Source organism: Nomascus leucogenys, unplaced genomic scaffold, assembly GCF_006542625.1.
Source record: "Nomascus leucogenys isolate Asia unplaced genomic scaffold, Asia_NLE_v1 000736F_104908_qpd_obj, whole genome shotgun sequence".
NCBI lineage: Eukaryota > Metazoa > Chordata > Mammalia > Primates > Hylobatidae > Nomascus > Nomascus leucogenys.
In genome coordinates this window covers 1-105,128 of record NW_022097427.1, presented here as the reverse complement: position 1 = coordinate 105,128, position 105,128 = coordinate 1, and the positions used below count along the sequence as shown (strand labels likewise).

At 38.8% G+C, this 105,128-nt stretch overlaps 1 protein-coding gene and 1 gene segment (V, D, J or C); one reads left to right on the top strand and one right to left on the bottom strand.

Moving 5' to 3' along the window:
* Positions 1-20,538: 20,538 nt before the first annotated feature.
* LOC115834252 (immunoglobulin kappa light chain-like) lies at positions 20,539-98,621 on the bottom strand. The gene is made up of 5 exons (XM_030808999.1): positions 98,567-98,621; positions 98,107-98,442; positions 89,982-90,293; positions 25,269-25,304; positions 20,539-21,063 (listed from the first exon to the last, which is right to left on the bottom strand). Exons 1-5 carry the CDS (start codon positions 98,619-98,621, stop codon positions 20,741-20,743), a joined length of 1,062 nt encoding a protein of 353 aa, XP_030664859.1. The 3' UTR covers positions 20,539-20,740.
* LOC101179117 lies at positions 50,172-51,096 on the top strand. The segment is given in 2 exon segments: positions 50,172-50,243; positions 50,462-51,096. Coding segments are annotated over 2 exon segments (537 nt in total).
* Positions 98,622-105,128: the final 6,507 nt, after the last annotated feature.

The window sequence follows — 105,128 nt, the reverse complement described above, 5'->3', positions numbered from 1 at the left end:
CAGTTATTAACAAGGTAGTGACTGAGAAGGGATTCAGTTCGCTGTTTTTAATGACTGTATAGTGAACATCTGATGTTTGATCTTCTTCTACAGAAAGGGAACAGAGTTGACTAAAGGGAAAATGCCCTAGTTCAGAAATCAGAGGCAAAAAAATTAATCATAATCATAACAGCACCTTACAGTTGTGGAGTCCTTTATAGTTTTTAGACTCTTAGACACAGAGAAATAGAGAAAAATAAATACAGAAAATAAGGTTTATTTGATATTTTATGAAATGGAACCTTAATTCACCAACATTTTTACCCCTTTATAGTACTGCAATAATTTGTTGTGAGATTCTGAAATCATTTCTGAATTATCACAGGAAGAAAATCATTTAAAAAAGGAAAACAGAGCTACTAGCTCTATCTTACTTCAGTCATGGTCTTTTAAAATCTATTCAATTTATTTTAACTAGACTAACTCATTCTTAAAGTAAGGCAGCTAACATGGAATTTTCTGAGGTTACTTAAAAATTTTGGCAATTTCCTTAGCTCTGCATCAAGTATTTTTATTTCTTCTTCTTCTTTTTTTCTAAAGAAATAGTGTTTGTGGATCTTGATGACTGCCCACAACAGATTTTAAATCATCTGATTTTGATAGAGCAAGGGGGTCTAATGAATGATTGAAACTAACATTTACAAAATCTTTCAAATTTGAGAGGCAGGTTCTTGGAAGAAGGAGGATAGAGCAGAATGGCCTCTGTGTCGCTGGTAGGACTCTGAAGACAGGACTTATTGCTTATGTTCTGATATGAAGAAACAGACTAGTGAAGTACGTTGTCAAAACTTTGAAAATTATAAAGCAATGTTCACATGTAAGTTGATAAAAGTAACAGAAGTTATGTTTACCTAGGTCCTACCCTAGGTGCTCTCATGTTGTCACTACCTTCATAACAACTTTCAAAGAGGTGCTCTGTTATTATCTTTAAAAATTAAAGATGAGGAAACTAAGGTTTAGACAGTGTTAGTAACTTGTTCAGGGCCAGTCACTCAATGTGTGGCAGAGCTGGATTCCAAGTCAGTGCTGTCAGGCTCTAAAGCTTAGAGTCTTTTCATTGCACTTTTATTATTAAATCAAAGAACTTACGATTAAAATATTTGCTGCTTTCCTTGACAATTTATTTCAAGATCTAACCATTTCTTTTTCCTGGACATGCTGAGCAGAGAGCACTAGCTCTCAAGTTCCCTGCCTCTACCCTCTGGCTGGGCTGCACCTTCTCCTGCTGCCTGTTCTCCTGCTTCATCAGCACACAGTGGGACTATACATTAGCCAGGGTGTTAGACAGGCCCTCCCTGGACTTTGTCTTTCTTTCCCCCTTGGTGTTATGAGGACAAGCTCTGTAGTAACTAAATTGAGAATCTTAGGAGCAAAGGCTCCCCACCCCATGGGGGACATCAGTGACATTGGCTCTCCATTTGCTTAAGAAACCTGTGACCAGACCCTACCCCAGGCCCATTAGTAAAAAGCCTGTTTTCATTTCTTTCTTTCACCAAGCCCATCTGGATAGAGCAGGTGCAGGCTAGGCTCTTAAATAGAAAGCCCTTGTTTTCATGTGAACGTGGCACGGGTGGAACTCCCCTTGCTTCCTTGCCTGTTGATCAGATTAATGAAATGATGATCTCTCCCCTCACCATGGTGTTTTTCCTGACTTGCCTGTCATTATCAGTTGAACTTTCTAGTTTCTTCATTTGTAAAATACAGGACTTGTTCTTCATAACTTCAAGGGGTCCTCCTAGCTTTGATAATCTGTCTCCATGCTTCTGATTAGAGGTCAGATTTTGGAATTTACCATTTCTATCTTGTTTATTTCTCCCAGCAATATTATTGCAGCAGAAATAGCTGGACTAAAACTTATTCTTGGTTAAAGCAATCATCTCACCATCTTGACATCCCATTTGCTCTATACCATCAACCATCTCTGACCCTGAACCCCAGTCTCCTTCTTGTAAATTAGGAATAATAATACCTTATTCATGGTGTGAATCATATGAGAGAGAGGATTTAACATTGTTTAGCAAGTGATACACATTAGGCATTCAGACAATGCTTGTTCACTTGGGGTCAAATAATAAGGGTCCCTTTTCTCTTCATGGACTTCTAGCTATTGATTATCTTTGAGGCTGAAAAATAAGTTTAAGATGGCCCTCTGGTCTCAAGAGGCTAGCAATATTTTATCTTTTTTTTAAAGCTATCTCCTATGGGAAGGAAAGCTAGCAATATTTTGGATAAGACAAATAAATACATATGAAACAGTTAGAGAATGGATTAAGTCTGGAAAATCCTTCCAATGCTACACCCAGACAAGTACCCCATGCAGAGCAGGCAAATTCTTAAAGGATGGTCTCTGAGTCAAATTTGGAGAGTGAAGTGCCAGCATAGCTGATCATCCTAAGAAAAGTCAAGATTGCAAGTTATGGGTTCCAACAGCGGAGAAAAGGCTAAGGAAATTATGCACTGTTAGTAAGACAGAATGATGTGCACCATTCAAAATGGTCAATATGATGCATAAGTAGAAAAAAGGAGTGCTGTGAAACAACAGCAGTGAAAGAATTGAACACAAAATTGTAGTAATGGTGTCAATGACCCTATGGCTATGTATGAAGATACTCTGATAAATGTTAGAAAAGAATATAATGTGGGAAATTAAAATAACAGATGTGTTAGGGTTATGGGTTTATGGATGAATTTCAACAACGTTCCTTTTATTAGGCTTTCACTTCATAAGCCAAACATTTTGAAAAAATTTCACATTGCATAATGACTTGGATTGCATAATATACCAGTCCCTGGGCGAAGGTTCCATCTTTCTCTGGGGCTGGATTTCCTCTCTGGTTTTCATCATGATCTCTGCCTTTGAATGGCTTGCTTTTTTTAAGAGAAAAAAGTATGACAAATCCAGTAGGTGATGGAATTCTCTCTCTTCCATTTATATTTCTGTGGATCTTCCTTCTCAAATTGCCTATAACCTGATATTGAATCTGAAGAAAGGGAGAATTTCTGGGAGCCCTGATATAAGGGCTCAGGGATTTGTTCTGCCATTTCTTTAGAAAATGCCTGGTTCTCCCAAGAATGGGTCAACTCTAATGGAGGTAACTATTCCTTCAAAGAAAGCAGTCAACTTAGCAAACGGGTAATTCCAGGGTGATTTACATTTTACTTTGGCAGATGGAGCCTTCATTTTCAATAGAACTCCGTGTGAACTTCCTTTAAAAGTGTTTTGACTTTTCTAGAACACATGGACTCCATGCAGTGATGTGCCCTGTAGGTAGTAATGCATACTTAGGGCTGGCCTTCTGCAGCTTGAGTAGGTGGGTTCCCTTTAAATGAAACAATCTGAAGAGATGCAACACCACTGTGACCCTTGGTGGTCTTCCAGTTTTAATCTGATTCAAGTCACTCATTTCAACCCTATGCAAGCCAATCTGATGCAAACGAGTCCAATCTAACCAGTCCAAAAAATACTTGGATGTTTGTGCCAATAAATCTAATGATCAAATCATTCCCCCTTGAGTTAGAAGTTAACAAGACAGGATAGCTCATGCTGCCCTCTAGTCATTCCTGCCACCATTAAGAAGCCTGGGGCTCTTTCTTACTCCATGTGCCAACTTCTCAGGACCTTCTTGTCTAATTTTGCTTGAGAATGTAGAGTAGAAGAAGGAGAAATGGACAGACAGCCTTGATAGTCTGGGTTCAACTCCAACTACTAACAGTGTTGAGGAAGTCAGTCAGCTTCTCCAAGTCTCAGTCTCCATATTTGTTAAAATAAAGAGGGGAGTCTGGTTTTTCTGGCCCTTTCTCTCCAGTCCTCCTAGTCTATGAATTCATTTGTAGCTTTTTAATGCAAATTTTTGATTCATTAGAATCTAGCTTCTTCACTCTGCCACTTTTAGTTGTCTCTTCTTAGAGCATTAGTGCCCAATTTGCACTATTAGAATTTTCCCTTGTTCGTACCCTTCAAAATTTTTCTTTTTTTGGCAAGGATTGTATTTTTTTCTTTTTAACTGGCTCCTTGAGGATAGATGTTGTGATATCTGTGTGCTTGTATGTCCTCACTGTGCCCTGCACTCTTAGGGCTCTTGTCAAAACAACACATTTCTCAGTGATTCTGAGACTCTTTCTCTTATCTATAGAAGTCACAGCTCAAGTGTAAAATCATACCAATATTTTACATAAACCCTAGAATTTTTATAGATCTAACATTTCTTTTTAGAGTACATATTGGAAGCAACATCACAAGGAACATTTTCTTTTCCTTTTTTTTTTTTTGGAAAAAAGATTTATTCTTATAACCAAATGAGGTTGTTTGGCAAATTTGTCTGGAGAGACACACACACTCAGGGCAAATAGGCACTCCTTTCCTGGGCAACTCAATGACCTCTTGCCTCTGGTCAAGCCACTCCACAAATAAAGTGGACTGATATTCTTGACTCTGTGTAAGTGCCCATTGTGTGTGCACAGAGCTGGTGAGAGCGGCCATGGTGCTAGGTGGGGGCGGTGTTGGTGGAGTTGGACTAGATTATCTGGGATCATGTGAAATGAAAATTCATTTCTAGCTGGCTGGCTTCAGAAGGTGCCATCTCCTATTTTTATATGAAGCATGCTTTGGAACTCAGGGCAACAAAGGGTGGGTGTGCTGCACAAGGACAGCAGAAGAGTGAGCTGACTGGTCCCTGAAATCACAGTTGGAAAGTGGATTACCAGTGCAGTAGAACTCTTCAGGGAGGCCTGGACCATCAGGTCTGATGGTGTTGTTCCAGGTGGGTGGTCATGTGGAGCAAAAAGATTTGAAATCAGTGAGCACGTACCTGAGAGATGACTTTTCCACTTGGGCAGTCTGTTGATATTTCTGGTCCTGTTTCTTCATCTGTAAACTGGGTTAGTAATGTCACACTCTGTGAGTTGGTGCATCCAGATAAGAAACAAACAACCCCACACACAGAAAAACAATCCCCATAAGTGCCCTATAAACATATATTAATCATCAACAATTCATTCATTCGTTCACTCACTTATTTATTCAACAAATACTCGTATGACCAAAGCACTGTGCTTTGTGCTAAGCACTACAATAAATATAGAATTGTATAAAGATCAAGGTGTAAAAATTCTAGTTCAGGTCCTCAATAAATGATAGGTGAATCATAGACTGAAAAGTGGAAGTAAAGTAAGGAGGTCTTCCACGACTATTGTGATCTTCAAATGTTCTTTTGGGTGCACTGTTTCCCCGGGAAACTGCCAGTTTCTATAATGGACAAAAGGCTTTGCTTTTCAGGAGTATATATTTTGATAGGAAATAAAGATAGAAATACTTGGAACTTAGACAAATTAAATACATAAATGATGGATGGTATGTAGCGAATACAGTACTGTGGGGAATCAAAGAGAGGGTGAATTCTGGGTGAAATCAGGAGGGTTTCTCATTATTCACTGATGGTCTCTTATGGGAGGTGGGACTTTTTAGGTCAGCTGGAAATGGGACCAGGCTTTCATGTTCAGATATACTTGCAGATAAACAACTCATAAGAATTATAAGACTAACAACTTTGTTAGTTTACATTTGACAATTTATTTGTGCCTCATTATTTTGGGATGTGTCAAAAATCTGATAACATGGGTGATAATGCTATTTGCCACTGTAATATCAGGTAGTCCTAGTGAAAATGCAATTCTTAAGAACTTGTTTAATTGTATCTACCAACTCTTACTACAGAATATAGACTTGAAAGAAGCACATTCCTTTTTGTTACATAATCATTAGGGGTTACTACATTTCTGAGCAACAAGGCTCAAGAGTTTCCAATGGAAATGTAATTTGAACTAGAAAACCAAATTGAGGTTGAGGGTGGAGAGAGCCAGCTGCAGAAGGTATCTGGACAGCAGCATGTATCTGCAGGCCTGCGTGTGTGCCAGGGTGGGGGCAAGGAGGGGTAGACTGTGTCATTTTCCACATATGTTTATTTAGCTTCTCCTGTTTCAGGGACTTTGGGTTTTATTAATAGTCAATTTAGGATATTGTGCCTCTGTCCTCCAGCACTGTCAATCTTAAAAGGATGGGTGAGAGTGGCAGGCATTAAGCCTCAGAATCTTCTAGCCCTTTGGCTGGAGTGGTTCTCTTTGCTATTGCTGCAATGTGAGGAAATCTTTCAAATTCTGGGTGGGCTGCTCTGGTTAATATAGTGGAGACTCTGATAAAAATTATGTCATCCAGCAATAGAGCTCTGGCGCAGTGAGTGGCAGACTAGCTGATGAACATCTCAATACACAGCAATTCTCAGAAGCCCTCAGCCAGGACACTCCTAGGGATGGCCTCTGGTTACAATGCTCTTCAGAGCCTGCCCAGTCTGTCTCTGTTTCTTTGTCTTTTCCTTTCCTTTCTCATTATTCCCATCGCTATTGTTGTTTCTCTTTCTCTAAGGTCTGTATATTATCCTTTCCCCTAGTTCTTTGAAAAATTTCCTTCAATTGCACACACAATGGAATTAAATGATAAACACCAATTTTCTAAATAAAATGCTGTGTACACCCACACTCACACCCACAGAGTAGTTTCTGTTTCTTAACAACAACAAGAAAAACAACAAAATGCATAGTGAGAATTAAAAAATCTGGAGGAATATTGAAGGCCAGGGCAGATTATTTGTTTAGATTAGTGATCCTTAATCCAGAATTTCCTCACATCTAGATTATTGTCTGGTGGATGACAAAGGAAAATATATATTGGAAACCCAGTTGTGGATCCCTGAGAATACAGTAGAAAGAACAGTGAAAATTGAATGGGAGAAGGTGAAAAATCCTTCTTATTCATGTCTGGGAACAGATTTGGGCTTGAGTTTGGTGGCTGCAGCTCTGAAAGGACTCAAAGTGAGTGTCTGTAAATCCTGCTCAGCAACACGAGGACAGGGGTTGCCATGTCCTCCTCTTCCTTATGTACCTTCCCTCATCTGCCTCCCTATCTCTAGCACATGGACCAGGGGCTCATAAATGCCTATAGGATGGAAAAATCTAGGAATACATGTGGGGTCAGAAGTTGTAAGAGATTGGGTTGAATATATTCTGATTCCCCAAGTTGTTTGTCTACTTATTTTCTTTTTCTTCTCTATCTGTGATGGTTCTTTTTTTCTTGTTATTTGTATCTTTGCACAGTGAAAGACAAAAAAATAGTTCTAGTCACTAGAGGAGTTCAGCAAACATGCTATCACTTACCTGCCCATGAACCAAGAGGTTGGGAAGGCAGGTCTCAGTTGGCATGTAGCCGAGAAGAGTTTGTCACATCTTAGAGTCTAGAAACTTCTTTCCCACAAAGATACAAAACACACACTTAACTCACTGGTCTTTTGGCTGGGAAGATAGCTGAATGATAGCACCACTTTAAATCATATAGTGATGACTGCTGCTGATGACGCACATTTCTTTTCAGTATGAAATATTAGTTTTTTTGGGAAATCCAGTGTTCACCCTAATCTTGCAGCATTTTGTAATTTCCATCATGGCACCAGGCAGGAGGCAGGATGGGCTGAAGGGAAATACACTGAACTGAACTGGATCCTTAGGCCTGTGGGTGAGACAGAGTATTGGCAGATAGTGCCTTCACCTTGTGGCTCAGTTTCTTCGGGTTTCAAAATTGAGAGACTTTTTTCACTTTTACATGTTAAGTAGGTAAGGATGAGTGGAAGGATTGTAATGTATTGCATATTGGAAGAAACAAAGGTATCAGGTCATAGTTAAGAAGGGTTTCTTTGTGGAATTACTGCAGGGAGAGTATCCACTGAGCTCAGCCATTGAACTCAAGAACCTGTTAGTAATTAAGAATATGAAAAGATTGTGAATTGAGCACCTTCTCTGCACCATGCCCCATGCGAAGTGGACCATACACAATATTTCATTTGCTGTTCACAGTGATGTTGACATAGAGGTTTACTGTTATTGCTTTATTATAAACAAGTAACCCCAAACCAACAGGGGATAAAAAAGTGATAGATTCCTATGTGAGAGCTCACTAACCCATGGCATCCCAATCAGAGGGCTAGAGCATTGGAATGACTTGTGAAGACACTGTTGATGTTAGGTAATTCCCGGGTTGGTTAATGTTTGGGCAGGAGGGGTGCACCTTCTCTGGCCTCCTCTATGTGTTAGGCGCCCCTTCTGTGTGCTTACATGGAGCCCTGTAGGCACTCCTCTCAGCTCCATTTCTCCATGTTGCAATTTCTGGTTATTTGTTTATACACTACTCTAGGAGCTCCTTGAGGTCGAGAGTTCTGTCTTGTTGACTATGTTATCTGCACATCCTCATAGAGAGCCAGGTACATGGAAATGCTAATACATTTCTATGGAATTAGTGAAGGTGGACATTCATACATCCAGGCATACGAACAGGTTTTTTTCTGGAGTTGGTGTTGTTTGGTGTAGAAGGGCTGTCAATGACCCTTATGACTTGAGGAAGGATCAACAGATGGGTGGATAGAAGTAAAGATGGTTATATGCATGGATGGAAAGGGAATATGGTAGAAGAGAATGCTTCTGTCATGGGCTCTAGGAAGTTTACTGAAATATATTCTGAAAGGTTGATATGTATAGTTCATCCTTATTCTTCCAAGCCTCTCTTTTCTGAGATGAGCAAACTATTCAACATAAATGGTTTCTTGCTGCTCTTAAATATTTCCAGGACACTTCTGGGTCTCCTGAAGCACCTGCTTGCTCACAACTTGATTCTCACATGCAGTCTGCATAGGTCCTGTTACCATATCAGAACTCTTAGAGGACACTGTTATTCTGAGCTGAGGTTTTCCAAGGTGAGAACTCCAGGACTGGAGATGGAGCAGTGCATTTAGGTGAAGTGATATCAAACAAGGTTGGGGTTGGTGTTACTTCCCATCCCAGTGCTGGACACAGCCTTGGCCAGGTGCTGTCGTGGCCCCAGGTGCATGGGGCCTTGGGAACTTCTGAAAGGGTGTGGAGTGCTCCACCCAGCCCTGTTGGAGGAGGATGGGAGCGAAAGCAACAGATGTGCTCAAGGTTCTGTTTTCAGTTCCCCAAAGGGTCTTCTTGACCAAAGCAGTGTGACGGTTGCTATGACAGTTGCTATCTTGGTCCCTGGGACTCTCCCTCATAAGGTAGCATTACTTTTTTTAATCTTTCAGGCAAGTAACCATGAAACTCTGTAATAACCAGTCTGAGGTGGGGCTGGTTAGGGGAGTGTTTGGGCCTGAGTACTGGGATGTGATGGTGGAAGATGCTGGGGTACCAAGAGATACCTTTGATTAATGAGTTATTTTTCCAAATTAGACCAACACTCCTCCTAGTTGTCTTAGGCTTGGCAACTCTCCATTTTTGCAGAGGTTTAGAATTCTTCCCCTGAAATGTCTGCAATTAGTTCATTGTTGCAAACTGTAAAAACAGGTAGAAAGAACACTGACCTTGAATCTCAAATCTGTCTCTACCAGGTCATGTCATTCAGTCTCTGCTTGGGTCTTCTCATGTGTTAAATGAGAGATTTGATTTCCAAGCTCCTTTTCACTCAGAGAGTCACTGATGTTTTGCCTCTGAAAATGGCAACCATGAAGAGTAGTTATTGAGAAACCAGCACCGTGTTTTAGAGTTAGGGCTCTTGATCAGGCTGCCTCATTTTGAATCCTGATTTGGGAATTTCTGATGATGTGATCTTGGAAATGGTATTGACTCTCTCTAAGTCTTTTTTTTTTTATGTTTTTTGTGTTTTTTTTTTTCTGCAAAAGAGGGTAAAACAAGCTAACCCAGAGGTTGCTGGAAGATTCAGTGACATGATGCTTGTCAGTGTTGAGACATTGTATCCATTACAACTATCATAGAATAAAAATCTGTTACAAGTTGGCATGGGCCGAGCTGCCAGCAATTTCATGCATCTCTTTTATGCCTATTTTGTTTTTCATTTTGATCATCAATATTTTATGACGTGTCATAAATTGGGGGCTCTTTCTTATTTGTTCTTGGACCCATGGAGAAATAAAAGCTTGTATATTTTTTAGAAGGATTCATAGAGACAAAAGGCCCTTACTGAACATTCAGTCTGACCTTATTAGTTTTAAAGGGGCCGACTGAGACCTAACTGTTATTATTACAAACTGATATTGTTGGAAACTGACACAGAACCTACCATGTGCAAAACTGTGGGAAAGGCTTGGAAGTCTGGGTTTGACAACCTGAATTTAAATAGTGATTCTGTGTCTTACTAGCTCTGTAATCCCAAACACGTTATGCAATCTTTCTTAGTCTGTTTCTTCATCTGTGAGACAGGGCTAATGAGAAACATCTCAGTGTATGGTATGACAGCAAAGGGGGTCATACAGGTGACAGTGCTAGCAAATGTCAGTCCTCTCCTCTTCTCTACCTCCCAACTCCCTTGACCCTCTCCTCTGTCATCCCTTTTCTGGCTGCATGCAGAGAATCTTGCTAGCTTCAGGGATACAAAAGATTCCAGAGTTGGGAGACAGACCATTCTCATACAGAGATCAATAACCACATGATATGGATAGTAAGGGCTGTTCAGATCCTGAGAGGAGCTTGGCAGGTCAATGGAGGGTGGAAAGGATGAGAGGAACTGGGGAGACAGACAGGGAAGAGAGAAGGAAAAGGAAGGGAGAAAGGAGGACACTGTGTATCTGAGAACAGGAAAGGAGCAAGTGGAATGGAAAGAGGAGAGAGAAGGCAGCAGGTGAGGGCATGTCTGTTTGGGTGTTTGTGGAGGGTCTTTTCAGGGAAAGGGTCTGCAAATGAAGCCAACAAGAAAGGAACTGGCAGGTGGTCAGGATGTCCTCCTGTGAGAGTCACTCTTCTCCCCATCCTCTCTTCTCTTACCTTCACCCTCGCTAGAGCTTTTCCTTGCTCACTTCAATTTTCAAGATCTTCCCAAGCTTTTAAACCTACAAAATCTAAGCGACATACATTTTTTGGAGCAATCACAAACAGTTCCCAGCACCCCTGTGGACCTCTCTGCATCTGTGCCCTGGACACCTCTTTCTCCTTTGTTTCTGTGGATGAAACATCTGTGTTCCTAGCTGAGGATGACACCTCCACCTGTCTTCACCCACTCTTCTTACCTACTCAGGAACATTGCTCCAGCAATTTCTCTTCTCTCCTCTTCAGCACCAGCTTTTCCCTTTCTACCAAATCATTCTTATTAGCACTTAAAAATGCTGTCATTCCTCTCCATTTAAAATAAACCCTCACCTGCATATCATGTAGAACTATCTATAAACAAAATATTAAAAAATAAGAAAATAAAGAAAAAAGATAAAATATACCCTCCGTAGAGCCCCCTTGTCCTTCCAGTGACCACCTCATTTCTCTCCTTCCCTCTTCTAATTCTCTGCTTGAAAGCATTGTCCATGCATGCTCTCTCCAATTTCTTTGCTCTCATTCTCTTTTGAACCCATTTGGATCAGACTTTTGCCCCTGGCATTCTATAGAAACTGCACTCGTCTAGTTCACCAGTGATTCCCAATATGGCTAAATCCAATGGCTCATTTCCGTTCCTAATCTTGGTTGATCTGTCATCAGCAATTGACACAGTTGATCCATTTTTTCCTTTTTGTAACATTTTTCCTCTTGGATCCTAGGATAACAACACTTTCCTGTTTTTTTCATCTCCTTCTCTAGCCAGTCTATTTCAATCTTCTTTTCTGGTTCCTCCGCATCTTGCTGACTTCTTTAGGTTGGAGTGCCTCCTGGCTCAGTGCTTGGATTTCTCTTGTTGTATGTCGTTGCCAGGTACTCTGTCCCAGTCTGATGGCTTTTTAGACCATGTGTGTGGTGATGACATCAAGTTTGTGTCTCCAGCACTGACCTCTTGCTTCTGAATTCTAGACTTTTATAGCCAGTTGTCCATCTGACATCTCCGCTTGGTTGTCTAATAGACATCTCAGACTCGACGTGCCCTAAACAGTGCTCTTAAACCTTCAGGAATCGAGACTGTGTCTACTGGCATAAGGATAATCAAATTGATCAGGGGAATTAAACATAATAGAAATAGACCAAACTTACATTGTCAATTGATTTCCAACAAAAGCACCAAAGCAATCTAATGGGAAAGAAAAGTCTTTTTACACAAATAGTGCTGGAATTTTCAGCAGCTCATGAAATACATATATATTTTATGAAAAAAGTAAAAATAGAAGTAAAAAATAGTGCTGGAACAGCTGCACATCCACATGGAAAAAATGAACCTTGACCCTTACCTCATGCTATACACAAAAATTAATTCCAGGTGAATTCAAGTTGACCTCCCAAACCTATGCCTATGTCCTATAGGTTTCTTCAATTCAGTTAAGGCAACTGTATCCTCCCAATTCATCAGGCTGAAAACCCTGGATTCCCCCTTCAATTTTCTCTCTTCCCCACATCCACACTGGCAGTGCTTCCTGGCAGGGCTACTTTCACAGTAGTTTCATCTCCCGCTTGGATTATGTAACAGGCTCCCAACTGGGGTTTCCACACTTCTTCCTCTCCCACCCTTGATGGGTTATTCTCATCAGATCACCCAGAGAAATCCTGTTTATATATGTCAGATGATATTATTATTATTATTATTATTATTATTATTATTATTATTTTTGAGACAGGGTCTCACTCTGTCTCCCAGGCTGCAGTACAGTGGCACAATCACGGCTCGCTGCAGCCTCCACCTCCCTGGGCTCCCTACCTCAGCCTCCCAAGTAGCTAGGACTACAGGCACATGCCGCCATGCCTGGATAATTGTTTGTATAATATTTTTTGTAGAGACAGGATTTCCCCATGTTGCCTAGTCTGGTCTCAAACTCCACCCACCTCAGCCTCTGTAAGTGCTGGGATTACGGGCGTGAGCCACCGTCTCCGGCCTCAATATTATGATTTTGCTCAAAGCCTACCAGCCTCATCTCACTTAGAGTAAAAGAAATGCTTCCTGTGACCCACAAAATCCAACATGACCTGCCCTCCCTATAACCCTGTGTCATGAGCACTCCAGGCACATGCCCACCTCAGGGCTTTTTATTTGCAGTTCCTGCTGTGTTCTTCTTACCTATTTATCCACATGGTTTATTTCCCACTTCATTTAAATCTTTACCTGAATGCTACCTTCTTAGTGACACCTTTCCTGATGACCCTGTCCAAACTTATAACCTTCCTCCAACAATTCCTGCCCTTGCTTTAATGCTCTCTTTACCCCGTCATTACCTAAAATACTATATTTTAAAATTTATCAATCTTTATCATTTATCTCCCCAGCTAGAATATAAGCTTCACGAAGGCAGGGAGTTTTACCTGTGTGATAGCCTCAGCATCAAAGACAGTACCTGGCACATTTCAGGCATTCAATACATACTTGCTGAATGAAAGAATAAAGTGTGGCCGGGCGCGGTGGCTCATGCCTGTAATCCCAGCACTTTGGGAGACCGAGGTGGGTGGATCATCTGAGGTCAGGAGTTTGAGGCCAGCCTGACCAACATGCTGAAACCCTGTCTCTACTAAAAATACAAAATTAACCGGGCGTAGTGGCACGTGTCTGTAATCCCAGCTACTCAGGAGGCTGAGGCAGGAGAATCACTTGAACCTGGGAGGCAGAAGTTGCAGTGAGCTGAGATTTTACCATTGCACTTCAGCGTGGACAGCAAGAGCAAAACTCCATCTCAAAAAAAAAAAAAAAAAAAAGACTAAATTGTGATTGAGGTTTACAGATGACTGGTCAGTGTTTCCCATGTGTTTCCCATGTCCCCAAACTGTTTTCCTGCTTGATGCTATTATTTCATGGGGCAAGTTCAACTTCCTTATCCATTGCTTGACTGTCCAATTAGATTGGCAGAGCGCTAATGGCAAGGACTGTGGATCTTATCTTGCACTGTTCTATATCCTCCACTATTGCTGCCATTGTGAGGGTGAACAAGGGAGTGGCTTCCCTCCATCCAGTTCCCTACATCATATGTCATATCATACAAATATATTAGTATTTATAAATATATTAGGTCTACCTCCTTCTCACTCTGTGCAAAATATGTCATATCAATATTTGAGTTCTAGTATATTCATATTCTTGGGCAATTATGTAATTACAGCTTATGTTGTTATAACTTCTATGCCCATATTTATAAGAAAAAAATATTGAGAGCATTTCCAGGAAAATAATTGACTGGAAGAAGAAAGAGTAGTAGAAAGGAATTGATAGTGAGCTAACTATCAGGATATACAAGCCCAGCCTTCTAGGAGCTGGATAACCTGAAGCAAGAATTTCTCTGTCAGTTTTCTTATCTGTACAATGGTGAGAGTGGGGGTGTTGAAGTAGAAAAATCCTTTGATTAATATTTATTCTAATCCTTGCCGAGGTGCTCATTGTGAGCCCAGGGAACTCTATCTTATTTCCTCCTGGGCCAGCTTAATGTCAAGATCCAAAACTCTTTTGTGTAAAGCTTGGGACCATTTTCAAGGATACATTAGTAGTTTAGAATAATCTAGATAACACTGACTGATAGAAATATGCAGGAAATATAGAAAATTATAATGTGATCCACATATATAATTTAAAAATTTTCACTAGCCATGTTATAAAAAAGTAAAAAGAAATCTGTGAAATCAATTTTAATAATATTTTTGGTTGCACCCAAGATATACAGGGTAATCTCAACATGTAATCAATATAAAATATTAATATTTTACATGTATTTTTTGTACAAAATGTTAAAAATTGGTTGTGTTTTTACACGTATAGCCCATCTTAGTATGGACTGGCCTTATTTCCAGAGCTCAATAGCTCTGCGTGGCTAGCGGCAGGATATTGGCTATCAAGTCTAGAACATATGTGAGTTAATTCAAGGTTCAAGCACATTGAGGCTGAAACAGTTATGACTGAAGGACAAGTTCAAGGAGGAAATCAAACAATAGCTAAATTTCACTGAATTGCTCCTTCCATTACTAGTGATAACAGATATTTATAGATCCCTTAGTATATACTAGGCCTGATGCTTAGAACTTTATATGAACTGTTTCATTTAATCCTCACAACAATCTTAGGTAAGACCTCCACCCCCTTTCAGATGAGAAAACTGAAGCACAAAAGTGCAGTAACTTGCTATTATGGCTTGTGAGCATATTTTCCCAGGCAATTATATGCACAGGATGATGTAGGGAAAGCAGCCCAATAATTTATTCACTATGTTTCTCCATGCTCCTGGTAAGGGCTGACTTGATCTCTGGTGGCCACCCCCCTGTGCTCCCTCAGTGAGGGAAGGGCTGCAGAGCCACCGGCCCGTGTCCTAGTGACTCAGGTTTAGGTTCTCCAGCGGCTGCTCTGGTTGACAATTTAGTTTAGTAAAATGTTAGATCCCACCCTGATAACTGTTATAAAAAATCCTCCTTCCCCTTCCCCAGCACAGGTATCCAGCCCAAGGGGAACTTTCTATGGAAAGATGAAAAGAACTGGCATGCACTTGAGCTCACTGGGGGTGCAGGTTTCAAGAAAGAACAAAGGGAGCTGTTAGGTTGAAGAGACGCAGTTGAAGAGTTAAGTCTTGGAACTGTTAATACCTGGAACAAGGCACGGTGTGAAAAGACAAAGAAACACACAAACATCGATCTGGCTTCCTCTTTTCTCTTTCTGTTTCATTTCTTATCCTCCATCAGTCAGCCTTTGCTTCCTCTTTCTCCTCCTTCACCTCCTCCTCCCTGCCCTTCCCAATTTCTTTCTATCTTCCATTTATTGTTCTTCTAAAATTCATGTACTTATCCTCTCTTCTCCCTTTCTCTTTTCTCCAAAATAATATGTTCAACTTATTGGCTTGCTCAGGGACTTGTGGGGGTGAATGTATTAGCACCAACTCTAGGAAACATGGCAAATTCTAAAAACTTGTTCTCATAGAAAAAATAGTTAAAAATAGAAAGCTGCAGTCCAGTTTTGAAGCCACAGAGGACCCCACTCTGATGTATAGACATTAGAGTCAGAAAAAGACTTTGAAATGACCAGTGAAGCTCCTTGTCCCACAGACAGGGTGAGGGAGGGACAAGTGGAATTGTGTGCCCAAGCGGACTTGGGATGGTGTAGGGGGCTGATAAGAGTGTCAGTGGAGATGGTGATTAACATTTGGAGTGCCCCAATCTTGTGACACTAGACATTTATTATATACTAACCCCATTGCCAACTACCAGGAAGTTTTAATTTTTCTTACTGTGTATTAGTCTCCATGGCATCCATAACCTGTTTTCCCCCAATGTCCAGGCATCGTTCCTCTCCCACAGTTGATGTGTGGCTCTGTGCCATGGGTGTGGGCCTGCCTCTTCTCTCTCAGAATGACCGCTGTTTCATGCTTGGTGAGCCACGCAGTATGCCAAGCTGCCATCTCTGACCTGGAGAAATGACGCCCATCCTACCACAGGTGGGGCATATCATGGGATGGCCTTCCTTGTCTTCCTTGGCAGACATATTTTTCTCACTTTTTTTCTCTCCTCCCTTCTCTTTTTCCCTCCCTCTTTGATTTCTTCTCTTTTTCTTTTCTTCTCTTGCTTCACTTCTACCATGGGACCTAGGGAGCTTTGGAGCCATGCAGTGTGCTAAGCTTTTTACTCATGCTATCTCTTTTAATCTTCACAATTCTTTACCTACCAGGCATTAGCATCATGATCTGCACCTTACAGGTGAGAAAAGGAGGCCCACGCTGATTAAGAAATGTGCTCAGGGCCACACAGCCTGTACATGTCAGAGTAAGGGCATTCTCATGCCAAGGTTCATTTTTAGAGCCAAAAGCATACCACGTCTCAGGAGAAGCAGGCTACATCTGTTGTCTGCATGGCTTTTAACTCATGCTGACCTGAACTTTCTGGATTTGAGTAACTCTCAGACCTGCGGAGCCCGATTTCTGTGAGTGGATTTGGCCAGCCACCTGGGGAGGTGAACCCTTGCTGGGGTCTGGCTCATCAGTGTAGAAGGGAGTTCCTTCGGAGGTACGCTGTCTTCTTGGCCATCCCTATTGTAGTAGTTTCTTGGGTCTGCCCTAACAAAGTACCACAAACTAAGAGCCGTAAAACAACAGAAGTTTGTTCTCTCATAGGTCTGGAGACAGAAATCTGAATTCAAGGCACAGGCAGAGTTAGTGTCTTCTGGAGGTGCTCGGGGAGAATCCATCCCACACCTCTCCAGCTTCTGGTGGCTCCCAGCAATCCTTGGTGCTCTTTGGCTCTCAGCTGCAGCCCTCTGGTCGCTGCCTTCTTGGTCACGTGGCTTTCTACCTATGTGTTGCTGCATCTCCAATCTCCTTCTCCTTATAAGGACACCAGCCATTGGATTTAGGGCCCACTCAGATCCAGCATAAAAAAAAGTTAAAAAAAATTATTTGGGGCCAGGCGCGGTGGCTCACGCCTGTAATCCCAGCACTTTGGAAGGCCGAGGCGGGCGGATCACGAGGTCAGGAGATCAAGACCATCCTGGCTAACATGGTGAAACCCCGTCTCTACTAAAAAAATATAAAAAATTAGCCGGGCACGGTGGCGGGCGCCTGTAGTCCCAGCTACTCGGGAGGCTGAGGCAGGAAAATGGCGTGAACCTGGGAGGCGGAGCTTGCAGTGAGCCGAGATAGCGCCACTGCACTCTGGCCTGGGCAAAAGAGTGAGATTCTGTCTCAAAAAAAAAAAAAAAATTATTTGGAAATAATTATAGATTCACAGAAAGTAGCAAAGACAGGATATAAAGCACAGAGGTCTGATGTGCCCTGCACCCAGTTTCTCCTGATGGTTACTTCTTACATAATTACAGTATGATATTAAAACCAAGAATTTGACATTGATAAGCGTGTACAGTTCTCTGTCATTTTATCGCATGTCTAGATGTCTGTAACTACCACTGCAATCAAGATACAGAATTATCCCATGATCACAAAGCTCTCCCTTTATAGTTTCCTCTACTCTTCTTTCTCCATCACCCTAACCCCTGGCAACCAGAATCTGTCCTCTATCCCTATAATTTTGTCACTTCAACAGTGTTACATAAAAGGAATCACATGGTATGTGACCCTTTGAGATTGGCTTTTTTCACTCCGTAGAAAGTCCTTCAGAATTACTCCAGTTGTTCTCTGTATCAATACTTCATTCCTTTTTATTGCCTCATAGTATTCTATGGCATGGATATATTACAATTTGTTAGGCCAGTTGCCTATTGAGGGATGGGTTGGCTCTTTCTAGCTTTGGCTACAACAAATAAAGCTGCTGTGAACAATCATGTATGGGTTCTGTGTAGACATAAGTTTTTATTTCCTGGGGGCAAATTCCCAAGGAGTACAATTCCTGGGTCGTATAGTAGGTGTCTTTTGTTTAGTTTTTCGAGAAACTGACAACTATTTTCTAGAGTAGCTATATGCTTTTATATTCCCACCAGCAATATATGAATGATCCGTTTTCACTGCAGCCTCAGAAACATTTCAGTATGACCTAATTTTGACTTGATTACCTCTGCAAAGACCCTATTTCCAAATAAAGTCACATTTATGGATACCAAGAGCTAGGAGTTGAGCATACCTTTTTGAAGGACACAGTTCCACCTGCAGCACCTGTCTTCACTTGCTTACGTTATGGGTGGGTCTCACTTCAGAGTGTTGTCTTCTGAGAAGAAGGTTTGAATTCATAACTGGATTATGCCTGCCTTTGATTGTTCAATTTGGCCGCCAGGGATGAATGAGCAAGTTCATGTCATTGGAAGGGACATTACTGAGTCTCGCCCCTACTCAAACCTCCAAAGTTTGAAAGATTTGATAATCATCAACATTCTCAAGAGGCAGAAGGGCAAGGTGCTTCCTTATGCAGTTTTTCCATGACTGTCCTTCCCCACTGTCCCAGTACTGACGGGAAAGAAAAACAGAGCAGGACAAAGGGATTGTCAGTCCATTGAGGGAAGGGATACTGTGTTAGTTATTCCTGAACCCCTTCAGAGTGTAGGCAGAGAGAGGTACTCAGAAAGGCGTGTTGGATGGATGAGTAGCTGAGAGGGGCAGGGCCAGAGTGCCCCATAGAATGAAGAAGGGTCAAGGTTTACATGTGCCCCTCCCCCTTCCCAAACATGTGAGTGTTCATACATGGGTTTCCAGTGTCTGGGCAAGGTTAATTCTGTCCTCTGTCCCCTTGCTGAAGGTCTGTTTCATTTAATTTCTATGTATGTGTGCTCCTAGCTAGCTAAACAGGGCAGAGATGCCAGGAAAATAGCAGGCCTGTTGTTTTGTTGAGCACCTTGAGCCCTGGAAGGCAGACTCATTCAGGGCTCAAGAGGGCAGGATTAGGCAGGTAGCTATTTGATCCCAGGCCCCCCCACTTACCAGCTGTATGGTCTTGACCTATTACTTATTCCTCTCCACCTCTTCTATCTATTAACTGGGCGTAAGATGTTCTTTATGTGAAGTTATTTTGAAGCATAATGTGTATACAGAACAGTGCACAGATCATAACTGCACAACCCCACACGAGGAACAGAACATTACCAAGACCCCAGAAACCCCTTCTTGTCTTCTCCCAGGCACTACCTCGCCCACCCCCAGCTAAGAGTAATTCCCATCCAAATTTCTAACTTTATTTTTACCTGGTTTTGAACTTTATATGGATGAAAACATACAGAACATATCTTTTGCATTGAGTTTCTCTTATGTAACATTATTTTTATGAGATTCATCTGTGTGAGTAGGTATAGTTGTAGTTTGTTAATTCTCCTTATTGGGTATTCTAATATATGAACATACCACAGTTTAATGATTCATCCTATTGTTGGACAATCAGGCTATTTCCAAATTTTGGCTTTTGTAAATAAAGCTGCTTTGAACATTCTTGCATAGTTTTTTGGTGGGTGGGGACACTTAGTCATCTAGAAGTGGGATTGCTGAGTTATAGAATGTATTTGTCTCTCAGTTTTATAGAACCTTTGCAACATTTTAATGAATGCTTTTAACCTCACAGTATAGTGTGGATTAAATTAGGTTGTGGAAAGTACTCAATAAGGCCCTTGGCAGACAGGAGTCCCTCAGTACATGTTTAAAAATGTAAATAAGGCATGACATTCCATTAAGTTTAAGTACCATGATGAACTTGGACATTTCCCTATTGTTTGTTCATTTAGTTGCTTTTATTGTGTTGTTATTTTATATCGTGTTGCAACGAATGATTCTCTTTATAGCAGGTTTCTTCTTCTGAAAAATTTGCTTTGGTAGATTCTCAGTGAATTGAATCACAGGACATGTGACTGTAAGACCTGTCACCCTTAAAAAGGACTATGAGGGCTTGCTGAGGAGGGGAAAACAAGGAAGCAAGTCTCTCCTACCACAGCCAGGGGTCTGTGAGGACAGAAGCCTTGTGGGTTTGAGGGAGGAGTGTCTTGCAGAGGATGATAGGGTAAAATAGAATGAAGGATGATTTTTATAAATAGTGATGCACCTTAGGACAACTATGTATTTAGTCCCTTATAAGAGAAATTGAGTAGTTGGTAAAACAACAGATAATAATTATTAAATGAGGAAAGAGAGAAACCACAGGTGCAAAGATTCACTTTATTTATTCATTCTCCTCCAACATTAGCATAATTAAAGCCAAGGAGGAGGAGGGGGGTGAGGTGAAAGATGAGCTGGAGGACCGAAATAGGGGTAGGTCCCCTGTGGAAAAAGGGTCAGAGGCCAAAGGATGGGAGGGGTGAGGCTGGGACTGAGGAGCAGGTGGGGGGCCTGGGGCACTTCTCCCTCTAACACTCTCCCCTATTGAAGCTCTTGGGGACGGGCGAGCTCAGGCCCTGATGGGTGACTTCGCAGGCATAGACTTTGTGTTTCTGGAACTCTGTGTTGCTCAGCGTCAGGGTGCTGCTGAGGCTGTAGGTGTTGTCCTTGCTGTCCTGCTCTGTGGCACTCTCCTGGGAGTTACCCGACTGGACGACATTATCCACCTTCCACTTTACGTTGACCTCTCTGGGATAGAAGTTATTCAGTAGGCACACAACAGAGGCAGTTCCAGATTTCAACTGCTCCTCAGATGGCGGGAAGATGAAGACAGATGGTGCAGCCACAGCTCCTGAGGAAAGAAGCAAACAGGATGGTGTTTAAGTAACAAAGTTCTGCCCTTTGGTGTGGTGTTTGCGGATAATCACAGGGCATGTTAGGGACAGACAGAAAACAGCATGCTTATCCTGGATAATTATAGCAAGGAGACCGAGAAGCGTATTTAAAATGTTGACGTTTTGAGTTTCTTCCTAGCTTCCCCCTATTCCTTAATAAAGTTCTAAATTGTTTTGTTGGAGCTCTTTGCAGCCATCCTGAGGCCTTTGCATGCTTTTCTGACCTTGCAGTAAACTCAATGCTTTAGGGAAAGAGAGGCCACATCATCTGACCGCCTCAGAGTTTAGAATTCAGAACAGGTCTGAAGAAGTCCAGGCAGTGGCTGAGTCAAGGAAAGCCTCTGTCCGCTTTTATTTCCCCTGTGCCTCTTCCAGGACTATCCTGGGATAGCAGGCTCCCGGGGGTTACTCTGGCTGGGCTGGGCTGGGCTAAAACCTCCCTGAGCCCTGCCTCTGCGCCTGGGTGGTGTCAGCCCCTCCACCTTCTGACTGTTCCAGCAACTCTCTAAGCCCTCCCAAAGGCCTCAAGGCCTGTAACCGTATGCGGCAATTTTCAGCCATACCAGGAGAGGTCAACTGTAATCTTGGCCACCTGCCTAAGAGGAAGTGGCTAGCTTCACTTCTGACCCTCAGCAACTGCCAGGTGGCCTCTTGGAAATCCCCCTCTGAGGGATTCCAGCCGCCGGGTAGGAGAGCAGTAGTTAAAATGAAAAATAAGAATCTTTTGCTGGGAGAAGTCAACAGATAGGGAGAAGTCAGCTGCTAACAGAAATAGTTTTTCTTTTTTAAACTAAACTCACTGTTAACCAAGCAGTTCAACATGAAAGACTGAACCTTTTATGTTTAATATTTTCTTCTCTTTTAATCTTCATTACTAATTTTTTTCAGATAATTGTATAATATAACCATGGTAGCAAAATAATGTGATCACTGGAAAATAAGCAGGGAAAAATATGCTATGAAGATACTCCTATCTGGGTGAATTCTTGATAGCTTTACATTTTTCATCTGGCATTTAAACATTAAATAATTAATGTATTTGATATGAAAATTATTTCAAGATATCTTATTAGCTTTTAATAGAGTTTAAAAGTGTCTAAAAGAGTTTTCAAAAGGCTCTAAAATCATTTTGAAATAGTTTAAAACAGTTAGATAGTTTTGAATTGTTGTAAGTTAGTTTTAATAGAGCTTTAAAAAGGCCCTGAAATAGTCCTATCAAGTTGTTGCAGACCAAAATAATCCTCCTTAAATATCACTTTTGAAATCAGCTGGGATAAACGACAGCAACAAAATGACAAATCATTAAACTATTTTAGAGATTATGAAATTAAAACACTCAGATTAAAATTTTCCTATCACAGAATTAAGGTACTGGAAAATATGTTTAAGTTTTTATTAATCACATTGCTATAGGTTTAGATATTTTGTACAACTGAAATATGATCACACACTGGCAGCTACATTTTTGAAAATTAAAAACATGGTCACCAATATATCTTATTTTTAAATCAGTTAATATACCTTAATGGTATTTAATGCCAAATTCAAAGTGAATTGATCAAACCCTCAGTGGCCAGGTTACGGGTGTGATTTTTACTCTAAAAGAATTACGTATTTCTATATTTCTTTCTTTTTGGTTGAGCTTTTATTATTTAAATACATTGGATGAGAGGATATTGAAATAATTAAATAGCGCTGAAAAAAAAAGCTTTAAATTCTTTACAATCCCCAATGGAAATCTTCACTAATGAGATATCATAATGAGTGTGAATTTTATTTCTGAAATCTCTAAAAAATCGGTCTTCTCCCTAGTGTTCCCAGCTCAGCACCCATTACGTTTCTGTTCTCTTTCCATTAGTGGCATTATTTGTATCACTGTGCATCAGGAAAGCTGGCTGCGGCAGCTTTAATCGGGCAGACACGGGCTGGCCATGGCCACTAGCGGCAAGGCAGCTGCCCCAAGAGCGCGGTGGCATGGCCGCCAAAGCCACTCAACCAAGAAAGACCGCGGCTGTGTCTACAACTCGCGGTGCCACGGCCTTCTTGGTGGAATAAAAATGTAGACAAGTAATAACGGAGGATAATGAAAGAATGTACTCTTTAAAATATTTCCTATTTTTTCACAGACCCATGATCATTAAAAAATGCAATTATTTACTTTTTTTCATTCAAACACATTTCTTTGAGATTGAGCTTTTGGGAATAACCACCTTTCTACCATTACAATAAGAGATAATTTCATGTTTAGTCTAATGTACAAATTGGATTTTTAAAAAATGAACTCTATCTGTGAAGCCCTTATTCCTATAGAATGTGTCTTTTTGAGTCTATTACTTATTACAGACTCTAAAAACAACATTGCTGCTGATTTTCAAGTAAGCTGCCGCTTCTACATAGCAAAGAGATACACTTCACTTTTTCCTGATTTTTCTTAGGACATGCTATTGATTTTTATAGTTGTCTGACAAAATAATTTATCAAACAAAAGGAAGAAAGACTGAAAAATATATTTTTCCACTTTTCTGTATCATGCATAATCTGCAACAACCAACACAATATTTGGCAAGAGTGAAGAAAAATATATTTACTTTTGCTCCTTAGAAATACAAGGGTTCCTTTTCAGTTACACTTTTTTTTTTTTTTTACTTTGTGTCATTCAGTTTAGAACAATTTAATCTTTTTGACTCCAAATCCATTTTTGAAGCTGAGTTTAACTTTTGCAACCCATGGCAACTCTTAAATGCCCTCATTTACTCATCTTTACAAAACTCCTATTTAAGCCTCTAAAAGTCAATACTGGCAATCAGACCCAAATTTCAGAAGGCAATAGTGAAAAATTACTTACGTTTAATCTCCAGTCGTGTCCCTTGGCCGAAGGTGATCCACAGTGTTAACTTAATTATCTTCCCCTTAACAAAAATCTCTTTTCGCTGTTAATATCACTAGCCTGACTGATGCACAGAAAATCTTGCAATTTAGATGCCTCACTTAACTAGCTAGCGCTTGGCTGTTCCTTAAGATGAACTAATTTTCTGTCCTTTATTCATCTGACTTTTGAAAGAATCTGGTACTCTTTGGAATTGACCTGAGCTAATATCTCATACATAAAAACGCTCCAAATTTACAACCTTATAAGAAAAAGCATTAGGAAAGTGCACTTACGTTTAATCTCCAGCTTGGTCCCTCCGCCGAAAGTAAGCCACAGTGAGGGATCTCACCTTTTCCCCTCAACAAAAACCTCCCTTGAAGCCAATCATATGAGATAGGCTGCTTGTTCAGAGAAAAATCTAGCTATTTCTTCCCCATTTCCCCCATGAATCCTATTCTCCTCTCAAACCCAATGATTTGTCTATTTGCTCAGCTTTTTAAGTTCATTTTCTGGTGTCCTGCTATTTACTTCTGGGTCACCAAGTTTATTTAACCAAAATGTCACAAAACTTGCACAAATGGTACAATGGCACCAAAATCTCACGAATAATTGAGACAGATGTACTTACGTTTGATATCCACTTTGGTCCCAGGGCCGAAAGTGAATCACAGTGATTTGTCTTAACTTTTCCCTTTACAAAAACCTCCCTGAAAGTTCAGCAAGCCTCTTTCCCCCAATGAAGTTATTCTGATTTAGAAATCTTAAAAATTAGCCACAAGCTAGCCTCCTGTGGAACAATTTCCCCTCCTCTGTACCTAACCTGGGAATGAAGTTTGTTAGATCCCTGGCATCTGACTAATGAAAATCCACACAAAGGAACACAAAGTAAACTAATTAGAAACAGTGAAGAATCAGTGGAAAAAAGTACTTACGTTTGATCTCCAGCTTGGTCCCCTGGCCGAAAGTATACACACAATGATTCCTCTTAACTTCCCTCCTATACAAAAACTCCCTTTCTGACAATTGACCAAGGCTCTGTCCAGAACATGTTATGTTCCCCAGGACATTTCTGAAGCTATTACTTAGACAAGTTATTCTCACCCAATGACTGAATCTTGCTTGCTCTTCAAAGAAAATGTACAATCAATTTGCGAGTTTGACTACAGACTTATCTTTCTCTTTTCTCTGAAGGATGTCAGAGTTTGATTGCAGAGTCAGCTTATAGATCACTTCATAGACACAGGGAACAGAAGACACAGACAATCGAGGAAGCAAAGTTTAAATTCTACTCACGTTTGATTTCCAACTTGGTCCCTTGGCCGAACGTCCACCACAGTGAGAGCTCCCCGTTGTCTTGCTGAACAAAAACCCTTCTCACCAAAGGGGAACAGAGTCCTGGGTCAGCTGCTGAAGCTCAACTCCCTTTTCGAGCAGGTGTGGAAGCCCTGAGGCTTCTCTGACATAGCATGTGTTTATTTTCTTAGGTGAGATCTAAAATCCAAGAAGGGAATATATTTATGTCTACGGCCTGATGGTTTCTTTCTTTAGCAACTTGCCACATCTGGACTGCTTATTATTTATTTATTTTTTAGAAAGTAGACTGAATATAAATTACAAAGAAAAACAAGCAATTAAAAGAATGGCCTTTTTTTTTGTACTTTCTTTTGGGGTGGGCTGGGGGGCTTTTGCAAAGGATAAACTTCATTTAGTGTAAGTATGGAAATCATCAGCTTCTCAATGTGTAATAATTACAGGTTATCTCACCATTTTATCTTCTCCTTTGCTGCAATGTTCTTTTAAAAAAGGTAGACTAAATATTTATCAAATTAAGGCTCATAACTTGGAAATGCATTTTGAAATGTAGCTACAGATGGTATACGAAACCAAAGTGAAGATTAACCGAGTAGAAAAGTAGACTTTACTTGGTTGGTTTGTCTGTTTTCATGGCACAGGAAGAGCACAGCTCTTACTGAGCTGGACCAGGTGCATGCCATCTTCAGAGCTGCCATGGAGTCCCAGTGTTCCCTAGTGTTTCCACAGTAATCTCATCAACAACACTGAAGTATTTTCTTTTGAGCCCAGCTCCATTTTTGCAGCCTTGTATCTCTCTTAACCTTCCATCTCCACCCCTTCCATACATTACTCCCACCTCCCTACACTCCTTAGAGTTTTTCTATGGCCTCCAGCTTTTACAAGCACTCCCTCTGCTTGGGAACATCTTTGTCTATCTGGATTAGCTTGTGAACTGCTAATTGTCTTTCAAAATTCAACTGAAGAGAGACCTTCTCTCAGATTAGCCCTGAGCAGGTGACCTCAATTTACAGAGTACAGAGACAGGTCACTGGGCCTAGAGTACCTACTTATTTTTTACTTTTTATTGTATTTATTTATTTTTTTGAGATGGAGTCTCACTCTGTCACCCAGGCTGGAGTGCAGTGGTGCGATCTTGGCTCACTGCAAGCTCTACCTCCCGGGTTCACGCCATTCTCCTGCCTCAGCCTCCCGACTAGCTGGGACTAAAGGCACCCGCCACCACACCTGCTAATTTTTTGTATTTTTAGTAGAGACGGGGTTTCACTGTGTTAGCCAGGATGGTCTCGATCTCCTGACCTCGTGATCCGCCCACCTCAGCCTCCCAAAGTGCTGGGATTACAGGCGTGAGCCACCGTGTCCGGCCGAGTGCCTGCTTATTTTTACCTGCTTTCAGATTCTCTTCTACCCTTCTAAATTATAAGCTATTTGATGTTTTATTTGTCCTGTATTTGGGAGGCTCAGTCCAGTATCTTTACTTAGCAAATGCTTAACAAACATTTTCAGAATAAATTTTTAAAAAAAATACATCGTTGAAAATCAATAATAGATCAGAGATGCTATCATACACCAAAGACTAATACTGACTACCACAATAGTAACTTTTACAACAGAAATCGTAACTACAATTCTAAAGATTAGGGGTAGGTTTATTTGATTCTGTCACTGGCAGCTTTGCTAGTTGCCTTGAATAGCAGAATCAGCAGTTGGTCTCACCAGAAGATGAGGAATGAGAGGGATCAAGTTAGAGGTGGAGAGTTAACATTGGCAAGTGAAATTTAATGTGCAAAAGAGCTGACCAAGGGCATGGTCCTTTTTTAAAGGGGACACAAAGTGATTTTCTCTGCAGACATACACGCAATACCAATCATAAAGGGTGACATTTATTGAGCACTTACTAAGTGCCAGACATTTTACATGGATCATCACATTTAACTATTCCCAAGACTCTATGAACTAGGAACTAATATTATCCCCTACTTGAGGGCAGAGAGGTCAAGGAACTGGCTTATGGCAGGAAGTGGCAGAGCTGTGACCTAAACTCAGAGCCCATGTACTTAACTGAACTATAGGCAGATTATACTCCAGGAGTAAAGTCACCCAACGGAAGCAACAAGCATGACAGGGAATGCTGGGATGGGGGAAGGTAAAAGGAACTCCTTAGACTGGGATAAGTGTGTGCAGACGTATGTATAAGAACATGCATGGAAATATTGTTTAAAAAGTGAAAAATAACTAAAATCCTCATTAATAGGAGTTTGGTTAAACTGTGTTAGAGCTTTACAATGTAGCACAAAGCAGACAATAAGAGGAAGATGTAGACTTCTATATAGTTACGTGGAAGGTGTTTGTGAAAATGCAGGTCACTGAAGAGGATGTGTGGTAAGATATCATGATCCCATCTGCATTGATTCTATATGTATATAAATACAGGCTGAATTTTAAAGGACACATTAATTGTGCTTCGTAGTTTTCTCCTGTGATTGCAGAAGAGGAACAATGACACTTTATGCCATCTCTTCCTACTCTTCTGTATGGTTATGTGAAGACATTCATTTTATAGTTTTTAGAAATAACAAAACTGTACTAATTTTGAAAAACAGTAAACTCTGACATTGCCTATTAGCATTCTGAATATTCCTGTGCAATGCATAAACATAACTTTTTAAATGATACGTACACACATATGTGAGTTTTCTTTGTCAAATACTTTTCTATAATCTTTAAATCAAGCATGCCAAAAAGGTAAAAGCTTTCCTGTTTCAGTGTAAGAGATGGTCTTCTGCAAATGAAAGAGATGTAGGGGATAGAAACAGGAATGAAAAAGATGACTGAGCTGTTTGAGGGACTAATGCTCCTAAGTGAGCTAACTGGAAATCTAATATGAACAGTGCAACTGAATAGCTATTGTAAAGCAGTATTTGCAAACAATAAAAGATGATTATCATAAGTACCATTGTTGCAAAAACTATTTTACTGATCACAGGCAGTGGTGATCTGTAGGAATGATTGTTGTGATGTTTGCTGTAACATGAAATGAAACATGGGAAGTGGGTGAGATCTTTAGGATGTGTGTGGTTCATTTTTTGAAAGCGAATGATGTCTCAGAAGCATCTGTGGGACTCTGCCAGGATCCACCATTCTACAAAACATCTGTGATAGACATTGATAAGATTGATTTGTTGAGGAAAGGTAAGGTGTCAGTAAGATAGTCTGAGAGGTTCTTGGATTTCATGTAAAAGAGTGCTGGAAATAGAATTTCTTGGGGAGCATTCCAACTAAGTTATCACTGAAGCTGCTTTACATTGAACCCTCAGCAAAGTTAGATTATCAGAAAAAAAATATAAATTGCTGTGGAGGGGAAAGGAAGGAAAGTCAGGGAGGGAGGGGGGCAAGGAAAGAAAGAGAGAGAGAGAGGAGAGAAAGAGAGAGAGAAGAGAGAGAGAGCACAAGCACACACTTCAATGCACATCTATAAATCATCCTGAAAACTACTGATAAATTATTTTAGCAATGTTCCTCAGGTGTAACATTTCAAGAAATATCATTTTTGCTTTTTATTTGGCACAATTTACTAGGCAATTTTGGAAGTTCCCCTCACATCAGTAACATACAGTACATCACCCAGTATGTCAGGGGACACAATGGCCAAAGTTTGCCTTTTGCAAGGTTTGAGGGATGGCAGTTTCCCTACCTGACTCAGGAAAGTCTGTAGCTGATATCCACCTTCAAGTTTGTGGTTCTTTCTCTCTATATATGTATTTGAGCTCAGCAGTCATGCTGGAGTCCAGAGTAGGTGATTCTTTCTGCTTTAGCTTGACTCCTCCTTAAGACTGTAACTCTCTCAGTTTTACATTTTTTTGTCAGACGTAAGCTGATATTCCACAAGGAGAGGAGGAAATTCTGTGGTTCACATCCAGTGGTGCTTGGAATCTGATTGGTTGTCATTCTTCCAGCTAGTTTGTCATGAGTGGATATCTGTCCTGGATTCCCAAGGATCAAGGCTGCCCCATTAGCCAGGAAGAAGGGAGATAGGGGAGGTTGCTTGACAAAGAGCTGCTTCTTTGCTGCCTCCGGGTTGTGTCTGTTTCCTCTCATATCTGAAGACAGATGTGCTGGCAGAAGCAAAGTCCTTTGTCCGGCCATGTGCAAATGCACGGGACATAAATATGTACAGACATTCTGGTCCCACTCTAGAAAATGTAGATGTTCATCTTGTTTCCAAGGGGACAGTAAGGCTGTAGGTGTTTTTTGACTTCCTTGAGAGAAACAGAAGATAGCAGCAATTGTGTCAGGGCTTACTATCCTAGGAGGGGTTCAGCCACCGAGATTTACATATTCAGTGCTGTGGTTTTTGTTTCATTTTGCAAGAGGAACGAGCCCCTCACGCTCTGTCTTAGAGTTCCCTGCCCTCCCTGTCTACCTACTTGGCACCCAGCCCCTATGTTCTCTTCTCATATTAAGGCATAGAAATCATGGGCAACTACGGTTCAGGCTGGCTCTGGATGCAGTTGTGAAATCGATGAGTTTGGGCTTGGTTTTTCAGACTCCCAAATGCGCTGATAATCCTGGCTCGAAGGGCTGGCCAGCACTTCCACACCTGTGGGTATTTCTCCTCAGGTGGGATGAGAGACTGAGAAAAGAAATAAGACACAAAGTACAGAGAAAGAACAGTGGGCCCAAGGGACCGTCACTCAGCATACGGAGGACCTGCGCTGGCACCGGTCTCTGAGTTCCCTCAGTATTTATTGATTACTATTTTCACTATCTCAGCAAGGGGAATGCGGCAGGAGAACAGGGTAATAGTGGGGAGAAGGTCAGCAGGAAAACATGTGAGCAAAGGAATCTGTGTCATAAATAAGTTCAAGGGAAGGTACTATGCCTGGATGTGCACGTGGGCCAGATTTATGCTTCTCTCACCCAAACATCTCAGTGTAGTAAAGAGTAACAGAGCACCTTTGCCGCCAGCACATCTCGCTTCCAGCCACAGGGCGGTTTTCTCCTATCTCAGAATAGAACGAATGTACAATCAGGTTTTACACTGAGATATTCTGTTCCCAGGGGCATGCAGGAGACAGTGGCCTTCCTCTTATCTCAACCGCAAGAGGCCTTCCTCTTTTACTAATCCTCCTCAGCACAGACCCTTCACGGGTGTCAGGCTGGGGGATGGTCAGATCTTTCCCGTCCTACAAGGCCATAGCTCAGGCTGTCTCAGTTGGGGGAAACCTTGGACAATACCCCGCTTTCTTGGGCATATTGTTAACAAGGCACATCTGCGCAGCCCTAGATCCCTTAAATCTTGATTCCATACAACACATGTTTCTGCGAGCACAAGGTTGGGGCTAAAGTTACAGATTAACAGCATCTCAAGGCAAAACAATTGTTCAGGATACAGATCAAAATGGAGTTTCTTGTGTCTTCCTTTTCTACATAGACAAAGTAACAGTCTGATCTCTCTTTCTTTTCCCTACCCTGGCTGAGGCTAGAGTTCCAAGTCTAAGAGGGAGGATAGGAGGTGGACAGGCCAATGGAAGCAACAAATGAACCACAGATGGAGACAAGGAATAGTGTGGATTTTTGAGTTCATTAGCGTGTCCTCCACTCTTTCAAAACCTCCTTTGCAATGACAGAAGAAATACAAAAATGATAATGAATTTATTTCTTGGTTGGAGAATCATGAGAGGTCCTATTAGAAGAAAAAAACTTTGAAGAACACCACAGAGATTTAAACCATGTCATTGAATTCATAGAGAAACTGGACTTTAAAAACATTTTTTCCATTGCAAAAACAGGAGGAGTCCTTGAAGCAGCCAGTTTTAGTTTTCCCCACAGAGCCCCAGAAAAGCCATACTTCAGAGCTATCGGGGCTGGGAATGGTGATCGGTGGGCAGTGGAGAGTGGAATAACACCTGGGTCATCTCTCTGCTGGTTACAGACAGCTTGGCCCTCATGCTTCAGGCCCTGGGAATAGAGATTGAAAGAAAAAGGGCCAAGTTAACAGGCATTCAATAGTAATGGGATAAAAAAAACCCTCCCAAACCACTAGAAGGAAAAGAAATAGACAAAAATAATAAACCAATCCAGCAAAATTCAGGAAAAGTGAATAAAAAATTGAGGCAAGCATGATACATAAACGTACAAAATAAGTTTGAAGCACCAAGTCAAAATATACAGTCACAAACTATCGTGAATGTTAAATTATTTAAAACTTTAAATAATTTATATAAAAATAAAGCAAAAGACGACTATCTTTTCGAGGATATTTGATTCACTAGAGAAACAGTTCGTTTGCTTTCTGTTTATGATTGGTTAAAAACTAGATTCCAAAAAGTCAGATGTTAATGTAAAGAAAACTTTATGAAAATAATAATGGATTTTTATCTAGTAGAAAAGATAACTCCAATGGTTATGGTTTTATTGCTCTGTAGGACATTAACAAGTTGTGCATCTTATTTAGCAAACTTATTCCAACATTAGTAGATGTGAGTGTGTGTGTGTGCAAGTGTGTGTGCATGTATGTGTATATGTATGTATGTAGGTATATATGTATATACTAGCAAATGATAAAGTTGGTTCAAAGGACGATGTACAGTAGTACCTCCTTATCCACAGTTTTGCTTTCTGGGGTTTCAGTTACCTGTAGGCAACTGTAGTCTGAAAATATTAGATAGAAATTTCTAGAAATAAGAATTTACTCATTTTAAATTGTGTGCCTTAGTAGCGTGATGACATCTCATGCCCTTCCGCTCCATACCAGCCTGGGACTGAATCATCCTTTTGTCCAGCATCTCCATGCTGTCTACACTTACCCTCCTATTTAGATGCTTAGTAGCCCTCTTGGTCATCAGACTGACTGTCATGAGATCCTAGTGTTTGTGCTCAAGTAACTCTTATTTTACTGAATTGTTCTTTTTCATTACTAGTTATTGTTGTTAATCTCTTACTGTGACTAATTAATGCATTTTATCATAGGTAAGTATGTACGGGAAAAAACATAGCATATATAGTGTTGTGCACTAGCATCCACTGGGGGAGAATTTTGCTACAGTTAGAACAGAGAAGACTGTCCAGAAGAAAGAATTCTCTATACTTGCCACCTTTTTTCTGTTTGGTGTCCCCATGTAAGTCTCAGTGTTATGATCTCTCTCCCCACCTCAATCACTGTCCTCGGTCTCTGGAAGGAAATTCCCCTTGGACTGAGGCCAGCATGGTGCTAGACAGGAGAGATCCAGTACCCACTCTGGAAAATTTCATAAGATGTCCAGTTCTCCACCTTCTTCAGGGACCTTTTATCATATCTCATGTGCCCATGGCATTTGTCACTGCCATCTGCACAACACTGAACTCCAGCAACATCAACTGAGAAGAAAGAGAGAGAGGGAGAAAGGGAAAGAGAGAGAGGGAGAAAGGGAAAGAGAGAGAAAGAAAAGTCATTTGTTCATTGAGCCACACAAATTATTTTTTTCTAATTAAATTATATATCCAGGTAGCTGCAATATGATACAATCCCAAATACACATATTTGTTAAATATGATTCAAAGAGCATTCATTGAGTACTCTGTATCAAGCCACAATGTAAAATAAATGCAAAATTACTGGTGATTGTTATGCCTTTCTGTGGGACTTCACTCTCTCTGGTTGGAGGTACTGTGTAGGAGCAGATGAGCTCCAATCAGGTGGTCTGGAGGGAGCAAAATGCCACTGTTGGAGGTTAAATATGAAGGGAAATAGCAGTAGCCATCGGACAGCATAGAGTGAAAATAAAAGTGCATATAATTTTAGTGTCTGTTTTACAGATTCCTTGTTTTGTTTTTGTTTTTGTTTGTTTTTGCTTTTTTGAGATGGAGTCTCCCTCTGTCACCCAGGCTGGAGTGCAATGCCATGATCTTGGCTAACTGCAACCTTCGCCTCTCAGGTTCAAGCGATTCTCCTGCCTCAGACTCCTGAGTAGCTGAGATTACAGGTGCACACCACCATGCCCAGCTAATTTTTGTATTTTTAGTAGAGACGGGGTTTCACTGTGTTGGTAAGGCTGGTCTTGAACTCCTGACCTCGTGATCCACCTGCCTCGGCCTCCCAAAGTGTTGGGATTACAGGCATGAGCCAGCGTGCCTGGCCTCCTTGTTTTTTTAATACTAGTTCAAACCCTCAACTAGTAACTTGGGAAATTCAGGTCATAGGAGGCCCTGTTATTTATAAGGTATCCAGCAACAATGCATGGAACAGAATATTTAACTATTAAGAAACTTATATTAGGTTGTTGCAAAAGTAATTGCTGTCGTTTTTTCCTTCCTTTTTGTTTTTCTTTCTTTCTTTCTTTTTCTTTCTTCTTTCTTTCTTTTTCTTTCTTTCTTCTTTCTTTCTTTCTCTTTCTTCCTCCCCTTCCCTTTCTTTCTCTTTCTCTCTCTCTCTTTCTCTTTCTTTCTTTCTTTCTTTCTTTCTTTCTTTCTTTCTTTCTTTTCTTTCTTCTTTCTTTCTTTCTTCTCTTCCCTTCCTTCCCTTCCTTCCTTTCCATCCCTTCCCTCCCTTGCTTCCTTCTTTCCTTCCTTCCTTCTCTTTCCTTCCCTTCTTCCTTCCTTCCTTCTTCCCTTCCCTTCTCTTTCTTTCTTTCTTTCTTTCTTTCTTTCTCTCTTTCTTTCCTTCCTTCCCTTCCTTCCCTTCCCTCCCTTCCTTCCTTTTTTCCTTCCTTCCTTTTTTCCTTTCCTTCTTTCTTTCTTTTCTTTCTTTCTTTCTTTCTTTCTTTCTTTCTTTCCTTCTTTCTTTCTTTTGCCTTCCTTCCTTTCCTTCCCTTCCTTCCTTTCCTTCCCTTTCTTCCTTCCTTCCCTTCCTCCCTTCCTTCTTCTTTCCTTCCTTCCTTCCTTCTCTCTTTCTTTCTTCTTCGCTTCCTTCCTTTCCTTCCCTTCCCTCCTTTCCTTCTTCTTTCCTTCCTTCCTTCTTCTTTCTTTCTTTCTTTCTTTCTTTCTTTTTCTTGCCTTCCTTCCTTTCTTTCCCTTTCCTTCCCTACTCCTTCCCTTCTCCTTCCTTCCTTCCTCTCTTTCTTTCTTCTTCCTTCCTTCCTTTCTCTCTCTCTTTCTTCTTTCTTTCTTTCTCTCTTTCTTTCTTTCTTTCTTTCTTTCTTTCTTTCTTTCTCTTTCTCTCTCTCTCTCTCTCTCTCTTTCTTTCTTTCCCTTCTTCTTTTGTTGTTGTGTTCCAGGACGATTTAATGTTACCTACAGTTTCCAGAGAAAGAATCCTGTCTGGAGGGGTGGTTGGGGCAGGGCTACTGCATCCCTGCTCTGTGCTCTAGTGGCAAGGTGGCTCAGCTATAGCTGCCAGGCCATGTTTCCTAGGGAATGGCATTCTGTCTTCTTAACAAGGACAAAATAGGTGCTTAGTAAATATAAGATGCCTTCAGCTTTTGGTATATGTGTAATCATAAATATAAATTTGTTTAAAACCTGAACTATTCTGATATTCTCAATGGCTAGCCAAACTTAAAATGTGTATTTGGACTTGAATTTCCCACCAAGGGTGTTACTAGCTTCTTTACTGTTGCAGCTGCCTTTTGTTTTGTTTTTGAAAGTTTAAAAAAATACACAAGGGGGCTTTTGCTTCCTGAAAGATGGAGTAGAATTATTTTTACCTATTTCTCTCAAGTAAAATAAAAACCCTGGACATTGTATGTAAAGCAAACTTATGAAGACTCTGGAAGGTGGAGAGAAGAAGGCAGACCAGTTAGGAACATTGGGACCCAAGGAGCAACCCAGCAGTGCATTCCCTGGGGTTTCTTTTTGCCTCATCCATTCCAGACTTGGTTCTGGAGAAGTTTGTCAACTCGGAAACAGCAACAGGCCCAGAAAAACAAAAAGCCCTAATAAAAAGCTGGCTCTCTCTAGTCAAAGGAGAAAGGGGAAGCCCTGTAAAACAATTCTTAGGCAGTAACGGCTCTGCTCCATTCAAACACCCTAACTTCTCCTTCCTGAGTGGCAAGAGAGGAAATTGGCTGAGACGAGTTTAAATGAGATCCAAAGCCTCATAACGCAATACTCCAAAGTCCAGATTTCAACTGAAAACTACGCATCCCAACAGGAACCAGGGGAACCAGGAAAATCTCAGCTTTAATGAGACAGTTAAAAGGCGCCAATACCGACATGACAGAGACGTTAGAATTATCTGACAAGAATGTTAAAGCTGCCATCATAAGAGCACATCAAACTCAACAACACCATCAATGAGGAAGATCATAAATCAACATTGCTGGAAAACTCCAACCAGCACCAGCAGAATTCGCATTCTTTTCAAGTGCCCATGGAACATATACCAAAATTGCCATATACTGGGTCATGTAACAAACCTCAACAAATTTAATAGAATTGACATCACACGGAATGTGTTCTCTGACCACCTGGAATCAAACTGGAAATTGATAATAGAAAAATAATGGGAAAAATGCCAAACCCTTGGAAACAAAACAACACACTTCTAAACAATCCATGGGAAATTTCAAGGAAAATAAAAGATTATATATTGAATAGAATAAAACTGAAGATGTAACATATTATAATATCAAGGATACAGCAAAAGCCCAAAGAAAGGAAAACTTATCCCAGAAAAATGAAAACTTACATCAGCACAAAAACGTATATAATACAAAACTATTCATAGTGGTTTTATTTGTATTAAAAAAAACTGGAATCAGCCAAAATGTCCTACAATAGATTAATGGTAAAACAAACTGCGGTACATCCATCCCATGGAATAATTAGTATTAAAAAGTAGTGAGTTGGGCACGGTGGTTCATACCTATAATCCCAGCACTTTGTGAAGTAGGGGTGGGAGAATCGCTTGACCTAGGAGTTTGAGACCAGCGTGGGCAACATAGTGAGACCATGTCTCTAAAAAAAATAAAAAAAAAGTTAGCTGTATGTTGTGTCCCGTACCTGTAGTCCTAGCTACTTGGGAGGCTGAGGCAGGAGGATGCTTAAGCCCAGGAGTTCGAGGCTGCAGTGAGTTACGATCTCGCCACTGCACTCCACTGTTAGGTAACATGGGGTACCTTAAAATGGCGCCATACCTTAAGATGGGGCCGGTTCCGGGTTCTTCTCCCCTCCTTGACCGGGCACTGTCTGAACCCGCCAAAGGAGGGCCAACCAGAAAGAAGCATCTCCCGCCTTCCCTTGGGCCCGCCTCTAGCCCAATCCACGTAGGCCCAAGGGATATAAAACCCAGCACACCAGCAGCCCTCTCTCTCTTCTCTTCCTTCTCCTTGCGTGGTGCCACTCGATACCTCCAATAAAGATCTTATGACTGCGACCGGTGTAGTTTGGTCTCTGCCCAGCCCCTTTCATCCACTGTGTGTGACAGAGTGAGACTCTGTCTGTAAAAAAAAATAAAAAAAAAAATAATGAGCTGTCGATACCCATGACTTGAATGGATCTGAGGGGCATTATGCTGAGTATAAAGGTCACATATTGCAGGATTCCATTTACATAACATTTTTGTCTTTTCAAAAATATTGCAAGGGCTACTTCTTGGTTGCAGGGTGTGCGCATTTTTCAATTTACAAATTGGCCTCAAATTCGTGTATTGAGTTACATTCCCACATTTGCAATGATTGGTCCTCCATGGAGTTTCCTCACTCTACATCCTCTCCAATACTTGATATTATCAGGCTGTTTTATTTTTTTCCAGTCAAATGGGCAATACATTGTATTTTATTTTTGGTTTAAAATACATATTTGTGTTTTCTGATCACTCATGAGGTTGACCATTTAAAAATGTTTATTGGCTATTGGGGTCTCATCTGTTGTGAAATGCCTGTTTTTAAGGTATGCCCACTTTTTTACTGAGTTTCTTATTTTTTTCACTATTGCATAGAAGTTTCCAATCTTTCTTCCCTCCTCTTATTCTTTAATAACAGAATCCCAAGTTTTTACAGGGCAACAGTGTCCCAGCCAAAAATCTAATTCCTCAGCTTCTTTGCAGTTAGGACTGTTGAGACATAATCTGAAATCTATTGTGCATTTCTGGAAAAATTTTGCTTGATTGACAGAGGCACCGCTGCTTATTTCTCCTTTGTGTTCTATCTTCTTCTGTCTGGAACTTGGCAGAAGCACCCATCTTGCAGGATAAAAGTCACAGTCTAGAGTGGAGGAGCAGGCAGGGAAAGGACCTGGGTCCTGCAGCAGCTGTCTAGCTCTGAACCACCTGCCTCCAGAGTCCGCCTTGGTGAGAAAAATGTATCCTTTATCTGATCAAGCTCCTCTAGTTAGATTTCAACCACATATAGCTGAGTGAATACTGATGAATACTGAATACTGGTATAACTTTCTAATATTTTCTCTTAGAGTTCTGCATTGAAGTTTTTAAATAAGTTTAGTCTATACCTTTCTTTTCCATTTTCAGTCTTCAATTTTGACTTCAAGATAATTCTAGTCCTATGATGTGATTTATGTTTCTAAATAATGGCATTTACCCTCTTTCACTATTCCCTGGAATTGGAAAAAATATAGGTTATTTATTTATTTATTTATTTAGGTTTCGGTAAAAATTAACCATATGTTTAACAGGACCTGGACTTTGATTTAAGCAAACTTAGGGTAAAAACAGTTTAAAGACAATCAAGGAAATTGGAATAGGAAATGGGTATTGGATATTAGGGAATTTCATTTATGCTGGGAATCATAATGGAATGGTTGTTGTTTTTTAAAAGTCCTTATCAGTTGGCAACGTATTAATGATTGGCTGAAAAATACTGCCAGTGTCTGTGTGTGAGGAGGTGAGATAACAGAGTAATTGGATGGGGGGGAGGCGGTAGTTGAAACAAGATTAGTAAAATGTTAATTTGTGAAGCTTAGGGTTCATTGTACTATTTGTGTATCTTCATAAATGGTTGAACATTTCTATAAACATTAAAAATGAAAATAAAGTGGTCTCACGTTGCTGACTGTGACTGTCACACTCTGTCAGCAGATGGAAGTGCTGTATAAACCATGAGCCTACATAGGCCTAATGGATCATTGTGTTCGCTAAGTAACAAAAGCAATGATACAATACGAGCCAGGTCAGATTTTATTGCTTTTAGACAAAAGGGCAAGCTAAGATTTGCAGAGTAAAGAACAGGTACTGAGTAATAATAAACTATTTTAAAAATTCTAAGTGATTCACTAAAGTCTTATAGACAAGTTAGATAGAAAAGTATGTAAAAATCCCATAAACTTATAAACTTATTACAATTATAAAATCATTTGGTCTCTCTCTCAAACTGTCCCCTTATTTGCATTTTAAATTAGTATTTTTATACATATATATTTGCAAAACCTTATTGATTTTATTGATGAAAATGACTTGGAATTTGCTTTAAAACCTTATATGATAAAAATAAATACTCTTCTGTAGTTCTTTTTACCCAGCTTTTAACTGGCGTAGTTTAATCTATGAAAACAGCTCCATATTTTAAAAGATTTTCTAACTATGACAACAGGCAACATTCATAGATGATAAAATGTCTTAACAACTAATACCTAATATTTAACTTAGGTTATGTACAATAGCTTTAAGAACCAGTTGTAGAATTTGATATATATAAAATAATATAGACCCTGTCACTGGGCAAACTTATGGTGGAATCATTTTTTGTGTTGTTGTGGACAAATTAGTTATTCTTTCTGAACCCCTGTTTGGATATATATTTTTTAAAGCCCATAATTTGGGCACCTCATAAAGTAGTGAAGTCTGAAATTAAACAATCAATGTAAGAGAGCTAGATTCCTTTCTCGGCAAGAGAATATGACTCTAAAATTTATGCCCAAGTTAGACTATTTCTATCTTGCCTCTTTCCCCTAGAATATTTGGGTTTAATTAAAAATTTACAATGAAATTAGAAAAATAAAAATAAAAATAGAAAATCAAATGGAGATAAAATAACAGTGGTAATCAAAATAGACCCCTATTTTGATCTAAAAAAGAAAAGAAAAAAAGATAATTTGGACATCATAAAATTAAACTTCTGCTCTTCACATGGCACGTTAGGAAAATAAAAGGCACCACACATTGGAGAACATATTCATAAAACACAAATGTGAGGAAAAAATCATATGCAGAATATACAAAGAACTCTCACAGTTCATAGTAACAACACCCCAATAAAAACTTGACCAAAAATTTGAAAGGATATGTCATCAAAGAAGGTATATAGTGAAGTTACAATACTAGGCTTCAGCAAGTGGAACCCTCATTCGCTGCTGATGGGAGTGCAAAATAGCACAGCCACTTTGGAAAACAGTTTGGCAGTTTCTTATAAAGTTCAACATACACCTACCAGATGACTCAGCAGTCCCAAAGCTAGGAATTTACCCAAGTGAAATGAAATCCCGAGTTCACACAAAAACCTGAATTGAAAAGCTTACAGCAACTTTATTCTTAGCAGCCAAAAATTAGAAATGACCAAATGGCTTTAAACTGTTAACTAGATAAACAAGCTGTGGCATATCCACACAATGGAATACTACTCAACAACAGGCAGTTGAACTAGTGATACACGAAACAGCATGGATGAATCTCAAATGCATTCTCCTAAGTGAACAAAGCCAGACTCAAAAGGCTTCACATTGCATGGCTCTATTTACATGAGATTCAGGAAGAGGCAAATGATTGGATCAGGCAAAAACCAGTGGTTGCCAAGGGCTGGGGGTGAAGGAAGGGGCATAAAGGAACTTTAAAGGATGAGGGACCTGTCCTATATGTTGAATGTGGTTGTGGTTACACAGCTATTCATTTGCCAAAACTTATAGAAATATACACGAAAACGTAGCTTTTATTGTAATTTATACCTCAGGAAACCTCACTTAAAATAAGCAGTTTTTGATTGAACATAAAATCTGGTTCTGAACTTCTTAGAAACCGACAAAATGAAGATAATAAGTTACATAACTTTCATCTAGGGGAAAAATTTCTAGTTTCTACGTGTGACTGAAGGTTTTCCTGGGATAAAAGTTGAAGACAATCTCTATCTTGGGGCATTGCATAGGAGCTGCTAAATGGATAATATTGGGGGCACTGCAAAGAAACTGCGTTGTATAATACTCTCAGTAGTAATTTCATAGAGAATAAAAAACAGAATTCGTATGACCTTTTTTTTTACTTGTATAAATTTAAGCAATACAGATGCAATTTTGCTACATAGCTATATTGTGTAGTGGTGAAGTCTGGGCTTTTAGTGTATCTATCACCTGAATCATGCACATTGTATCCATTTAGTATTTTCTCATCACTCAACCTCCTTCCACCCTTCCACTCATCTCAATCTCCAGTGTTTGTCATACCACACTCTATGTCCATGTGTACCCATTATTTAGCTCCCACTTATAAGTGAGAACATGTGACATTTGACCTTCTGTTTCTGAATTATCCACTTAAGATAATGGCCTCCAGTTCCAACCACATTGCTGCAAAAGACATGATTTCATTCTTTTCTTTATAGCTGAATAGTATTTCATTGTGGTATGTGTATACACACACACACACACACACACACACACCACGTTTTCTTTATCCAGTCATCTGTTGATGGACACTTGGGTTGATTCCATATCTTTGCTATTGTAAATAGTGCTGCAATAAACATGTGAGTGCAGGTATCATTTTTATATAATAATTTATTTCCAGCCGGGCGCGGTGGCTCACGCTTGTAATCCCAGCACTTTGGGAGGCCGAGGCGGGCGGATCACGAGGTCAGGAGATTGAGACCACGGTGAAACCCCATCTCTACTAAAAATACACAAAAACAATTAGCCGGGCGTGGTGGCGGGCGCCTGTAGTCCCAGCTACTCGGAGAGGCTGAGGCAGGAGAATGGCGTGAACCCGGGAGGCGGAGCTTGCAGTGAGCCGAGATTGCGCCACTGCACTCCAGCCTGGGCGACAGAGCGAGACTCCGTCTCAAAAAAAAAAAAAATATATATATATATATATATATTTATTTATTTATTTCCCTTTGGGTAGATACCCAGTTGTGGTATTGCTGCATCACATGGTAGTTCTATTTCTAGTTCTTTGAGAGATATCCACAGTGTTTTCCATAGAAGCTGTACTAGTTTACATTCCCACTAATAGTGTATAAGTATTCCCTTTTCTCTGCATCCATGCCAACATGTTATTTTTTGGTGTTTTAATAATAGCCATTCTGACTGCTGTAAGATAATATCTCATTGTGGTTTTAACTTGTGATTCTCTAGTGATTAGTGATTTAAGCATTTTGTTTTTTGGATGCTTCTTGGCCATTTGTATACTGTATTAATCTGTTCTTATGCTGCTAATAAAGATACACCCAAGACTGGGTAGCTTATAAAGAAAAAGTGGTTTAATTGACTCAGTTCCACATGACTGGGGAGGCCTCACAATCATGGCAGAAGGCAAAGGAGAAGCAAAGGCACATGTTACATGGAGGCAGGCAAGAGTGTGTGCAGGGGAACTCCGCTTTGTAAAATCATCAGAGCTCATAGGACTTATTCAGTATCATGAGAACAGCATGGGATAAACCTGCCCCCATGATTCAATTACCTCCCACCGGGTCTCTCCCATGATATGTGGAGATTATTCCAATAAATGTTGAATGTGAATAGAGAGCATCAGATAGTAAAGCTGGTATGTGGCTTTACCATTTGTAAACAGATGGTGGACTGTCCATCTGGTGGTCTCAGAGGGTGGCGTCCTAGGTATTTACCTTGATGAAGTTAACAGAGCTGAGGGCACACTTCTAGACTTGTGTGCTCATGAACCCTTGGATGCAATTTCAGAGCTGGATAGATTCATTCTATTGCAAACCAACATGTTGATTGATTCATCTGTGCCTAGAAATCTAACCATCCTGTAAACTTGATGATGGCATCCTCTGGCCAGCATGCTTCTTCCTAGTTGGAGGCATGGTGTGTTCGATGGAGCATCAACTTAGACACGGAATTAGAATCCTAACTCTGCATCTTATGAACTGGGTGTGACATTAGGTAAATTACTTAACTTTCCCCAAGCCTCGAATTTCTCATCCGAAATGTGGAAATAATAACATTTCTCTTATAAACTTGCTGTGAGGAGTAAATAAAATAGTGTTTATGAATTACTTAGCATAGTCCCTGGGCATGTAATTTCTTAGTAAGTACTAATTTTTGTTGGTTAGATCCAGTTACAGGGGAAGCAAATTTACAGATATGTGGTTCATGAACAACAGATTTTCTGGATTATGGTCTTACACACATTAACCAGACTGATCTTTAAAAATCACAAACAAGAAACAAATCAAATTATTCCCCTGCTTAAACTCTCTGGAGGTTTCTTATTGCACTTAGAAACTCATTTTCATGATCCCTAGGCCAACACCTGTGGTTCCCACCCTTGGCTGGTGTGCATAGAATCTCCTGGAGAACTTTGAAAACTACTGGTGCCCAAATTGATACCTAGAGATTCCGAAGAGCCTGGTCTGTGTGGGGACTGGGCACTGTGACTTTTACGAGCTCTCTAGATGTTTCCAGTATGATCTTGCCCTGACCCCTCCCTCCTGTCTAACTGTGTTTCTTATTGGGCCTTCTCTCCTTCCCTGCTCCTATGACTGGGACCTCCCTTCTAATCTTTGAAGGCACTGAGGTCTTCCTTCAGGACCTAAAGCCTCTTCATTACTGAGCCAGGTGCTGCCACCCCTTCCATGTCAAGCTCACATTCCATCTTCGTTATGACTCTGGCCTCTGGTCAGAACCTGGGGTGCTCTTTCCCTTCAGGAAGCTGGGGCTTGGAGGCCCAGGACTTCACCATCAGAGTCTTTTGTTCCTGGTTGTAGTTGGAATCTCATGCATTTTCATGTAGAGATTACACTGTTTGCAGGGCCCATCTTGTCTTCACAGTGAAGAGAGAAGTCTTAGCTCTTCAAAAGTCATGTTGCTTGCTGTTGGAGCCCCGATATGTGGCCCAGACTATGGTGAGGTGAGTGAGGCATTGCCCTGGTCATAAAATTTAAGGAGATCCGCCAGACTCATAGTCAAAATAAAGAATATTTTAATGCAGTATTTAAACAATCAAAATTAATGCAAAAAATCCATGATGAAAAAAATCAGAATTTAAGTCAATTCCGGGTCTATTTAGTGAATAAAGAGATATCAATAGGGACTGCTTTATTTTATTTTATTTTATTTTATTTTATTTTATTATTTTATTTTAAGATGGAAGTCTTGCTCTGTTGCCCAGGCTGGAGTGCATTGGCACAATCTTGGCTCACTGCAACCTCCACCTCCTGGGTTCAAGTGATTTTCCTGCCTCAGCCTCCCAAGTAGCTGGGATTACAAGTGCCTGCCACCACTCCTGGATAATTTTGTATTTTTAAAAGGGATGGGGTTTCACCATGTTGGCCAGGCTGGTCTTGAACTCCTGACCTCAAGTGATCCACCCGCCTTGGCCTCCCAAAGTGTTGGGATTACAGGCGTGAGCCACCACGCCCAGCCAGGGACTGTTTTTATATTTGTGGCTAAGGGGGATTTGAGGGATAATTTGAGTCTGTTCTGCTTTCTTGGGTTGTGTGTCTCAAATAATTCTCAAATATCACAAAATAAATTTTGTGATGAAAATATTTTATAGTAAAGCACACACGGCCATATCGTGGAAAGAAATGCCAACATTTTATGAAATTTTAAAATAAATCAAGCTCAACTACTGGAGAAGCTGAGGTAGGAGGATCGCTTGAGCCCGGGAGTTGGAGGTTACAGTGAGCCATGCATTCGAAAGCAGAACGGAATCAAATTATCCCTCGAATGCGCTACAGCCACAATATACAACAGTCATTAGTGATATCGCTTTATTCACTAGATAGATCCTGAATTGTCTCGCTCTGTCGCCCAGGCTGGAGTGCAGTGCGAGACCTTGTCTGTCAAACAAATAAATAAATAAATACAAAAAGAAATACAAACAAAAACAAGCTCAAGACTTTGAAGAAATGATACCCCGGATCTTTGAGACCAAGACTCCCGAGTTACACACATTTTCTTCTTTCTGCCACTAGGTGGAGGCAGTGGAGCGGGTTGAGAATCACTGTCATAAAGCTTATAATGAAAGAACATCAGAGTGCCAGACAGTGGAGTTGCTATAAAGTGCAGAGTAGCTACTCCTGTGCTATACTTGGTCGCGTATGAGAGGGAAGTGACTGGAAGGGAGGCTCGAAACAATGAGAAAAGCCCTAAGAATCAGGTCTGATGAACTTACATAAATGGCCTTGCACACAACTTTTCTGGCTGAACCTGCACTTCCCATAAGTCAAATGCAAATGTTGGAAGGAGTATCTTGCGAGGTTCTTTCTAGCTTGTACAGCCTGAGCTATTTTAAAGGAGAAAAGCTGACGAGCAATCGTCCTTGGAATTTGCAGTGCATAAACTTGACGAGCATAGGGCAGCAGTGCACACCCCTTTTAAGAAGTAACCTTCCAAATTTTCTACTGCCATGAGAGAGTTCTGATTCTACAAATAGGAGACAGTGTTTGGACCACTTAATAACAACCAACTCTAAAAGTAAATTTTCTTTTTATTAAACCTTTTAATTTTACATTTGTAAACAGAAAAGAAATCCTTATTGTGTTGGCTCTGGGCCATCACTTTCTTGGTTCAACTCCTTCCTCCTGACCACTGCTTCTAAGTCTCCTGTGCTGCTTTCTTCTCATCTCTTCGACCTCTACTTGTTGGGTTACCTGCCAGGGCCCAGTCTGCCTTCATTGATTTAACTCATTGCTTAGTAACCTCGCCCTGTTTCCCAAATTTGCATCTCCAGCCCGGACTATTTCTCTGAACTCCAGAATCATGCATATTCATCCACCTGTCCAAGGGATATTGCCAATTAGAGGTCTAGCAGGCATCTCAAATGTCTAATATGTTCAACTCTAAGCCCTGATTCCCGCCTGCCTTCCCCATCTCAGAAAATGTCCTTCCAAATTCTCTAGTTGGTCAGGTTCAAACACTTGCACCCACCTTGATTTCACGTTTCTCCCACGCCTCACATCCAATATGTTAACAAATTCTATTTTTTTCTACCTTTGAAACATGACCAGAATCTGACACTTTTCACCACAGTTGCCACTGAGCCTCTTGACTATTATCAAGAAAGGAGGTGTGTTCTGTTTTGTAAAGATTATTAAAAGATGTTAAATTGGGACTTTTTTTGTATTTGTTTTGTAAGGTATCTCAAAGGCCAAGAATAATATAATGGATATTGTGTTCTTTAATGGAACGATTCATTTTCTCTCCTCCTCCACTGCCTTTTGGGGGATGGTGGAGGTATTGGAGGATTTTCAGAATAAGAAGCAATTTTATTGCTGTTCACCACATGTCAGGAGGGTATGGTGTGGTGGGCTTGGGAGTGGACAGTTTAAGCCTAGAACTTAGATACTAGGGTCCCTGTGCAGCACAAACCCTAATAGGTCTCGGTGAGTAACAGAATAGATAAAAGAGAGCTCAGTCTGGTCATAAATCCTTTGACCAGTTGCCATCCATTGCCATGAGAAATTCCCCAAGAAGACACCCACCTCTTTTTCAGGCAATTCTGTTTACTAGATTCTGGAGGATTCGTTATCATCGAAGAACCCTGCCTTCTAGTCAGATGGTGCATTAGTCAGAATTCTTTTTGCAAGTGACATAAGTCAGCTGTAACACATACAAGTAGAAAAGGAATTAGAAAAAGAAAAGTAGTTATACTAATGTGAAAGAAAAAATAAACCTCAGGACCCCAAAATCACTAAGCCAAAAGGGAAAGTCAAGCTGGGAACGGCATCAGGCAAAACTGCCTCCCATTTTATTCCTAAATAAGATAGCTACAAAGAAAAAAAAGCTACATACCTCCCTCACAATTTGCCCACAAGGGAATTCTTTGTGGACAAAGGAAGGACAGAGCTCAAAGTCATCCCTCTGTTCACTTCAGACAAACGCATATGCAATGCTTCTTCTGCTCTATTGTTTCAATAAGCCGGACTAAGGCGTAAATGACTATTTCTCTACCTGCCTTTCACATGTGAATTGTATATTCAGTGAAAGGCTGATCAGAGACTCAAAATAATGCAACCCCAGCAGGAAGCCTGCTTCCCTGCCTTGAGTTGTCACGCCTTTCCAGACTGAAGCGATGCACTTCTTATACATATCGATTGATGTTTCTTGTCTCCCTAAAATGTATAACACCAAGCTGTGCCCCGACCCCCTTGGGCATATATCAGGACCCCTAGAGGCTTTACCATAGGCTTGTCCTTAATCTTGGGAAAACAAGCTTTCTAAATTAATTGAGATCTGTCTCATACTTTGAGTTCGCACTAGGTTATTCACAAAGACACAAGGAAGGCTGTACATCCAGGTTGGGGCTATGCAGGTGGAAAATGTACCTTTGATCATGTCACCAAACCAGTCCAGGGATACGCCCAAAACATGCTTGGCAGCGTGAGGCTGCAGTGTGCACTGATTATGTTACTGCTTATGGACTTGGTCTCACTGCTTGTGAGAGTCATTTTCTTGATTACTTTTCTCAAATTTGGGTGAGGTGAATCTGTAGCTCCACAAGATGGTGTAGAGGGGGCAATGTGAAGCCATGTAACCTTATTGAACATCTTTTTGGAGTGTCCATTTTACTTGAATGTTTCATGGAAAAAAATTATATTAAAATTTATACACACATAAAAGACACAAATTGTAATATTTACTATGAGAAGAAAACATGATTTAAAAGATAAGCTTCAAACTGCACAAATAGCAGTGGGGGAGACAAAGGTAGTTATTCACTTCCCTCTGCTGCTTATTGTGAACCATGAGAAGCCCCATCTTAAAGCGTCTGATGAAATACACGGACTTACAATAGCAAATCTATGCATATATCTTATTTTAGCCTTTTCTGCTAGACTTTGGGTTGGAGAAGTGATGTGAGAAGGTGGAAAGAGCACAAAATTAGGAGTCAAAAGGCCTGGTTTTAGCCTCAGCTCTGCCACGAACTAAGTAAGTGACCCAGGTTAAGACATTTCTATCTGTGCCCTCTAAGATATTTCCTTATATCAAAGAATGCAATAGATAATTTCTAAGGTTCTTTTTGGCTTTTAGTCTGTAAGTCATTGGAATGGAGACGTTAGGCGAGCATTCTTCTTTGGAGCTGTAGAACATTAGTTTGATCACCAGAAGGCACAGGATCCCGTGGTGATATAGGATTATAGGAAATGAACAAAACACAATCTTCTCTCATTCACTTCTCTCACAGTCTTCTCTCACTTCTCTCTCTCTTTTCTGTTTTGTGTATTTATATTTTCCATGATAGCGTAGGTTATACCATTGCCCCAAATCTCATGGCCTAGCAGCAACAAATGCTTATGTCTTGCTCATGCTACGTTCTTCACAAGGGCCAGAAAGGTGCTCTGCTCCACGCAGTCACTCAAGGATCCAGGCAGACAGAGCCTCTACCATCTTGTATTTGCATCATTTGGAGCACATGGCCTCTTAAGTTGCTTCCATAGATAAAGGATAGACTGGAAAATTCCGTAAGATCTTTTTCCTGCGTCAGCCTGCAAGGGATGTATGTTACTTCCATGACTATTTCATTGGCCATAACTGATTTACATCTGTAAGGAGACTGGGACATATAGGTGAGCAAATGGAACATGTGGAATGTAATGTCTCTAAGATAAATATTTACAATTCACAAATGTACAAAGAATTTTATAGATGCATCCATAATTCACATTTTGTGTCATTATCACCATTTTCTCCTAAATTACATAAAACTTATTTTATATATTGACATGTGCTTCATATTTATCATTTATCACTGCCTGCTAATTTTCATCAGGAGCATCAATGGCTATTCAATATTCTATTATATTTATGTACCACAGTTTATAAATGTATTGAGGTTTAAGTGATAATTTATTATGGTTTTTTGCTATTATAACTTATTGAATTGATGAAATGACATACCTTTATTAACTGATTTTTCTAAGATTAATTTCTAGTTCCACGAGACTTTCCACTTTGGATGGTAAAAAGGGAGATAACATTTCTACTTATATGCATAAATTAATTCTAGGTAGTGAATTTTAGTTATCTGGGAATAATTTTTAGATATGGCAACTCTCATTCATTTTGACAAGAAAAATCTAAAGCTCATAAACCCTGAATCCTATATGCTTACTCTCACAAAAATCTCTAATGTCCTGCTGGGATTTATCCACAGTTTAGATTAGACCTGGAATACATATGGTCATGCAACAATGATCTTAGAATGGGACTTTAACTTGGCTTTAGGAACTGAGGCTGAGAGTAATAGAATTGATTTTTTTGTGTGTGTGAAGCTCCTATTATAATAATGAGAATACTTTGATTCACTCAGTTAAAGTTTTCCCCTGATTCATTGTGTACATACAGTGAAGGATCAAGAAAGAGAAATTTTTAAATGAAAGCATTAGCCAGACAAGTTTGACCTCACAGTTTTACTAAGGGATATATCACCTAGTTTTGGTTCTATTTCTAACATCTTCACGTTGTGAAAAGACTCTTGGGAACCTGGTTAAATCCCAAAGAATGCTGCAATGGGAGGTTGGCCCTTATGAATTATTTAATATCTTGAGCTGCCTTCGGAAAATGTTGCTGAGCAGGCATTGAAGAGTATCAGTAAAATTCACTGAGAATTTGTTTATTATGATTAACACAGGTAAAAGCCAGTATATTACTGATTAACATAGGTAAAAGGCAGTGAAGAAATTGGGAATGCTTTCTCTTCTGCTTTCTGCTATGATGCACAAGGTGTTTCACATTTATGCCCCTAGGAAAATTACTAGGCAGTCCTTGAGTACCAGTCTCTGCTAGCTGCACTTTTACTTGCTGTTTCTTGTTGAGGCTTGTCTTAATGATGCTTTGGGGGGTTCCAGAACTTAATTCTATATGTTAATGTGATATGCAGCCGTATATGTTATGGAGCTCCAGAGATGCCCATAGTCAAAAATAACTCCTTTCAATTGCCCTCCTGACTCTCACCCTAGGTAATGCAATGTTAACTGCTCCTCACCAAGGCATTCCCAAGTCATTTTCTTATGAGATCCAAAGTTTTACTTTCATTTTCATACCAGGAAATTTCATGCAATTTAAATATCCATGAGGTTTATTTAATGATAAAGGCTATTTGAAGATACAATTTTGAAAGCGTATTATTTATTTTTTTGATGGTGGGAGAGTTGAAGGTGGATGAATAGATGTTTGTTTTCTAATGTAAATTGTAAGAGCATGTATAGCTTTCAGGTCTCTGTAGAATTCGTCTAACAAAGTTGTTTTTGTCAGTATTATTTAAATAACATAAATCTCTGGAAAATTTTACACAATTGTATTTAGAATATTATTAAAAAGAAACATTAACAACTGTTCTCTCTAGAGGCACATATATTAAAGGCTAAAAGAATAATTTCATATCTAGCAAAATTATGAGCAATGTATTAAAATAACTTAAAACTTAGCTTGAATAGACAAAATATAATTTCGGTATGGTTTAATGTATTTGCTTCTTCCCTCCTTTTCATTTTGGTGAGGTGATTTAAGATGTCTTAAAGACCCTGAAATGACAAATGTATCTAAGTGTTATGAATAAGATTTGAAGCCATGAAAAAAAAATTACTAGGCAGTTCTAGTCATTAGATCTTTTAGCAGTTTGTAGTTTTAGAGCTTCTAAGTTGACTTCTGTCTTTTCTATTCATACAATTACACATTCTGTGATGATATTTTTGGCTCTTGATTTACATTGGATACTTTCACAACCCACTGCTCATGAAATTTGCTTTTGTACTCACTGATTGTTTTTGCATAGGCCCCTCCAGGCCACGACCAGCTGTTCGGATTTTATAAACGGGGCCTTTGCATTGTGAACTGAGCTACAACAGGCAGGCAGGGGCAGCAAGATGGTGTCGCAGACCCAAGTCTTCATTTCCCTGTTGCTCTGGATCTCTGGTGAGGAATTAAAAAGTGCCACAGTCTTTTCAGAGTAATATCTGTGTAGAAATAAAAAAAAATTAAGATATAGTTGGAAATAATGACTATTTCCAATATGGATCCAATTATGTGCTGACTTATAATACTACTAGAAAGCAAATTTAAATGACATATTTCAATTATATCTGAGACAGTGTATAAGTTTATGTATAATCATTGTCCATTACTGACTACAGGTGCCTATGGGGACATCGTGATGACCCAGTCTCCAGACTCCCTGGCTGTGTCTCTGGGCGAGAGGGTCACCGTCAACTGCAAGTCCAGCCAGAGTGTTTTATACAGCTCCAACAATAAGAACTACTTAAACTGGTACCAGCAGAAACCAGGACAGGCTCCTAAGCTGCTCATTTACTGGGCATCTACCAGGGAATCCGGGGTCCCTGACCGATTCAGTGGCAGCGGGTCTGGGACAGATTTCACTCTCACCATCAGCAGCCTGCAGGCTGAAGATGTGGCAGTTTATTACTGTCAGCAGGACTATAGTACTCCTCCCACAGTGCTTCAGCCTCGAACACAAACCTCCTCCCCGTGCGTTGGGTCAGTAGGTCTTTGCTGCAGCAGCTGCTTCCTCTGCACACAGCCCCAAACATGCATGCTTCCTCTGTGTGTTGGGGAGGTCACTCTCTTGATTTATTCGTTGGAGGGTTTGCAGGGCCCAGGATAAAATCAAGAGATTTAACTTTTGCTGGATCTCTTTTTGTAGAAGATTAGATCCCTTAGAGACATTGTCAGGAGTTTTTGTGTTACAGGAACCTGCATGTTTCACGTGGACACATCACATGACCGAGCCAAATAGATTTACCTTTACTCTCCAGAACAGGGTCCACTGAGTTTTACACACAGATGGGTCAATTCTTTCCTCTATGTGCCTCCTTGACTCTGGAAAGTTTCTACTTGGATTCCTAATTCTCTTTTTTCTTTCTTCATCTGCAATCCCTCCCAATATTAAACCTTGATCCTTCCCATTCATAGCCTCCCACATAGAACGTAGTGTCCCTCTTTAGCTTTTTCCTTCCAGAGACCCTGTTTTCCAACAAAACCCATCTGGTCGATGTTGCTGAAAATTCTTACTCACTCCACCTCCTTTTGTTCTGCCCTTTTCCTCCCTCAGTTTCTTTCCATCATATTAATACTTTCATAGGCAATTTTCTAATTCTTTATTACTCTAGAAATATGTGACAGCATTTCTGATTGCCTTTTACAATAGTTTGCCAACTTCTTATTTATCATTTTTCTATTTTTAATTATCATGGTATGCAGTAGAAAGATTTTATATATATATATGTACACTCACACATATATATATATATTTATGGGGTACCTGAGATGTTTAGATACAGGCATGCAATGTGTGATAATCACATCATGGAGAATGGGGTCTCCCGCCCCTTAAACATTTACCCTTTGTGTTACAAACAATCCAATTATACTTTTTTAGTTATTTAAAAATGTGTAGTTAAGTTATTATTGACTAAAGTCACCCTGTTGTACTAGCAAATAGTAGGACTTATTCATTCTTTCTAAGTATTTTTTGTATGGATTAACTATCCCCACTTTCCCCCTACTCCCCACCCCCGCCCACTACTCTTCTCAGCCTCTGGTCGCTATCCTTCTAGTCTCTATGTTCGTGAATTCTATTGTTTTCATTTTTAGACTCTGCAAATATATGAGAATAAATGATGTTTGTCTTCCTGTACTTGGCTTATTTCACTAAACGTAATGACGTTAGTTCCATCCATATTGTTGCAAATGACAGGATCTCATTCTATTTTATGGCTGCATAGTACTCCATTGTGTTTATGTACTACATTTTCTTTTTCTGTTCATCTGTTGATGGACATTTAGGTTGCTTCCAAATCTTAGCTATTGTGAACGGTGCTGCAACAAATATGGGAGAGCAGATATCTCTTTGATATACTGATTTCCCTTGTTTTGGGTATATACCCAGCAGTGGAATCACTGAATGATATGGTAGCTCTATTTTTAGCTTTTTGAGGAACCTCCAAACTGTTCTCCATAGTGGATGTACTAATTTACATTCTCACCAACAGTGTACAAGGATTCCTTTTTCTCCACATTCTTGCCAGCTTTTGTTATTGCCTGTCTTTTGAATATAAGCCATTTTAACTGGGGCGAAATGATATCTCATTGTAGTTTTGATTTGCATTTCTCTAATGATCAGTGGTGCTGAGCACCTTTTAATATGCCTGCTTGTCATTTGTTTGTCTTCTTTTGAGAAACGTCTATTCAAATCTTGTGCCTATTTTTGATCGGATTATTAGACGTTTTCCTATAGAGTTGTTTTAGCTCCTTATACATATTATGGTTCTTAATCCCTTGTCAGATGGATAGTTCATAAATTTTTTCTCCTATTCTGTGGTTGCCCCTGCACTTTTTTGATTGCTTCCTTTGCTGTATAGAAGCTTTTAAACTTAATGTGATCCCATTTGTCAATTTTTGCTTTGATTGCCTGTGCTAGGGGGGTATTACTCGTGAAATCTTTGCCCAGACTGATGTCATGGAGAGTTTCCCAAATGTTTTCTTGTAGTAGTTTCATAGTATGAGGCCTTAGATTTGTCTTTAATCCATCTTGATTTGCTTTTTCTATATGGTGAGAGATTGAAGTCTAGTTTCATTCTCTTGCATATGGATAGCCAATTTTCCCAGCATTATTTATTGAAGAGATTCTTTTCCCTAGTGTAAATTGATGACATCTTTGTTGAAAATGAATTGACTGCAGGTATGTGGATTTGTATTTCAGGGTTATCTATTCTTTCCTTTGGTCTATATGTCTCTTTTTTATGCCAGTGCCACCCTGTTTTGGTTACTATAGCTCTGAGTATAATTTGAAGTCAGGTAACGCAATTCTTTCAGTTTTGTTCTTTTTGCTTAAGATAGGTTTGGCTATTGTGGGTCTTTTGTGGTTTAATATAAATTTAAGGATGGTTTTTTCTATTTCTGTGAGAAATGTCATTGGCATTTTGATAGGGATTGCATTGAATCTGTAGATTGCTTTGGGTACTATGGAAATTTTAACAATGCTGATTTTTCCAGTCCATGAGCATGAAATATCTTTCCATTTTTTGGTGTCCTTTTCAATTTCTTTCATCAGTATTTTATAGTTTCCATTATAAAGATCTTTCACTTGTTTGGTTAATTCTTATGTATGTAAGTGTGGTTACTGTAAATGGGATTAGTTTTAATTTTTTGTCAGAGTGTTCATTGTTGGCATATAGAAATACTGTTGTTTTTTGTATGTTGATTTTGTATCCTCCAACTTTACTGAACTGGTTTATCAGTTCTAAGAGTTTTTGAGTGGAGTCCTTAGGTTTTTCAAAATATAAGATCATATAATCAGCTAACAAGAATAATTTGACTTCTTCCATTGAATTTTTGATATCCTTAATTTCTTTCTTTTGTCTGACTGCTCTAGCTAGGACTTCCAGCACCATGCTGAATAAGAGTGGTGAAAGTGGGCATCCTTGTCATGTTCCAGATCTCTCAGGAAAGGCTTTCACTTTTCCCCCATTCAGTGTGTCTGTTATATATAGTTTTTATTATGTTAAGATATGTTTCTTCTACATCCAGTTTATTAAGCGGTTTTTATTTATTTATTTATTTTTGTTTGTTTGTTTTTTACACATCACTTCTATTGGCCATTCCTAGCTCCAAGAGGGTCTGTGTTGATGTTGTTATTGTTTTCTAATAAGGAAAAAGAGGAAAACTGAGGTTAGGAGACAATTAGCCACCTGTGCACAGGGTCAGACATGACATCAAATGATCACTGATGCAGCTCTGGTGATAGGCCTCTCTGAAAAATCACCAAACTTAACGCCAAATCCTAAGGACTCCATACCTAAAACCCCCTAAAATGAGATCAATGAAAATGAGCAGTGGGCAAAATTGGGACCCGTGAGAATGTATCCAGTAGGATCATGATCAGTCAAGAAAATGGGTTTAACTTGGCTTTCCTGGTTTATTATTATTAATTTCTTGGTTTATTATTATTATACTTTAAGTTCTGGGATACATGTGCAGAATGTGCAGGTTTGTTACATAGGTATACACGTGCCATGGTGGTTTGCTGCACCCATCAACCCATCATCTACATTAGGTATTTCTCCTAATGCTATCCCTCCCCTAGCCCCCTCTCCCCTCACAGGCCCTGATATGTGATATTCCCCTACCTGTGTCCATGTGTTTTCATTGTTCAACTCCTACTTATAAGTGAGAACATGCAGTGTTTGGTTTTCTGTTCCTGTGTTAGTTTGCTGAGAATGATGGTTTCCAGCTTCATCCATGTCCCCACAAAGGACATGAACTCATCTGTTTTTATGGCTGCATAGTATTCCATGGTGTATATGTGCCACATTTTCTTTATCCAGTCTATCATTGATGGGCATTTGGGTTGGTTCCAAGTCTTTGCTATTGTGAATAGTGCCGCAATAAACATACGTGTGCATGTGTTTTATAGTAGAATGATTTATAATCCTTTGGGTATATACCCAGTAATGGGATTGCTGGGTCAAATGGTATTTCTGGTTCTAGATCCTTGAGGAATTGCCACACTGTCTTCCACAATTGTTGAACTAATTTACACCTACCAAAACAGATATACAGACCAATGGAACAGAACAGAGGCCTCAGAAATAATGCCACACATCTACAACCATCTGATCTTTGACAAAACTGACAAAAACAAGCAATAAAGGAAGGATTCCCTATTTAATAAATGGTGTTGGGAAAACTGGCTAGCCATATGCAGAAAACTGAAACTGGATCCCTTCCTTACACCTTATACAAAAATTAACTCAAGATAGATTGAAGACTTAAATGTAAGCCCTAAAACCATAAAAACCCTAGAAGAAAACGTAGGCAATACCATTCAGGACATAGGCATGAGCAAAGACTTCTTTGGCATTTTTTCAATAGAGTAGCACTGGTAAGTATCTGTCTGTTTTTTTTTTTTTAACTGTTATTTCCTTCTGCCCTATTTTTTTCTCTCTCTGCGACTTCAAATATTTGTAAATTAATTACTGAGAAAATAATAATAGTAATAATAATAATTATTATTATTGAGACTGGGTCTCACTCAGTCACCTAGGCTGGAGTGCAGTGGTGCAATCTCGGTTCACTGCAACTTCTGACTCATGGGTTCAAGCAATTCTCCTGCCTCATCCTCCTGAGTAGCTAGGTCTACAGGTGTACACCACCAAGCCTGGCTAATTTTTGTATTTTTAGTAGAGACAGAGTTTTACCATGTTGGCCAGGCTGGTCTCAAACTCCTGACCTCAAGTGATCTGCCCACCTTGGCCTCCCAAAGTGCTAGGATTACAGGCATGAGCCACTGCACCCAGCTGAGATAACGATTTTTTAATCAAATAATTAAGTTTTCTTTCTGTTCCCTATATATTGATGTATGTTATATATTGTCATTGAAATTTTGATTGTACTCACCGTGGGATATCTTACTTTGGAATAGGCAGCATTTCAAATACAATTTATTTCCTTTGGCAGAAGGAGGATTATTTTGTTGTGAATTCAAACCTTCATTAACTTTAGTGTAACATAATACCATAAGTGATGTCTCCTGTCATTAAATCACAAATAGTATTAGGAATGAGAGGCTGAGGCAGGAGAATCGCTTGAGCTCACAGGTTTGAGGCCAGTTTGAGTGACATAGTGAGACCCCTTGTGGAAAAAAAGAGAAAATTTTAAATGCGGTATATTTAAAACACATATTTCTAGACATTTATTACTGGTATATGGAAATCATGTTTATTATCTAATATTATAAACTCTGACATGATCACTGTCATTTCTTTAGTTTTTATAAATTTTCAGCATTTGTGTGATTATGTCATATGTATTTATTGATTGACATAGACCTTAATGTCTTAAAATATAATACAGAAGTGGACATCAGTATATTATAATTTAATTAAAAAATGAAAGAACTTCCACTTAGAAGAACACCATAGCTGTTGCTATAAATGCAGAAATAAACAAAAAGTTAACTAAAAATTCATGTGTATGATGACATTGGAGAGCTACAGAAGACACGAAGATTAGATGACCTAAAATTCTAGAGAAGAAATAGACCTCTGTAGGTGAGGTAAATCTGAGCTCTCATTTAGTTCTTTTTTTGTGTGTGTGGTTTCCATGGAATCTATTTAATTAGAACTGCAGAAGTTTCTAGAAAAACACATTTTTAACCAAGGACTGCAGGTGATTCTAAGTTTTGAGTAAAAGCGTGGTTGGGGGAAAAAATTTTCTGCTTTATTGTGTGCCCGAGTACATACATGATAAGACTAAAAGCCATGGAATGGAATAAAACATTGCTTTATATAATGTATTAGTAGATACCTAAATACAATATAGTCTTAAAAATGAAGTCATATGTATATAGTTGTATTCCTAAGTATGCTAGTCCTCCCTCATCCAGAAATCCCCTTTCTGTGGTTTCAGTTACCTACAGTCAACCACAGTCTAAAACACGAGTACTGTACAAGAAGATATTTTGAGAGCAAGAGACCAACCAAGTTCACATAACTTTTCATGTTAGATCTTAGTGATGCAAATTAGATCTTACTGATACAAATGAGACATTAAGTCTTTCTCTCAGTCTGACCCTTAGAATTTTCTTTTGTAAAATTTTAAAATGCATCAAGTAATACTCACATATGTAACCCCTGACCCCTGAGCCATCACTGACACAGATGGTACCAGGACCACTGTGCACAGACAGGCTTTCGACTTGGAGTAGTAGATACAAGTTTGCTGTATTTGCAGCCTCCACTTGAGGGCTTGAATGTTCCCTGGCCTGGCTACATTGATAGCACAACTGGCTTTGACTCTGTCCCCAATTCCCCTTCCTCCCTATCCCCTATGGAAATCACAGTAATTCTCCAGGTGATATCCTGGGGATGTCCTTGGGATATTCTTGGTCTTCATCCTGCCTTAGAGAAAACTGATCCTCAGGGGCCTCACCTGATCCAGAGTTTTAGGTTTATCCTGACCCAGACTCTAATTCCAGGGTGATCCTCTTGAGTTGGAGGAAGAAATGGTGATTTTTAAAAGATAATCATCTGTGGGATCAGTAGTCAGAGGCTTCATGCTGATGAGCTGTGGGAAATAAGATCAAATGGCAGCAAAAGGGTGGAATATGGAAGTTTCCAAAATAAGAATAAAGTATAGCCCATTTGGTTCACTGGAAATTAAAGAGACCCATGGCCTTGGAAAATGATGTATGTGAGAGTTACACACCCTTCAAAGAAACATGGTGTTACCTTTGTGTATCTGCAATTGAATAGCTTGGTCATATAATGGTAATAAGAATGGCAGCAAAATGCCCAGTCATTGCCCAATGGGCTCATGAACAAAGTGATCGCAGTAGCAGGGATGGAGCTTATGCATGTCCTCAGTAAAATGGACTTTCACTCCCTACAACTGATCTGGCTATGGCCACAGCTGAGTGTCCAATCTGTCAGATGCCAAGACCTACACTAATTCTCTAATATGGCACCATTCCCCTGGGTGACAAGCAGCCACCCGGTGGCAGGTTGATTACATTAGACCACTTCCATCATGTAAGAAACAGCATTTCATTCCTACTAAAATAGATGCCTACGCTGGATATGAATTTACCTTCCCTGAACAGAGTGCTTTTGCCTGAACTATGATCCATAAACGTACAGAAAGCCAATAGTCCTAAGCAAGTTTATATTCTCTGGACACAGTTTTTAGCTGCTGCAATCAAACATGATTTAATTAACTTACCATGGGTAAGTGGCTTCTCTTGCTTAGCTAACAAATGTGCTGCATTTAATTAACTTACCATGGGTAAGTGGCTTCTCTTGCTTAGCTAACAAATGTGCCGCTCAAAAACTTAGTTTTGTGGCAGCCTCATTTTCATTTTTTAATTTTGTGAATGAATTCTCCTATGAACAGCTATTGTGTTTTAAATTTTCTAATTTTTAAAAATCATGAATAGGTATTGGATTTTGACAAATGCTTTTTCTGCACATAATGTTATAATCATGTGAAATTTCTTTCCTCTCAATCTGTGTATCTTTAATTTCCATTATTTGTCTTATTATATTGGCAGAACTTGTAGTACTATGTGGAAAAGGAAAAAGAGGGAACATCCTTTCCACATCTTAGCAGGAAAGCTTCTAATTTCTCACCATTAAATATGGTGTTATATGGAGATTTTTGTAGATGAACTTCATGACTTGCATCTACAAAAGGAAGTTCTCTTCTATTCTCAGTTTACTGAGATCTTTTTCTTTATAATTAATGAGTATGGGATTTCTTTAGATTCTTTTTCTGCATCTATCGATATGATCACGTATTTCTTCTTAATCTGTTAATATGATGGATTACATTAATTGGTTTATTAATGTTAAACCAGCCTTGCAGATGTGGAATAAATCCCAACTGGTTGTAGTATATAATTCTTTTTAGATATTGTTGGGTTCAATTTACTAATATTTTGTTGAGGAATATTGCATCTATTTTCATGAGCAATATTGGTCTGTAGATTTTTTTGGTAATTTCTTTTTTTTGGTTTGGCATTCTGATTATGCTGGTCTCATAGAAACAGGAAGTATTCTCTCTTGCTTTTCTCTTCTGGAATATATTGTAGAGAATTGGTATAATTTCTTCCTTAAATATTAGACAGAATTCACCCATAAACCCATCTAGGCCTGGTGGGTTTTGAAAGCTTATTAATTATTGATTCCACTTCTTTAATAGATATAGGTCTTTTCTGATTTTACTATTTCTTCAGTGTGAGCTTTGGTAGATTGTATTTTTCAAAAAGTTCGTTTATTTCATCTAGGTTATCAAGTATGTGGGCACAGAGTTATCTATAGTATTCCTTTACTATTTTTTTAGCATACACAAAATCTATAATTTTGTCATCTTTTTAATTCCTTGATACTTTTCCTTGCTCTGAAGCCTGGTCTGTCTGAAATTATTCTGGTTTTCTTTTGATAAGTGTTAGCATGGTATATCTTTCTCCATCCCTTTACTTTTAATCTATATGTCTTTATATTTACAATGGATTTCTTGTAGACTACATATAGTTGGGTGTTTTTTGTAATGTGTGCTGACAATCTCTTTTAATTGGTGTAACAACCCACTGATGTCTAAAGTGATTATTAGTACATTTGGATTGATGAATACTGTTTGTTATTATTTTGTATTTGGTGCCCTGATTCTTTTTGCTCATTTGTCTCCACACTTTTTTTCTGCCTTTTGTGATTTCATTTGAGCATTTTGTATGATTCCATTTTCTTTCTTTTCTTAGCATATCAGTGATGGTGATCCTTTTTTTTTTTACTTTTTAAGTAGTTGTACTAGGGATTGCAATAAATGTACAATTAATCCAAGTCAGCTTTTATTTACTTTTTTATGCTAATTTTTTTATTAGAATGAAAACTATACATAAACACATTATATAGAGAAAACTTTTTATATATATTCCTATGTGTAGATTATACAAGTGATGTTTGAATACTTTCTTGTTACTAAGAAACCACAACGAAATATTTAGATTAAAAAGTAAAAGCCACTCTTCATACATCACTAGTGGTCTTTCTACTGTTCCAGTGATTTAATAAAATAATTTTTAATTGTTTTTCCAAAATACTTTATTATTAAATAATAATTTTTCATATTTATGGGGTACCTGTGATATTTGATATATATGTGTGTGATAAAATGTGTAATAAACAAATCAAGTGTGTAATAAACAAATCAACATATTTAGGATACCCATCATTTCAAGCATTCATAATTTCTATGTGTTGAGAATATTCAAAATCTTCTTTTTTAGCTATTTTTAAATGTACAATGTTATTGATAGCTATTGTCACCCTATGATGCTATCAAAAACTTATGCCTTTTCTCTAACTGCATGTCTGTACCCATCAACCAGCCTCTCTTTATTCCCCCCTTCCCAGCTTCTGGTAACTATTCTACTCTCTAGCTCCATAAGATCCACTACTTTAGCTCTTACATATGAGTGAGAACATGAAATATTTGTCTTTCTGTGTCTGGCTTATTTCTAAGTCCACTTTTAATTAACATTAAATGTTTCATGGGTAGTGCAAATATGTTATGATGAAATATTTCTAATCCCCATCTCCTGTTCCCTGCATCATGATTGTCACTTATTCCACTTATTGATACCTCACTCCCCCCATCCTTGTTTGCATGGTTTCTGAGGAGGAGTAGTGTGGAATTCTTATCTTTGCTCGTCTACAGGTAATGTGATCTTTTTCTTTGGTTTCTTTCAAGACATTGTTTTTGTTTTTTTTTTTCTGAAGTTTGCATCTGACATGCCCAGGTGTAGTTTTTTGTTGTTGCTTTTTGTTGCAAGGCAACGTTTATCTTTGCTTGGTGTTCTCTGAGCTTTCTGGATCTGTGATTTGGTATCTGACATTAATTTTGGGGCTTTCTCAGTTGTTGCTCCAAATATTGTTTTTTCTGAATACTTTTTACATTATATAAAATTAAATTAAACATTCTTCAATTAGTGAGTTGTTTACAGTTGAGGGCTGTATTTAGAAAAGTTTTAGAAACATTCCTGTACATGTCCATTTTTGGACTTGTGGAACCACTTCTCTTAGGTATATTCCTAGGAATGAAAGTGCTGAGTGGTAGGGTTGGCATAGGTTTGTCTTTAGTAAACCTATGAATAATGATGCTGGGTGACTTCTCATATGTTTATTTTTTACTGGCTATTTGGGTAACTTGTTTCTTGAGATATGCTTGTTTAAATATTGCAATTAATCCAAATCATTTTTCACTTTTTTAAGCTAAACTTTTTATTAGAATGAAAGCCGGTAATAAAGCCTATATACGTAGTCTCAAGATGTGCTTCTTCAAATCATGCATTTGAAACTACGCATTTAAACAAGCACGTCTCAAGACTATGTGTATAGCTTTTTTAAAGTTCTTTATATATAGTGTATATAGTCATTTTTTAAGTTCTTTGCATATTCTGATAACATTTTTGTTATAAATATGCATTAAAATATCTTCTCCCCTTTTTCAATGTGTCTACTTACTTTATTAATGTTCTCAGCATATCACTTTCAAAAAATGATCCTTTGGGGATTTTAACTGGATTGCATGGATTCTACATGTCAGTTTTCAGGAATTTTAAATTATAACAGTATTGGGTATTCTGCTCGGTGAACATGCAAAAAATCTCTATTTACTGAAATCTTCTTTAATTGACAGTAGATATTTTATACATTGACATCATATCCAAAGACTTGGTTAAGTTGTTGTTTTTACTGGTTTATTTGTAGATTGCCTAAGAATTTAGGCACACAATGTACTATTAGCAATAAAGATATATTTCTATCTTTCCAAAATTGTACCTTTTACTTCTTTGTGTTGCTTTATTGTATTTTCTAAGACCTTCAGTAAAATTTTGAATAGAAATGGTGCTAGTGGATATCTATGTGTTTTTTTTAATCCGGTTGATAAAATATTCAATAATGTATGACTGAGTGTGATGGTTTACAGTAGAATATTTGTAGGTACTTCATTAGACTAAGGAATTTCTCCTTTGTTTTTGACTTACTGAGAATTTTTACTATGAATAGCTGTTGAGTGTTTTAAAATGATTTTAGCATCTATTGAGATATTCATATAGTTTTTCTTGAGTATTCTGTCACCATGATGAATTATATAGCTTCGTCTTTTTACATTAAAGTAACCTTGCATTCCTGGAATATATTCTTCTTGGTCATAATGAATTAGCATACATACATATAGATTACACATAGATATAATATTGATTATATAATATATATAGACGCAGTCTTCAGCCACCCTGTTTTTGTCTCCAGGGGAAAAAGCCACTGTCACCTGCAGGGCCAGTCAGAGTGTTAGCAGCTGCTTAGCCTGGTACCAGCAGAAACCATGCATAGTCCTGTGGATGGATTTAATTTCTCTCTTTTTAAAAATAATTTTAATGTCCATGTTCATGAGAAATATTGGTGTTTAATTTCATATTTGTAATGTTCCTATCACTTTTTGGTGTTGAGATTACCCTGAGATGATATAATAATTTTGGAAGTATTTTCCCTTTTCTATTATCTTGAAAGTTCATTTAATTTTGATATGGTATCTTACTTAACCACTTGGTTAAGTTACTTAAACACTTGGTTAAGTAACTTAACTACTTGGTATAATTAACCAGTCCACCATATATGAGACAGGAGTTTATTCCACATTCATCATTACTGTGTCAAAAAAGTTGCCATAAAAATTTAATATCCTCCTTTTACATTTTTACTTTCATAGTCACTGTAATGATTTCCCTCTTTTCCTTTCTGATAATATATTTTGTGTCTTTTTCTCTCTCCCCTTATTTTGTCCCAGTTCTTGGATAGCCATAGGCTTCAATTCCTTTTTGGTGGCTGTTTGATGCTGTGATATGTTGGTTACTCTGAGTATGAGACTATTCACAGTTTTCATATGTAACAATTTGGAAACTGCTATGACATCAGCCTCCCTTTCATCAAACTGTGATCTGTTCAAGCACCATCTCCCAATCAATGCACAGTTTCTCTGCTTGTTACTGAAACAATTCAGATAAGTACTACAGGATTTCAGTTTACATTTGGAATGTACCCTCTACAACTTGGAGGGAGTAAAGAAGATAAAATGATTAATAGGTATAAAGTGGGTTTGAATAAGAAACCTTCTCTCTCAAGAAGGAAAGCATAGTCATTTCAGTTTAAACTAGCCTGGTAATTCTTCCGGAAGTGAGCCTAGTTTAATATCTCTCCATCATCATAAAAGTGTGGCACCTAACCAAATCTATGAAACCCGCCAGCTCTCTATGTTCACAACTGTAACTGCTGTTATTATAGTCCCTTCCTCTACATTGCAATCTTACCTGGTATGTTACTCAAAGCAACACTTAGGAAAAAAAATTCCAAATAAAGCTAACAAGACTTCTCTAAGTAAGGGATACGTAAACTAGCTTGATTGTGGTAATCATTCCACAATGTATGTGTGTATTGAAGTTGTACACCTTAAATATGTATATTTACTTCTCTAGAGGTGTCTGGACCGTCATTTCTCCATCTCTAGAGAGAGTTATGGGTATGAAGAAGAGCAGAGCTTATAAATCTTCCAGGCGCTTTTACTCTCACTGTCTTCCACAACAACAACAACAGCCATGATCACACAAGTATTCTGCCTTTGACACAATTGACACAATTGACACAATTGTGGTTGTCCTTGTACCCATAGTGCTGGGCCTAATTGGGTGTTGCTCTTTGCTAATTCTTACAGAGAATGAGAAGTGAGGTGGCTTCAGGGACCTCAGGAAAAAAAAAGCCAGGTAGTAAAGGAAAGAATAATGTGAAATATAAATTTCTGGGCAACTCCTTATTTTGTCTGTTTCAACCATGCACCGAAGGAGATGTCTGAATGTTTTGGTGTCAGAAAGAGAGATGGGACCTCTCAACATGCTTGTACTAAATACCACCTAGTTGAGTCCAGGTAAATAGTATGGTGAGAAGAAGCAAGGGTTAAATTTTTTGACCAAAGTGGAGGATTTCTACCCTCAGGCTGAGCCGATGGCCTTTTCTAGCCTGACCACTTGGGCAGGGGCTACTCAGTGCAGAGAAGAGGAGGCAGGTGGTCTCTGCAGCTGGAAGCCCAGCACTTGCCCCAGCTGCTTTGCATGTCCCTCCCAGCTGCCCTGACCTGCTATCATATTAATGCCTGGATCAGAGCTCCGGGAAGAGCTGCTAGGTTAGTACCCAGAGGGAACCATGGAAGCCCCAGCTCAGCTTCTCTGCCTTCTGCTACTCTGGCTCCCAGGAGAGGGGAACATGTGATGGTTCTGCAATGTTGGTTAAACTCTCTCAATGTTGTGGGGTCCTAGGACCTGGGACCTCTGCTCAACAAGCACAAGAATTAAAGCTCAATGTAGATTAGTGGTCCTGGATGTACTGGGAAGACAGTGGGTTTGATCTAGATTACATGAGTGACTGTTCCATTTTATTCCAATCTCAGGTACCACCGGACAAATTATATTGACACAGTCTCCAGCCACCCTGTCTTTGTCTCCAGGGGAAAGAGCCACTATCTCCTGCAGAGCCAGTCAGAGTGTTAGCAACTACTTAGCCTGGTACCAGCAGAAACCCGGGCAGGCTCCCACGCTCCTTATCTATAGTGCATCCACCAGGGCCACTGGCATCCCAGACAGGTTCAGTGGCAGTGTGTCTGGGACAGAGTTCACTGTCACCATCAGCAGCCTGGAGCCTGAAGATGTTGGAGTTTATCCCTGCTTTCAGCATAGTAATGGGTGTCCTACAGTGATTCAACATGAAACAAAAACCTCCGGGAAATCATCCGTGTGTTTTGCTTACATCAGCTGTTTCCTTTATAGGCAGCTGCCATAGTGGCTGCTCAGTTTCAGCATTTCTGCCTCTATTTGGAAATTTTAGGGTTCTAAAACGTTACTCCATGATGAGATTTGGGCTCTGATTTCCAGAGTTTTTCTCAGACTTAGTTACACAGGCAGTTTCAGGAACCATTTCACTTCCAATGGTATTAGATCAGACTTATATGAGTCAATGTCTTTAAAGATATACCTGGTCATGCCCAGTGCAATAAGGCAACAACAACAACAACAGCAAAGAACGAGAATTAGAATGAAGGAATTAAAACTATCACAATTGGCAAGTTAAAGAATTGTGTGCAGCGAAACTTCACAAGAATATACAGAGAAAGTATTAGGGTTAATAAGGGAAATAGCAAGTCATTGGATTCAGGTTCAATACAGAAATATCAATTTGGTTTCTATCTAACTGTGACAAATGATGAAAAATGATGAAGCATCATTTATGATTGCATAAAAACATTAAATATTTAGGAAAGAATAAAAAAGTGTAAAATTTCTACACTGAAATATCCAGAATACCATTCAATGGAATAGAAGAAAACCTAAGGAAATGGAGGAGTATATTACGTCCAAGGATTGAAAGTTTTAGTATTATATGGATGTTAAGTCTTCACAAATTGATATGTTAATTCATTATAATTGAAATCAAAATTCTAAGAATTTTGTAATGGAAACGTATAAGCTGATTTTAAATTTTTTATGGGAATGTAAAGAGCATAGAACAAGCACAGCAGTCCTGAAGAAGCACTGGAATAAAGTTTACGGTGCTCCATGCCAGGAATGTGCTACTGGTGTAAGTTCAGCCAAATTGTCCCGTGGAACAGAAGAGAATGTTCAGAGACACATCCACCCACATACCGTTTACTCTTTAATTCCAAAGGTGATGCTGCAGAAACTGTATGGACAGGACCTCTTTACAGAAAAGATCTAGGTCAATTATATACATGAATGGGCAGCTAGGATATAACACGTGCTCAGCATCACAAACCACCAGAGAGTGACGATCTCAGCAAGCAAGCTACTGCTAAATCATAAGATGACTACACACTAATAAGACAAACCGTGCTAAACACAGCATAGGGAGTGGGGAATCTGGAACACTTTCAAGTGGTACTGAAGCTGGAGAACTCACAATGAATGTATAAATCTCCTGTGATCCATCCTTTCCACCCAGAAGCACATACAGGTGCACAGCAGAACACATGGGCAATAAAGCTTATAGTATTATTTGCAATAGCCCCAAACTGGGAGGAGCCCAAGTGCCAACCAGCAGTTGAATAGTTATTTCCATTCAGTGTGCTGCTGACTGAAAATAATTGTATCATTGGAAGAACAGAGAGGGGTTGATCCTGCCTGAACAGAAGTCAGTTAGATGATTAGCTGGGCATGGTTGCGTGCCTGCAGTCCCAGCTACCCCCGTGACTAAGGTGGGAGGATCCCTTGAGCCCAGGAGTTTAAAGCTGCAGTGAGCAGTGATTGCACCACTGCCCTCCAGCTTGGGTGACAGAGCTAGAGACCCTGCCTCTAAATGTAAATTAAAAAAAAAAAAAGAAAGAAAGAAAGAGAAAAGTTAGAGCTGTCTTTCTCTTTTTCTTTCTTTTTCTTTCTTCTTTCTTTCTTTCTTTCTTTCTTTCTTTTTTTTCTTTCCTCTTTCTCTCTTTCTCTCTTTCTTTCTCTCTCTCTTTCTCTTTCCTTCTTTCTTTTTATTTCTTTCTTTCTCTCTCTTCCTTCCTTCTTTCCTTCCTTCCTTCCTTCCTTCCTTCCTTCCTTCCTTCCTTCCTCCTCCCTCCTCCCTCCTCCCTTCTTCCTTCCTTCCTCTCTCTCTCTCTCTTTCTTTCTTTCTTTTCTTTCTTTCTTTCTTTCGCACTTAGGATTCATCTCCACTGGTTGAACATAGATCTGATTCCATTGAGGTATGATAAGGAGTTACTCCAGGACTCCTCACAACAGTGTGGAATCATGATGTGTTGATATTACTTTTATCATCTGTTTTTTAGAACTTGTTTTTATGCCTGACGCTTTTTTAGTGTCTTCTGTATTTTTCTCTCTAAATATTTTACTTTCCGCATGGTATATTTCCTTTACATATCAACATGGAGAAAATTATATACATGTTTTCTTTTATCTTAAGTCTACATAAATCTACAATTAGTATTTGTAAAGTTAAGGGAAAAAAGTCATTACTTTTCTCCATATATTAATTTAGTATGATGGCAAAACTTGCTTGCTTTCTTTGACCACAACCCGCAACTCTGCTCCCTGTTTTTACACGAGTAATAGCATCGTTTTTATACATAGATTATTTTATACTAAATTCTGTTGTATTACATACCCTATATTCGAGGAATTGTTCAAATGCAATGAATAGTTATAAACAAAGTTTCAAGTCACTAAGACTAAGTTCTTGGTTTCAATGATTTCTATCCTCATCAGCAGCCTTTAAAACCACAAATCAGGCCGAGGCGGGCAGATCACGAGGTGAGGAGATCGAGACCACGGTGAAACCCCGTCTCTACTAAAAATACAAAAAATTAGCCGGGCGTGGTGGCGGGCGCCTGTAGTCGCAGCTACTCGGAGAGGCTGAGGCAGGAGAATGGCGTGAACCCGGGAGGCGGAGCTTGCAGTGAGCCGAGATCGCACCACTGCACTCCAGCCTGGGCGACAGACAGAGCGAGACTCCGTCTCAAAAAAAAAAAAAAAAACAAAAAAACCACAAATCATAGTTTATTTTCTTAACTCTCAACTGTATTATTTCTACTCTTGACCAATTGAAATAAATCTTCCAAGATTTTCTAATTTTTAAATTTTTATGGGCACCATAATTTCTGCCTAGCTTCATAACTGCAAATTTATGTCATATTTCATCATTCCTTCGGTCACTATCACATGCGTGGGTCATAAACTTTTTTCTCTCAAAACTTTATGATTTTGTAGATATCATTACAACACCAGAGTAGAACACCAAATTAAGCCTAAATATTATGTCTTGAGGAAAAAATCTTTTAGATGTTTTGGTTTTTTATTTATGATTTTTAAAAATGTTGCAAATTATTTGTGTGCTTTTTCTTGTCATATACTTAGGCCTGGGATTGAGTGAATCCATTCAATTTATAGTTAGTTCTTAGTGGACTCAGAAATATTATCTTAAATTATATATTTTTTATTGTTTTTATTCAAATAATTCTGCTATAGTTCTAAAAATGTTTAAGTCTTAGGTTTGGCTCTCTTCACTGTTTTTTTTTTAAATCTATTTCACCCTCTCTCTTTATTATACCATCTCATTATACTTCTAGTATGTGAAGAGGGAACAGTGCTCTAGTGTGACTTCCACATTGCAGATGCACTCCTTCATAGTGCTAAGTCCAGTTGCTATTGCCTTAAATATTGGTTATTTGTTAAAATAGTGAATTTAGGCTGTGTTTTTCTCATTTACCAGCAGAGTTCATAGACCTAGATGTACATTTACACTTTTCTATTGCACATTTTTGTTCGATTTTCTTGTGGGATTATGATAGTCATTCTTCAATTCTATTGATTATGTGAAAACACTGCAGAATTTTTCTTCTGGAATCTGCATAAGATTTTTTTCATTGCTTATTTTTATTCTCATCTTTCCCTCTCTCTTTCTTTCTTTTGTCTTTATACTATCTTTATACCTTTTTTTCTTTTTTCTTTCCTTTGAGATAGGGTTTTGCTGTGTTCCTCAAGCTGGACTTGTACTCCTGGGCTCAAGTGATGCTCATACTTCAACCTCCTGAGTAGCTGGGCCTACAGGTGAACACCACCGCAACCAGCTTAATTATCAGCATGTGTTATTCTTATTTGCTATTAATTATTACAGGCCACAACTGTAATAATTAATAGCAGATAAGAATGACACATGATGATAATTACTTAACTATAATTTTTGGTTCATAATGCGCTTTCATTAGTCCTTCCATGGCTGTTTCTTAGTTATTTATTCAAGCACTCATTCATTAATATGTTTATATATAACCATGTAATAAACTCATGTGAACCTACTACACAAAATGCAAGTTAGAACCATGACAGTAACTTATATCTGATCTGAACATCTTCATAATCCCATACACCTACCTCTCCCCACCAAGGTAATTACATTCTGAATTTTTTTTTTTATAATTTGGCTTTCCTCAGGGAAGTTTATTTCTTCAATATGTATTTGTAAAACAGCATCTCTATTTATTTGCTTAATACAAAAACAAAATTATGCTAGTGAAGTCTAACTTGTTATTCTTTTCCATTGTGTTTAGTGTGTTGTATATCTTTTTAAGAAAATCTTTGGCTATATTTAGGTCATTAAAGATGTTTCTATGACATTTTCTAGAAGCTTTATTCTTTTCACTTTCATATTTAAGTCAATGATTCATTTAGCACTGATATCTATAAATGGTAAAATGTAAAGTTTAAAGTTCATTTCCTGGAGTTAACGGGAGGGGTGTCACAGTTTATCTACTAATAGATCTAATAGATCATAGTGTTAGAGGAACACGTAGAATGAGAGACCTCCTTACAACCCTCTTGGAGAATATAATCAGCAATGTTCACCTTTGCTAAAACAATCTGCGTTCTACCCATATGTAAAATACTTTAATTCTCACCACCAAATCCCAAGTGTTATTCCATGAGTGTCAGGTTAAAGTCCAAGATAGCGTTATTTAAATCAAGTTCTGTTGTGAATGAGTTCTCTTGTCCATGGTTCTTTGAATGCTGTTCCTTGAGTCCTGTTCTTTTTAATCTGAAGACCTGCAAACAATAGTGAGACAGGAACGGCACAACTGCTATAGACCCTCCTATCCAAAAAGAGGGCAGTAGTTAATATTCTTATAGTGTATAAGGCAGCTTCCCTCGTGGGCCCTCCACTTGCAGTCTCTCTTTCTCTCTCCCTCTATCTTGCCCTCACTTGCTCTGTTTCAACCCATATTTCTTATTCCTTTAAGCTTCTTCATCAGAACAAACCCCAATAATGAGTCTTAAAAAGCATCTTCTGTGTTAATCTTACTTCTCATTCCTCTTACAGGCAGTTTTAGCTAAATTTCCTTTATAAATCCTTTTCTATTTTTACTTTATTATGACTTTTTCCTCTCTAGATTACACAGCATTATTATTCTCAAATATAGCAGGTATGGCTGCAGTGTTGAATTCTTTAAATTCTTTATTTACATTGTTCCACTGAAATCTAAATTCAAAAGTTCCTTTAATTTGGAAAATGTCCTGACAGTTGTGATCAATCTTCGATTGAATGTTTCCAGACTGAGGTTCATACCAGGAAAAGGGTTCTGTGTCCCGGCTGTTAGAGGGACCCCTGTTTACCAGGCGTCTGGTTTAATGAATCATGCCTAGAGTGTCTCCATCTTGAAGTGAGTAGCTGAGCACCCAGAAGGCTGGGTGGGAGTCATACAGAATAAAAGGCTTTACAACAAGCTTTAGTTTAACAGCATAGACAGTTGGCCAGTTTATAGTTGCTTGTGATTCTATCTTTCATAGATATTATGAAAGATGAGGGAGACTGTAGCACAATGTTACAAATAAAGTGTGAAATCACACCAAAAAGATGATCATGAGAAAGTAACAGATAGACAAATCTGAGGACAACCATGCATTACTGTCAACAGACTATATGCCAAGGACTTTGGGATTAGGCAAACTAAGGTCTAAACTCTGACTTCTTTTAGCTAATGTTTGAACTTGGGAAAGCTATTTAACATATCAACCAGGTGATCCTTTGGAGTGATTAAAAATATCTCACAGACATGATAGGAAGGATAGAGCAGATACTGTGCCTTTGGTATGGGCCCTAGGAACATAAGCTATGCTCTGTTAATAGTAGCTATTAATCAAAATTCTATGTGTTACTGCTATTATATAAATTGTGTGGCTTAATAAATTGAAATTAAATTGAAGTATAATTAATTTTAACTCTTGAGCCTGAGTATTAAAACAGGAACTACTGGTGCTTAGGCAGTAAGCACTGTGAGTAAATCATTACAAAATTAAAGCATACTCAGAAACATTGTAACAAAACATATCAAGGAGTTATTATAATTCTCCCAAGAGGTTAGAATCTCCATGTTTGAAAATTGCTGTAATAATGCAAAGCAACTTTCCACAGTATTAGAAATAAAAGCTAAGTTTAAATATTGTTATATTTGATAGAAAAGAACGTTATTCTCATATGAAGATTCAAATGATCAATTATTAGTGAGAAAAACAATTTAAAAATTATTTTTTCCTTGTATTGGAGGATCCAGCGATATGATAGAATGCATAAGCAGACATTTTGAATTACATGAAAGCTGATCTTGCTATTCATGTTACTATTATATTTTCAAAGTAATAAAACATTTTTGAGAAAATTCTCTTCCTGTTTTAAGAAGCAGCCCTGCATTTTTATTTTGCACTGGGGCTCACAAATTATGTAGTTGGTTCTGTTTTCCAGTAATACATATCAGACACCAACAACGTTGAAGTTTGGAAACTTTCTAGAATGCTTTTTGTTTCATTAGCAGGAGTCCTCCACCTCCATGATTCCCTTTGCCTTCTAGAAGAAAAAAATGGGAAAAACAGAATTTTATTATTAAAAAAAAAAACCCAGGAGAGTAACATCACTTTCCACTCAAACTGACTATACTAATCTAATTTCTCATTCTCTATCTCTTTTACACTAAGGTATACCTGTAATTTTCAGAGTTCCATTTTCAAAGACTGCTTATAGTTTTTAAAAGTGCACATTTATGGTATAGAAAGAAAATCATTTTACGACTACCAGGTTCCATTGAAAAGTAATTAATACACTGTAGTCAAAATAAAATAAAAATTTTAATACATGAAAACAACTATCAGGCTGTTATGAAATTACATTTTAGTAGCACTAACAAGTGCATTAATGCAAAAGAAAAATAGGGCTCAGTAATCAGGGAACCAAGTGTGCATTGTAAAAGTGCAGCCTCTCTGACAGTGGGTTTCATCACAGGTAACAGAACAGGATGCTTGATGTAGGGAACAAAGAAAGGCAATTGTTGGCAATGTCAGGAATATTGCCACGGCGTCTACCACTGGTGGGTTACTGAGGATCAGAACCACAGGAGAGGTAACACTGAAGCCTGCAGAATAATGAGTCTTGTTGCAGAAATGCAAAGAAAAAGAAAGATGATAAATGCACACCCAGGAGGTTACGTTAATTTTAATCTTCTGAGTGTGCCATGAAGTCCCCTTCATCTCCACAAAAATATTATATTTTCATAAGGAATTGATTTTCCTCAGTCTCTCCAAATATGATGCATTTCATTTATGTTTTTTATTTTGCTCCATAATGAGATACCAGGGCAGAAACGACACTCACGCAGTCTCCGGCATTCGTGTCAGCGACTCCAGGAGACAAAGTCACCATCTCCTGAAAAGCCAGCCAAGACATTGATGATGATATGAACTGGTACCAACAGAAACCAGGAGAAGCTACTATTTTCATTATTCAAGAAGCTACTACTCTCGTTTCTGGAATCCCACCTCGATTCAGTGGCAGCGGGTATGGAACAGATTTTACCCTCACAATTAATAACATAGAATCTGAGGATGCTGCATATTACTTCTGTCTATAACATGATAATTTCCCTCTCCCAGTGATAATACCCTATTACAAAAACCTCCAAGTGCTCTCGGTGGGATTGCCTCAGCTGCTGCTGCAAATGTTCAGAATGTGGAACTGGGTGGCCCCGTGGTGTTTATAAGGCTTCTCCATGCCCATGCAACTCACTTCCTTTTTCTTTTTGTTTCTGTAGTTTCTGCTGCCCCCATGCTGTGCCTGACACACTTGATATGGTCAAAAACCAGGACAGCCTTTCTCACATCGTCCAGCCGTACCAGCAATTTCACTTCCAAGCAGAGGTAAATTCTCATGGCCAACTCCCTGTCTTTTGCCACACTCATCATTTCCACCTCCAAGAAAAACAAAACCAAAGACCAAAATGCATCTAGCTTACATTCCAAATAGTAGCATTAAAGGAAATTGTCCCTCCTTATAAGCATTCTCACCCTCATCTACACAGTCATTGTGACTCTTCCCTAACCCACTGAGTGCTCACCAGTCCTCCTCAGTCCTCCCTCCAGTGATGGGGAAAAGCGAGTGATAGATACGAGAGCAACATGTAACCTGGGTGCAGACTCTTACTAATCAGGTTTGCCTCAGATTTCAAGTATTTATCTTTCTTTTATTTTCCATTTTTTCTTAATTATATTGATCAGTAAGAAGTCTCTTTTCTTTTTAAGATGCTTGTTCTTTTAATACAATTCAATTCTATAATTCCAAATTTAAAGAGAAATCCTGTATGTCTTTGGCATGTGTTATATCTGGACAAGTTTTGGGTTATCCCCTTCATGCCACTGGTCAAATCTTACCTGAAACCCCACATGTTTTTCCAAAAACCTGAAAACTGTGTAGAGGTTGAGGAAATTAAATTTGGCAAATCACAATACTTGAGGAAACAAAAATCTTTTTATCTTCACTCTCTAATGTTCAGGTGATGCTGTTTAATTGAGCATTTGCTATTTAGAATCACTCCTCTGAAACTTGTGGGAAAACAGCACCAGCAAAGTAGCCTTCATGTTTTGACCTCATTATTCCCGGATTATGCTAGCCTTCATGCTATTGTTCTACTGCAGCCACCACCTAAAGAAACCTCACATAGAATTGTTTCCTAATGAAATATTAAGATTTATCTGCAATTATCCCTAACTCTGCAAACTTAACTGACTTCTCAGGTTAGTATTTAATAGCCATCAAATAAGGAGGGGCTGAAATAATATTACCAAGGAAGGAAATAATTGGATCATAGAAATGAGGACTTTGTGGTTACTGCAAGGTGAAGACCAACAAAGGCCATTGCAAACAGTAATGATATGCACAATGATGAGCTTGTAGTTAAGAGCAATTTCTGTCTTAGATTTACTGTCATTGAACTGGGCTGGAACCCTGGAGGGCAGGGTAGATGAATGATAATCAAAAACATGATTCCGTATGTTAAGTTCTTTGGAAGACTCAATTTCAGAGATTTCTCCCACTTTCTGTAAGAGCAGACATCAAAGAATCTGATTCTGGAATCTCATTTTTTCTCTTACAGCTCTTTTCTACTCTAATTTTGTTTCCACTTCCAAGGACATACATTGATAAATATGGTCAACAGAATATTAAGGTGATGTCAATATTAGTGACTACCCTATAAGAGGGAACAGAAACATTCGTGTTTGTCAGCTTTTAGTCCTCACTTAAGCTTCTTTCTTGACTAATGTAATCGCTCCCCTTAATGTCTGGAGCAGACATCAATAAGAATAATAAATAGTATGTTTAGTCTCAAAGATGGTGAATACAGAAAGTGGTCAGAATGTGAACAAGACTATTAAGTATTTAGCTAAAAATAAAACTATTGAGTTTTGCAAATTCTTGTCAAGTCTTCTCTAAGATTGAAACTCCAGGTATTAGTGAAAATCCCGTCCAGGAAATATTACATTATAATCCCTTTCTCTCTGCTCCCATCTACTTTAGGCTCATAGTGACATAAAAGCAAATTTCCATCCTATGGGAATATGTAAACCCAGATTATTTCTTTTTATATAAATGCTCTATCCCTTGCCTGTGTGCTGTTTTCTTACTGAGTCACTATCTTGCACCATATACACAACCCCCAGTGGTTTATGATAGGATGAACCTATTGAAGCAGCTAGCAGAGACACGGTTATTTATGGGGGTAACTGTGTACAATTGTTGGACATTCCCTGGGTCTCTCACACTGTTACTACAGCAGCATTATAAAAACATCATCTATCTCTCTATCAATTGATCTATCTGTCCATCTATTGTCTGTCTAATCTATCTCCATAAACACACATACATACTCACATTTGTGTGTGTGTGTGTGCATACAGAAGAAATGATAAAAGTTATTTATGTCTTATGTCCCAAACTTTAGAAAGGAGATGTAACATGTTAGCAATCTTTGAACACACTTGCTGGAATATAGAGTAAAATACATTGTTGCTGGAATATAGAGTAAAATACATTGTTGCTGGTATATCAAACTGTAGTGGATAATCCTTTTGATTTCCAAACAGGGTATACAAATGTACCTTTCCACCAGCAATGTATAAGGGTTTCTATTGTTCTACATCTCCACCAATACTTGGTATTGTAAAACTTTTTAATTTAAGCCTTTCTTCTACATGTGTAGTGGTATCACTCTATAATTATGATCTGTTTGCAGGATTATATATGGATTATATATGCTTGTAGGGCATTTGACCATCCTCTGGGTTAAAATTTCTGTCAAATTCTGCCCATTTTACTAACGTATTTTCTGATTTAGTTGAATTGACATGTATGAAAAAATATATATAACATATGCATGATATATGTCAGTGTGTATCTGCCTATCATCCATCTATCTATCTATCCATCAATCAAGACAGACTGAATGTTGGTGCTCTGCCAAAATTCATATGTTGCAATCTTAATCCCAATATGTTGATCAGGATTGAGACTTGGCAGGTAATTAGGCTGTTAGGGTAAAGCCCTCATGAACGGAATTAATGTCTTTATAAGAAGAAGCGAAGAGACCAGAGGGCTAGCTAGCTCTCTGCTCTTAGCCACATGAGGATGCAAGGAGAAGGCCCTCTACAAACCTGGAGTTGGGCTTCACCATACACCAGATTGGCTGGCATCTTGATCTTGAACTTCTCAGCTTCCAGAATTGAAAACATCTCTGCCGTTTAACCCTTTCCATCCCCAGTTTATGGTAATCTGATATAGCATCCTGAACTAACATCTGTATCCATATTTATAAAATTATAGATGTAGATAGAGAGAACCAGTATTTTTTTGCATTTGTCTCTGTCTCTGGCTTACCCTTTTACTCACTTAAGTCTGTAAATGGAAATTTGTTTTTCAGATTGTTTATTGTTATCGTAAAAATGCAACTTTTTGATTTTCTGTCCTGAAACTATATTTAATTTATTTATTAGTTCTAATATTTTTTGATAAGTTTTTAAAAATTTTTTATTTTGTTTTAAGTTCCAGGATATATGTACGGAAGTACAGGATGTGCAGGTTTGCTACACAGGTAAACGTGTGCCACGGTGGTTTGCTGCACCTATCAACCCATCACCTAGGTATTAAGCCTTATGTACATAAGCTATTTATCATGATGCTCTTCCCCTATCCCCCAGTGTGTGTTGTTCCCCTCCCTGTGTCCATGCGTTCTCATTGTTTAGCTCCCATTTATAAGTGAGGACATGAGATGTTTGGTTTTCTGTTCCTGTGTTAGTTTGCTGAAGACAATGGCTTCCAGCTCCATCCATGTCCCTGCAAAGGACATGATCTCATTACTTTTTATGGCTGTATAATATTCCATGGTATATGTACCACATTTTCTTTATCCAATCTATCATTGATGGGCATTTGGGTGGATTCCACATCTTTGCTATTATGAATAGTGCTGCAATGAACGTATATGAGCATGTATCTTTGTAATAGGATGATTTACATTCCTTTGGGTTTATACCCAGTAACTGGATTGCTGGGTCAAATGGTATTTCTGGTTCTAGGTCTTTGAGGAATTGCCACACTGCCTTCCACAATGCCTGAACTAACTTATATTCCAACAGTTTAAAAGTGTTTCTATTTCTCCACAGCTTCACCAGTGTCTGCTGTTTCTTGACTTTTTAATAATTGCTATTCTGACTGGCATGAGATGGTATCTCATTGGGGTTTTGATTTGCATTTATCTAATGATCAGTGATGCTGGGCTTTTCTTCACATATTTTTTGGCCACATATATTTTGAGAAGTGTCTGTTCATGTCATTTGTCCACTTTTAATGGAGTTGTTTGTTTTTTTCTTGTAAATTTGTTTAAATTCCTGGTAGATTCTGGATATTAGACCTTTGTCAGATGGATAGACTGCAAACATTTTCTCCCATTCTGCAGTTGTCTGTTCACTCTGATGATAGTTTCTTTTGCTGTACAGAAGCTCTTTAGTTTAATTAAGTCACATTTGTCCATTTTTGCTTTTGTTTCAATTGCTTTTGATGTTTTTGTCATGAAATATTTTTATCTGGGTATGCTGAAGAATAGTTTTCCTAAAAGTTGTATGTTAATAAACAAAGAGTGAGAGCACTAGAAGCAGAGAATCTATGTAAGAGTTTGTTCAAAGCAAGGTGTTAAATTTTAGTCTCATTGCAAATTTGGATTCTATTCCTCTTGAATGGACTACTGAAGAGATATAAAGACCATGAGGAAGCATGAAAATATCCGCATTGCTTCCTCAAGGATGTTTAATTGCCTCATTGATTCTCTTGGGAAAGAATTCTCCCATTGCTGCTCATTGATTCTCAAAGATTAGAAGTAAAAATAACTTAGGGGATTTGTGACTAAAGTTCCCATGCCTAGAGATACTGACCTCCTACGTGGTGTTGAGTTTACCTTAATTCTTGAAAGATGCTTAACTTTGAAGAGAATTCTAGGTATATGGCTACTTTTTCTTATCATTTTAAGGATATTTTATGGTCTCTGCTTTTCCTCATTTATGTTTAGAGGTTAGCTATTAATCTTATTCTTGTTTCTCCAAAATGAGAGAATTTTTTTCTGATTTAGATTTTTTTGTTTGATCAGTAAAGTGTGATATTATTTATACAACGTAATACTACACAACAAGAAAAATTAATATATTGCAACAACTTAAATTTTTACAATTAAAATCACACATATCTATTACCTAAAACACATCTGAGAAGCTAATTTATAGAAATAGAAGTATGCATGTGTAAAGATATAGGTAAAATTATATCAACTAATCCATTGATTATATTAGCAAAACCTGAACCTAATTTAATTGCCCCTCAATAGAAATGCTTGAATAAAGTATAGGTTCTCTACCCAATCCAAAATGTGACGATAAAGAATAGGTTATATTTTTCATCTCTTGATCTGGAGATAATCTCTTTAGAAATGTTAAACATAAATTCCCAAAAATGTTTTTTTATGGTCCAATATTTGAAAACACAGAAGCAGAATTATGAAAAGTAGTAATTTGTCTTTTCTATATTTACAAATATGGAATCATTTTACATCTTGTGGGGTTACAATGAAGGAAAAAAAGCGGTTATTACAATGGGGGAAATGTATGCATAACATACAGCAATGTTCACAGAGATGAATGAAGTTATAGTGACAAATGAAAAATGTAAAAGGCAATTTGATTTATACTGAATACATATATGTCAGGGATATGGAATGAGAGGAGACAGGTAAACACAATAAAAACTCTGACCAATGCCTGAAATAAGGATATTACAGAAATAAAAACAATGCTATTTAAACATCTAAAAACAGCATAATAATCACTAGAATTAAAAAAGATCCTGTATATGTGTGTTCATTCATAGAAAGATGGAAGTCCCTACATTATAATTAATATTTTCACCATCAGAGAAATAGGGTGCTACTCAGAAAAATATTTTTTAAACAATTGACCTAAATCATATCAGGTAATGAGCTATTTCTTGAGTCCAGGCATGATCATGTAAATGCATGTTGGTTAAATCTTTAGACTTGTAATGCACAACTTTCAGGACTCCTCTCTGTTTAGCATTTATAGGAGAGCTTCTGACTACATCAAACTTCATCTAATCACATTTTAACTGCACTGAAAACTTCTGGCGGGAAGTGAGATGGAAAGTCAGAGTGTCATTGCATATTCAGACCCCGAGAGGGAGCTGAGAGATCATGCCTTGGGGAAGTGATTATGAAATAGTCCCTACAGTGGCGGATTCCAGAGCTCTGCGTGATAACATTGCCTATCCACTGACCCACGCCCTCCCCAGATGTGCAAAGAAGGTCCAGGTGCCAGAAACCCTTATCAGTGTGCAGATTCCCCATAATCAACACTCCTTTGCATCCACCATATCTATAGAGGAAGTGCAGTTCCAGGCTCAGCTCCTCAGGTGTCTTTTACCCAGGTGAAAGTCCAAGGTAGATCAGTCACAAAATCAGTGGAATTTTAAATTGCTTTATTAAAGTACAGTGTCAAACCATGAAAAGCACCTATTTTAAGTGTGCAAATCAATGACAAATGGTAAATTTGTCATTGCAAACAATGCAAATGGTAAATTTGCAAAGTTGCAGATAACCACGGTTTAATCTTACAACATTTTAATCACGCCCTGAAGGATCCCTTATGCAGACTGGCAGCTGTTTTTATGTCCACTCCCAGTCTCAGGCATTTATTAATCGACTTTCCCTCTATTGATTGCTTGATATGAACATTCTATATAAATGGAATAATGCATGCATAGTCGTTTCTATCTGGTTTCTTTCCATTAAACTAAGTTTAGGTTCATTCCAGTTTTATCATGTATCAGTAGTCCATTCCTTTTAATTTTGGATAGTATTCCGCTGTATGGATATATCACATTTTATTTATCTATTCACAGGTTGAGGAACATTCAGATCCTTTGCACTTTTTGGTTATATGATGATCAACAATGCTATGAATACTTGCCTGTAAGTCTTTTTGTTGACACCGGTTTTGATTTTTCTCAGACAGACTTCAGCGGAAATGCTGAGCCATATGATAAATTTCTGTTTATTTTTTAAAAACTGCCAAACTGTTTTCAAAAGTGGCTGCAGCATTTAACACTTGCACCAACAGTGTATGAAGCCTCCTTTTCTGTCACATTCTCACCAACTTTTGTTATTGTCTGTTTTTTAAATTATTAAAATCATTATAGTGTGTATGGAATGGTGCCTACTGTGAATTTAATTTGATTTTTGCTAATGACTAATAATGTTCAGCACCTTTTCATGTGCTTACTATCTGTTCATATATCTTCTTCCATAACATTTATACTAAAATATTTTGTTCATTTTTAAATGGGGTTGTCTTATGACTTATATATTCTGGAAATATGGCATGTATCAGATAAATGGTTTCTAAATAATTTCTCTGGTCTGTGGTTTGTCTTTTCATTTTCTTAATGGTATCTTTTGAAATGCAAATGTTTTGAACATTAATGAAACCTAATATATTAGCATTTTCTTTCATAAGTTGAGCTTTTGATGCTGTAACTAAGAAATATTTGGTGAACCCAGAAATGGAAAAGTTTTAACCTAAAGGTTTTATAATTTCAGCTTTTAGGAATGGGCAGAAGCTGGACACATTCCCCTTAAAAACTGACACAAGACAAGGATGTCGTCTCTCACCACTCTCACCACTCCTTTTCATCTGAGTATTGGAAGTTCTGGCCAGGGCAATTAGGCAATAAAAAGAAATTAGGCAAGAATTTAGGCAAATCAATTAGGCAAGAAAAAGAAATAAAGTGCATTCAAATAGGAAGCGAGTAAGTCAAACTATCCCTGTTTGCAGATGACATGATCCCGTATCTTGAAAACCCCATCATTTCAGCCCCAAAGCTTTTTAAGCTGGATAAGCAACTACGGCAAAGTCTCAGGATACAAAATTAATGTGCAAAATCACTAGCATTCCTATACACCATTCATACATTCCTATCCACCATTCATACATTCATACAGCATTCCTATACACCAACAACAGCTATGCCAAGAGCCAAATCACGAACTCCCATTCACAATTGGCACAGAAAGAATAAAATACCTAGAAATACAGCTAACAAGGGAAGTGAAAGATCTCTACAAGGAGAACTACAAACCACTACTAAAAGAAATCAGAAACAACACAGACAAATGGAAAAACATTCCATGTTCACCGATAGGAGTAATCAGTAACATTAAATGGCTATACTGTCCAAAGCAATTTATAGATTCAATGCTATTCCCGGTAAACTACCACTGACATTCTTCATAAAACTAGAAAAAAACAATTTTAAAGTTCATGTGGAACAACAACAACAAAAAAATCCTGAATAACCAAGGCAATCGTAGGCAAAAAGAACAAAGCTGGAGGCATCACACTACCCAATTTCAAATTATGCCACAGGGCTACAGTTATCAAAACAACATGGTACTGGTATAAGAACAGACACATAGACCAATGGAATAGAATAGAGAGCCCAGAAATATGTCCTTACACCTATAATCATCTGATCTTTAATAAAGTTGACAAAAACAAACAATGGGGAAAGGACTTCCTATTCAATAAATGGTTCTGGGATAACTGGCTAGCCATGTGCAGAAGATTGAAACTGGATGCCTTTCCTTAAGCCAGATACAAAAATCAACTCAAAATGGATTAAGTATTTAAATTTAAAACCCAAAACTATAAAAACCCTGGAAGACAACCTAGGCAATACCATTCAGGACACAGGCACAGGCAAAGATTTCATGACGAAGATGCCAAAAGCAATTGCAACCAAAGCAAAAATTGACAAATGAGATATAATTAAACTAAGGAGCTTCTGCATAGCAAAAGAACCTATCAACAGAGTGAACAGATCACCTACAGAATGAGAGAAAAATTTTTCAAGCTATGCATCTGACAAAGGTCTAATATCCAGCATCTATAAGGAACTTAAACAAATTTATAAGAAAACAATCAACCCCATTAAAAAGTGGGCAAAGGACGTGAACAGACACTTCTCAAAAGAAGACATACAAGCAGTCAATAGTCATATGAAAAAAAGCTCAACATCACTGATCATTAGAGAAATGCAAATGAAAACCACAGTGAGATGTCATCTCACACTAGTCAGAATGGCTGTTATTAAAAAGACAAAAAATAACAGATGCTGATGAGGTTGCGGAGAAAAAGGAATGCTTATACACCGTTGATGGGAGTGTGAATTAGTTCAACCATTGTAGAAGAGAGTGTGGCGGTTCCTCAAAGACTTAAAGTCAGAAATACAATTTGACCCAGCAATCCCATTACTGGGTATATACTCAAAGGAATATAAATCATTCTATTCTAAAGGCTCATGTATGAGTACTTTCACTGCATCACCATTTGCAATAGCAAAGACATTGAATCAACACAAATGCCCATCAATGATAGACTGGATAAAGAAAATGTGGTACATACACATCATGGGATACTATGCAAGCATAAAAATGAATGAGATCATGTCCTTTGCAGGGACATGAATGGAGCTGGAGGCCATTATCCTCCGCAAACTAATACAGGAACAGAAAACCAAACACTGCATGTTCTCATTTATAAATGAGAGTTAATGATGAGAACACAGGGACACACAAGGGGGAAAAACACACACTTGGGCCTATAGGAGGGTGGAGGGTGGGAGAAGGGAGAGAATCAGGAAAGATAACTAATGGATACTAGGCTTAATACGTGGGTGATGAAATAATCTGTACATCAAACCCCCATGACATATGTATACCTGTGTAACAAACCTGGACATCCTGCATATGTACCCTTGAACTTAAAAGTTAAAAAATAAAATTAGATCTCTGATCTATTTTGATCTAGTGTGCATGGCAAGAGGTGAGGGCCTAAATTCGTCTTTTCACCTATAGATACCAATTGAAAATCTATCCTTCCTACCATTTAATTTCCTAGGCATTATTTTAAAAAATAACTTACTAAAAATGTAAAGGTTTTTTTCTAGATTCTCAACTCCATCCTACTGATCTATAAGTTCATTTTTGTGCCAGTACCATCTTGTCCTGAAAACTGTAGTTTACAGTTCTCTGCTTTATAGTGTAGGCGATCCTTGGACAACACTGATTTAAGCTGTGCAGGTTCACTCATACATGGATTTTCTGCCACATCTGATACAACAAGACCAGTCTCTCCTCTCCCTCCTCCTCAGCCTACTCAGTGTGAATACAATAAGGATGAAGACATTTATAATGATCCACTTTCATTTAATGAATAGTAAATATATGTTCTTTTCTTTATAATTTTCTTAAAAACATTTTCTCTACATTACTTCATTGTAAAATACAGTATATAATACATATAACAGTCAAAATATGAGCTAATCAGCTGTTTATACAATTGGTAAGGCTTCCAGTCTACAACAGGCTATTAGTAGTTAGATTTTTGGGGATTCAAATATTATACTTAAATTTTCTATTGTGCACAGCATCTGTGCCCTTAACTCCCACATTGTTAGAGGGTCAACTGTATATTTTGAAACTGGAAATTTTATGCCCTCCAACTTCAATTTTCTTGCAAAGTTGTTTTGGTTATTTGAAGTCTTCTGAATTTTCATATAAATTTTAGAATCAGTTCACCAAATTCTATAAGAAGCCTACTGGGATTTTGACTCAAATTGTGTTGAATCTGTAGATCACACTAGAGAGAATTATCATCTTAATAATATTGAATCTTCCAATCCATGAACATGAAATGTCTCTTCACTTATTTAGATCTTCTTTAATTTCTCTCAGTAATGTTTTATGGTTTTCAGCATATCTCTTACTTTTTTGTTAAATATATTGAGAAGTATTTTCTTCTTATTGATGTTTGTTCCTTGTCTTTATACTTTATTTTCAAGTTATTGATCGACAGTAGTCAATCTTGTTTGTGTATTCTGTATTTGTGAATTTGCCTGCTTGCTAAAATTTAATACAATCCCAAAGTTAATACACAGGGTGCTTTTATTCTCATTTGTGGACATGCACAGAGTGGCCAAAAAATTGAGCCACCGAACACACATGCTCCCAACTGAGGTTTAACAAAGCCACACTCTTCCATCTTGTTTCACTTCTCATACTGTAAACAAGTGTCCTTTTGCTCAATTTTGTTCTTTATGTTGGTAATTTTGCTGTTATAAATGTTCCCCAAACATAATGCTGGATTGCTGTTTAATGTTCCTAAGCACAAGTCTGCCATGTGCCTTATGAAGAAAATATGTGTGTTAGATAAGCTTTGTTCAGGCACAAGTCATAGTGTTTTTAGCCATGAGTTCAATGTTAATAAATTGTATGTGTGTGTGTGTGTGTGTATAGGAAGATGCCTTGTTTTACTGCACTTCACTTTGTTGCTCTTTAAAGATTTGTTTTTTACAAATTGAAGGTTTGTAACAGCCTTGGGTTGAGCAAGTCTATCAACACCATTTTTCCAAAAGAATGTGTTCACTTTGTGTCTCTGTATCATGTTTTGCTAATTTTCACAATATTTTAAACTTTTTCATTATTATTATATCTATTAAGGTGATCTGTATTCAGTGATCTTTCATGTTACTATTATAATTGCTTTGGGGAACCACAAAACACACAAACCACACCTATATAAGATGCAAACTTACTCAATAAATGTATGTGTGGTGACTGCTCCAGTAACTGGCCGTTCCTTGTTTTCCTCTTGTGGGGCCTCCCTATTTCCTGAGACACGATAATATGAAAATTAGGCTAATTAAGAACTTTATAATGATCTGTAAGTGTTAAAGTGAAAGAAATAGTCACATGTCTCTCACTATCAATCAAAAGCTAGAAATGATTAGGCTTAGTGAGCAAAGCATGTCAAAAGCTTAAATAGACCAAAAACTAGACCTTTCGCCCCAGTTAGCCAAGTTGTGAAAGTGAAGAAAAAGTTCTTGAAGAAAGTTAACAGTGCTATTTCAGTGAACAAGTCACAAATGTCTAAAAAGCAACATGGCCTTATTGCTGATATGGAGACAGTTTTAGTGATCTGGATAGAGGCTCAAACCAGGCACAACATTCCCTTAATCCAAAGCCTAATCCAGAGCAAGGCCCAAACTCATAGAATTTATGAAGGCTGAAAGAGGCGAGGAAGCTGCAGAAGAAAAGTTTGAAGCAGCAGAAGTTGGTTCATGATGTTTAAAGAAAAAAAGCCAACTCCATGACATACAAGTGGAGGGTGAAGCAGCAAAGTGCTGATGGAGAACCTGCAGCAACTTATCTAGAAGATCTAGCTAGAATTATTAATGAAGGTGGCTACACTAAGCAACAGATTTTCAATGTAGATGAAACAGTCTTATGTTGGAAGATGATTCCATCTAAGACTTCCATAGCTAGAGAGGTTCCTGGCTTAAAAGCTTCCAAGGACAGGCAGACTCTCTTATTAAGATAAGGCAGCTGATGACTTACATTAAGTCCAAGCCAATGCTCATTTACCATTCTGAAAATCCTAGGGCCCTTAAGAATTGTACAAAGTCTATTTTTCCTGTGCTCTATACGTGGAACCACAAAACCTAGATGACAGCACATCCGTTTAGAGCATGGTTTACCAAATATTTGTTGGGACCTATGGCTCAGAAAAAAAAGATTTCTTTCAAATATTACTGCTCATTGATTTACAATGCACCTAGTTACTGAAGGGCTCTGAAAGAGATGTACAAGGAGATGAATGTTGTTTTCATGCCTGCTAACACAACATTAATTCTTCAGCTCATGCATCAAAGAGTAATTTTGACTTCCAAGTTTACTGCTTGAGAAATACATTTCATAAGGCTAGAACTGCTGTAGATAGTGATTCCTCTGATAGATCTGGGCAAAGTAAATTAAAAACCTTCTGGAAAGGAGTCACTATTTTAGATGCCATTAAGAAATTTTGTGATTCATGGGCGCTGGCCAAACGATCAGTATTAACAGAAGTTTGAAAAAAGTTGATTCCAACCCTCATGGATGATTTCGAGGGGTTCAAGACTTCAGTGGAGTAAGTAACTGAAGATGTGTAAAATTAAAAAAGAACTAGAATTAGAAGTATAACTATGTAATAAACCTGCATGTTCCGCACATGTATCCCATTTTTAAGAAGAAATAAAGAAAAAGAAAAGAAGCGGAGCTTGAAGATGTAACTGAATTGCTGCAATATGACAGTAAAACATTAATGGATGAGGAGTTACTTCATATGGATGAGCAAATAAAATAGTTTCTTGAAATGGAATCTACTGCTGTGAAGATGCTGTGAGCAAGGTTACAATGGCAACAAAGGATTTATAATAGTATAAAAAAAAACTTAGTTGATAAAGTAGCAGTATGACCCAAGGATTGACCACAATTTTGAAAGAAGTACTACTATGGGTAAAATGCTATCAAAAAGTATGTCATGCTACAGAGAAATCTTTAATTAAAGGAAGATTCAATCAATGAGGAAAACTTTATTGCTGTCTTATTTTAAGAAATTGCCACAATCTCCCCAACCATCAACAACCACTACCCTAATCAGCCAGTAGCCAACAACATTGAGATAAAACTCTCAACCAGCAAAAAGATTACTAATTGAAGGCTCAGATGATTATTACCATTTTTTAGTAATAAGTATTTTAAATTATGTACATTGTTTTTAAAACGTAATGCTATTGCACACTTAATAGACTACAGTATAGTATAAACATAACTTTTATATATATGCAGAAACCCAAAAGTTTGTGTGGTTCACTTTATTGTGGTATTTGCTTTTTTTGCAGTGGTCTGGAACCAAACCTACAGGTATGCTTATATGTATATGCCTACATTTAAGACTTTATGAGATATATATAATCTGTTTAAGATTCACAAAATGTTTCGTATTGATCAGTTAATGCAAATGTGACCAGAGGTTCACAGGAACATAAACCAGTACTACCACTAGGACCAATGGTTCAATATTTGTTAATTCAGTATTTGTGACTTTACAGATTTCTATTGAAACATAATAAAATGTAACTGTATATAGACATAAAATTTATTTGTGCATAATGCATATTTTATTGTGTGACTTTGCCAAAGTTGTTTATTACTAGTAGATTGTATGTGTAGTGGTGGGGGACACGTATTCCTTATCATTTAATATATGCACATGATTATATTTTCTGTAATTAAAATAATTTCACTTCTTAAATATTGCTGTATTTTATTTTTCATTTTTTTCTTGCTTGATTGCTTGACAAGAACATCCAGTGCAGTGTTGAATTGAGTAGCAAGAGTGAATATCCTCGCTTGTTTATAATATTAGAAGGAAAGCATTCTTTCAACTTTAAATGTGATGTTAGCTATAGGTTTTTCATATATATCTTTATAAGGCAAAGAAAGTTTCCTTCTGTTACTAGTTTGTTGAGAGCTTTTGTCATAAAAGAGTTTTGAACTTTATCAAATGGCTTTCTCCATTTATTGAGATGATTACAGTTTTTGTATTTACTCTATTTATGTGGCATATTACATTATTGATTTTCAGATGTTAATAATAAATGCTACTGGATTCTGTTTAGTAATATCTTTGAGAATTTTTTCACATGCATTAATAGGGGATATGGGTCTATGGTTTTCTTTTCTTGGAATGTTTCTGTTTGGCTTTGTTATTGGGGTAATACTGGCTTCATAGAATGAGTTGGGAAGTATTCTTTTCTCCTCTGTTTACTGAAAGAATTTATGGAAGATTGGTAATATTTATTCTTTAAATGCTTGATAGAATTCACCCGTGAAGTCATGTAGTCTCAGCTTTTCTTTTATCTTTTTTTTTTTTTTTGAGACGGAGTTTCACTCTGTCACCCAGGCTGGAGTGCAGTGGCATGATCTGGGCTCACTGCAACCTCTGTCCCCTGGGTTCACGCCATTCTCCTGCCTCAGCCTCCCGGTAGCTGGGACTACAGGCATCCACCACCATGCCTCGCTATTTTTTTGTATTTTTAGTAGAGACGGGATTTCACCGTGTTAGCCAGGATGGTCTCGATCTCCTGACCTCGTGATCCACCTGCCTTGACCTCCCAAAGTGCTGGGATTACAGGCGTGAGCCACCGTGCCCGGCCTCAGCTTTTCTTTATCGGAAACTTTTTAATTTCTTCACTTGTTATAGTTCTATTCATGTTTTCTATTTGTTTTTGAATTAGTTTGGGGCTATCTTATCTAAATTGTCTAATTTAATAACAATATTGTTTATCATATTCTCTTACAATATTTTTAAAGTTTCTGTAGGGTAGGCAGTTATACCCCTTATTTCAACCTTGATTTTAATAATCTTGGCTTTGTCTTTTGTTCTCCAAGAGTCATAAAGGATTTTCAATTTTGCCAGTCTTTCCAAAAACACAACTTTTGGTTTCAATGATTTTCTGTCTTTTACTTCATGGATTTATACTCAGTTTTTATTATTTTCTCCTGTCTGCTTGCTGTGAATCTTGCTGGCTCCTCTTTTTCTAGTTGCTTAAGATAGAAACTATCCCATTGGTTTTTAGATATTCTTTCTTTCTTTACTAATACAGGTAATTACAGGCCAATATTTATAAAATTATTTATTTATTTCAAATCTTCTACTCTGTAGAGGAAACCTTCACCACTGCCTCACTCAGGAAGTAACGGGAGAAACATGAGAAGCTGGGATGAAAACACCATTTTGAGGGATCTGTTTGTCTGATGCTGGTAAGAACATATTACCAGGGGAAGCTTCCTTATTTAATCCCCTTAGGACAGAGGCTGTTTGAGAGAAAGAGAATAAAAACAAACAAAACACTTAGGCAGTATGACAGCTTTAGTGGACAATCCTAGGTTGGCCCCATGATACATAGCCACTGTTGTTCATAAACTGTGTAATTCCCCCTTCTTGAATCTGGGCAGAATTTGTGACTTCCTTCTAGCATATACGATATTGCAAAGCTGAAAGTACTTTGCAGATGAAATCAGGGTCCCAAATTAGTTGGGTTTGAGTTAATCACAAGGGAGATTATGCTGAGTGGATCTGACTTCATTAGGTCAAAGCCATTAAAAGAGGAACTGAGCTGTTTTTGTTACCAAGAAATTCTCCTAGCTGGTTTGATTATTAGTAGTCCATGTGGCAGGAAACTTCAGATGTTCTCTAGGACCTTAGGGTGATCTCCATCCAACAGTCAGCAAAAAGCCAGTAAGGACCCTCAGCCTTACAGTTACTATGAAAATAATTCTGTCAACAACTTGAATGATCACGGAAGCAGACTCTTTAAGTCCCCGGATGAGAAGGCAGCCTGGGCAACACCTTGACTATAGCCTGTGAGGCCTTGAAGAGAGGACCCAGATAAGCTGTGCCCGGCTCCCGACTCACAGAAACTGCATGTGAATTACAAACGTGTATTATTTTAAGCCACTAAGTGTGTGATAATTTGCATGGGCCAACAGCCAACTAATAGTAAAATTTTATATGTAGTGAGATAGGGTTACAAGGGTTACAAATTTAGAAACCAATGTAAATCTCATTAGACTGAAATGCTGCAAAAGCCTATTTTGCCAGGGTTTCTCTGCTTGCTTTGTGGAGGATGCAGAAGACTGAGGGAGGCCAAGGTGGGGATGGAGGGGCACATGATCACTAATCTTTCCATGACTGTGGCTACGCACACCTGCATTTCTGGAGTCCACTCTACCTGTAGTGTTAGAGCAATTAGAAAAGCAAAAAGAGAGAAGATAAGAGAAAACCTTAACAATGGACATGGAAAATATCATAGAAAAAGTACATGACCTGTAATCCCAGCACTTTGGGAGGCCAAGGCGGGTGGGTCATGAGGTCAGGAGTTCATGACCAGGCTGGCCAACATGGTGAAACCCCATCTCTACTAAAAATACAGAAATTAGCCGGGCATGGTGGCAGGCACCTGTAACCCCAGCTGCTTGAGACACTGAGGCAGGAGAATCACTTCAACCTGGGAGGTGGAGGCTGCCGTGAGCCAAGATTGTGCCATTGCCCTCCAGCCTGGGTGACAGAGTAAGACTCTGTTTAAAAAAAAAAAACAAGGAAAAGAAAAAGGACATGAACACTGCATGAGGAGTAAAGGACAATTTATTAAAACTAGAGCTGAGACTCTAACTTTTGGGAAAGTCACAGAGATAGAGACATCTAAATTAAATAAGCAGAGATAACTACCTCACAAGTCATAGGTTTCTAAATAACTAGAAAAGCCTTTTCATGTGGGTTCAGCAAATAAAAGTGGAGAAAAGTCAAAATTCAGGTGAGAAGGTCACCTATATCTGGAAGATATAGAGCTAATAATTTTGACTATTCAGAGCATTTTTTTTAAAGGAAGCATTTTTTAAAGAAAACTACAAAGTTTTCTTAAAGTTTAAAATTCATCTATTGATAAGGATCTTTGACATAAAAAATATACATTGAGAAGTAGAAAACTTCTGATACAGTAAAGAAATTATTAAATTATAAAACTGGCTGTGACACACACGCATGCATGCACACACATATATTTAATGATTTTCTCTTTGATAGTTTGACCCCATTGTTCAAACAAGCCTATGACAGCAGGCTTATGGACCTGGATAAAAAGCCACATCTGAGGGATTGGAGCTTCAGGGAGCAGCTGCCTGGGGAGGTTTTTGTTTCGACCTAAAGCACTGTGGGAGGAAAATTCTTACTCTGCAGACAGTAATCATTTGCAGCATCATCAGCTTCCACAGGATTAATTGTGAGGGTGAAATCGGTCCCAGACCCACTGCCACTGAACCTGGCTGGGACCCCAGTGTCTTTATTGGATGCTTGGTAAATCAGGAGTTTAGGAGGTTGTCCTGGTTTCTGCTGATACCAGTGAATTAAGTTAGTCATTCCTAAGACACTGACACTCTCACTGGCTCGGCAGGTGATGGTGGCCATCTGTCCTGGAGACACGGCCAAGGAGACTGGAGACTGGGTCAGCACAATGTCCCCATTGCAGCCTGAAATGATAAAGACAAATAAATTATATCAGATATACTGAGACTGTCCCCATGTAGGCCCATGCATTGGTGACATTTCTAACCACAGTCATATGCAACATCTTGAGTAACCAGAAAACAAAAGATAACTGGGGAACTTACAACCTTCAATGAATGCCTTAAATCCAACAACCAAGAACCCAGAGACACAAAAAACAATGGTGGTCACATGAGTTTGCCCGATGTTTCTCTATACCCCCTCACCTGCAGCCCAGAGCAGGAGGATCCACAGCAAAGGAGCCCCGGACCCCATCTCTGAGAGCTGAACTAGAGGCTGCTCCTCAGGGGCCCTGACAAGCTGCCTTTAAGGATGCTCTGTGCAGCTTGGACTGTTGTCTAATGACCCAACATGCAAATCAGCTCAGAAAAGTTTAGGTTGGTGCTCAAAGGGGACACCTGCTCTTATTTCACCCAGTGGGAGTTGGGGCTAACAAAACATTTCCTAGGATGGCTCAAGCATGTCCCAAGGGATTTGGTGACCTTTTCTGTTGGATCTTTGCCTGCCAGTCTACTTGAGATGCCATGTGGAGGAGTGTACTGGGGCTGCCCTGCCATTCGGATATAAGTTATTTCAGAAATACTTTTGATTTTTCAAAATTCATATTTTATATCATTATCAATAATAATGCATTTTAAGTTGTTATCATTGTCAGAAAGAGAAAGCAAATTGGGTGGGTTTTATGAAACTAGTTCATATGAGAAGGGGAAGTTTGTTCCACTGAGTAAGTGGTATTTAAAACAAGGCTATAAATGTTATCATGATCTGGAAAGGATGAGGAGGGTGAGCATGAAAGCTTGATGAAGACTGGTAACCTAAACTAATCAAGGAACTTGCCTCAGTGTGGATAAAGCAGGGTCTCTCCATCTACTTAGTCCTGAAACCAATGCTGTATCCACCAGAGGCCCTCACAGGCAGAAGAGTCATTATAGTGGATCCTATTCAGAGTGGAGAATAACCATCCCCCAACTCCCACTGGTTCCATCTGCCTTGCCACTGGAAGCTGGGGCTAAGGAAGTCCATCTTCTCCTACAGCAAGATATGGTGTCCACACCAGTCAGCTGGCACTCTCACCCATCCATAGGTGAAGGTTTTCCCCCAACAAAACCAGTCTAAAATGTCTGGAAGAAGGGACTGCATCTTCAAATGTGCAGACACCAACACAAGGCTGCAAGGAATATTAAAAATCAGGGAACATGATGCCAACCATCACTTCTCTATGAGCTCCACTCCAGGACTCTATTCTGTCACTTGTGATGGAGTTCAGGGCCAGAGAGGTCCCTCTATACTGCTTCCAACTGTGCACTTGGGTCCCTGATTACTCAGTTATATTTTTCATTGATATTAACATGCATATTAGCTCTACTTTACTAAAAGTTTTCTTTTATCACTCTGGGAATTGTTTTTATGCTTTTAAAATTTTATTTTATTTTATTTCAACTAAAATAAACTAGTGGCTTCCCTAAGGATCTAGGTAGAACTAAAATAATGGTCTTTCTACACCTTAAATCTACATTTTTATAAACAGTTGAAAATGAACAGCTGAGAATTACAGCTACACCTTACGGCAAAGGAGATGAAGAGTGGGAACTTAGATTAGTGTGGTGAGTTTGAGTGGAAAGTACTATACCCTTTTGTTTTTCCTAAATAATTAAATTCTGCTTACCTAGCTCTATTCCCCTAGAAGAAAGTAGGAATAATGGAATTTGAGTATTCCTTGAAAGAACAAAGAGCATTTTCAAGAAATTTAAGAAGTTCTCAAACTTTAACCTTTCAGATGTCTAGTAGATATCTCTGGAAAACAGGGCAAGTATCAATTTGTGGATTGAAAAGAAAGATAAAATATTTCAGAGGCGCCAGTATGCCATGAGAAAAGTCCTGAAAAACTCCACCTGAACCCTTGGCACTTTTGTGCCATGATTAGGGTTGGGACAATCCCTGAGCTTTGCCCCCTCCTACAACTCTGGGTGGAGGGGGACAGAAGTAGAGGTGGGAAGTAAAAGGCAGATGATTGGGGTGAAATTTGCATTTTTTATTAGGCCGCCTAGATGACCGATCATTAAGAAGGCTCTAGAAAATAGAGACAACCTTGACCACTTTAAATTGTCCACTGTCCCATCTCTGTCTTCTACTCTTTATCCAGCAACCAAGTGATAAAAAGACCCTACTACACACAACCTGCAAGGACACAGTCCTCAGACTTAGTTCTGGGGTGGAGGTAGGGAAGGTAATGATAAAATGCACCCACGTGTGTTTGGAGCAATTAAGAACTATTGAACTATACCATATTTTGGCAAATAGAAGACTTGGATAAAGCAACCCCATCAAGGATAAGTAATTTGAAATGAAATAATACTGAAAATTACAAATATACCATGGGAGAGGGCTATATGACTGACAAAAATACATAGCAAGTAAATAATAAATTAGATAACTCTTCTGAAAATGATGTACTCTAGTAAAACAAAAGTATTTTCTGCAGCAAATGATTGTAAATTTAGAAGACACACCAAAAAAAAAAAAAAGAAAAACACTTAAATTTATTTCCAAGGATGAGATAATTAGCAAGAAAATAATAGGTAAAATAAATGTGTCTGGCTACAGGTACAGGATTAAAAAAGTAAAGCAGAACTAGTAATTTTAACATAGAAAAAATGTAATCAGGCAAAGAAATAAACGGAGTCAAAGACACATAACGTAAGCTTAGTAAAGGGATAAAGTTCAGAAAAAAAGGCAAAAAAAAATACAGATAATTATAGAAAGGACAGAAAACAGGCACCCAATATACATGGATAATTGACGTGTTTTAATTATGGAATTTAATAAAACGGCATATGAAATAAAATATAATAACATAATGACCAGAATGTCAATATGTTTAAGTGAAGATATGTTAAAACACCCCACCATAACATATATGTGAATTACATATTTATTAAATACATAAATATTAAAAGATAAATCTATAATAAAGAATTTATATGAATATATATCTCACTTGGTATTTAAAGAGACTATTTATAAGCCAGAAGAAAAAGGAATTCTAAAAGAAACAAAAAGTAAATACAAAAAGAAAGCAACAGAAGCCTAATATCAAGTTTCTAAGTAGAAGTTTTAAATCAATGTCAAACACAAAATTATACACTGAAGAAAATCAATACATGTAAAAATAAAAGTAAACTATAGCAATCAAAGGCATCTCACAAAATGATAAAGAAAGCAAATTTAAATTAGAAAAATAATCCATAAAATGAAAAATTAATAAATTTGACTTCATCTAAATTGAAGTTTTTGATTTGAAAAAAAATCTCTATTAAAGGGATGTAATAAATCGAAAGTGGACTTATGTAATTTAGCAAATGAACTCTTGAGCGATTATCTCAGAGAAATAAAACATTATTACACAGAAACTTGTACACAAATGTTCACAGAAGCTTTATTTATAGTAGCTAAATCAAGGAAATTACCCAAATGTCTTTCAGTAAGTAAATAGTTAAATAAACCGGGGTAATCCATATTATAGAATACATTCAGAAATAAAAAGCAATAAACTATTGATATACCTCAAGGGTATTATGTTCAGTGAAATAAGCCAATCTTGAAATGGTACTTATTGCATGATGTCTTTTACATGGTGTTTGCCAAGGGTTAAGGATGGGGGTAGAGAAGGTGAGTATGGCTATAAAAGGGTAACACCAGGAGTCGTGTGGAGATGATTTAGCTGAGTTTCTTGATTACAGTGATGGTTACAGAAGGCCACATAAATGATTCATTCACATCAAGCTACACACACATAAACACAATCACATAAACAAACAAAAACTGTGCGCATGTGTAACTTGTGAAAACTGAATAAGTTCTATGGAAGACACCAATGTTAATTTCCTGTCTTTGGTATTGTACTATAGTTTGAAAGATGTCAACACTGGAGGAAGTTGAATGAAGATGTATGAGACTTCTGTATATTTCTTTGCAACTTCCTGTGAACCTATAACTCTGTAAAAATAAAAAGTAAAAAAACTTAAGCTTTATTACTTGAAAACCTTGAAAAAAATGAATTGCCCTTTTTCTATCAAATGATTGGCAAAAAACTTAAAGCCTTATGCCTCCCTCTGTCTCCTGCAGAAAAGAGAGCAGTTCTTCTCACTACTGTCCCCAGAAGGACAGCCGCTCTGCTATCAACTACTAGAGATCTGACCCCTTTCTCTGTAGCCCTTCCTGTGTTGATTACATCTTCATTTCAGTCTCATGCAGATTCATCTGTTTTCTCGGGTTATTCCTGCCCAAGTCTACCCTATGGCTTTCTATCATAAATACACATCTTTCTACACTTGAATTTCCAGTCATTACTAGTATCAACAGCAACGTGCTACAACCAAACATAAAGATTTCCTTTACAAAGAACATCATGCTACCCACGTAGCATTGTGCCCCGCAAAATGTGGGCAAACTCCAATCTGTTCAGCCCAACACCATCTAGGAAAAAAGAATCTTCTCTCATAAGCCATTAATCTGTCTACTTACTATTTAATTTGTGGTCTAAATTATAAAGGTGGCTGAAAACCACAGTTTGAATTTTATATAAAAGATTAAATTATTTAAAATACATATATGCATGACACATTTACTTATTGTCACCAGCTTCCTTCATATTCATTTTATTCTCTAGTTTCTGGCAATACTTTCTCTATGGTAGAGTCTGGAAAGGCTACTCCTCATGTCCTTGGCTTCCTAAGTCCCTGATGTGGTGAAGAATGCCCATCAGCTGTGTTACTACATAGCGGTCTTTGATTGAGATGAAGGAGGGGAAGTGCCTGATATCACTCAAATGTGCTCAATTTCCTGGTCTGGGTCACAGCCAGGCAGCCCAGTCCTGGGGGCACAATATCTTCACTTGCCAGGTTTCTATCAAAATGAGAATATCCTTCTTGACTGAGGAAAACACGGGGTGGGCAGGGTCAGGGAACAGCAAAAGGAGTACTTGGAGTTGCCTGAGCTGCCACTCTGGTTTCCCCAAATGTTTTCAATCCATTTAATTCATGATAATAAACACCTTTCTGCCTAACCAGACATAATGGCTTTTCTTAGATCCAACTGATTCAGTGATAAACCTATAGAGAAAAAAAAATACATTTTTCCATGTTGAAGCTGACCAGGAAGCTGTCCCTGGTGTTTACACCTCCTTATCCTGCTTTGTGTTTCATCTTCCCTTTGCCTCGCTGGTGCTTCAGGTGCAGGGAATGCTTCACCTGACTGTGATCCCTAGAACTTCATCCTGATGACTGTTGAAATCTTCTCTGAGTTTTACCAGTGGAAATGGCAATAAATAGAAACATTCCAGAAGGTCCCCTAGGGTCCATATTTTCTGTACTTCCTCTCTAAGATATGTAAAATTAATTCTATTGGCTCTTGCTTTATATGGGCTAGATCTATGGCCCCAGCACATATCCTAATGCCCTGTGTTGACCACTTATCCAGTATTGTATTAAGTCTAAATGGTCACATGCTTATCATATCCTTTCTTCCAATTTAATGGTATAATTGTCATGTCAACTCTTTGGATTAAGAACCATCAACCAGGCCAGGTGTGGTGGCTCACACCTGTAATCCCAGCACTTAGGGAGGCTGATGTGCACAGATCACGAGGTCAAGAGATCGAGACCATCTTGGCCAATATGGTGAAACCCCATCTCTACTAAAAATACAAAAATTAGCTAGCCATGGTGGCACACCCCTGTAGTCCTAGCTACTTGGGAGGCTAAGGCAGGAGAATAGCTTGAACCTGGGAGGCGGAGGTTGCAGTGAGCCGAGATCACACCACTGCACTCCAGCCTGGTGACAGAGCAAGACTACATGAAAAAAAAAAAGCCATCGACAAGAAAACTGCAGCCCGGAGAAATTAGAAATAGAGTATTTCAAGCTGTTGAGTTGGCATAACAACGATGAGTCTACAGCTCATTTTCAACATATAAATATTCTGTTTATGGGAGTAACAGTGCCATTCACAGTTAGTGTTTCAGAGCGTCCACCACTTCTGACAGCATAGCAATTCAACAGCACAAGGGTTTGTGTGCCAGCTTTGCTTGACTAATAATGGGGTTTTCTCTGTCTATAGGGAAAGCTGCACCTGTGCACATGACAAGATCATGAGCTACACTTCGCTCTTCTTTTTTGAGGTAAATAGCTTGCTTGACTAGTATATCCTTGGCTTTGAAAGGTTGCAGTGTGAAAGCTAATTGTAGGAATTAGGTTATTCTTGTCATACCCAACAGAGCCAAGAAACCAGGAGGGAAAGGCACTCAGGGTGCAAAATATTGTTGTTTCTAGAATGCAAGTTAAATAGGCCCTATTATCCCATGGAACCAATGTTTATGGTTTTTTGAAGAAACATAGAAATGGACTCCCCCAGTCTTAAAACTCAAGATAGTTGTATTTGTCTTATCTCAGTTCTTTTCTCAGGAAACCAACCATCAGGCCTCCCAGATACCATCAAGGAGCTAAAACTTACATATCACTGAATCAGGACAGTGAGACGTCAGAACCTTCACACATTATGATTGGTCAGCTGACCTCCTGCTTCCTGTTGACCAAATTATCTTCCTTACCCTTCCTTAATTCCTGTTTTCCCACATTTCTTCCCTGCTGTATAAACCCATAATTTTAGTTGGTTAGGGAGATACATTTGAGAATGGTGCCTGATCTCTACAGCTGCAGCACCTGATTAAAGCCTGTTCCTTGGCAATACTTGTCTTAGTGATTGGTTTCCTGTGTGGTGAGCAGCAGGATCTACACCAAGTCCCTGGCATTTCAGTAACAAAATTCTCTGTAAGCTTCACTGCGTTGGCTTCTTGTAACTTGAAATCACATTTATCCACAACTTCTGAGATAACTTGATATAATTCTAGGATTCACTTTGTCCACCACTGCCTCCCAGTCTGAGCTGGCCAGCTCCCAACCCTTCCTAGTGCCAATGAACTTTCTCAAAGAGCCACAGGTAACATTTTTCCTTTTTCATAAAACGCTAACCTTCTCTTTGTTCTTCCAACATACTGAAGATCACTGAGTTTTCCTGTATGCCCCATTTGGCAAATATTTCTTTGCAAACAAAACATTAAATTTAGAGATTCATCTCTACACTTTATTTAGACTCCAGTAGTTTAGACTCTAGTTCTCCGTATTAAGACAATTCCTGCTTAGAACATCTATGGTGGCTTCTTTTCTGTTATATGAGTTCCAACTGAAGCCATAAACTAGACTCCTCAGTTGTAAGCATCTCTGTCTTCATTAAAATAAGAGAGGCGTTGTTATGTCTGTGCAGTTGGGGCTGAGAAAGAGAAAAGAATTAGGGTGCAGAGGTGACCTCATGTTGCCCCTCTACCAACACCATCAGAGTGTGGCTGCATCTGAGGAACACTCTCAGCCGATAGAGGCATCAGGAGGAGTAGCTGGGGCAGCCCAGCCTCACACATCTGCTTCCCTGGGGGTTTATGTTCGGGTGTGTAACACTGTGCACAGTGATTTGTCTTAACTTTTCCCTTTACAAAAACCTCCCTGAAAGTTCAGCAAGCCTCTTTCCCCCAATGAAGTTATTCTGATTTAGAAATCTTAAAAATTAGCCACAAGCTAGCCTCCTGTGGAACAATTTCCCCTCCTCTGTACCTAACCTGGGAATGAAGTTTGTTAGATCCCTGGCATCTGACTAATGAAAATCCACACAAAGGAACACAAAGTAAACTAATTAGAAACAGTGAAGAATCAGTGGAAAAAAGTACTTACGTTTGATCTCCAGCTTGGTCCCCTGGCCGAAAGTATCACGAGGGGTACTGTAACTCTGTTGACAGTAATAAGTTGCAAAATCTTCAGGCTGCAGGCTGCTGATGGTGAGAGTGTAAGTTGTCCCAGATCCACTGCCACTGAACCGAGAGGGAATCCCACTTTGCAGACTGGATGCCCTATAGATCAGGAGCTTAGGGGCTTTCCCTGGTTTCTGCTGATACCAGGCTAACCAGTTGCTAATACCCTGACTGGCTCTGCAAGTGATGGTGACGCTGTCTCCTACAGATGCAGACAGGGAGGATGGAGACTGGGTCATCTGGATGTCACATCTGGCACCTGAAGTTGGAAACATAAAAACAAATATTCTTACAATTAATCATGTTATCAGAGGACTTCCCTGAAGTTCCAGTCAGTGCTGAGCACACTGACCGAGTAGAATCCTAGTGTTCTCCTCCCTTACCTGGGAGCCAGAGCAGCAGGAGCCCCAGGAGCTGAGCGGGGACCCTCATGTCCATGCTGTGTCCTGACTGGGACTGACTCCTGCACAGGGTGTGACCAGCCTATAAAAAGTCTTCAGGGCAGGGGGCTGTGCTCTGGGAACATGCAAATCAGCAGGGGATGGGGCAGGCTGAGCACAGCTGCAGGGCTGGCTCATCTCAGTAACTCAGCAGAGGAGCGGTGTCCCCAGGGTCCCAGGTCAGACCAGGGAGGCACAGATTTATCTTGAAGAATACATTTCTCATTGGTGGCCATACGGTTACAGAACATATTTTTGGAGTGAATTTTCAAAATTTTAAATCAACCTAAGACTAGATTAAACAAAATATTTATACTTGTATTCAGAGTGTATAGGAAAGCATCATTTTTGGCAGAAAATTTACAATAAAGTTGTAGAATGTGGGGCTGTCAGAAATTTCAGTTAATCTCAAAGGAATTTGATGAATGTAAAAGTATTTAGTGCTATAATAACGGTGTCTCTGTCAGTGTGAAATTGCTTCTTTTTTGAAATGAATATTAAAAGAATTTATCAGAAGCATCTTTAATAAATTCAATAGAATTTACTAATACACTTAAGACATTGTTCCTAGGAGTAAAAGGAAAACCAATTCTCTGAAGATGCACAAAGGTGATAACTGTGTCACGCATAGATCTGCCATTATCCAGAGCTATGGGTCTCTTTAAGACCCAGGGCTAAATGGGCTGCACCTTATTCTTGGCGTGATGGTCCCCATATTCTATCCCCTTTCCTGCCTTTTGTATAATTTCTTATGGTTCTCCAGCATGGAGGGCTGACTAGTAATACCAGGTCTCATTATTTCAACTAAAATCTCTGTTTCACTCACTGACCATAGGAGCCTGGATTAAAATCAGCTTGAAGCCCTCTATCAATCCAGGCTCAAATAATTAACTGTTTCAAAGTAGGACGACAAAGGCCACATCCCCTGAGTAATGCTCTGAGCTGCGCTCCCCACCAGCCTGTTTCTGGAGTCTCAGGAGCATCTGCCCTAGAGCCTGGCTTTCTGGAGAGCAGGTGAGGGGGAAAAGCCAGGTCAGTGAACCTCTCTCCTTAGCGAGAGCAGCTGCTGCCCAATGCATGTTCTTGCCGTGCACCAGGGCATCATCCTGACCCAGATGCCAGCCGCCCTGTCTCACATCCATTTAGAGAGAGTCTCCATCTTCTGCCAAGACACTGCCCATGTAGATGAAAAAGTATTTTGCATCCAAACATATCTTAAGCACTGATTTGAACCTCAATACCTCACACAGATGTCTTTGCCCAGGGCTTGTCAGCCTGGCTCAACAGCAGGGGAAGTGGAGCCAATTACATCAGTGTCAGTGGACTGAGAAGTACTCCAGGGAGTAGTTCTCATGCGCGCCCACCAGTGGCCAGAATGAGGTACTGCAGCCTATGCACAAACCTCCTGCTGCTTTTCCAGGGGACTGGATTTCTGGGCAACGGCTACAGATCAGGCTGCCAGGATCCAGATATCCAGATTCAGAGAGATACATCTCTGGATTCAAATGCACTTTTTCTTTGTGCATAATTTTAGCAGTCATTGTTACTACGCCTTGGGGATTCTAGTCATTATACTTCAGCTGACTCTCTATGGCTCTTTCTCCCCTTCACTGCTCCATCTGAACCTGGGGAAGCAGCTCAGGATGCAAATGAGGCAGACCTCATGGCCTGGAATTAGCATCCCCTAGGACAGCTGTCAATCAGTGATGACTGACTGAGGGAGGTGTACACATACCCCAGCTCCTTCACCTGTCAGGCGGAATCACAGAGGCATTTTTCCTGTTTCTATGTGGGTTTGAGCTCTTGTCATCCTCAGAGGTGGCTCCTTCTGAGGCACCTTTCACTTTCCCTCCTCCCCTCCCTTGCTCACTTGCTTGTTTCCTGCACTTTGTAAATATACTGCCTGCATGCGAATCTTTGGCATCCTTCTCACTGAGGGGACCCAACCTAATGCATTGGAAAAATCCTCATTCTTGGAGGGCAAAGTTGGTTTGAATTATTGCCACTTCTCATGTTTTAATGCATAGGGAAATTCCAAAAATTTAGGAAATCTTTAAATTCCCTTTGCCAATCTTTCTTAGATTTGATTTGAGCAGAGATTCATTTTTTCTAGATCAGAAAATCAAAGAAGCGTTCCACAAATGGCTACACAACATAGAGTCCACATAGAGAAGAGACTCAGAATCCCCCAGAATTTGACATCCACACATCAGAGAGTCCTAGAGTCTCAGGTTTTTTCTAGGTCGATTGCCTCATAAACTGACCTTGTGATATTTTTATTCTACCTTAGGGGAAGACCATTGTGTGGATGATGAGACTTGTTTGTGGAATGAATAATACACCCCCTAAAGACATCATTGTTCTAATATCTGGAATCAATGATCATTACTTATGAATATGTCAAAAATAACTTGGCAGACATGGTTGAGAATTTTGAGGTCAGGAGAGTATCCTGAATTATCTGGGTGAGACCAGCATAATCACAAGGGCCCTTATAATAGGGAGGGACGAGGGTAACGGGCAGAGAGGACCTGGGACAATGGACAGGGAAACTGGAGTGATGGAGGAAGGGGCCATGCTGCCAGGAATGTGGGAACATCGGAAAGATGGAACGCTCGTTATGGGATTCTCTCTCTTGAAGCCTAGAATGAATAGAGCCCTATTACTCCTTGAATTTACTTCATTGAGACTTCTGACCTCCAGAAATGTAAGATAATACACTTGTGTTGTGTGGAACAGTAAGATTGTGGTAATTTGTTACAGCAGCAACAGGAAACCAATGCAAGGGGAAGGGGTGTGTTTTACTTCCCTATTGTATCACTGTCCTCTGTTCTCTCAAATAGTTCTATGTTGTTGTGTTTTGCTGTCAATTTCAATGAGACAGAAAACATTTTTCTATGAGGAGAGCTAGCCCCACAATTCTTCTTATGTAGAAAGTGTCTTGAGTAATTCTCTGGGTTAGGTCTTGTACAATCTTGGTATCTGAGAGCCTGGAGGTCAGCTCCCACAGCACATGAGAAGAGGAGGGGGATGCGGGTTTGCTGTTTTAACATTCGTAGGGCAAATTAGATGTACATGACCCATTTTTTATTACTATTATTGTTCTTTAAGTTCTAGGATACATGTGCACAACGTGCAGGTTTGTTACATATGTATACATGTGCCATGTAGGTGTGCTGCACCCATTAACTCATCATTTACATTAGGTATACCTCCTAATGCTATCCGTCTCCCCTCCCCCCACCCCACGACAGGCCCTGGTGTGTGATGTTCCCCTTCCTGTGTCCAAGTGTTCTCATCGTTCAATTCCCAACTATGAGTGAGAACATGCAGTGACTGGTTTTTTGTCCTTGCAATAGTTTACAGAGAATGATGGTTTCCAGCTTCATCCATGTCCCTACAAAGGACATGAACACATCCTTTTTTATGGCTGCAAGCGAGGACTGAGTCAGAGAGATGGGAATGGCAGAGGAGACAAAATGTGGTCAGGGCCATGTAAGATGTGACCCTGCTGCCACATCTGAAAGAAAGGTTCTTGGTGCTTGTAAAGGCTTTGAGCAAATTGTGCTTTGTAGACAAAATTGTAGAAGGGTCTGGGTTTAAGCTTAGTGTCAGCGTGATGAGGACTAGAGGTCGCAGTGAGCTTGTGTTAAGAAATCCACCCTGCACTTCTGGCTTTGTCTCTTTTCTGGTTTTATAGGTGGTGGGTTCCTCTATGGAATGAATGTGGCTCTGTGGAAGGAACATAGTTAAGGTCAGACAGACGTAGATTCCAAGTTCAGCTTCAACAACTGCTGACCAAGTGACTTTTATGCAAATTAGCCATGTGCTCTCATGAACAGTTTCCTCACGTGTGAAATGGGGCACTGAGGATGTGAAGGGGTGTCCTGATGGTTCCGCCAGCTGATGCACCATGAAGTGTACATACATGTATAGACAGACACACATACACATGAGAAGAGTATCTAGTGCCCCTTTTATGAATTCTTGAGTAACTCAGAATGTTGTGTGAGATATTAACAGTCATATGTCATTTTCAACTAAAATTATCAATATTTATCTTATAACTAACAGATGCTTCTCTGTACACTGCAGGTTTCATGTACATTTCTTCAATCACAAAATTTTTCACCAATCTATTGTTAAGAAATAGCAAAGAGAAAAGTTAAGCAGAAACTTATGCAAAGAGATTGCAAACCAACACAGCACCTTTAGTCTGGATTTTCCCGGAGCCCCATTTGTGTTAGTGTCTTCAGGCTACTGTAACAAGTTCTCAAAAACGTGGCAGCTTCAAACAACAGGAATGGAATCTCTCATAGTTCTGGAGACCAGAAGTCCAGAATCAGTTTCACTGGGCTAAGATCTTGGAGTCATCAGTTCTGGCTCCTTCAGAAGCTCTAGAGAGCAGTCTGATTTAGCTCTTCCAGCTTCTGGTGACTTCTCTCTCCTAGGATGTGGACACATCACTGCAATCTCTGTCTCTGTGTTCACATTGCCTTCTCCACTTCAGTCTATGCTAAATGTCTCTCTACCTCTTGTTTTTTTTAAGACACTTGAGTATGCATTTAAGTCTCAGTTGATTAATCTAAGACCATCTCCCTGTTTCAAGCTTCTTAATTTAAACCTGCAAAAGCCGTTTTCCCAAATGAGATACATGCATAGTCTTCTTGGAGTGAAACCTCACTATTTGGGGATGATACTCAGTAGTACACCATTACATAACCAGGTCTCAGTGTTACTCCTGTACATACATCACAATCTCTCTCTCTCTTTCTCTTTCTCTCTTTCTCTCTCCACACACCCTGGCTTCCTCCTTTTCTCAATGTCATAAATCTCTTCACTTCCTTAAGTGAATCCACCAGGATTCTTATCAGAATATCTCATGCACAGAAGGCAGTGGGTGATATGACAGCACAGAGGGACTCTGTGGGGCCAGCTGCATGGAACACTCTGGGAGAGTCACTGGCACTCATGCTAGACAGAGCTTCATGCGACTTCCAAAGCACACGGATTTGGATCTCTTAACATCATTGTGAAAGATCATTTATTATTCAGAAGGCAACCATTGTGATTAACTAAGATAACATCTGAAATAGGAATAAAAATGTGATATTTTATTGCTAAAATGATCACAAGAAAACAAACAAAAATAGCATGAAGGAAAGAGCAACACTAGACTGAGGGCTTTGGGTTAGAGGTTGAGACTCAGTAGTGAATCCCCTGGGCCATCTTCTGTCAACAGAGACGGACAATCAGGAAAGGGAAATGTGCAGTAGAGGGAAAATCTTGGTTAGTAAAAGAATCCTAAGAGAAGACAAGAAGCCTCCTTCCTGAGCATCATGTTGGTGTCAGGAAGATGCACATAATCCCCCCATTCCATGTCTTACACTTTTCAGCAATTAGGGCTCAGCATGAATTTAGAAGACACCATTCACTTCACAGCAGATGGGGACACAGTCCAGGCAGCGGTGAGAGGCAAGGCTGGGCTTTCAGTCTCAGAGCACAGAGCAGGCTCCTCACTACTCCGCACCCTGGTGTCTCCTCCCAGATGTTCCAGATGTTCCACCTCATTCTTGCCTTAAGGGCTCCAAGTTGTTAATGGGACAGTAGCCCTCTTCCTTTCCCAGGGTTTCTAAGAACTTGGCTCTCTTTTGTGTATTGTGGGGTTTGTTTGCCATCTAGAGGCAGGTTTTTGGCATAGCAAATTATGGGCTTTTTCTACTTGTGATAGGGAAAATAAACACATAAATAAATTTACCATAAATAATAAATTGACTTAATATATCAAATCAGTAAAAAAGTAAGATGAGTTTAAGAGCTTAAAAGGAGTCTGATGAGGTTAAATAGAGAAATTACTTTCAGTGGAGGACAGAGTAACACATGATTTTTTTTAAAATCCATGACGTTTTAGGAGTATTTATGATATGGTAAATAACAACTTGAAATAAGCTGCTAAAATATAATTTGATACTCAAAAATTATTTCCAAGAATCATATAAATACATGTTCAGGTTAAAACATACAAAATATGTGGGTTTATCATCAGGTCTACTCAGTGGAAGATTTCTCAAATGTGTACTTGCAGCAAAAATAACATTTATTTCTATTTGCAAGTTCAAGATTTTTGATATTTAGAAGAAAACAACTTTCCCTTCACTCTGTTCCACTCATGCTGCTGAGGATGGGTGTGGGGGCAGCGACTGTGAGGATGGAGGAAGCTGTGGGCTGAAGGTGGTCGTGCCTCGTGCCCACCTGAGTGACCTCATGGAGCAGAGCCGCCGACACCACCAAGGCCACCTGCCTGTCTCTGCACTGCCATGGCAACAGACACAGAAACCTTGTCACATTTGGCCAACTGCAACTAGTGGCTTTTTTGTACCAGCCAATTTTGATTCTCCTCGTATCTTCTTTCCGGTTTAGGGGATTGTTCACCTTTCACCATTTGTTTTCACAGTGTAGCCCTTTGTTACATCAGCATTATATGAGTCGTTTGTTTGTTTGTTAA

Coding starts and splice junctions, on each gene's coding strand:
- LOC115834252 (XM_030808999.1), bottom strand. CDS start 98,621: ATGGACATGAGGGTCCCCGCTCAGCTCCTGGGGCTCCTGCTGCTCTGG. Junction 90,294..98,106: donor GACCAAGCTGGAGATCAAAC/GTAAGTACTTTT, acceptor TTATCATTTCAG/GCTGCAATGGGGACATTGTG. Junction 25,305..89,981: donor GCAGAGTAAGAATTTTCCTC/CCACAGTGCTTT, acceptor TCTCACTGTGGT/GGACGTTCGGCCAAGGGACC.